Source organism: Rattus norvegicus, chromosome 4 (assembly GCF_021556685.1).
Source record: "Rattus norvegicus strain SHRSP/BbbUtx chromosome 4, alternate assembly SHRSP_T2T, whole genome shotgun sequence".
Classification (NCBI taxonomy): Eukaryota; Metazoa; Chordata; class Mammalia; order Rodentia; family Muridae; genus Rattus; species Rattus norvegicus.
The window spans coordinates 90674355-90818533 of NC_141537.1; the positions used below are offsets into that span (position 1 = coordinate 90674355).

General features: G+C 38.1%; 1 protein-coding gene across 6 annotated transcripts; it reads right to left on the minus strand.

The window, feature by feature from the left end:
• Positions 1-12306: 12306 nt before the first annotated feature.
• Snca (synuclein alpha) lies at positions 12307-113239 on the minus strand. Of its 6 annotated transcripts, none has more exon segments than NM_019169.3 (6): positions 12307-12902; positions 13836-13919; positions 94528-94670; positions 100071-100112; positions 110858-111004; positions 112118-112255. In NM_019169.3, coding segments are annotated over 5 exon segments (423 nt in total). In that variant the 5' UTR covers positions 110979-111004; positions 112118-112255; the 3' UTR covers positions 12307-12869.
• Between the last annotated feature and the right edge of the window lie 30940 nt (positions 113240-144179).

The window sequence follows — 144179 nt, forward strand, 5'->3', positions numbered from 1 at the left end:
AGGAGTGAAAAGGTTAGATAACAATGCCCTGCTATTTTTAGTACCAAAAGCTGTGAAAGAGTGTGATGGGTCAGAGTGTGAAACGCCATATTCATGTTTTCCTACTTACTGACATCCAACTCTAGGCCTTAGGGTGGTCCACAGGCTGCTACCACAGAAAGTACCTCATCTGTCACTCCCTTTTATCAGTATGCAACCATAGGAATAAAGGAAAACAAACAACACTTTCCCTATACCGTCTGGCAGAAATATACCTTCTGGCATTTCAGTTATTTCTGGGGTAATGTAGAAGTTGTCATGTAAACATTATCTTCTTTTGGGTCAAACCAATGGGTAGGACATAAAGAATGATGGGAAATGAATTAAATTTGGGAATGAGGGACATTGATGGATGGATTTTAAAGTTTTTTTTTCTTTGACTTTATAGATCAATGAGTTTTAGGTTAGTGCTTATGGTAATATATATTACCATAATTTTTACTATGAGAGTTTTCTCTTCACTATCATGATCAGAGAACACACACACACACACACACACACACACACACACACACACACACACACACACATATATATATATATATTTCTGTCTATCATGTCACCTGGTTGATGATGAATGTAGTTTGCTCTAAAGATAGATGTGCTTCATCAACACACTGTTTATGGATAATGCACATATTTGCCTCTCAGCAATTTAGCATTGTTTTGATAGCATAACAATACTAAGTTAAGTCTAGTTATGGTAGCACTGTTTATTACATCATTAAATGTCCCAACACAACATAGTTAATAGCTTCTAGCTCTAGTCCCCAAAGTTCCAGCATCATTTGAACCTTGTTCGGTATTTTCTATTGGGAGTAGATATAAATTATATAACTGAGCATATCTAGCATCATGTTTCTTTCAGAACTCTAAGAATATAACTTATTCTAAGCAAGTAATAGCAGCACAGGTGCACTGATCATTTTCTGTTAGCCAGCAATAATCTAAAACATTCTACTCAATATTTATCTTTTGTACAGTAATGCTTTGAAGTATTATGATTACCATACATATTTATTTGGCCAAAAAACAGAGGTACCCATCTAGATATCAAGTAATTTGTCTGAAGTAACATTAGCAATAGGTGAGCCAACCTTTAATGGTCTTGTTTTGGAATCTGGGTCTTTAACAGTCCTCTGGTCAGCCTCCCGAAGCATGCATCATTGTCTATTCTAAGTAAAGAATATTATATCTTTCCTTTGATAAACACATAGATTTGCTACTACATGTGCTTAGCTTTGACTTTACTATATTCCAGGTTTAACTTCCACATTTGTGAACATGGGTTACTGTCTAACTTCTTTCATGATATAAACTGGTATTTATTTACCTTCAAAAGGCAGTTAAGAGGAATGTAATTAAGATGCAACAAATTTCTAAGACATCATGTCTTACTGTGTTGCTATAGAAGCAATGGGAATTTCTGGTCACTGACCTTTCAGGGAATCTAAGGATACACTTCCATAAGACTCGTAAGAGTAATCAGCCCAAGATATTCATCTCTAGTTTCTGGTGCAACATCTGAAATCCCCTTGGAAATCCAGCATGATTTTTGAGTTAAATTGTATTGTTTAGTGTTATATAAAGTCAAAGTAGAGCCCTTTGAAAAAAATGTTTTTAAATGATTCTAATATGAGATCTATGGTAAATACAGTGACCATAGAAGCATCAAAGAAAAATAAATTTTAGATGAGTGTATTGGGATTATAGGAAGCAGAGTCACCTTTCAAAAAGTCCTGATGCTATATATGTTCTGCTACATTTTGAGTTCTTCTATCTTATTTTTAGCAAAAATTAAAAATATGGCCTCACTGTATAAAAATGTAACTGTAAATTAGGAGTTTATCACAAAATATTAGCATATCAATATCAATAATCAATAGAAATTCTTAGCTCATTCCCTTACTATGGTAATACATTCATCCACTAGGCTATTTCACTGATAAATAAATACAATTAAAATTGGAACGAATTTATCTGTCTCTTTGGCCATTTGAAAGACACCAAATAGCAATGATTCTATGGAGATGTGACAATGTTTGCCTTGTGATAGACTTTTGTTATGATTACATCAATATTTAAATTTGTATTTGGAAAGAAATGAGGAGGATCATCAGGAAATGCATCACTTAATTACAATAAAATATCTATCAATGGGTGACTATATTTCCTATATCAGAAATATCTCTCCAGATATAAAAATCTCATAGCACAAAGGCACCTGAAGAACAATAGAAACATCCCAGTATATGTACCTTGAGTAGTAGAATCCACACTACTGCTTAGACATCTAGACATTTCTTTCCTGTAGTGACACCTTCTTCCCTGAGACTTTGTGAAGGCTGGGACTCAATGTGCTTCCACTTACTAGAGAGGCAGTCTTGATCAGCGCTTTAGCCAGGAGGAGCTTAATCTTGCTCATGTAATAAACGAGAGAGAAAATTCAATTCTCTGGTGTTGTTTTAAGAATTAAATGACCTGACCCACGGATCCCGGCCCGCAGCAGCTCTCTGCTCCCAGACCCGGTGAGAGAGAGACCCAACCGCCTGGTCAGGTGGGCACTCCTGAGGCTGCAGAGTGGAAGAGACCACCAACACTGCTCACCCCTGCCCACATCCCTGGCCCAAGAGGAAACTGTATAAGGCCTCTGGGCTCCCGTGGGGGAGAGCCCAGGAGCGGCAGGACCCCTGCCAGAGACACCGCCGGACCCTGAAGGAAACAGACCGGATAAACAGTTCTCTGCACCCAAATCCCGTGGGAGGGAGAGCTAAACCTTCAGAGAGGCAGACAGGCCTGGGAAACCAGAAGAGACTGCTCCCTGCACACACATCTCGGACGCCAGAGGAAAAAGCCAAAGACCATCTGAAACCCTGGTGCACTGAAGCTCCCGGAAGGGACGGCACAGGTCTTCCTGGTTGCTGCCGCTGCAGAGAGCCCCTGGGCAGCACCCCACGAGCGAACTTGAGCCTCAGGACCACAGGTAAGACCAAATTTTCTGCTGCAAGAAAGCTGCCTGGTGAGCTTGGGACACACGGAAGCAGAATTTCTCTAGAACCTGGCACGTTCTGTGTTTACCGGAAGTCCCACACCCGCGGATCCCGGCCCGCAGCAGCTCTCTGCTCCCAGACCCGGTGAGAGAGAGACCCAACCGCCTGGTCAGGTGGGCACTCCTGAGGCTGCAGAGCGGAAGAGACCACCAACACTGCTCACCCTGCCCACATCCCTGGCCCAAGAGGAAACTGTATAAGGCCTCTGGGCTCCCGTGGGGGAGGGCCCAGGAGCGGCAAGACCCCTGCCAGAGACACCGCCGGACCCTGAAGGAAACAGACCAGATAAACAGTTCTCTGCACCCAAATCCCGTGGGAGGGAGAGCTAAACCTTCAGAGAGGCAGACAAGCCTGGGAAACCAGAAGAGACTGCTCCCTGCACACACATCTCGGATGCCAGAGGAAAAAGCCAAAGACCATCTGGAACCCTGGTGCACTGAAGCTCCCGGAAGGGGCGGCACAGGTCTTCCTGGTTGCTGCCGCTGCAGAGATCCCCTGGGCAGCACCCCACGAGCAAACCTGAGCCTCGGGACCACAGGTAAGACCAAATTTTCTGCTGCAAGAAAGCTGCCTGGTGAACTCAAGACACAGGCCCACAGGAACAGCTGAAGACCTGTAGAGAGGAAAAACTACACGCCCGAAAGCAGAACACTCTGTCCCCATAACTGACTGAAAGAGAGGAAAACAGGTCTACAGCACTCCTGACACACAGGCTTATAGGACAGTCTAGCCACTGTCAGAAATAGCAGAACAAAGTAACACTAGAGATAATCTGATGGCGAGAGGCAAGTGCAGGAACCCAAGCAACAGAAACCAAGACTACATGCCATCATCAGAGCCCAATTCTCCCACCAAAACAAATATGGAATATCCAAACACACCAGAAAAGCAAGGTCTAGTTTCAAAATCATATTTGATCATGATGCTGGAGGACTTCAAGAAAGACCTGAACACACTTAGGGAAGCACAGGAAAACATTAATAAACAAGTAAAAGCCTACAGAGAGGAATCGCAAAAATCCCTGAAAGAATTCCAGGAAAACACAATCAAACAGTTGAAGGAATTAAAAATGGAAATAGAAGCAATCAAGAAAGAACACATGGAAACAACCCTGGATATAGAAAACCAAAAGAAGAGACAAGGAGCTGTAGATACAAGCTTCACCAACAGAATACAAGAGATGGAAGAGAGAATCTCAGGAGCAGAAGATTCCATAGAAATCATTGACTCAACTGTCAAAGATAATGTAAAGCGGAAAAAGCTACTGGTCCAAAACATACAGGAAATCCAGGACTCAATGAGAAGATCAAACCTAAGGATAATAGGTATAGAAGAGAGTGAAGACTCCCAGCTCAAAGGACCAGTAAATATCTTCAACAAAATCATAGAAGAAAACTTCCCTAACCTAAAAAAAGAGATACCCATAGACATACAAGAAGCCTACAGAACTCCAAATAGATTGGACCAGAAAAGAAACACCTCCCGTCACATAATTGTCAAAACACCAAACGCACAAAATAAAGAAAGAATATTAAAAGCAGTAAGGGAAAAAGGTCAAGTAACATATAAAGGGAGACCTATCAGAATCACACCAGACTTCTCGCCAGAAACTATGAAGGCCAGAAGATCCTGGACTGATGTCATACAGACCCTAAGAGAACACAAATGCCAGCCCAGATTACTGTATCCAGCAAAACTCTCAATTAACATTGATGGAGAAACCAAGATATTCCATGACAAAACCAAATTTACACAATATCTTTCTACAAATCCAGCACTACAAAGGATAATAAATGGTAAAGCCCAACATAAGGAGGCAAGCTATACCCTAGAAGAAGCAAGAAACTAATCGTCTTGGCAACAAAACAAAGAGAATGAAAGCACACAAACATAACCTCACATCCAAATATGAATATAACGGGAAGCAATAATCACTATTCCTTAATATCTCTCAATATCAATGGCCTCAACTCCCCAATAAAAAGACATAGATTAACAAACTGGATATGCAACGAGGACCCTACATTCTGCTGCCTACAGGAAACACACCTCAGAGACAAAGACAGACACTACCTCAGAGTGAAAGGCTGGAAAACAACTTTCCAAGCAAATGGTCAGAAGAAGCAAGCTGGAGTAGCCATTCTAATATCAAATAAAATCAATTTCCAACTAAAAGTCATCAAAAAAGATAAGGAAGGACACTTCATATTCATCAAAGGAAAAATCAACCAAGATGAACACTCAATCCTAAATATCTATGCCCCAAATACAAGGGCACCTACATACGTAAAAGAAACCTTACTAAAGCTCAAAACACACATTGCACCTCACACAATAATAGTGGGAGATTTCAACACCCCACTCTCATCAATGGACAGATCATGGAAACAGAAATTAAACAGTGATGTAGACAGACTAAGAGAAGTCATGAGCCAAATGGACTTAACGGATATTTATAGAACATTCTATCCTAAAGCAAAAGGATATACTTTCTTCTCAGCTCCTCATGGTACTTTCTCCAAAATTGACCATATAATTGGTCAAAAACGGGCCTCAACAGGTACAGAAAGATAGAAATAATCCCATGTGTGCTATCGGACCACCACGGCCTAAAACTGGTCTTCAATAACAATAAGGGAAGAATGCCCACATATACGTGGAAATTGAACAATGCTCTACTCAATGATAACCTGGTCAAGGAAGAAATAAAGAAAGAAATTAAAAACTTTTTAGAATTTAATGAAAATGAAGATACAACATACTCAAACTTATGGGACACAATGAAAGCTGTGCTAAGAGGAAAACTCATAGCGCTGAGTGCCTGCAGAAAGAAACAGGAAAGAGCATATGTCAGTAGCTTGACAGCACACCTAAAAGCTCTAGAACAAAAAGAAGCAAATACACCCAGGAGGAGTAGAAGGCAGGAAATAATCAAACTCAGAGCTGAAATCAACCAAGTAGAAACAAAAAGGACCATAGAAAGAATCAACAGAACCAAAAGTTGGTTCTTTGAGAAAATCAACAAGATAGATAAACCCTTAGCCAGACTAACGAGAGGACACAGAGAGTGCGTCCAAATTAACAAAATCAGAAATGAAAAGGGAGACATAACTACAGATTCGGAGGAAATTCAAAAAATCATCAGATCTTACTATAAAAACCTATATTCAACAAAATTTGAAAATCTTCAGGAAATGGACAATTTCCTAGACAGATACCAGGTACCGAAGTTAAATCAGGAACAGATAAACCAGTTAAACAACCCCATAACTCCTAAGGAAATAGAAGCAGTCATTAAAGGTCTCCCAACCAAAATGAGCCCAGGTCCAGACGGGTTTAGTGCAGAATTCTATCAAACCTTCATAGAAGACCTCATACCAATATTATCCAAACTATTCCACAAAATTGAAACAGATGGAGCCCTACCGAATTCCTTCTACGAAGCCACAATTACTCTTATACCTAAACCAGACAAAGACACAACAAAGAAAGAGAACTTCAGACCAATTTCCCTTATGAATATCGACGCAAAAATACTCAATAAAATTCTGGCAAACCGAATTCAAGAGCACATCAAAACAATCATCCACCATGATCAAGTAGGCTTCATCCAGGCATGCAGGGATGGTTTAATATACGGAAAACCATCAACGTGATCCATTATATAAACAAACTGAAAGAACAGAACCACATGATCATTTCATTAGATGCTGAGAAAGCATTTGACAAAATTCAACACCCCTTCATGATAAAAGTCCTGGAAAGAATAGGAATTCAAGGCCCATACCTAAACATAGTAAAAGCCATATACAGCAAACCAGTTGCTAACATTAAACTAAATGGAGAGAAACTTGAAGCAATCCCATTAAAATCAGGGACTAGACAAGGCTGCCCACTATCTCCCTACTTATTCAATATAGTTCTTGAAGTTCTAGAGAGAGCAATCAGACAACAAAAGGAGATCAAAGGGATACAGATCGGAAAAGAAGAGGTCAAAATATCACTATTTGCAGATGACATGATAGTATATTTAAGTGATCCCAAAAGTTCCACCAGAGAACTACTAAAGCTGATAAACAACTTCAGCAAAGTGGCTGGGTATAAAATTAACTCAAATAAATCAGTTGCCTTCCTCTATACAAAAGAGAAACAAGCCGAGAAAGAAATTAGGGAAACGACACCCTTCATAATAGACCCAAATAATATAAAGTACCTCGGTGTGACTTTAACCAAGCAAGTAAAAGATCTGTACAATAAGAACTTCAAGACACTGAGGAAAGAAATTGAAGAAGACCTCAGAAGATGGAAAGATCTCCCATGCTCATGGATTGGCAGGATTAATATGGTAAAAATGGCCATTTTACCAAAAGCAATCTACAGATTCATGCAATCCCCATCAAAATACCAATCCAATTCTTCAAAGAGTTAGACAGAACAATTTGCAAATTCATCTGGAATAACAAAAAACCCAGGATAGCTAAAGCTATCCTCAACAATAAAAGGACTTCAGGGGGAATCACTATCCCTGAACTCAAGCAGTATTACAGAGCAATAGTGATAAAAACTGCATGGTATTGGTACAGAGACAGACAGATAGACCAATGGAATAGAATTGAAGACCCAGAAATGAACCCACACACCTATGGTCACTTGATTTTTGACAAAGGAGCCAAAACCATCCAATGGAAAAAAGATAGCATTTTCAGCAAATGGTGCTGGTTCAACTGGAGGGCAACATGTAGAAGAATGCAGATCGATCCATGCTTATCACCCTGTACAAAGCTTAAGTCCAAGTGGATCAAGGACCTCCACATCAAACCAGACACACTCAAACTAATAGAAGAAAAACTAGGGAAGCATCTGGAACACATGGGCACTGGAAAAAATTTCCTGAACAAAACACCAATGGCTTATGCTCTAAGATCAAGAATCGACACATGGGATCTCACAAAACTGCAAAGCTTCTGTAAGGCAAAGGACACTGTGGTTAGGACAAAACGGCAACAGACAGATTGGGAAAAGATCTTTACCAATCCTACAACAGATAGAGGCCTTATATCCAAAATATACAAAGAACTCAAGAAGTTAGACCGCAGGGAAACAAATAACCCTATTAAAAATGGGGTTCAGAGCTAAACAAAGAATTCACAGCTGAGGAATGCCGAATGGCTGAGAAACACCTAAAGAAATGTTCAACATCTTTAGTCATAAGGGAAATGCAAATCAAAACAACCCTGAGATTTCACCTCACACCAGTGAGAATGGCTAAGATCAAAAACTCAGGTGACAGCAGATGCTGGCGAGGATGTGGAGAAAGAGGAACACTCCTCCATTGTTGGTGGGATTGCAGACTGGTAAAACCATTCTGGAAATCAGTGTGGAGGTTCCTCAGAAAATTGGACATTGAACTGCCTGAGGATCCAGCTATACCTCTCTTGGGCATATACCCAAAAGATGCCTCAACATATAAAAGAGACACGTGCTCCACTATGTTCATCGCAGCCTTATTTATAATAGCCAGAAAATGGAAAGAACCCAGATGCCCTTCAACAGAGGAATGGATACAGAAAATGTGGTACATCTACACAATGGAATATTACTCAGCTATCAAAAACAACGAGTTTATGAAATTCGTAGGCAAATGGTTGGAACTGGAAAATATCATCCTGAGTGAGCTAAACCAATCACAGAAAGACATACATGGTATGCACTCATTGATAAGTGGCTATTAGCCCAAATGCTTGAATTACCCTAGATCCCTAGAACAAACGAAACTCAAGACGGATGATCAAAATGTGAATGCTTCACTCCTTCTTTAAATGAGGAAAAAGAATACCCTTGGCAGGGAAGGGAGAGGCAAAGATTAAAACAGAGACTGAAGGAACACCCATTCAGAGCCTGCCCCACATGTGGCCCATACATATACAGCCACCCAATTAGACAAGATGGATGAAGCAAAGAAGTGCAGACCGACAGGAGCAGGATGTAGATCGCTCCTGAGAGACACAGCCAGAATACAGCAAATATAGAGGCGAATGCCAGCAGCAAACCACTGAACTGAGAATAGGTCCCCTATTGAAGGAATCAGAGAAAGAACTGGAAGAGCTTGAAGGGGCTCGAGACCCCAAAAGTACAACAATGCCAAGCAACCAGAGCTTCCAGGGACTAAGCCTCTACCTAAAGACTATACATGGACTGACCCTGGACTCTGACCCCATAGGTAGCAATGAATATCCTAGTAAGAGCACCAGTGGAAGGGGAAGCCCTGGGTCCTGCTAAGACTGAACCCCCAGTGAACTAGTCTATGGGGGGAGGGCGGCAATGGGGGGAGGGTTGGGAGGGGAACACCCATAAGGAAGGGGAGGGTGGAGGGGGATGTTTGCCCGGAAACCGGGAAAGGGAATAACACTCGAAATGTATATAAGAAATACTCAAGTTAATAAAAAAAAATCAAAAAAAAAAGAATTAAATGACCTAAAATTATGCATTAAAATCATCCTTAAATCTACATTAGGCAAATAATGATTCCCGAAAGTATATTCAGAAATATTCTGAAAGTATAGGGACAGAGCTAGAATGATCAGGCCAGTCCTGATGTGCTGCAAAACCCAAACCAGAAAGAAGAAAGCAGGCATACTCATCCCACATAGAAATACAGCTTCCCCGGGGCAATGCCAGGAGCGATGTGCTGAGTTTTCAGTAAGAAGAATATATTTTCTTCCTTGGGATAGGTTTACATAACACTGTTGCTTGTAAAAATAAAATAAAAAATATTGCCCTCAGGCTAAAGTGTCCCCAAAAACTGTCTCCAATATCAGATGCCAGTAGCAAGTACTAGCTAGGTCTTCTCGTTACTCCTGCCTTCTGACTTGGTTCCTTAATTAGAGGTTCCCAAGAGTCTCTGCTTAGTTTTGATGATTTTCAGGAGGGGTTCACAACTTACTCAGTATATTATCAGGTTTTTTTTTTTTTTTAAAAAGATAAAGCCAAATAAGGAAGGCTCAAAGGGCAAGATGATGGGTGTGGGCTGTGAACCTCAGGACATCTCTGGATCCTCACTTGCTTAGAAGCTGTCTAAGCCCTGACATAGGGACTTTTACAACGAAGTAGTAAAGATGGATCTTTGGTTTTTTTTTTTTTTTTTTTTTTTTTTCCGGAGCTGGGGACCGAACCCAGGGCCTTGCGCTTCCTAGGCAAGCGCTCTACCACTGAGCTAAATCCCCAACCCCGTAAAGATGGATCTTAAGTTCTAGATCTTTTTCCTTCCTAAAGGACTGGAATAGGGTTTGAAAGCTTTAGGTTTCTAAACATGGTTTGACATTTCTGCTGGCCAAGGCCAAGACTCAGAACATGTGCCTTGAAATGTGTTCACACTTTGGCATGCTGTGTATTTGGAATTGAAGGAAAGAAAAAACTTTGGAATCTGAAATTGCCCCCACTTTTATCTTTCCATTCCTGAAAACCCTCAAGTAATACCCACCCACCTCCAAAGGAAAGAATGCTAACAAACAAGAAAAATACACACAGGATTTGTCAGCATTAGGTTGTATCTTGCCATTAGGTTGTATGGCATTTTAATTTAACCATAGTTCTATAAAACTTTATTTTTCCACAAAATTCAACCATAAAAATATAGTTTGTATTTTTAGCCCTCAACTCCTGAATACTCATCTATCATGACAAACTTTGGTTTGCTAAGTTTGCTCTTCATTTTGCCCATCTTTCTTACAGCGATGTCTTCTGCCATCCTTGTGCTGATTGAGGAAAATACAGTGCTTCTCTCTTATATATCAGCCAGCTTCAGAAGCCAAATTGTATGTATTTCACCAGAACAAGAGTCAGGAAATTTTTCAGCATTGGAAACTATGCCCAAACCATTGATGATAGACAGGCAGGCAGACAGACAGACAGACAGACAGACAGACAGATGGGCAGATTAGCTATTAGACTAAGAGATACACTTAGCAACCATATGGCTCACAAAAATCTCAATGCTTTTAAGGTATTCTGCCAGGAATTGTAGACAGAAACTACCAGTATATGTTTCCTGAGACAGTGTCTCAAACCCATGATCCTCCTGTCTCTGAATAGATTATTAGTAGTGTACTAGTTGTATGACACTGAATTTATATATTTCAATACATCACAAATAGTTACACAAGTTACTTGCATCTTACAATCTAGGAGAGAGACTTTTGAAAGAGACACGAGTTAAAAGTCCAACGTGTCCACTTGATTGTGTTGTGCGGCCAGCCGTGTGTCCAAGATTGCTGTGGAAGGCTTTCTTTAAAGTCGTTGGTGGACTCATTACAGATCAAACAGCTCTGACTTGGGATTTCAAGCTGAAAAGCTAGAGCTTTAGTTAAGAGGCATCCTCAGACTGCACTAGTCAGGGGCAGGACCCTTATCAGGGCACGTGTGCACTGAGAAACCACTTTTAGGTGTTGAGTGAAAAATCAATGCTTAGGATAAAACAAAGCAAAGCAACAATAACTAATTAACTGCTTCTATACCAACAGTCAGACACTGCTTAAGAGAAGAACTGGCTGGTTGATTACCTCCTCCCCAAAGCTCCCTGGGACTAAAGCACCAATGGGTACACATGGAGAGACCGTTGGCTCCAGTCGCATGTGTAGCAAAAGATGGCCTCCTCTGGCATTAACAGGAGGAGAAGCTTTTGGTATTGTGAAGGCTCTTTTTCCCAGTGTAGGAGAATGCCAGGGTGTTGAGGTGTGAGTGGGTGGGTGTGAATGGGAGCACATTCATAGAAACAGGTGGAGGAGGGATGGGGAATGGGAAAGGTACTTCCTGAGTTCTTCCTTACACACACACACACACACACACACACACACACACACACACACACACACACACGTGTGTACATGCAATAAATTAAGCAGGTTCTTCCACAGCCTGCCTTGGATATGCTAATATGTCTTATGAATATGTAAAAGGGCTGTAGTCGCTATCCCTCACACCTTTCAGTTCCAATGAAGTGTTTCTCAGTGCTCCCACAGCTCTGAGCAGGACTGTATATCAAGCTGGCTGTGGGCAATGGCACTGGAGAATTCCTCCTGCAGGAGAGAGTTCCATCTCTAACACTTCCCAATTCTTCAAGATAGTGTTAAGACTTTACATTCTAGTTCATTTTGTCAGCTGTTATTTCATGTTCATGCTCCTGATACGCATGATTTTGTTACTAAAGTAAAACAGGGAAAAGGTTTTGCAATGAGATAATATTTTATTTTATTTTAATTTCCACCATTTATATACAAACACAAGTTAATAAAACACGTCACAAAACTGTAAAATTCATAAATTAATATTTATAGGTGCATAGTCTCATGCTCACATATTTTAAAATATATATTAACAAATTTCACAGCACATCATTCTCCTTAGACAGAAAGAATCATTAAGGACATCTAAAAGTCTTATAGCAAATCACAACTTCTTGAGAACAGCAACAAAAAACGGTGAAGAGTTAGAAATAAGTGGTAGTCACTTAGGTGTTTTAAGTTTCTTCTAACATTTTAGGTTTGAAGCCACAACAATATCCACAGCACACAAGAGCCTGCTACCATGTATTCACTGTAGTGAGAGGGGAGCACCGGGATGCTGAGGGGCAGGTACAGGACTCCAATCACTGCTGATGGAAGACTTTGAAATACACTGTACAGCTTTGAGAAAAGGTCATGACTGGGCACGTTGGAACTGAGCACTTGTACGCCATGGAAGAACACCTGGGCAGATCTTAGGACAGTAGGTGCAACGACATTCTTAGGCTTCAGGCTCATAGTCTTGGTAGCCTTCCTAATATCAGGAAAAAAATAAGAGCATGCCTTGTCAGTGAGGTGACAGTTATCAATTGTCTGCTTCACAGGAGGGAGGGATCAGCCTTTCAATCAGATAAAATTGATCCTCAGCTCAGTGTTTGGGGCTTATCTGTCATGAACATGTATTGGTTTTTCCATACGTAGCATCTGTACGTTATAGGGGTCATCACAGATTATTAGGCCTAATTCTAGATATATCCTTTGATCTGTGATTTCGTGCTGCAGTATGAATTGGCTGGGGCTCTGATTTTCTCCTTTGCTCTGCGTTGTGAGCCGTGAACACCTAGGTGAGCTGCATAAAGCCTCCTCCAGAGCTCATCCTTCTCCTTTCTCCCCCATTAGGAAACCCCACCTTCATGAGAGGTTTCCACACAGGCTCATTTATTCTAAAGCCTGAGCCTCCTGGACAAAATCTAGGTAACATTCATAACAGGAATGGTACTTCCTCAATTAATTGATTATATCAGGATTCTACTGTTAAACTAAACCTATTATCAAACTCTTTTTCAAATGTCAATATAAACTTAAATGACAAAGTTAACTTGGGACTCTACAGTTTGTCTATAACCTTAATTATGTCTTCAGCCTTAATCTATCATATTTTATGTTTTCTAAACATGATTCATAACTGCCCATTGTTGCTCAGGCATTTTCATATGCCTTTGTTTCTGGTAACCTCTTGCGCTAGAATGTTCTAAAATGTTCTTCCTTTGACCTGCCATATCCCTTACCCTCTTCCACAAGGATTAAAATCATTTTCTCAAAACCCTTTTTATGATTGAACTACCCAAACCATAATATGAGGGAGATGTGATAGTGGCTGAGTGTTGCACATAGGCATTTACCTCTGAAGGTACCTAAGAAAATACCTAAGGGTATTTTTCTTGGTTTTCTGTTTGTAAGCATTTACCTCTGAAGGCATTTCATAAGCCTCACTGCTAGGGTCCACAGGCATGTCTTCCAGGATTCCCTCTTGTGGGTACCCTTCTTCACCCTACAGACAGGGAAGTGAAAGCACAGTAAGATAGTATTTTCACTACTGAAGCATAACTTGAAAAAAAAAACTTATGTCAGGTATATCTTCAAGGCGCTACAAGAAGTGTTCTCAGAAGTGCATTCTTCAGAATTACCGAGCCAAACTGTACCAAACCACCAGAGAAAAACATCATGCAAACATGGGTTACCAATCTGAAGCTTTCAAAGCTTTTGCCCAAGTAACTCATTACCCAGGAAGTTGCAAAGCAAAAGACCCTAAGTTCTCTCCATGAGCACAACGTTATAGTAGCAATGATTTGTAGTGAACTGGTAATGATGAATCAAATAATGGCAAAATATTCTATTTTTTTTCTGAAATCATGATAATTCTCTAATACGGACGACTTAATTTTGGTGTAATGTTTAACAGGACATTGTTTGTGGACAGAATCCACACAACACTTGAATCCGAAAGTAAAAATGTTCCAAGAAAGTGGAACTAATATACAGACACATCATTATGGTTTTCCCTAAATTTGTTAAGGCAAAGTCCATGTGTTTTGTAATTCATTGTTTTATTTTATTTTATGTGTAGGGATATTTGCCCTGTGTGTAGGTCTGTGCACTATGCATGTGTGGTGAAAACAGAGGGCAGAAGAAAGCATCACATTCCCAGAAGCTTGAGCTGTAGACAATTGTGATTCTCCATACAGATGCTAGAACATAAACTTGGGTCCCCTGGAAGAAAAACATATGCTCTTAATGACTAAGCTATATTTCTGGCTCCAATAAATTCATTTATAAATGCTCCCAAAGAAATAGTTTTCTTTGGAAATCTGGAAATTATACATACTTGAAGTTAAAAAAGAAGCCAAAGATTAGATTGGACAAAATTTCAGATTATCTCTCCACAGTGCTGACATCATAGCATTCAGTCTGACATGATGTGCCTTCTTTGTTTTCTCCATCAAAGGCCTTTTTGTTCTTTCCCGTTTGTTCCACCAAAGTAATTACTGAATGATAGAGTTCAGCAAATATTCAAAGAACAGAGATGTAACTGGAGCCTAAATGGGCTAATTTGAAGAGATCAAAGGATGCTTAGCTTCTGTGGACAATATGTTCTGTTTAAATGCTATCTCCTTCTGCTTTAATCATAGACATGAAGGACAGGTTGACAGAGGAAAGAAACAACAGTTAATACTAAGGCAAGATCAGACTCTAAAAATCATGTTTTGGCAGCTGGGCAGGGCAGCTTATAGACAATCTTATCCTGATGTACTGATATCACCAACATCTGTTTACAAACCCAGAGAATCCAATTTCCTCATACTTTCAACAAAATTCAAACTGTTCCTAATATATTACTCTAACAGTATTATACATGGAAGAAGTGTGTGTGTGTGTGTGTGTGTGTGTGTGTGTGTGTGTGTGTGTGTGTGTGTTTTTGTTGTGTGGTATTTCAACACCAGGACTTGATCACAAGATGCACATTACAAATGCAACATGTAAGTTATCAAACTTTTGTGACTATGGGCATGTTATCCACACCACTTCTTAGCATCAACTAGCTTTAGTGAGAAAAGACAGCAGAGAGATCATTTTATTTGTATATAATTGTGAGAAGCAAGTGACACAATGAACCCCTCCCCCTGATGTTTAAATACTTTTTAGACAACTCATGTAAAGGAAATATAGTAAAGCGCATGTTCAGTGCATTTTTTAATGTAAACTGTGAGATTTATGTTATAAACTGAATGAGACAATACGGAAGGCTAATTCTAAGGGTTGCTAACTCTGATATTCCTGAATGAGTAGAAGAGAATCTCACAGACTGTGAGTGTCCATGCATACAAGGGGCTAACTGTGTTTGCCCTTCAAAGTTCAGCCAGATAACTCTGGATGTTGCATAGAAATTTCTTTCTGTGTTTACCATGTACTACAAACAATAAAAATCCATCTATGTCAACTTTAAGCATAATACCAACCAAGATGTAAATGATTAATGGTTGGTTACTTTTTAAAAACACAGTACATGTGTTTGTGTTTCCTAGTACTACCTTTTCGTGTGCTAAAGATTGTACTCCCTTGGCATTCATTTAGGTACTCTATTTGACAAATTCTTGAGGAATTATCTTTATCTATCTTTTATTTTAAGACATTCAAATATTAGTTTGTAGGAAAGGGTTCCATCAAATCATAAATGACCCATAATTTTTATAATAAAATTTAAACCACAGACGTGTCCAAAAGTTTATCTGTGAGCATGTTCCAGGAGAGTTAATCTTTTATTTTTTAAAATATAAATTCACACTCAAAAAAGAGAGATGTCATCTAAATAAAAAAGCAAGAATTTCTTTACTTATAAAAAAACCACTGACAGGTAACCAGTCTGTGGAAAACACCTGTAAGAAGGGCAAAGATAGAAGATCTAGGGTAGGTTGAGGTGTCGGTACAGATATAGTGGCCATGCAAAATACAGGCTCATCAGTCATTTTTCCTACAGAGCAAGTAGTCCAAATCCTGTAGCAAGGATATCAAACATGTACCTTCTCTTTTTCAGAGAGATCTGTGCTGCAATAGCACCTGGCTTCCTTTGCATAGCTTGTACACTACCTGGACTTTAATGTATAACATGCATGCTACTTGGACCTTACTGTATACCTTGCATCATACCTGGCCTCTAATGCATAGCCTGCATCTCACATTGCATTTAATGCACAACTTTCATACAACCTGCCCTCACCCCATAAATAATTTGAATTCTACCAATTCCTTAATGCACAGCTTGAATCCTTCTAACCCTTAATGTATAGATCCCATCCTGGCTGCGCCCAAATGCATAGCTTGTATCCTACCTGCCACCTCCATGCATACATATCTTGCATCTTCCTAGTTCCTAAAATATAGCTTTCAAGTTACCTGGTTTCCAACCTATCTGGCCCTCATGATGATCTTGCAACTTCCTGGCCCTTAATGCATAGCCTGTATCATAACTGTCTCCCCATCCATAGCTTGCACTCTACTTGGTTCCAATGTATGGTTTGCATCTTCCCTGTTCCCCCATGCACATCTTATATCATAACTTCCACTGAAGTTTTCCACAAAGTATTTTGTAGAGGATAATCCTTGGTGGCAAAGTTACAATACAGAAAGCATGGACTGTTCGTGAAAACAAGAAGTTAAGGTCAGAACTGATCAGAATTTCCAACTGACCTTGGAAATTATTGTCCACTGTAAGCAATTGTTTGTAACCTTCACAGTGTCATTAGCATAAGAACATAATGTATTAACTGCCAGGATGAATACGGTAAAATAAAAGATGACCTTGCTTCAAAATTTCATGAAGGTAAAAGAAAATTGGTGTTTCTGAAAGACAGTTGCAACAGTATATAGTGATATTTTCAATGGTAAGGGCTAATCAAAGACCCAACAAAGAGAGAGAACTTCAGACCAATTTCCCTTATTAATATCGATGCAAAAATATTCAATAAAATTCTTGCAAACTGAATCTAAGAGCACATCAAAACAATCCTCCATCATGATCAAGTAGGTTTCATCCCATAGATACAGGGATGGTTCAATATATGAAAATCCATCAATGTAATTCGCTATGTAAACAAACACAAAGAAAAAGACCACATGACCATCTCATTAGACACTGAGAAAACATTTGACAAAATTCAACACCCCTTCATGATAAAAGTCTTGGAAAGATCAGGAATTCAAGGCCCATACCTAAACATAGTAAAAGCAACATACAACAAACCAGTAGCTATCATCAAACTAAATGGTGAGAAACTTGAAGCAATCCCACTAAAATCAGGGACTAGATAAGGCTGCCCACTCTCTCCCTCCTTATTCAATATAGTACTTGAAGTCCTAGCCAGAGCAATCAGACAACAAAAAGAGGGAAAAGGGATCTACATGGGAAAGGAAGAAGTCAAAATATCACTATTTGCAGATGACATGATAATATACTTGTGACCCCAAAAGTTCCACCAGAGAGCTAAGAAGCCTGATAAACAACTTCAGCAAAGTGGATGGGCATAAAATTAACTCAAACAAATCAGTAGCTTTCCTCTACTCAAAGGCTAAACAGGCAGAAAAATAAACTAGAAAAATGACATCCTTCATAATAGTCACAAATAGCATAAAGTACCTGATGTCTACACCTATAACACTGAAAGCAACAAGTCAAGATTTGACCCCCACACTCCCACTGCTCTTAAGCTAACATATGTTTTGGATGAGACCTGTATTTTGTTATCATGTCAGGAAGTGTTAATCAACCCATTAATAAAGGAAGCAACACAGTTGCTCTAGAGCAAATCATAAAGATGGAGAAAATAAAGACAAAGGAAGAGATTTAAAAGAACTTTGATATAATAGGGAAAGGTTCATTTAGGCAAACATCTGATTATGCTAAGTGCTTCTAATATAAAATATATCCCAGAATTCCATTTTAAATAAAAATAGCATAGATGTATTTAAAAAAATATGTGGCTGAACAAAATTTCTCCAAAAGCCATAGTTTATTATACCAAACACCAAATTCTAGGAGTGGGATATTTTCTTGAGTTGTTTATCATGAAGACCTAAGTAAAGCCCCCAAACACTACAGGTTCTGTGTACATTTTTCTTTGTTGTCAGTTACAAGTAGATGATAAGGCTATGCTGCTGAAGACACAAAACAACCTGAATGCAGGCCTTAGAGAAGTCAATGAGGATCAGAGCTGGAAGCTTCCCCTCTGCTGGCCAGCTCTCATAGTCATAGAAAGCACTGTACAAGATGCTGAAAGTAAAAGACATCAATCTACTTATCTTATTCTCCAACCTATGAGGCCAACCTTCCAAACACAATATGTATTAGTGCTACTACTGTAGGGGAGGTTACCAATTGCTCTCTGGTTGAAATAATGACCTGCTTCAAACAAGGGAATCCAAGTCTAGTATTAAAAACATTATAAAAAAAATAACACCCCGGCAAAGGATATTGTAGGTCCTTGGAAGAACTGAATAGTGCTGTTCAGCAAATTCACTTAGTATCAAACTGCCTTTAAGGATTCATGTTTATACTCTTAAATAAATGCTACTTTCAAGCCTTAATAAGATAAGACTTTCCTTCCAGTGAACAGTGGTGAATGTAGGCACTCATGGTTACAAAAGGCACTGAGTATTAGTGTTCAGCTTTAAACAATACATTTATACTGTCCCCTATAAGGGTCAGTATGCATTGAAGAAGTAATGGCAGAAAGATCGTAAGGGCCAGAAAAAAGAGATAGTGTTCCTTGACAAGACATAGGAATTTCAATCATGAAGGCATAGAAACTACAGCTGCCTACATGGTATATGTGGGAAAATGAGCCTGTCAAAGGTCAGGAATAGACAGAAGGGTTCAGATGACCCTATCTCTCACTGCTCTACTACTTACTACTGATGGTTTGGGGAAAAGGTAAATCATTGCCTTCAATTTTATACCCACTGATGATCACACCATGAACTGATATACAATCTCAACCAATACTTCACATAAAAGGATCTGATTAAACAAAATGGGTCACGAAACAAAACCAAAAGCCATGTATATGGGAAAAGGGCTACTGACAATTGTGGGAGTGAGGTCTTAATAGAGATAAAAGAGAAGTAGAATGTTAGGGAGAGAGTAATTATGAGGGGTGTGTGTGTGTGTGTGAGTGTGTGTGTGTGTGTGTGTGTGTATAAAATAGTCAAGTAAATTTAATTGAAAAAATGTACACACCATATATTCCATTTCCCATGTAGGGAAATCCACATATGTATTAATTGAAAAGCATATTTTACTAAGAGAAATAGCCATGTATTATATGGACACATTAAAAAGTAAACTCATCAGGAATGAAAATCTTGTTAGAAAGGAAGTGTAAAATATTTACCATGTATTCAGCCTTTTCTGTTGCCAGGTTTTGCTTTGGCCTAGATATTCACCCTATAGACAGTTTACAACTTGGAGGGGCTTTGTTATCTATGAAAATTGCTTAAGGCCAGGAGACAGTCCTTGAATAGTGCCCTTCTCTTTGCATAAGCCCCTGAGTAGGGTAGTTTGTGCTTGTACTCTCTGGGTAGGGTGTGTGTGGGGGGGCGATAATGGTGGGCACAAAGGACAAGTAGATCCCTGGAGCTTGCTGATTAGCCACACTAGAGTGGACTCTCAGTTCCATGTCTGCAAATGACTGCCTGTCTGGAACCTAAGGAAGAGTTCTCCCAGGTTGTCTTGAACTATACCTGCTTATTAACTGACAAACACTCATATACAGATCCAGGCACCCTATATTCGTAGATATATAAAATACAACTAAAGAGTTCAGTAATTGAGATTTTTCCCTGACCTTGAGGTCTACCTCTGGGTTAACAAAAACACAACTATAGCTTGATTTTAGCATCCACAGCAAAATAACGAGCCACACAGCTGACTGAAGATATGAGGTTCCCAGTTCATCCGAAAGGCTGCTTTATGATGACAGTGACTTAGCTGCCCTCACTCAGTACAGTATATCCAGCAAAATTACACCTAACAAGATTTTCTCAATGGGCAGAAAATTGCTACGCTATCAGTTGCATTGGAGTAGTAAAGATGGGAAACACTGATAAGAGATGCTGAAAACACTGTTCTCAGGTCACACCTGTAGACCGCTTTTTCAGGTTGTGAACACTAATTTATCCTGTTGGGTGACTTTCATGGAGATTCTAGCCCTACGTGGAAACAATATACACTCCTTCTCAATCAAACATGCACTTGTTCTACTTTGAAAGTCTGATCGCTCCCGTTCTTCATCCCTGAGGCACAGTGATTTAGTGTCAGCAGTCCTGTCAGAGGGACAGAACAGTATAGAGAATTAATAAATACTCCTTTACCTCAACGTTTTAAACGTTTTGAGAGATGATGAAAAACTATATAATATATTAAATAGATTTGAGGAATCTTTTTAGAGGGTTTTAATCAATTATCAAAAACCAATCGTATGAAACACTTGGCAAGCTAAGTAGGTATCCATGCAAAAGCATTTTTAAGTAGAGTTTTCAGGAGGTGACATGCTATCTTAATCTTCATTCTCTTTGGTAAGCAGCATAGTGCTTGCCCTTTTGAATGCACAACCCTGTCATTAGCTGACTCATCTAATGAGCCTACACAGCAAGGCAGCCACTGCTCGCTTTTATTCCTGTTATTTGAATATGATCTAGTGGGAATACTAACACACAATGGAAACCTCAGAATAACCGGCTTTATCATGTTTTAGGACTATTGAGGGAAAATATTATTCCATATGTTTACATATATACCTGAGGATTTTTACTATTATTTTAAACCCTTACAGATTGGGCTTTTAAAGATAAACTTCCTGGTTAGGGAAGGCACAGGGTATCATCAGAGTTCAAGTGGGATGATCTTGGGAAGATTTGCTGCACATTGGACTCAGAAAGAGCTAGCTACATCTTCTTTGCCAGTGTACTGGTTTTGAAAGAAAGTCCTAAAATTAGTAACTGAATGAAAAAGGTAGACATTGACCAACTATAAAACAGGATTAATGGTTTCATTTTAGAAGACCACAAAAATTGCTGAAAGTACTGAGGGGAAAATGAAGGAAACATTAAGACTTTAAAGGACCAAGGCACAAGTGTTTGTTTTAAACAAAGAAGGAAATAATGGATATTTTACCCTACTATTAGACTGATGGAAAATACTTCAGGCAAAACAAGATGCTTGCATGCAAAAAATGACTAGAGTTCTGAGGTTCTGAAGTAGACAATGAAGGCTTAGAAACCAATAGATATGAAATTAAGAAATCTTATAGGACAAAGGAAGGCTGTGTCTTCCTCATCTGAGTGATTAAAAGGCTTTAAGAAAACTGGAGCAAGAATGTGAGCAGAGACCAGGTAAAGTCTACCAGGCCTACCATCTGAAAAGAAAAGTTCCTTGCTTGGGCCTCAGCCTCTTAGATCAACTACGCTATCCAGTGTCTCCATGGAATCATCAGCACTGAGCAGGTAGGGCCTCACAGACCACAGCGATACACTTCAGGAGGATTTGCAAATACTGTCACAGTTAAACATTGTCACACAGTGCTGGTAGCCAGTTTTTTTTCCCTCCTCCTCCTCCTCCTCCTCCTCCTCCTCCTCCTCCTCCTCCTCCTCCTCCTCTTCCTCTTCCTCCTCCTCCTCTTCCTCCTCCTCCTCTCTTTAATTTAAGAATTTTTCTGGGAACTTCAAACCTGTTTGAACAGATTAGTGCTAAAGGGGAACTCTAAACCAGATTATAAAGAAAGCCGATAAGCCAGGGAAAACGTGAGATGGTGGTTCGTGCCTATAATAATGCCCTTGGGGACTGAAGCAGGAATGGCAACGATTCCAGCCCCCCCTTCCTTACATAGTTACATAGTACACTTCAAGCCAGCCTGGAATATAGAGTGAGACTTGACTTTAAAACTCAGTAAACAAATACACTAAATTAAATCTAAAAGAATAAGGTAATTAAAAGCAAATGCTTCTACATGTTTTCTTGCCCATCTTGCTTATAAATCAGCCACAGTTAAAACAAATAAACAAACAAACAATACTACCACACTCTCCTTGGTGATTATTACTAGGGTATGGACAAATTCCAAAGATCTTATAAACTTTACCTGAACTCAAACCAGTCCTTACAGAAGGCTGTCATCATCATCCCCATTTTATTCACTGCTAAACAGACTGCACCTGGTTCCAAAGTCTGCCCTCCTAATTATTATGTTGTATTTTTGTGAAACGTCTTGTAAATAAACCCTTCACAATAAAACATTAAGCCAGATTCTGTGAATGAGTTATAATTAATTTCTGAATACCTCAACTATCTCTGGTATTAATTAAAGCTTGTTACTATTTGCTCCAGGAAGAATGATCTCAGATGGCTAAGGGAATTGAGTGTGTGTGTGCGTAGTGTTTTGCCAAGAACAAAAACAGACCTTTTTATTTAGGGGGCAAAAACAAGTTGCTTCTAACGAAGAACCCCACTCAGACAATATTATCTTCTGAATTTGTAGTAAGTCATTTTATTGGTGGTCCTGACACTAGGAACTTTCAGAATAGTTCACATTATTATCATTTGAGTGTTTTCTTCTCCCCTGCTGACAAGGAGCAGAGCTTTGCTGAGCACTGAAGATGGTAATCCCTCCTAAGCCCCTGCATTAATGTCCACTTTGATTATTATAATAAGGCATCATGATCCATTAAGTCCATGGGGCAGATGCTATATCTAGTAATCACGTATTCTTTGCTTACTTATTCACATAGAATATAAAGGGAAAGAAAAGATTACTCCCTCATCATGGCTGAGCTCAATGTTGCCTTTCTCTTCTTCAGAATAAGGCACTGAATGTGTATTTATAGTCTTTTAATTACTTTTAAATCATCCATTATTTCTGGATTACATACATTATAAAACTCTCAATAAGTCACTGCACAGCTCTGTTCAACATTGTCAATGGATCTGCCATCAGTGTGGCTCCTTTAGATCTACTTATGAATGCTCAATAAGAACTCTCAGTTTCCCACAGACACAGAATGTCTACACCAAGACAATGTTAGCATCTTTATGATTGTGAGCAGTAGCTGCAGGCACTCTTATGTGGCGAGAGTGCATGTGTATGTGACAGAGAAGCACATCTGGAGAAAATTAACAGCGCTATCACTTTATGAAAGCTTCCTTACAAATCCACTTCAAGTTCTTTGGAAACTCTGGATAAACCATATCCCTCCCCACTCAGCACAAAGTATTTAGTAACTGACTAACCACGTGGCAAATGGTATCTGTGACATTAAACATGGGACATAAAGTTACCGGGTGGTAATGACCAGTTCATGGTTATATAACAGAATATTTACTGAGGGTCTATGTGCTTGAATGGGATATAATTTTGCTTTGTATTTCAATAAACATATTATTTCATTGATGAGTACTCATTATTTTTATACAATCAAGTTATAGCTAAGTTTTTTCTTTAGAATACACTTAATTTTTTAATCTTTTATGATAGAAAGTTTTTGTCTGTTTTCATCAATTAGTTACATTGGAGACACTACAAAAACCTCAAGCACCTCATGTGAGAGAAGGAACAGAGCAGAAACTGAAAATGCTGGTGCCAGCATCCTTCCCTCCCCCCTTACCCACAGCACCAGAGGCTGGAGTTCCAACTAAACACTTGGTGGGACATCTTTCCACCCTTGATTCAGAAGGATGAGTAGACTTTTATTGATTCTTATGGTATTGCCAAGAAAACAGCTCTTAATTTCAGTCACTGCTTCTCCTAAGTAAACCAGGATAAGAATTCTATGAAAAGCATGACCTTTTCTTGAGTCTCTGGGTTCAAACTTTCTGCAAAAGTCTATTGCTTATGTTGGCCAGACACAGAAAAGAATTTTACAATCTTAGAGCTGACAGATAAATCACACAGTGTTACTGCTTATGACAGCAACTCGATGCATGGAGGCCAGATTGGGAAAACACGACACATCTTGTGGTTAAGGGGTTATAAAACTTCTGTAAATGAACACTTAAAGTTAATTTATATGAAGAACCAACCAAATTATAAGGACATAGTATTTTATGTAGCAGTAAAGACTAAAACATTTTCGTGAATTTGAATAGAAAACGCTATTTCTTTACATTCTAATTTGTTGACAAGATCTATGCTTAATGCTGCCAAAAATACAATGCTCGTGCTAATATCAACCTATAGGTTCTTCAAAAGAAAGGTGAATTAGCAGTATAAACATTTATATATACTGCGAATGAGGCCAATAATTTCAGAGTATATAGTGATGTATAACAGATAGTTTCATCCCAAACACTATCAAATCTAGAAAAATTAACGATATTTCAGGACTGAAAAACAGAAGACTATAACCTTGATCTAGGGCACTGAGATGTAAAATTTTGATGTCCAAAATAAGGAGAGATTACTCTCAGAAACATTAATATTGCATATCTATATTTTGGGTCTGGCTGGGAAAACCAATGATGGGATATATCATGGACAAAATATGGCAGTAGGAGAGTGACACTGCCCCTGTGGGGATGGAAATTGGAGGCCGATGAGTACCTGGAACACTTGCCAGCAGGACTTGCACATTTAATAACCACAGTGACTTAACTGACCGACATAAGGCTAAAATTAGTTCCAGGTAAATGAGCCTGGCAGTGACCTGCAGAGTGGCTGCAGAACATGAGCGTCAGGTGCATGTGACAGTGAAACCTCATTTGGACAGGCTGGGTATTGAAAATGAAGATGCGGCGACTGTAATCTCCACCATTTATCATTTAAAGTCAGTAATGATTGCTTAAAAGTTGTCCATAGTTTGAAATTCTTTGCTACCTGTAAATTAATACATTTGTCAAGGTCAATATTATAGGTATTGAACAATACAAAATTTTTGAGACAAGTGACCTTACTGCTTACGAGAATAGCAGTAGCCAGAGCACAGTTCTCACACGGAATTCCCAAAGCCATAGGGAACATCCCAATCTCACAGGAATGTTTAAAGAAACCAAGACTCCCAATAACTGGATTCATCATACAAGGGAACTCTGGAGCTTAGGAAAATAGCATCTTTTAAGATTTATTTATTTTTATGTTCAGTGATGTTTTGCCTGCTTGTATTTCTGCGTGAGGGTGCTACGTCCACTGAGACTGGAGTTACAGACAGTTGAGAGCCGCCATGCGGATGCAGGGAATTAAACCAGATCCTCTGTAAAAACAGCCAGTCTTCTTAGCCTCTGAGCCATCTCAGATTTTTTAATAGTCAAGAATAACTATAAACAGATCGTCTGACTAAGGTTGCGCACTCACATCTGTCTTTTACTCAGAAGGCTGGGTCCACCTTCCAAGCCTAGTCATTACACAAGTATCCTCAGGAAGGTAGACCCAAGCAAAAGCAATCAGTGCCTTGTTTAAAATATGTAGAAATGTGAGATTGTATGTGTTCCAAGACTGTGTGAATATGGATAGGTAGCAAAAAGAAAAGGGACGAACCAATTGGTTTTTTCACATTTTTTTTTATTTTTTAGATTATAATTTAATTACATCTTCCTTCTCTCTCCAAACCATCCCATATACCACACCTTTCTTTCCTTAAAATTTGCAGTCATATTTTCATTATTATTTCATACCTATATGCATTTGTACATAAATATACATTTCTAACATAGCCTGTTGAGTCCATATAATGTTACCCATATGTATGTTTTCAATGCTCACTTATTGGATTTCTTGTCTGACAGGGACTGTTATTAGCTATAGAGAAAAAAGACACAATACATTTCAGGGCACATAAATCCTGTCTAAGATACATTGTCCGAAATGATTCTTCAAATCTGCTATGAATAAGACATTAAAGATGTCAGATCTATAAGTGTGTTTTAAAGACAAATAATAGAAGGCCCCTGTCCCTAAGGCACTGAGCAGAGTTGCTGTATACCATTAAAACATCAGTAATATTTATGATAATCCTTCATCATAAACACTACTTAATGCGAAATTTTCTTTTAAATAAATTATGGGGTCCGTTGGTTTCATAATGTGACTTGCTAACTGACAGCTGCTAGAATTTCTCTGGTACCCTGTCTATTTGAGTGAGAGACTCTCAGTCAATTAGCCATCAGTAGAGTAGCTGATATGGCAATGAAAGAAAGAAGGGGAGCTGCACGATAATGAAGAGAGAGTGGCCAAAAAGCTCCAGAGAACAGCTGAACAGAGATGATGGGAGAGACGTCATGAAAACCATGAAGACTGTGAGGAACTAGAGATAAGAAGCTGCAGATCTAACCTCCTCTGAAAGCTCTGGGAAGAATTCAGGCATGATGATGACTTAGACCTTAAGCTCATATCCTAGCTGCTGTTAACGGCTGTCAACCCAAACAATCCAGACCGTGGAAGTATGCCACATTGTTTTAGCATGAGAAGGCTAGCAAGAAAGCTCTTTTTCAGAAGGCTACCACACTAGCCATGGTAGCTATGGATCCTAGCCTTGGTGTCCTACCAACAGGCTGTTATCACTGGTAGGACCTGCCTGCATGCCGAGAGCATTCTCTGGCTAATACATAAGCAATAGAACTCTATCCTGATGGGAGAGTCCAAAGATGACACACCTTTTCTGTTTTCTCACCAAAAGTGATAGGACCCAGAACAGGAAAGCAAAAGAAAAGGGGAATTCACTTATTCACCAAGTAACCCTATAAAGTAGCCCATCACAGTGTTGGTCTTCAAGCTCAGTCTATATCCATGCAGATGTTAAACTAAAGCATGAGTTTTAAGTGCTGGGATGTGGTTGTAATTGGAAAAGTTCTGTAATAGATTCTGGAGAATAAATTAGAAGGAAATTAGCCAACTGCGGAGAGAGGCGATGTGTAACTAGTGGTAAGTGGGCATTGCGGAGGAAGAAATGGAACATAACAAGTAGAACCTGGGCATTGCCCCTTGAAGGATTAGTCAGTCAGCCCAATGTCTTCTGTTTTCTCTAAAGATTAAAGACAGTATAAATTAATAGGATGTTTTGCATCTATAATGAAAAAATACTGTCCAGTGTAAAAGATAGCAATGATTCTCCAAGGAGAATATTCAGATAGGTCCTACATAAATGACTCAGGTTGTGCTACAGTGTTACAGTTAAACTAAGCACATGTGTAACACACATGAAAAACGTATCTTATCAAATTCTTGAATTAAATTCCTGTGTTAAAATATTAGATGTAGAAGAAAACCAATAAAGACCTAAAAGAAAAAAATTATCATTCAGACATAAAATTGACATACACAAAAGTGTTTTTGCACAATGAGCTTTAAAAATTGAAAGTTGATTTTTGAAATGAAACACAATTGGATCTGTTTTTATTTATTTGTTCTGAGCAAATACTGTTTTGTATTATCCCTCTAGAGAAACTATTCTACCTACCTCCTTTGATACATTCTTGTAACTTTAATCTTTTAATTAAATTTTATTTTTACTCCTCAGGATTTTCACACATTGATAAAATGCATATTGATCCTATCACTTACTTTTGATAACTCTCAATTCTGAGCGATTCCCTAGTGACATCTGTTGAATGCTTGGATTTTCCCCTGAAACTGTGGCTCTTCTTGTTTATTATTCATTCCTTAAGTCGTAATTCCATGCCTAGTACTTGAACATTCACTCTGTGCAGATTGGTCATGGTGTAGGCAGCACAAATATGAAGGCTGTGAAAGCCCATCAGTGTGGAGGAGCAGGACATACATCTCTTGTGCTAGCTGCTGCCTCATCAACGTCTCCTCAGGAGGAGATATATATATATATATATATATATATATATATATATATATATGTATATGTATGTATATGTATATATATATATGTATATGTATATATATATATCATATATATATATATGTGTGTGTGTGTGTGTGTGTGTGTGTGTGTAGAGCGAAAGGGGGGATATATATCTTGTTTGTTGTTTGATTATTTGAGACACAGTTTCTCTGTGTAGCCCTGGGTGTCCTAAAACTCACTCTGTAGACCAGCATGGCCTTTACTCAGAGATCCATCTGCCTCTGCTTCCTGAGTGCTGGGATTAGATGACTTAGACACGTAAAATGAATCTGTAGGATTCACTGGAACAAGTGTGAAAACCACAGCAGAGAACTCAGTCATGTTTCTATCAAAAGACAGCATGATACAATCCACTGATTAGTGAATGAGGCCACTTCCATTGCACTGATAAATTATGATTTCATTAAGCACCTAATATGCTGCATATCAGCACCCCTATAATATGGGTTTTTTTTTAAACAATTCCTCAATGAGAAACTAATTGGGAAAATTTAGGATTTCCCTTTTATTTTCTTCAAACACTAGCAAAATATGTACTGGATGAGTCAGCAACCTGCTAAAAGTGGTTGACAAGGGTTATTCATCACATGCAGCCATTTGTGACTATATTTGAAATGAAGCTGCTCATGGATTGCTCCCGAATTTCTCTTTCACTTGTCATTCCTTCTGCTTTGAAAATCACAGGCCATTGTTGCCTCAGGTCCACTTTTAAAAGTCTCCTATTTCTAGGAGAAAGGATGACTCTCTTGCTTAATGAACACACACTACTGTGTGTCAAGTCACCTGTGAGAAAAGGCTACCGAACTAGGAAAGCAACAGACGAGACACAAGGAGAGTACTGAGAACAGCAACTATAAGCCTTCCTTCTGTCTTGTAGCCTACAACATAGCTGTGACAAAAGGAACATGCATGGCCTGTGGCTAAAATGACCACTGTGACCACTCGATGAAAAGCAATTTGTTCTTTCTTTCTTGAAGGACAGGACATCTATGAGCTAGCTTGGTCTCTAAGGTGATCTACACAATCATCTTGACTCTCACGGAGAAGATATTACTTATTGTCTTGAGAATCCATTGCCATGATTCAAGTTAGACGGGGTCACTGAGAGCAGGTTTTTTTTTTTAAGTTTTAAAAAACCACTGGGGTGAAGTGGTTTTAATAAAACCAAATCCATTTATGTGGGTTCAGATTGACTGAATCTACAAGCCCAGTGAGTCACCTGAAGGCCACAGAGATTCCACTTAAAAAACAAACTGTAAAGGAGGGAACTGGGATTTATTTGGATTCCCAATTATGAGTTTAAGCCAAAAGGAAATTTAGCTAATGAGTTGTTTAAATATTCATAAATACAGTACCTCAGCAAGATTTTTCCAGCATTGCCCATTACTGGATTACTGAAGAATACTCTTTATGAATGCAATATATTGTTGTCTGATATCAACCTTTGCCAGCCATTCTCCATTTGCTGTCTAATAAATCTTATAGTATATATAAATATATCTTATATCTGACCCACATTATTCATTACTGCATAAGAACTTCCCAATTTTATTTGTAAGGAATCCCTAATTTCCACCATTTTAAGAGGCACTTTATTTTCTACTGAAATTCCCACAGGGACTTTACTAGCATTTGAGTTTCTGACATGCGCTGACTTTGTCAATTACAAACACCAACAGGAATGAATAGAAGGCCTAAATCAACATGGAATTTCAAGGTTTCAGGATATCCTGTGTCTTGAAAACCTCCCTCCTGTAATTATCTGAAGCTTTGGTTGGATAATTACTTAGGGACTCTACAGTTGTCCCTTCTCTCTACACAGGTCACCACATTAATTAAGAGAGTTTCACTGGGGACAGGTTGCTGCTCTGAATCTTAAAGTAATTTATTTTTAGTATTTTATTTCTAACAGAGGTGGAGAAAACTTTAAGATGTAAAGTCTGCTTCTCAGCTACATTTTCTCACACAGAGATTTAAAGGGAGGGGGAAAGCAAAGGAAAGAATCTTCTAGAATGAGCCTTCACAATTGTACCATTACACATTTTAAAAAATAGGTCAGTTTGAAATTCACACATCTTTGATGACTTCTAATATGGTTTTCTGGCTGATTCATTTGAACTAGCATAGACATGGGAACCAGGTGCTGGCTGTGATCAAGAGACTAAAATTGTCTTCACACTGCACCACCATGGTCAGGTGAGAAAGCAAGACAAGAGTAAGCTGAGACCTGAACCGATCAACTGGAGACTGACCCAAATCCACCCGGAGGGCTTCTCTTGGGATGATAATATGTTGGGGAAATGATGATTAAAGCATGTTTTCCATAGACTTTCTGAGGCTGCCCATGTTACAGTAAAATGTAACTTGACTGAAACTTAGACTCCCATCACTAATTGCCCCAAGAAGAAAAGGGATATGAGAGGAGTAACCTAATGCTGTTCCCTATTCTTACATCCTATTGGTGAGAACCAGCCTTGGTTCTTCTGAAATTATTTCTTTCCTATGTGGTAATGTAAGTACCCTCCCACATAAAGTGCCATGTTAGACTGTTCTGGTGTAGGCAAAAAGCCTTTAATCCAATGGGGTGGTGAAGAACTTAAAAATAGGGATATCATATTTTTATCTGCACCTTTTATAAATCTTTCCTCAATTTCAACAGCAAATTGAAATTGAAAAGCATAAATATGTGAGACAATTTAACTGTTTTTAAACTGAAAATTTTCAGTGATTTGTGGCTGAAATTTGAGCTCCGATAAAAAAGGAAATACTGTCCTAAGCATATGATTTTTTTATATCATAGATCAAATACATGTATTGTTTGACGTTGAGTTTTTTGACATCGAGTTTTCAAAGTACCCTTTTCTTTCATGTTTTAAGATTATAATATAATTACATTATTTATCACTTCCCTTCCCTCCCTCCAAGCCCTCCCATATGCCCTCTTGCTCTTTTTCAAACTCATGGAACCTTTTCCATTCATTGCTTTTACATGTATATATACACATGTATGCACACACACACACACACACACACACACACACACACATATATATATATATATATATATATGTATACATATTTATAATGTTACTTATGTGTGCATTTTCAGAGACAGGTAGTGGTGTTCTATAGCCAGTTGTGCTCTTCCTTAGGGAAGGCTATTTTTCTCACAATGAGAATTAGCTGCCTATAGTTATTTGTATAGGGTTGAGATCTCATGGGCTCTTTTCCTTTCAGTTTACCATGTCATTGTTCTTGTTCAGTTCATGTTTAGGCAGTCACATTGGTGGGACTTTATGGGTACAGTTTCTGACATTACTAGGAGGCACCATTTCCCAGCATTACCAGACAATGAGTTATATGTACAATGTTGAAATATCCAGCATCTTAACAATTAAAGAGGCTGTAAGTAGAGGACTTATGTTGACACACATCTGAAGATTTATTCCTTGACAGACACACACTAGGAATTTCATGTCAGTCTTAGTAGGTGTGCTGAAGGATTAGACTTATTCTGCAGATGGTTAACCTAGAGCTCTCAATGGCAGAGGACAACAAGCTATGTCTAGGAAGTGTGTCTTTGTTCTGAGCTACCAGGTCTCATGGCTTCTCAAAGCACACTCATGTGTGGCTGCATGTTTAGGGGACAGCACGTCAGGATGGCTGAGAGCACTTACCAATCTATACCTCGTGGTCTGAAATCCCAAGAAGATGAGAGAATCCCTTCACTTTTAAAAATAATAGAAAGTGGCACTGAATTCATTTAGTCTGCATCATGCACATTCCAATACTACAGGAAAAGTATAATAGACATGTGGGAACTTTATAATTGATTTGTATACACACACACACACACACACACACACACACACGTACACACACACATGAAAAATACTTTTGTTTAATTTGACATCTTACTCTCAAATCTAATGTGTCTTCTCAGAAATGAATACATCTTCTTACAAACTTCTATCAAATATTTAGAAGAAAGAAAGCAGATAACACAATGAATCCTTACAATATTGTCACTCTCAGATTGCATCTCTAGAGACTGGCACTTCTCCCACAGTGCTAATCAACAGGCAGCTTTGTACATTAGATACAGTTAAGCTGTAGTTATACAAGGGATACATTTAGGTCACACTTGAGTTAGGCATGCTTTCCTAGAGGTGATTCTGGGGCCCTGGATGATTCTTCATTTTTGTCATTTGTCAGTGTGCAGTTTAGAACTCGAGAACCAAAGCATGACATCCATTTTGTTTTTTCTATTTATGAATATGTGTGCAGGTACATATGGGATGGGGTGGGGATGCAGGCCACAGTAAATCTTGAGTGTCATTTTTCAGGATCTGTCCAATTTGTTTCTTGAACCAGGGTCTCTGTTTAGTCTGGGTATGGGTAGACTGTCCAGGAGCAGCAGCAATCTACCTGTCTTTGCCTCCCCATTGCCATCATACTCGGGCTCAAATTAAGGAATTTGCATTGTGAATGGCAAGAACTTCACTGACTTAGATATTTCCCCAGCTTGATATTAGTCCTTAAAGTGTTAGATTTTTAATGCACAGTTTTGATTTTATTAGTAACTATTTGACTAGAGCCCTAGCACGTCAGTTATATAGATAACTGGTAGTATTCTGCAGTGGAAAGCACAGGTTCCACTCCAGGTAATGGTACCCAGCCTCTTCCCACTGGTTAACCCATTTCAGTTCTTATGATGCAGTGCTTCAGTCTTCCCACCCGTTCCATGAAGTGATTAGATAACATCTTTGACATGTGTTGGTTTTGCTTCTGCGCAAGAATCAACACATCCTTTAGCGTTTGAAAAATGTTCCATTTAATGTAACAAGAACAACTGGTAAACTAAGGTGAAGTGGGATGGGATCGTTTCCTCCTCCAGTTTTTATAATCTGTACAATCTAAACGCTTTGAAACATCAGGAAGTATCTTAGTCTCTCTTTACAGGCTCCGTAAGTACGGTAATGTCTTCTAAGTAGGTAAGAAAGGATCCATAACCACACATGCCAGGGAAAGCTGTTTTCTGGGTCTCCAGCTGTGCTCTCTGTAACGACTCTTGACTCGAAGAGCAATGAGTCTGGGCGGATGGTTTGTGCACTCTCCCATGGGATAGCCCTGTAGGTCGATTTCAGAAATTGCACTGTCTTATTTATTTTTGTATTTGAACACACTATGCCCTTTGAAAATTGCAGATTAAACATGTCACTTGCTCAAAGAATCTTTTTTTCTGAAAATACAGGTACACGAAAAGAAACAAGAATAAACAGATGACTATCTTGTCAAATGGCCTCAGGAGCACATAAGCCACATTCTACAGCCGTAATTGAGTCTAGCCACAGGCAAGCCCTGGGGAGGCAAAGCTTTCATAGGCAGCATCTTTTTGTTCTGTTCCAAAGACAAAGGACCTCCCCAGATAGTACCTTTCCTAGGTCCCCACTCCTCTCTACACATAGACCCAAAGAGATCAATTATACTTGTTCCAGGAAGAAACACAGAAAATAGCATCCGTATTGCAGTATTCCTTTGTGAATAAGTCTGAAACTTGTGGAGAGGAAGAGAACTGTTTTGAGGGAGGCAGAAATAAAACAAAAACTTTGACCTTGCTACTTAAAGACAAGTGTTACTTAGAGTCAAAGGAAAAGATAAGATATTGAGTGTGGATTGTAACTGCATCCTTGGTCTTCTGAGATTACATCAAATGGATAAAGTGTCTAAAGTCTAGTGTGCTTGAACGACTCAGTGAGGAGATCAGTAGAAGATTGAAAAAGCAGACCTACTGTAAGGCGGCCAGCAGAAGGCAGAATCATAGCCATTTGTGAATAAACTTATGTAATACTGGTGTAAATGGATCTTCTTTTTATACAGTAAAATCTACAGCCTTGTCCTCAACAGTATAAAAAGATTTCTTGCTACTCAAAGAAACTCATGAAAGCAAATGCTTTGAGAATGTGGGAATTCTGAGTCTATTTCAATTGACAAATTTCAAGTTCACTTTTAAATTAAATGGCTAGGTTAATTAGAAGTGATTGATTTCCTCACAGTATTTTCATGGGTTGATATCATTGTACTTGATCACATTCACTCCATTGCCCTCTCTTGATCCTCCTCTCCTTCACACTGATGTCTTCCTTCTTCCTAAATGCTCCACCTCTGTCTTCCTGTCACGGTTAGAGCAATGTATATTTAAATCTAGGAGGAGCAGATCCTAGTTATGAGAGAAAACATGAGATATTTGGTTTCTCTTACCAGTGCTGTATTTCTCTTCCTCCCCTTAGCCCCCTTTTCAAACTTAGACAATGGAACAAGCACAGATACTCAACAACCAGAGAATGAATGAAAATAAGAGAATCCCTACCATACATTTGCTTTTCAATGATGGTTTTGAAGCCATCAATCAACCTGTTACAACCCTTCTAGTCACAAAATTACTTGAAAGCCCTTGGATATACTTTGAAATAATTTCTTCTTCCAGAATTCCAAGAAGGAAAGAAAATGCATATGCTCTAACTTAACAGTGATGCTTCTCTTTAGCAAGTGGAAACCTGTTTTGGCAAACATTCTCAATAAAAGTTAGCATTCATAAACATATGCATGTGTAAATTTATAAGCAAAATAGTAAAAGATCTTTACATCTGTATAATACATACACATGCATTTTGTGACCCAGCTCACCACTATCATCCCAATACTACTGTCTGTGATGGTTTGTATATGCTCAGCCCAGGGGGTAACATGATTAGAAGATATGGCCTTGTTGGACTAGTTGTGTCACTGTGGGTGTGGGTTATAAGACTCTCATCCTAGCTGCCTGGAAGCCAGTATTCTGCTAGCAGCCTTCAGATGAAGATGTATAATTTTTCGCTCCTCCTGTACCATGCTTGGCTGGCTGCTGCTGTGTTCCTGCCTTAATGATAATGGACTGAAACTCTGAACCTGTAAGTCCGTCTCAATTAAATGTTGTCCTTGTGAGAGCTGACATGGTCATGGTATCTGTTCACAGCAGTAAAACGCTAAGTAAGACACCGTCCAGGTTTGCTTCTGGATCATGTTTAGCTATAAGTAAAATATGTCTTAAGTTGGACCATAATAATTGTCTTCATAAAATATTAACAAGTCTATGCACAAGATCAAATTTTTCTTCTTACTATAACTGAACTAATCCATCAACCCTCAGTCTGCATCTCTTCTCTCCCTTACTCTGTCCTCGTCCTATGCCCACTTTCATGCAGTTAAGACAGAAGATTCTCAAATCTTTTAAAACTTCATACAGGATTTTTTTCTGCTTTGGATATGTCAATCCTACAATCTAATGGGACTATTTCTACTATTGTGATATGACTTGACTCTTTTCTTGTTTGATTCACATTGAAATGTAAGTTTTATATGAAATGAGCTGTCTTACACTCATATTTCATATGCTGTAATTTTATGATAATTTTAAAAATATGTGTGTGCGTGCATTCACAAATTCACAAAGGATGTACGTAGCTATGGGAGAGATTAAGGAAACAGTGCTAATTTCCAGCCTCGCATGAAGTATTGCACTACTATTCACAGAGGACACTCCAACCGGAATATTCCAGACAGAAGAAACTAGGTCATTAGCAAGGGGAACAGACTTGCATGGTTCCTTCCTGAATAACTCACAGGTAGCTGATTTCAAAAAAGTCAGCCAGGCAGATCAAAGCAAACTTATTCATTCTCAAGTGTATGAGATAACCTTACAGATGCTAATAAATCACCAGTGGTCCAGGAGGGAGGCTTAGGGCTCACAGATAGCATTTACAATGGAAGGAAATCAGGTTCAGTCTCAAGCTACCTGGTCTGAAGAAGTTCAGGGTAAGTAATGGAGCTGTGGGATGGAAAGAGTCAATGATTAACAGTTACCGATCCATCTCTATACCAACACTGTCTAAGACTATGAAAAGCCACAAACCAGCTTTAGTGCCTCATCAGGCAGCCACTCACTGGTCACTCCTCTCCTCCTCCTCGATACTCAACAGCTGTCAAACAGACAAGAAGTGAAGATGTGCATTCTTCTATCAACTAGTTTCTAACTAGTGAAACTCTATCAACATGGATTTCATCTGTCTCTAACCAATTTTCTTCTAGCACACAAATGTTATCATCACTGTCTTTAACCTGATGATGGAGTCCACGTAAGCATTCATTTAACTTTCAACAATGAAAAGCCTGCAACCAATGTGACAGTAGGGATGGGCTCTCATCTCTCTGTGTATTTCATGACACTATCAATGCACGGATTCCAGGGTTGTAGTTTTTCTTGAAATGTCAGTTAGCTTGAACAAGTTTATATCTTCATTGACCTGCTCTAAGTAAAATAGGAAGTATCTGATAGGCAGTGGCTATGGCTGACTACATAGCCAGCCACTAGATGTCTCCTTTAACGTCAAATGAATTATGTTTGTAGAAAACAAACGCGGCATAACTATTCATTTTAAAAACACACTTGCTGTCACATCATCAGTCGGTAATAAGTTTATATAAAGCTGAGTAGCTGTTAGAAACAAAGTTTGTACTTAATTGAGATGTTGAATTGCTTTTATAATCTCAGGGATTGTTATTTTTTAATCTAAAAACAAATTTAGACAATCAATTAGATTTTAAATCCTGCTTAATAGGTTTCACAATAAACAGCAAATCTGTGTATGCTTTAAAAATGTGATTGATATCCTCTACAGGCATGAATGCTCACATGTACTCATTTTGTTAAAGATAATTATGACACAATTTAGACAAAAATAAAGACAGCTTCTAATCATGGATAATGGTTTAATGGGAACTTTTAATCACTGACATAATCTAAACACAAAGATCTTTAAGACTTCATCAAGTGTTAACAGTTTTTGTTCATCTACTCATAAGGAAGGTAATGAGATTCAATGAAAGAGGCATCATATGTGAACAGCTCCATTTTGAAACTCCAATTAAGCCATTTGAGTGGTTTATTTATGGCCCCAAGTCTGAGTCCGGCAGGTTTGTGTATCCTCCTATGTGGCCATATTGTGAAACAGTAGGGGGTTCGAAAAAGTAAGGCTCAGACATTCAGTCAGGCTTCCAGAGCAGTGAAGAAAGCTTCAGTTTGCAGTTATGGTGAATTTCAAAAATAGTAACACTGTTTTCAAGTCTATGTTGGTCCAAAGAGCAAAAATATACAACAGCACAAGAGAGTAATTAGAACTTGACTCCTACTTTCAGACATAATTATTATGATAAAGATAAAATATCAGGACACATTTTTTAAGGTTGAAAATAGATTCTTTTCTCACATAATCTATCCTAATTACATTTTCTCCTTCCTCTACTTCTGCTATCGAGATCAACTTTTTATCTCTCATTGGAAAACAGGCTTCTAAGAGAAAATAATAAAGTATAACAAAGTAAAATATAATAGGATAAAACAAAAACGATCACATCAAAGTTGAACAATACAAACCACCAGAAAGAAAAGAGCCCAGGAGAAGGCACAAGACCCACACCTTCCCGCACTCTGAAGAAATATAAAAGCACTAAACTGGAAGCTGTAATGTGTATGTAGAAGACAGAGGGCTGCCCGTGTTGGCCCTGTGCTTGCTTATTCTGGCTCATATGTGCCTTGTTTTTTTTTTTTTATTCAAATCGCCATGTTGTCCGAGTGTCCTCCAATTCCTCATATTCTTTCTGCTTTTCATTCCATGGGGTTACCTGAGCTCTGAGAGGAGGAGTTCAATAGAGACATTGGATTTGAGCTGAGTATTCATGATACACTTCTTAATATATTTTCATTTAATTTATCTCATTAAATTAAAAATATTTAACATACAGAACTGTGGGTTTCAAGTCAATGAGTGCCAAATTATCACAAACTCATATTTACAGACCAATACATACATAGTATACTTTATTTTATATATATATGTGTGTGTGTGTATACATATATATATATATATATATATATATATATATATATATATATATATATATATATGGCATAGGATGGTGATTAGAAAGGCATGTTAAAACATATCCTTAATTAGAAAAAACAAGGAAATAGAAATATTTAATAACTCTCAGCTTCTGAGTGGACTTGATCAACACACTTACAAAAGTTTACTACTTTTATGCACCATCTTTCTCTACCATTAGCCTGGATTTCCTGCTGATTCTAAAGTCAGCCCAGCTTCTACTTCAGCTGCCTTTTCAGTCACACTCCAGAAACGTGGGCTGAAGGTTCCTATCAAGAAATCTTAAAAGCTGTGCTGGTACAGATGTTGTAAAGGGAGTTTCCAGTGGCTGCTGCTCAGGCCATCATCAGAACCCCCATCAGGAAAGGAAAGGTCAGGTTAGTGCTTAGCACAAGCTCAAAACAGTCCTTTGAGTACCACAAAGCCTGGCTCCTTTGTTGATCCTAAAGAATTACAGAAACTCAGTTTAGAAGAGGGTGTCTCTGCTATCTACAGTTCACAGATGATAGTCAAGAAAACTCCAAATGTAAGGGGAGATGTGACATGGATGTAGCAAAGACCAGGACCAAGAAAGCCAAAGTCTTGGATTCACCAGGATGATGAAAAAGCAGCATTCAAGCCAGTGGCCTCACTTCCTTATAATGCCCTTATGTCTCATCTCATGACATATCTGCCAGAGAATTCATATTTCCACTTAGCTCTCCTCTCTGCACAGCTTTTTCCTATCTTTACAGTCTAGTAGGTCAAGTAGGCAACTGACACTGGTCCCTCTCTACTCTGGACCTGTTATTGATGTGCATTCTTTCTCTCCCTCTCTTATTTTTCTTCTCCTCCTGCTTGTCCTCCTCGTCCCTCTCATCTTCATTCCCTTTTTGACTTTCTTTTTCTTGTTTTCCTTTTTTCTATACCTTTCCCACTAATTATTAAGATCAGAGGCTGACCTGTTTTATGGTATTTGAGTACATATTTTTACCTACTCTTTTTAGTGAACTAGCTGGAACCTCCACACATACATGGCACTTCTCCCCTTTGCATCAATTATTCCCACACATATGTCCTCCCCCTCTAATTCTACCTAATAACCTAATACTTGTCACTGGTTTCCCATCATTTCTGAACTCCTTTTTCCTTTCCAACCATAACCATACTAATTGAGCAATGCCTCTGAAGTCACTTTACCCCTTAAACTAAATGGTAAACAAGTGTCTGGTTTTAGCCACCCCTTTCTTTAATATCAGAGTGGGTTCGCTGTTGCATAAAGACTTTCCATAGAGAGTACACAATGGCCAACTGGATATAGAACCTGGTACTTGAAATACCAGTCTGACAGACAAAGGAATCATCAAACTGTGCTACAACCTAGTGTCCTCTGAAAACAACAAGCACAGAAGGAAACAATGCAACCTCAATTAATTAAAACAAAGAATCTTAACCATTGTTTAAGCTATAGATTGATACGAAAAGTCCGTAAAAACCTACTTACATGGCATTTAGCTTGTATTACGTACTATAAATCTAGAGATGGATTTAAGTATGTAGGAAGGTGCACATTGAAAGCATGTTGAAAGATGGCCTTTGAGATTGATATACTTCTTGTTTCTCTAGAGATTAAATGATACTTTAATTAGCATGAAGATTGATGAAATTAAATGTTTTAATATAAATGTATAAATATTAGATGTTTAAATGTAATTGTTTGAAAGATAAATGTTAAGGAGGTTATATAACAAGCTACGACTTAATATTACTAGTTATCTAGATTTATGAAAATAATATATTAAAAGTTCTGAATGACACTAAACGTGTTTATAAATGAAATATAACTGTTTTCTCTTCAAATATGCTTTTATTTTGACATTCAACAATTGACAAAGCAAAAATCAGGTGGGATAAGTTGAAATTACAATTAAGTAAATTAGTCTGTGATAGCCAAATTCCCATAATTAGAGATAGATACATCAAGCATGATTGGATGTACACAGTCTCTAGTGTGCTGACAACACTTGCTGCTGTTGTCTCTAGAGTTAATCCCTCTCAAACTAGTGAATTTGCCCTAACAAACAATGCTAGGCATTCCTCAAGTATCTTTTCTGGATTCTTGTTCAAAAGTGGCTAGAGCTATGAATCTGTGTATACAATAAAGATAGGAAGTAGTCAGACTAGTAGTCAGACTTCTCTAGTGTCTTCCCTTATTACTCTCTTTATACATATTTATAGAGATATCTTTATATAAAGACAAATTTGATAGTTAATATATTCACTACTTTATGTGTATAATAATGAGAAGTTGGTCTAGTAATATGAGCATTGAGCAGAGTAATGGCAGTACATTTTCCCCTGGGGGCTATGTCTATTGAGGTATGGGAATTTTGACCCAGTAATGGTGGCCTGTATGACTTTCATCTTGTGGAGCAGGCCTAAGTTAAATCCAACCAGAAAGTGGTTGATTACTATTATGACATCCATGCCACTACTACACCAAGGGTCATGTCTTATCAAGCTGGGCATGGTTGTACTTCCTAGACCTCAAAATTGGTTAATACTGGTGACTGTCTTTCACCTCTGGTAATATTATCAAGCACTATGAATACAAAGTAGTAGAGAAGATGTTTCCAAGTGAATTCCATCTTGATTTCTTCATGTTCTATAACTCAAGAATGTGATTACTCCAGCAATAGGGTCACAATATCAGGTTCAAGACGATAAACAATAGTACTAGTAATAACCTGTAATGTTTGTTGATTTCCCCAACAATTCTAAAAGATAATAAGTCATTCCTCACACTGGGCTTCTATTTGTTACCATGTAGAGTCTAATAGAGTCATTATTTCCCTGCTATAGGTAACTATATTTACACCCTTTCTATATAGTGTATGCATATTTTAGAAACATTCCACAATAGTTGGCATCCATATGACATTTTTATTTTTGAAATTTTAACTAAATTTTTCCATTCACTTTCTATATGGTTATTATTCAAAAGGTCTTCAATAGTAGTTATTCCTTTCTATATTCCTTCTTCTGCCCCACTCTCCCATTTTCCCCTTCCATTTAATTCTTCCTGTCTCATAATTTCCACGTAACTATTACTACCACTGTGCTGTTCCTCCCTTCCCTTGAAATCTTCCTCATGTCCTCTCATAATTTCCTGACCCTTATGGATAGTCCATGTGAAATACATATTTCTATAGCTCTAAACCAGCATGTATAAATGAGAAAAAAACAGGATTTTCTTTTCTGGGTCTAGGTTATCAGAGAAAAGTGTTTTGGTTGTTTTGTTTTCTTTTGTGTTTTTTTTTTTTAGTTTTTTTTGCATCTTTTTCAATAGATGACAATTAACATGGAGATCTACAACTAGTCAAAGTAGAAAGAACAAAAGATTGAATAATGTCCAACTGTAAATTGGTCATCCTTATCAAATCAACCCACCCCAAGGGTCAGTGATAGTAAAGAAAGAGAGGACAGAAAGATTCTAAGAGCCAGACACTGTTTTCAAGGGAAACAGTGTTTTCTCTACATAACCGAGCAGCTGCATAAATGAACTAACAATAGTCCTCAAATTATGGACCAAACCTGTATAAGGTCAAGCCAAAAATAAAAAATCCCTGCATGAGGGGAATGTGTGCAGGAGGTCCCAATACTGGCCAAGGAGCTATTGTCAAGTGTTAGCTGTAGGGAGAGTGGGAATGGATTTTCTTTAAGAGTGCTTCTCCTGGTAACTAGACCATACACCAAGAATAACTAAACATCACAGATTGTATTTGATAGATGTGTGTGTGTGTGTGTGTGTGTGTGTGTGTGATAAAGGAGACACAGAGATGGGTAGAGAAGTTGAAGTTGGCGAACATGATCAAAATGAATTGCACGAAATTCTCAATGAAGTAATAGAAAAGTTGGAAAGTATTTTTGATAGAATTTAAAATTTTAAACTACAGATCCTTATTTAAGAGATGGTATGACAGTTTATAAGAATTCTATGACTATAAGAAGTGTATTCACAATATAAAATATCTGGAATGAATAATGTCAACATTACATAACACAAAAGTGTTCTGAGATATAGAAACTGTTCCGAGTCACTTTTTAATTGTATTTTACCCACACTTGACACATTTAGGTTGATATAGCCTTTAAACAAATGTCTTCAGGGAGACCGTGAATCCTGACATATGATGTGTTGGAGATAGCTGTATAAGAAAACTAATGAATAAGCATGTTTATAGGTAGAGTGGGAGATGTCCACTTAAGTCTCCCAGGCGATGTCATGATTGTAATGCTAAACAGTTGCATTAAAAAAAAAACAGTGTGTTGGCTCCATCATCACTGTTCTAAAACAAGAAGTAAAGAAAAATATTGGAAATTTATAAACTACAATAAAATATTATAAAACTGTGAGTTTTCTAATACATTAGTAGGAACAAATATTATTTACAATGTGCAGAGAAATGTAAATTCCACACTATGTCTAGGGGACAATGTTTGGGGGATTTCTTGTGATATTAATCATCAATCAAAGTCTATCATTTTATTGGCTGTTTTCAAAGGAGATATGTGTGTGTGGGTAATGGGGAGACAGGAAAAATTAGGTTGTGTGCCATTTCCTGATGCAAAAGCAAACATTTATGAAGTCATCCATGAGGCGATGGTTTCCTAATAACTAAGCATTCACAGAAATCTTCAGGGACTCGTGTTCTCTGGAGTGTGACAGAAAAGTCATCTGAAAGGCAGCAAGCCCATTTGCAAAGATCACATGCAGCAAATGGCCCTGGCATTGTTGCTACCGCTCAGTGACAGGTTTATTTTCAATCTGATTAGCATCTGAGGATGAAAAATGATTCTATCCTAAACCTGTCCTGCAATTTTTCTATGTAAGCCCTGTTATCAGGAGTCTTTGCCTATAGTTAAGAATGACCCTTCAAACATTGCAAAGGAGATACTGAGACCTATGTCTGCAAAACCATAGTCATCACCTTTGTTCATGTTGTCCTTTGACCATGATTGGGGAACTATATGCGAGAACAAAAGTTTATGTCACTGCCTAAATCCAGAGTGGGTTAGGCATCATTGGTCAAGATGGGTTACAGCTTTGGTGGAAAAATAGGTTATACTGACATTTAAAATCCACAGTTCTTACTCATTGCCTTCCTTTCATCCATCTGTATGACATCCAGGCATTTTCTGACAGAGACAATGAAAAACTCCCTGTTAAACACCACCAGGGGATACAGGCATTTGCTGAGCTGCAACAGCATAATCGCAACAAAGTAGGCAACATTGTCTGCCTTACTTGCTTGCTTGTCCTTCCAATTTGACTTGTCATTCCTTTATGGGAGTAAAAAGATCAAGTTCATATTATCACAGAAAGGACCATGGGAATTGTACATTCACATGCTGCCAGACTTGTGACTGCCGTGATTCTTCACAGCAACACTTTCATTTAAAATTGCTTCCATTTGTGACACTGCCTTCTTTTCTTACAAGATACTTTGGCACGTGCATATTATCAACATCTACATTATTCAGTGTTCTACACACTTCCTATAGTTATAGCATTAGTTGTTCAGTTTTAGTCTGATTATATTGGTTGTCATTAAAGGAACATCCATAAAGCTTCTACCACCATTAAGCAGGAAACAATTAAGAGATGTCATTTTTCTCTGACCATAAAAGACACTGATTTGCCATGGTGCATGAGTTTTTACTATTAACAGTGATCTATGCTGGCTGCAGTCCTGCAGTGACTGTTAGAAGTAAAGAGAGAATGGACAGGCCTGCTGGCTGGTTGGCAGGCTATTCTTCCCCCATCCCTTCCTCAAAGCTATGGTGGTGCTAGTTAGGTGAAGCTAGTTCCTCTCCTGTGGTGCAGTCAAATGAGTCATACGAATAGGGCACTGGATTGTGGACTGGACAGTAGTACCATGGGCAGTGGACAATAAGCAGAATGCAGTCGTACAGAGGACTTAGGGAAACTTCTAAGACAGTGTCTATTAGTTAGTAACAGGGCCAGTGAAACCTGTAATTACAGGTCTGTTTTATTTGACAGCACTCATTCAAAAGAGCTCATCCCAGAGCGATAATAGTGTACAAAACATCTACCAGGCTTTAGTTGTCACCTAACATCAGCTTTAATTTCTATTTCAACATTTCCACAAGAACGCAATGCAAATGCCATTCATATTTTGGGCATTTGTTGCAGTATCCTTTTCTTTTTATTTTTCCATTTAGATAAATGTACTCTATGAATGAGGAATTGTGGGCGATTCCAGAGCTAAGGACATCACTAACGAAAATGGAGGTTATTAGGCTGCTTAGCAGCGCTGGACACAGAGGGTCAGGAGATGCAAAGAAATGAGAGTTTCTCATCCCAATGCCAAGATTGTAATTTTCTACAGAGGACTGCTGGATGTCTTGCCAAACAATAATCATTCCTGTTGAGCTTTTAACTCTATATTTCCTCAGATATTTTCTCATAATTGTATTTACAGGATGAGCCTACATAATAAAATACCTGCCTAGGATGAGTACTTTGTCTCCTCAACATTTGCTCAATGAGTGAGGAGGCCACTGCTTATGAGAAATTATACTATTGAACTTACAGAATGGATTTTAGAAGTGGTAAACAGTGACTGAGTGACTAGGGTTAGCACACTGCCAAATTCCCTACAATTTATTGAAGGAAGGTGGTATTGGACAGATATACTTTACATAAAAATTATCTATAATCTCTCTACAGCGTGGACTTTCTTGTTAACTTTAAAAATATAAAGTCTGTGCCATTACAAGCTATAAAACTTTCTGAACTTTGTAGCTATACTTTCTATAAGCACGGGTGCACCCATATAAAGTCTTAACAAAATTTACTGTAATGTAAATTGTATGATTTTTCCTCTAAGAAATCTATGTGAGAACAGTTATGCTTATAAATACCAGTAGCCCTGGACAGATTAATATGTCTTTCAATAAAGCTGGTACATACCAAAGACATTCAACTTTGAAAGCCTCACTATGTAAAGTCAAATTACATTCAATTTTATCACTTTCAGTGAGAGAGAGAGAGAGAGAGAGAGAGAGAGAGAGAGAGAAGGAGGGAGAGGGAGAGGAAGAGAGAGAGAGAGTGAGAGAGAGAGAGAGAGAGTGAGAGAGAGAGAGAGAGAGAAGGAGGGAGAGGGAGAGGAAGAGAGTGAGAGAGAGAGAGAGAGAGAGAGAGAGAGAGAGAGGGAGGGAGAGAGAGAGAACCAATGCTATGATGGCGGGATTGAATCGCTTGCACAGCAATTACTGTAAGGGCTGTAGTGAATCCATGCTAGACGTCTTAATCCTAGTTAAGGAATGCTTCTACAAGCATTCCTATGCAGATTTATCTTCAATGTGAGCCTCTTCGAGAGGAGAAAGGAAAACAGAAAGAAATAAATGTTTCATTTCTCTCTGATCCGGAGAGAAGTAGTTCACTGATACTTAAGGCCTGTAAATTCACATAAAATGTGAACGTTCTAGCTGGTTAGTTACAGTGACAATAAATCTGCACACCATTTTCGGGTCTGTGGAACGCCGTAATAATAGTTGTTATCCTAAGGTCTTTCCTGAAGTTGTGGTGAGCTTGTGTGCACTAACTGAAAGCTTTATCACACACTAACAGTTCAGGACCTCTCCCTCCAGAGAGCTGCAGCTCATCTTCAGCAGGCCTTGTCTCTGGTCAGCTGTCACAACCATAAAACATTACGTTTAAATGGCAATTGTACATTCATGCTGCAAATTTAAACTGTGAGTTTGGTAATTAAAAGATAATTTGAAAGTAAGGTGACTTTGTTTTAGGACGAAAAAAGGGGCTATAAGTCTTAATCCAAATCTTCTCACTTGCAGTTTGACAAAAACAGGCCCAAAAATATGAACAGTCTTCAAGTAGCTGGGAATGTGGGGATGGCAGTGCACATCTTTAATCTCAGTATTCTGGAGGCAGAGGCAGGAAGATCTTTGTGAGATTGAGGTCAGCCTGGTCTACATAGGAGTTATAAGATAGATAGAAGTACATTGAGAAACACTGCTTCAACAACAACAACAACAAGAAGCAAACAAAGAAACAAAAAGCAAAAAACGGAAATTGCTTTAAAAATGAAAATACTATAGAATTTATATTTGCAAATAAAGGGAAGAAAGAAGCCACTAGGCTTGTGGAAACTGATAGAGGGAAAAACAATTCAAAAGGTTTTTAGCTATGGCTTTCTGTGATGAATGCTAAGAGCTACACTTATATATGGGTCTAAGAATAACGATCTAGCCTGCCACTGGAAGTTACACTGAGAATTTAATTCTTTGAGAGTTTCATACAGCGTCTTTGGTCTTGTGCTCATATGTACTCATGCTCCCCTCTCCCTATCCCTTGCACATTTTTTAGGAGGGCCCCATATGTTGACAAACTGCCAGGTCATCTGGTCTCACTGTCTTTCTACCCCTTCTTCAAGAATATTTTCTGAGCCTTAGGTATATGTGTTCTTTGTAAATGTATTGAAAGCGATAAGCAAACAAGGGTCTGTTGCATCCTGGCCAGTTATGGATTTCTATACTGGTCTTCTAGTTGGCCTAAGTCCTATTAAATATGGGGAAATTCATGCTTGGTTACTGTAGCTCAGCCAACTACTTGAAGCAGGTGAGTCAATAGACTCTAGAAGAGAAGTTCTACTGCCACATTTCTAAGCAATATTATTCCTAGCTGTGTTCTAAATAGTTATCCCAACACCCACAGGGAAGTGTCATTCTCACCACTCATAAGGAAAAATAAGCTTTATTTTGCAGCAGCAGACGGAGAGCATCACAGAAAGGTACACTGAATGCCGTTTGAACTATTCTACCCTCTTTAAGTTTCCAAAAGACCAGTGGTTTCATTCTTCCCTTTATTTGCAAATAAAAATTCTGCAGTCATTCCAAATATGCCAAAAATTATGTCATTCTGTAGTCAGTTCTTTCCAGGTTATCCTCTCTGATCCATATTTTACACACACACACACACGCGCGCGCACACACACACACACACACACACACACACACACACACAAACGATATATATATCAGAACTCTAAAATCCAATTTAAGTCATGTGTTTTCTCTTCATGATATCATTGAATTGAATTGTTATAGGGTAGGCACTATGTTAAACACTTTACTTAAATCTGAGGAAGTAGGGGTCATTTTGATTCCTATCACACATGTACAAAAGCTAAGGAACACAAAAATCAAGATAACGCTGATCAAGACCTCACAGCAGGCAAACAGTCTATCTGGTGGGAAGGTTCTTGTCAACATCTACAATCAGGCATTTGGTGTAATGGCCATGAACCAACTTATTGCAGAAATTACACACAAACTCTTCAAGTTTCATGTTTGCCTCCCATGTGCTAGTGATAATAAATTTTACTTGCATTGGAAGCCAAGTGCTGAAAAAGTAGCAGCAGAAGAAAATGAAATTAGACCACAGAAAACCTGAATGTGTTAATAATATGCTTTACATTGCTTTGTAGGTTTTGAAGAAGTATGTAAGGATTGTAGTTGGAAATGTGTGGTAGTATAATATGGAGAGATCTAAGGAATGTTGAACTACGTTAATGTAAGCAAGCTTAGGCTACATATATGTGAAATTGGTAAAGTATGGTTGGCAATAAATGTGGAGGGCAAGATGGCACCCATTTTGACTAACATTGTAGAGTTGGAAGAGAGACTTGCATGTGGCCCTGCTCTTGTGGCGACGGTTGGCCTGGACAGTTCCTTTCAGAGGCAACTCCCTTCAGCGATAAACTCTCAGTCTCATAGGTATCAACTAGAGAACATGGAAAGGGGAAAATGAGAAGCCGGAGTCTGCTAGGCTGTGACTAAGAGGTAGAGAAGATTTTGGTCCCTATGTCGGTACATATCTTAGTCATTGATAGGTTTACTTTAAATAATATTATAGTCTGTCTTTAGTTAATATATTAAATCCTTTACAATTTTGTATTTAAACGATACAGAAAATGGTCAAAATAGCATTTAATTAGTTATGTTTCCAAGTAAAACTCCTCACCATGAAGTAGAATTTGAATAGGCAAATGTTTATCAAACACAGATGACAAAGAGCATGATTAGAGATGATCAGGATCTTAGAAGACAGAAACATCTTACATGTAGGGACATATAGCTAAAAGCTATGGAATTAAATGTATTCTAAATGGGGTACATTTGCAAAGTGGTTCTTAACTAGCAACAATAAAATAGTTGTCATAAATTTTTACCTTTACCACCTCAGGATAAAGGCTCATTTAAAACTGCATCTTCCTTAGCACATCTTACAAAAACCCAAAAGCCTTGCTTCATGGAAGTAAAGTTATTCAGGGAATACTCTGGAGTCCCATAAGCTCTGTTCAACTAGGTCAAGGCAAAAGAGCAAGTCAAAAACAAAATGAAATCAAAATGTTCCAAACAAATATGGGTTCAACAAAGTATTTTTAGTATAAAAATTGGGGAAGCATGTGCTTGTACAAGACATAAAGGGTCTAAGAATACAGATGGGAACCTTCCTGGAAAACACATCTAAAACAGGTTTTGAAGGCAAACAAAGCCTGTTTATTAAAAGACAGTGGTTTTATTACAGCTCAAAAGGAAATAACCAAAGGAAGGCAATCTGTACCTCTTGACAGCTGTCCAGAACAGGAAAATAGGGAAGAAAGGGAGAAACATTACATAAACTGTAGGAAGCACACTTAGAAAAGGCAGAAGAATGAGAAAGTTATGCTCCTCTGACTAATTTAGAAAATGTGGTCTCATTATGACATAGCATAACTACACTCATAAGACGTCTGTCTCATCAAAAGGATAACTGTCCTGCCTATCTTCTATTCAAGGCTTAAGCTGAGTCTGCCTTACTCTAGAGTGGCCCTTTTGCTAGGTGACTGCAGAGCTCAATTCAATTAATTTATTTGTGCTTCAGATAGCTTTCAGTGTTAGTTATTGCTAGAAAAGGTAATGATTCTGAAGAAATCAAATCTTTTATCCTTCACATGTTTCTAATGTGGGCAAGGAGGGGAACAGAAGAAGACACTGTTGAAAATTTCACGGAATATGAAGAAGGCCATGGAGTATAGAGAATGGCAGAGCAAACACATACCAGGCTCTTGCTGGGTAGATGATGAAGGATAAATGGTCACAGAAATGAGGGCTGTTCAAGTGAAACGCAGTCAACTGCTCAAGGTGAGGATACAATGAACCAATGCAGGTAAAGGGCACCACCAGTGCCCAGCACATACCAAGTGATCACCACTCAGCACTGAGGTTCTGTCAAACCTAGGAATTTATAAGACTATGCTTCTTATAATACATGTTTTAAGACAGTGGATATATTCTTTTCCTAGCTGGTATATCTAGTCTCTTCCAAATGCTATTAAATTAGTTGTATAATATTGCTGACTTTATAGTCAGGAACAAGGTTATGTTTGATTTGATGGCTGAGATAGAGAGAAAATGAACCCAGCAAGCGGGAGACGTGATTGACAGCTCCTAATGGTTCTTCATCTTATCGCATCTTCTCCACAATGCTAATTCTGTTCCTTGGCCATATTCTTATTTAATTCTCAACAAAAAGAAAATATCTTGTGTGGTGATCATAAGTGGTTTGGGAGTTTCAGAAAATGTACTGTGGTAGTCTTCATCTACAGGACATCAAAGCTAGCACGAAGCAAACATAACGATGGTTTTGCAGCTGTGACTGCAGAAATAGTCAGGTCTCCAAGGATAGAAGTGATGCCAGGTTGTGATTTCAGTGTTCCTCATTTTATATTTCTCTAAAAAGCATCAGCCAAAGAAATTCTGTGATTTTTGTAACCAGTGTAATTCCCTGCATTGACACTGAAGTGTGTTCACATTTCCTATGTGAAAATGGTACAGCTCTCACTCCCGAATGTGTTGCTCCCTGGATTCTGTATGAACTACAAAGGCAAGGAAGGATGGACATGCTAATTTACACCTATCTCGTGTCAGGGAAGTAGATGGCCTGGCCAAGGCTGTACTGACAAGCCAAGTGTTTCTTCTGCTGACAGCAGGGTCAAAATGGGCACTTCCTACTTTAATTACTTCCACCATGGAGATGAGAAGCTTGATGCTTGCTGGCTGTACATAACTAAGGTTCTGTTTAACTACTTTTCTAGCAAGATGTAGGATGCTTTTTTATAATTCATTGAACTCAGTGTTGAAGTCTGAGTTTCAGTTATCAATGGATGTGTCATCTTTAAGTGAACCCATTATGTTATTAGACTGTTGATGTTTCTTATTAATATAAAAAAAGTTGAAAATGCAAAAGAAAATGAGTTTTTTCTAGGTAAGAAATGAATTTTCTCCCTCCTTGACTGCTGAGCATTCCCTATATCTGAGCACGCAAGTTGTTTTTGTTATCATGGGTGTTTCCACAGAGTAAAACTCATGTCATTGGCATATGGTAGCTGCTGATAGCTTTACACAATAAATACTGGGTCGTGAGAGTAAGAAACTAAGAAGGCAAACAAATGGTTACTAGCTCTTGTATCTTGTTCCATTGAGAATACATATAATATGGAAATGAGGGAGCAATTGGTTTATGGCTGTGTATCTAATTACAGCAAACATACAGAGGTATGGTTGCGGAAATATGCCTCCACAAAACTGATAAAGATCAAAATGCAAGGTAGATTCAACCCTGTGTAGCTCTATTCTTCCAAAATGTAAAAAATTTGCTCACACAAACTCACTGTTATCTGGCTGCAGTTACTGTTGACTTGGTACAAGCTGCTACCACTAAACCAGAAGCTGAATACTTTCTAACATGCAAACAGTAATATAAGGAGAATAAGAAAAGTTTGTATTAAGTTCCTCTTCCTCCCATGCATTTTACATGGATAGGCTTGAGCTTCATTCATAAACTTCCTAGTTTTTAGAAAATACACAGAAGAAAGAGACACATAGAGACCGTGTCTTTCTAAAGTGACCTACTCTCCATATATTGTACTGGAGGCCAGAATGGCTTCCTAAGCACCGAGGAAGCCAAAGCTTTTATTCTGAAAAGAAGATGGGATGTGTACTATTTTGAAGCTGTCTCTGTTTCCTATTTCTGAATAGAATTCTGGAATCAGGGCACAGCATTTCTGACCTTTGGAATGGAATCATTTTGCAGGGCCAGCCTGATACATGACGCTAAGCCCGATTTGGTGTTTGGCTTTAGAAATGTTTGGCAGTTTCTTCCCTCAGCAACAGGCACCCAGCCAAATCATTTCTAGCCAAATCCCAGAACCCAGTTATGCCTGTACTACTGAAACTATTCCAATCGCTGTCAAGAGAGGCAGAAGAGTGAAATACTGGCACTTCTAGGATAAATAAATCATTCATCAGTATATTCCACCATAAATTAGAGTTGCCAGTGGTTTTTCATGTCCACTATTATTGCTTTGTTTTGAAGCAGCACTTTGAGGAAATGGGGCGTGAGCGTTTTGATTGGAAATATTCAACTTCTGGACTGGTGGCTTATAAAACCCAGTTTTCAGGTTTTCCTTAGGCTGAATCTTTTGTGCTTTACACAAAGTGTGAAGGACTTGAATTTTTTTTCTAAAAAGCAGGAGAAAATTAATCAAATATCTAATGCTATTTTCCCACAACATTCTGTCTGGTATTATTTTTAACATTTTTATAAAGTTTTTGTGTGTGTGTGTGTGTGTGTGTGTGTGTGTGTCCACTTTGTAGACACAATCATAGACGTCCACTTTGTAATATAACGAAGCATTTTCCCATATTTCATGTAATTTATTGAGCAGGAGTCCAATATTTCCCTCTCGTGGCTTAATTATGTAGATTCTAATGAAGTGGCTAAGGAGGATAGTATGTTTTATTGAGGCTTAACGAAAAGACTAGAATAAAAATAGAGAATTTGCAAACAGCACCATAAAAATAATATAGTATGGATATAATGTAGAAGTCATAGTACTTATTTAAATCAATGAGGTATTCTTGCTTAAAAGACAGTTACTTAAAAAGATATTTTATATACAATGTAATATACATCAAATATAATGATATATATCCATAGATTTGAGAATTTATCTACATTTGAATAATTTTAAATTATTATAATAATCATTTCAAAATGTTTTTTCATTAGACTGCAAAGTTTTACCTAGATAAATATAGTTTTCCATAAAAATATTAAATATGTATACTATGTAATATAGTATGATATAATTATAAATATATAATCTATATAATATGCAATAAATATAATACACAATTAGAAAATATAACTGAATAATTACTTATAATATGAAATATATTATCATATTATATGTGACTTACATCATATACATATACAATATATAATATATAATGTATAATGTCATATTATATATTGTTAAATATTTTCATGGAAAACCATATTTGCTTAGTTAAAACTTTGCATTCTAAGGAAACAAGTGTTTTCAAAATGGTTGTTATAATTAATGACTGTATTAAAATTATTAAACTGTAGGTAAATTATTGATTTCATTGAAATAGAGAGTAGAACAGCTGTCACAAGAGGATAGAAAGGGTAAAGAGGGATAGAGGAGGCAGGAAGAAGCTGGATAAACACAGCAGTATACAGATAGAAAGGAAGACTCTGGCATTTCTACTACAGCATAATGTGACCACAGTTTATAACACTTTATTAGCTGTTTTATAGGGATCAAGGGGAATGACATTGGCAGTTTCCTAACAAAAAGAATGAGCAATAGCCAAAGCAATGAAAATTGTAGCCTGTCTTTAAAATAAATGGTGTGTGTGTGAGTATGCATGTGCATGTAAGTGTGTGTGTGTGTGTGTGTGTATGTGTATTCATGTGTGGGGCAGAGGTACATGTGTACATATGAATATGTGGGTATGGGAGGGGAGGAGGAGGTGTGTATAGGCCAGTGCACAGCTTTTAGTGTTGTTCCTTAGATTCTGTTGACAATTTTCTTTCCAACAATATCTCTAGCAGGCTTGAATCATGCCAAGTAGGCTGTGCTGGTTAGCCAAGAAACTCAGAGGCCTTCCTATCATCTTTTCAGAGAGAGAATCATTCACATGTGTCACAACCAGTTGTTTTCAAATATGAGTTCAGGAAAACCGAGTCAAGTCTTTGTGTTTGTGAGGCACCTACAGTGCTGTCTTTCCAGGCTGGAGTCCCTGATCGAATATCACACACCACATATGTGTGTTAAATTATGGAGCAGCACTTTGTAGGGACACACAGTGAGGTTCCCATGAAATGAATTCAGAAAAGCTCTTGTTCAACCTATAGTTAGAAAAATGCAGCATGTCATGGGGATTCGTGGAACTCCCTTCTTTTTGCTGGTCTAGGATTTTTAGTGGGATTTGGTGGCAATAATGTTAGATTCCTTTGGCAAAAGTGAGATACTAAAAAAACACACTTAACCCCACTAGACTTGAGGCTCCAGGGAGTGAGAAGGTCTGATGGGGTGGGGATAGTGGGTAGGGACATGCTCTTGGAGACAGGAGTGTAGGAATGGTATGAGGAACAGTCAGAGGGTGGGCCATGAGGGGCAAAACAACTGGATTGTAAAGAAAGATTAAATAATAATAATAATAATAATAATAATAATAATAATAATAGTAGTAGTAGTAGTAGTAGTAGTAGTAATAGTTTACATTTTTAGTTTTAGTCCATTGCACAGGCAAACTGTTAAGTCACAAGCATTTTCCTTCATTCAAAAGTAAATATTGGGCCTGCTTAGCACAGATACGTTTGTGCATCTCTTAAAAACAGACCCACACTTAGCCGTTCTTCACACTGGAGCCCTCACTCCTAGCATATATTTTGGGAGCTTTCCTTCATTCTCACCTTACAGTCTGCTTCAGTCCTTCACTGATTTCTCATTTGATCCATAACTTTAAACTGAAAATCCTCTGTCTGTGTATAATTTATTAATTATACACAGGTCATGTCATATTCTTAAAACCCTGAAGTGAGTATGCTGCCCAAAAACAAAAACAAAACAAAACAAACAAATAGAAAACACTGTCAATGTATACACATTGTCCACTAGCTATAGGGTTTCAACCAGCACAGAGCACTCATGCACCATGGGACACAGTCCATTGTCCAACTTCATCTATTGGTGTAGTGCAGAGGATGGCAGCTATTGTCCATGAGCTCACAGTGGAACTCTGGAGCCAGACCCCCAGACCACTATAATACAGTTTAGCTACTGCAAAATGAACATCATATGATATGGAACAAAAAGGAAGGACAGATAAGCATCCAGAACCAGAGGGGGAAGAGTGTTAAAGGAGAGATAGTGGTAGATAAATGATGGGAGCATTTAAGAGAGCTGGCTAAGGTAAGGACAAGGGTAGCAAAGCAGGTAGTAAGACCATGAGCAGAGAAAGTCTAGAGAAAGCAGTTTAGGGACTGCTGGCATTCACATCTGTATGCACTCCTGCAGAGCTCTTTGTATACTCTACATTCTCATGCAATTTTAAATTGGATTCTCCACTCATTGGTACATCTCTCATTTCTGGAGCATGGGCGCGAGTAACCATACAGATGCTCTGTGGACATGGGGCTTGCAGGAGATTAAGTGGTTAAAGAGACTTATGACTTGCATAGAAACCAGGAGACCCAAATATCAGTTGTTAAAAAGCACTTGCTAGTAATTCCCCATCATAACTATGCTGAAGCATCAAAAGTGTATTTTAACCAAAGGGTAGAAAAAAACAAATAAACAGTAACATAGTTCCTGGTACTTTAAGACTTGGGATCTTAAACTATTATGAGAACAGCTCTGAGCAATGGCAAACCACCTCTGAGTGCTTCACATCCATTCCAGAATCTCTGGGCTCTCTCATTTCCCTCAAGGTTTCACCTCCTTTTGCATCTCAGACCTGCCAGAAATAAGGCTCAAAATACACCAAGTACCTGTTTAGGTAGCACTGGCAAGTGTCTGCTTCTGTCTCTCTTTTAACTGTTCCTTCATTCACTCTACTCCAAAATGATAGCCAAGGCCCAAGAGGCTCCAGTTGAGTTTAAGGTCAGCCTGGGTGTTCTCCATAAAAAGGACTGTTGTCTGTTTTGCTTTGTGATATATTTTGTGGAAACTGGCATTCACTCCCTGATGGCCATCCAAGTTGCATTTTCTAATACAATGGCTCTCTTCCCTGCACACAAGTGTGTATATGAGGGAGGAAGGGGGGAGTGAGTCTGTCTGCCTGTCCTCCTGTCTGTCTGTCTGTCTGTCTGTCTGTCTGTCTGTCAGTTACTTGATTTTGTTTGAGTCCTGCAGGAAAATCTTCCACATAACTGCATTCATATCATATGTTTTGCATCTTTTGGTCAGTCCTCAATAGAATCCACTAGAACTAATGAATTTTCCGACATTGGCTACATGGCCTGACCATTTTGGATGCTTGTTCATTCTGCTTTCCTGTTAAAGAGGAACAGTCATAGAACAATTCCAAAAGAAGACAATGAAAAGATTTCAGAGTTTTCCAGAAACATCTGAATGCCACACTGTAGTGTGAAGTCAGTGTATGAAAACCAATAACAAAAACTTTGCATGTCATTTAAATTGGGGACTTTAAGAGTTACTACATCTGCTTGTAAAAGGATTGGTTTGATAAATTTCAAAAATCTTATTTATTACAAAAATTTTAAAAATATTCCTTTAAGAATACAGAATGTAGGCGCTTGTCTTTACATTGTATGGTATGTATGAGTGTGTATAGAATGTATGGTTAGATACAAGTGCAATGTGTAACATGCGGAGGTCAGGGGACATCTTTTTGCACTCTGTTCTCTCCTTCACCTTTGGTGGGAATTGAATTTGGTACATCATGTATGCATGATCTTTTACCTGTTGAGCCTTCTTTCCTGATTATATGCAAACCACTGCTAACAAAATAATTTTTGTTACTTGTTAAAAAACATTTGTATAGTTTTCAGTGTACAAAACAATGTTGTGTAAAGCAATTTTGGATGAATTCATTATGGACTTCAAATTTTAATTCCCACTTCTAAATTCTGCCCTAAAGTATTTTGCACATAGCCATCAGAGTTCCTTTAAGTTTCAAGTTCATATCCCTTTTCTTACTCAGAATTTTGAAGGACCAGATGAAGCTTAACTATTGTATGGCTATTCCTCAATCTACCCTTCCCCACTACACACACACACACACACACACACACACACACACACACACACACACACACATCCATATGTATTTTGCTATTAATCCATAATGTTAGTTTCTTTGTGGACTATGTACTTGAGTATTCTAGTAAATCATCAATCATCTGTTATTAATTTTATTGACTAAGCCTAGTGTCTCTCTTAAACTTTGTATTTAGTATGTGAGTACATATGTGCTAGAGTGAGAATCGGGAGCTCAAAGGGTCAAAGGACAACATGTGGCATGGTGTTGTTCCTTCTACTAGGTGGATCCTACGGGATCAAACCTGGGTCATCAGACATGGCAGAATGTTTCTTTACCCTCTGACTCATCTCACTGATGCTAATACCTCTTTATTAATTACATAGAGTGAGTACAAGTCCTATGAGTGACTGCTGATTGAATTATCCTATCCTTCTCAGCACATAGAGACTCACATAAAATACCAGATTTGATTACAAATAAGATAATTGATCGATTAAATGGCTGAACCTCACAAAGGCTTCAATAAACAATATCTAACAGGGGCGTTCACACGTCTTTGAAAACAAAGTTGGAAGTCCTGTGGCTCCCTGATTTGAGGTTAATTCACAAAGTCAGAACCTTTATAGATCCCCAAGGATACAATCACTTTTTCACAAAGAGTGAGAGGGGATCTAGGCTGAGTGGCAGCAGTTGTAGTACAAGCCATAGAAGGATGTGCCTAAGGGAACTATGGGTGTGTAGAATTTTTATTTCTATTCAGATTCAGTCTGCAGCAGTCTGTCCACTTTTCCCAGTTGGATAAGTTACTAGAGTAAGATGACCATGTAGAAGTTACCCAAGAGCACTTGTATTTGTGTTGCTTCAAATTGTGACTGAACTTAAAACAGTGATTCTCAACATACCTAATTGCTACAACCCTTTAATAGAGTTTCTCATGCTGTGGTGACCCCAACCCATATTTTTTTTTGCTTCTTCATTACTCTAATGCTGTTGCTGTTATGAATCATAATGTAAATATCTGATATGCAAGCCCAAAGGGGTTGCAACCCACAGATTGAAAACCACTGCATCATCATTTTAAATCCTTTCTATTTTGGATAAAAGAAAACAAGGATTCCTTAAGCACAGCCCTCAAAGTACATAATCCAAATACACAAATTTTACTACTTTTCCTTTCCATGTGCCTTTTATGAACATAACCTGAAACTAGTTACAAGTCTAAAAACTGGTCAAGCAGCATGCATGGCATGTCCTCCCTTTCACTGCCACAGAGTGTGGTATTTTATTAGTAGAAATAGGTAGAGTCTAATAAAGCATAAAGTTAATACATCTTCCTATTTGATCATTTGCATTTTGATGGTGTTGGGGGTGGTTGAACCCAGAACCTACGCTGGACAAGTGCTAGCACATTGAACAAGTATGCTACCATAAAGATAACTCACAGCTCCTAGACCTCACAGCTTTAAATGTGATTTAATGATTTTAGTGATGGGCAATGATAGTAGATAATAATGACAGTAGATGGTAAGACCTAGGAAAAAATATTCTTCAGATCTGAGAACAGATGGCTAATCATCATGACAGCAAAGAATATATTCCGGATGAGTGGCTGTCAGGCAGAACTTGTTTTAATTTTTTAACTCATCCGCCAGTTGAAATTCCATGCACTAGTGGAGCCAACAGACGCAGGGCTTTAATATGTCCCCCGTGCTTTGGAGAGTGTCTTGCTGCTTCTGCTCACCAGAACAGCAGTGTAGTCTCAGTGGTGTTTCTCTCTGTCCTCAAGCATCCTTAAGGAATTACTTGTTTCTGCATGACAGATGGGAAATAAGATGTCATATTAATACTGACCTTAGATACAAGTCTTTTCTGTAATTATTTTATTATGTAGAATTCTGTGCCTAATTCTTCACTAATTAGCTTGTCTAATGATCAAAGGCTAACTGAAAATTTACCATTTTAATGTTTGAAGTTGTAAGAGTCAAGTAAGAACAAAAGTTATATGTTTGTTCCAGTCATCAGCATAGTGCTAAGAAAATGTTATTAGGAATGAGAATGGTTTGGAACAGGGGCTGTGTCTGACTCTGTTACCTGCCTGTGGATCCTGTTCCCCTAACTGGGCTCTCTTGCCTGGTCTCAGTGGGATAGAATGTGCTTGGACCTCCATGAATTGATGTGCTAGTGGCTGGGGGATGGGGTGATATCAACAGGCAGGGCTCCCCGTTCTCAGAGGAAAAAGGAAAGAAGGAACAGAGGAAGGTTTGTGAGGGGGGTACTGGGAGGAGAATGGGGGTGGATATTGGGATGAGATTGGTGGTTTTCAATCTCTGTATTCTACCCATTCATAAGGGAATAGGAAAAACATATAAAATGTACAGGGGCTTTTCAATGTGAAGTTTTAACTCTCACATTTACTTTTCATGTTTAGAGGCATAAAACAAAACACATTCCTTCCTGGTATCCCTACATGTGTCATGATGTTCAGAGACTGATGGAGTTGCAACCTACAGTGACTCTTCCTTAGTTCTTGAAATCCACAACCTGTTTACCTTTTATGATCAGTTCTAGCCCCCGTCTGCAGATGTACGCTGTGAATGACAGAAAGTATTTCTATCTCTTTGAGTCCAGATGGATATAGTGAAGGCAGAGTTATGGACAAAACATTTTCATCATATTTTGTTCACAAAAGGTGATAAACAGTATTTAAGGATTTTGTTAACTTTGGTTTCATTAACTGCCTTTAATAAAATCTAAAAATATTTATTTTAGTGAAACATAATATTATATTGCCTATTAATTTCAGAAGTCTAATTAGGCAACCATATTCTTAAATTGAGGGTTTTGGAGAAACACATTTATAATTCGGAGCCTTTGCTATGGTGGACACATTAAAAAAAGAAATTAAATACCTTGTCTAGAGCACAAAAATTATGCAGAATGGGAAAAGTGTTTACTGAAAAGGAGGAAATGAACTCAGACACTTATCATATAATCAAAAGGTGGCATAAAGTGTTTATAAACCCACTGCAGGGGCTCTGAAGATGTTCAAGAGTCAGCCAGTATAGCTAAGAGTGATTCCATATTCAGTGAGAGACAGTGTTTCAAAAATATTATGAGAACAATGGAAAAAAGACATGTGATGCCTCCACACAGAAATGCACATCAGAATATGTATATGTATGTGTGCATGTGAGACATATGTATATCACATGTATATATACAACACACATATATAAAACATATACACATATACATACACACATATTTCTGGTATGGAAACTGGAGAAGGCAATAACAAAAAGTCCATTGTTCATATGAGGCGCATTTACTTTTTAATATTGCTATTAAAGCACTATATATTACTGCTATCCAGCACAAATAGGTCTACTGACCATAGTATTGTAACTCATAATCTGGGTCCTGTTATAATGACTTTGGAAACAATTTTTGGATTAACAATCAAAGTATCCAAAAAATTATTTATGCCGCAGATACAATGTTAAAGTGTAAGAAGTCTAAAGTCAAACCCAGGTCACAGTCAAGATTAGGCCAAACAAAAGTAAATATATAATTTTACAGGAATAACCAGTGACGGAAGAGAATGTACAAATGGTCCCTATATTCCTCAAGGTAGGTATTGAAGTTGATTCAATACTGGTCCATAAACAGCGGCCGAAGCAATGGATAACTGGGAATGATCTGGTGAGAGGAGAGGCACCCGGGGACCTTTGAGTCTTTGTGCATACTTAATCCAGTCAATTAGAAAGATCATGTGAAATGCTTTCTTCGCCTGTGTCCAAACACGGGGCTGGACTAATACATGGCCATGGAGCTCAGAATGTTACAACAAGGGATGGGGTGGGGGAAATGTGAGAATTCCTCTGCTCAGATAAAGAATGTCCTCTAATGAATCAGGAAACTGCCTGGATGTGAAAGAAAACATTTCTATTGGCTTTCAGTCCTACCAATTAGATTGCAGACAACAAAGAACAGGCGAGTGTGGTTTTTAAAGAGCTGTTGCTATTCTATGTTGAGATGGGAAATAATAAGGTGTCTCATTGTTGATTAACCTATGCAACAGCCAAAGAACCATCACAGGGGATAAAATGTGTGATGATACCAGAGCACAGGGAGCTATGTAGGAAGATGGCTCCCCCAGTCAAAGCTAGACATGTGCAGGTGTTCTTTTTCCCATCTAGTTGACGACTGTAAATCAGTTAATCTGGATCCGGAGATAAAACTGAAGATAAAGAACAATGTGCATCCTGCCTGAACCTAGACAGTTAAGCTCAGCCCTTGTCCTGGAGACTTCATTGGCATCTTCTGAAACTTGCACAGACCATTAGGAAATTGTCATCATAGAAAATTACAATGTATTTTCCAATCAAAAAAAACTGCCATAAATATTAAGGAAAATGTCTTGTTGACTGATCCTTCCCATTAAATCGGAATTGAAAAACTTTAGTAACTCATTCAGAGTCAATATTATTTACTCAACTGTAAAACTTAAAATAATCCTCTTTTTTACAAATATTTTGTTTGGAATATATGTCTAGCTACTTATTAATTTTAATTTGCATACAGAGATTGAATATTAAAATAAATCAATTTCAGATGTATAAAATAGAACTATTAATTTACATAGTTTAGGTTTTACTTGCCTAAGATAATATAGAAAGTATAAAGTTCTATAATACAAACAGTATTGGACTCATATGTCATGTAATTGTGGAGAGGAGGTGAATATATTTTAAATGTGCTTAAGGTTTATTTTTATGTATATAAATATTTTGCCTGTGTGTGTGTTTGTGTGTGTGTATGTGTGTGTGTGTGTCTGTGCACGTTGCACCTGCCTGAAGACCATGGAGATCAGAAGAGGATGCAATACTTCCTGGAATGATAGTTACAGACAGTTGTAAATCATGTTGGTGCTGGGAACTATGGCCAGGTTCTATGGAGAAACAGCAAGTGCTCGTAATGATATGTCATCTCTCCATCAACAAGGTGATAACTCTTTCATTGTTTTGTAGGAATCGAGATGCTCTTCTGGAGGAATATCATCTAGCTTTCTCTTTCTAGATCCATCAAGCCCTGGTCATCATATCACTGCATCAATCGCCTACCTGCACCCAAAGGTGGGATAAGATGTCAAGGTAACCTTTCTACAAGCCTCCAAAGATGATCAGATGGTTTTCTCTTACTGCTTTCCTTTTAACATATACCATATGAGCCCCATCTTGGAATTGAGCTATTAGTTATGTTCTGTGTCTAGGAACTGCTTCAAGTAAGTCTACATGTTCAACTAAAACACAAAGGCCAATGGATTACTTTAAATGGAGCTTAGTTAAAAGCAATATTATATGCTTGTGTCTAAGGAAAGTCTGTATAGTGAGTTTCAGGATAGCCTGGGCTACAGATTTAGATGCTACATTTTGAAACATAACCCACTCCAACCAAAAGAAAGAACAAGACTGGATAGATGGCTCAGCAGCTACGAAATCACTTGATAATACTGGAGAAAATCTGAGATTTGTTCCCAAAACCTACATTGTGGTCTACAACCTCCTGTTCCTTGGGATCTGACACTCTCTTCTGGCCCCTGCAAGGACCATGTACACACATGTATTGCACATACTGGTACTCACATATACACATAAAACAAATAAATAGTAGCTATTGACAAATATTATGACACATTAAAGGAAAGCTAATATACCTGAAATTTAAACTAAAGACCTTTTAGTGCACTTGTCTACTTTATTAATACAAAATTAATAACAGTCAAACTATAAAGAGTGTTACTGCTTTTAAACTGGTTATTTTTCCATGTTTCCAACAAGTAAACACTGCCTTACTTTATGCATCAGATACTAACAGCAACTCTCCTGCTATAATTAGATTCTAAGAAGAGGTGTAACACAATAAGACCCTAGAATTCTAAAACTATTTGCTACTGATAACCCCTATGTTCCTTTGGTAGAAGCAACTGGTTCCACTGACATCAAAAGATTGCTTATGAATAAATGCTTTCATGAAATTTTTACTGACACTTTCATGACCTGACAGGCAATTTTTTGGAAAAATGTTGTGAAAATGAAAGGTGAATAAATATTGAAATGAGAAATATTTACTAAATAGGATGTGTTAATTGTATCCATCAGGAATTCATAAAATTTTGAGTGGAAGTTTTGTACTTCTAGTATTTACCACAAATTTTCCAAAAGACTAGTTAAGATATAAAGAGGAATGCCCAACAAAACTATACTTATAATATTTAAAATCTAGTAAAATGGATTTGAATTTTTAAAAATTGAGTGGATGGAGTTTAATTCAAAAATAAATCAGAGAGGCTACCTGATTTCTTGACTGAATTGTAGGAGGGCAAAAGCAGATTTGGGTTTAATCCACTGTTAGCTGCCCAGGCACAGATTCCCCCTGCCTTCGGAACACTGCCATATTCTACCCAAAAGGCTTGTGGTTTGTACAGCCGCATATGTGAATTGACCTTGTGGATACTTTTGGCTATGATCTGTAACCTTTCTAATGAAGATACGAGCAATGATGACTGTGGTACAGCCACACTATTATCCTGCTATCATGCTAAATATTATATAATATGACATGTTAAATCTCCTTCCAGGTTGGGGATTTAGCTCAGTGGTAGAGCGCTTGCCTAGCAAGCACAAGGCCCTGGGTTCGGTCCCCAGCTCCGGAAAAAAAAAGAAAGAAAAAAGAAAAAAGGAAATCTCCTTCCTAGTGTTTTTGCTTTTTGGTCTCTGGAGACAGAACCTCACCATATAGCTGATGTTGGCATTAAACTCACTGTAGGATCCAGTCTACCTAAAACAGAAGCCCTCCTGCCTCTACCTCCTGTGCTGGATTACAGGTGTGTGCTACTGTGTCCCATGCCCAAGGTTGTTACTTCCATATAATATGAGTATATTTGATACTCTATTGAAAACTAGTCTACAAACATTTCACTCACCTAGCAATGAAGGCCTGAGTGGAATGGAATCCAAAAAGTTTATCAAAAAGTAAGGGATAAGTCACTATAAGCACTTATCTGAGTCTACTTACAGCTTACTTACCCACATAATAGTTTTGATTTCCTTCATAAATCCAAAACCTATTTCAAATAAAAGATAACCTAGGGATTCTAATTGGAAGAAAGTTCTGAGCTCCATTCATGAAGGCTGCCAGTGTCCTCCTGGCGGTAGATGCTTCTAGGGGTGAACCATACACAAGGAGCCAAGTTCAAGCTGCCCCACAGGCTGGCTTTAATTACTTGAATCTACGCCCAGTAGGACAATGCCTAAAGATGTTTTCATTGGAATAGCATATAGATTTGTTTACAGGGTTATGTTCTAGCCAAAAGGATGTCTGGTCTCTGAAATTGCCACTAGCAATACTCTCTGGAGAGGATTTGTATGTGAGTGGGTGGAAATCTGCAGCATAAAGGGGTATCCTCACATTCTGGTCATGGCCACATACATGACCAAGTCAATTATATACAGAGACACCAAGGTGATTAGATTGCTGCCTGTGAAAAACGCAACATTTTCATTGATAACATGTTTTCTTACTATGGTTATAAAACTACAGTCTTTACCCTAAATGATGATAGGCATAATATCTTTAAACAACAAAAGAAATAAAATAAAGGAAAAAACTGCTTTAAAAATTGCTCTCTTTGTAACTCATCTTTCTCTCTCATTGACATGATGGCAGTTAATGATGAGATTTAGCCTGCCTACAGCAATTTATTGCTACATTGTACTTGAGAATGCTCCATTTTACTTAAATGGCACAAGCTCTCTACAGTCATTATTTTTCGCACATTCATCTTTTGTGAGCTCACTGACAGAATTGTGTCCTCTTGTTAAATTCCTAGCTTAGTTTCAAGCCAAAGAAAAATGCTCTCAGTTCTCATCTTGAGGGACGTTTCTAGTGTCAGCCGCATGGTGTGCTTCAAAGGGGGCCAAAAATCTGTTCTACCTTCTCTGTCAGGCATGAACTCTATGGGACATTTTTCCAGCCTCCTCAGATTATGAATCAAAGCCCATGGTATGGATAAACAAATTATATGTGCTTCTCCAAACGAAAGATGGAATGATGGACACACTCTTGCATAGGGCTGTGGCCAGTAGCAGGAGAGAGATTAGATGCCTCAACTTCTTTGCTTAAGAAGCTCCCACTTTCAAAAACTCCCGTTATACATTTATTATATTTGAGCATTTTTATAGGAGATTCTATGAACCATGCTTCTTTTGTAGTTTAAGGATTACTTAATTCAAAATTCAAACCTGCAAAAAAGTTTCAACTAACAGTTTAAGGAATGTTATACCCTCATTACCAGAATCTCTAATCATAAACATTTTACCTCATTTGTCTTTTTTTTTCATTGACATTTTCTTCCCCCTTTATCCCTCTCCCTCTTGCCACTCCATCTCTCTCCTTCTCTTTTTCTTTCCTCCTATTCTGCATGTGTGTGTGAGTGTGTGCGTGTGTGCATGTGTGCATGTGCATGTGTGTATGTGTGTATAGCAAAATGGATGATGGGATATAACCCTTAATGTTCAGCATGTATCCCCTGGTAAGAACAAGACTAGTCTATACAGACAACATATAGTTTCTCATCAATCAGGAAGACAAGACCAACCACAACACTACTGTGAAAAACAAACAGTGTTAAAATTATTCTACTTAGTATTCGTTCCATTGTTTTGGTGTGACAGACAATCTGAAGCCATGTTTTCTTTTTCAGAATTCTCTAGACACCTCTTTCTTTGCTCTCCCACTTCAGTGGCTTCTGAATATTAACCTTGACCTCACTTCACGTCATTTTTCCTCACCAATAGGCCTGTTCAGATACCAGGCACTGCGGTTTTCACACCCCCATAGCCATATAGGGGTGGGTAGAAATGTCAAAGGGCACGTGAAAGAACAAGGGAGAAGTGGTGAACAGGCATACTTTCAGTAATGCCAGAATGAATCTGAAAATCAGGTATTTTTTTAAAAAATCCCTATCAGAAACCTAATATGGACATTCACATTTCACTCAAGATCTTATTATAATTGGGATGGTCTATGAACAATTTGAGAACAACAAATGTTCCTTTAAACCATCCAGTTGCGATAACAGTCAGAGGGCTGGCAGAGCCTTATTCCTATATGCTTGGCATTTAGCATCTTATAGCTTTTACTACATGATGCAGCACTGCCTGGTTATAAAATATCTGTGTAAGTCAACATGACTTTGGATCATCGCAAATCTTTTCTCTTAACTCAACATTGCAGAAGAAAACGGGTTTGTTTAAAGGAGATAGGAGAGTATGGTACACATTGAGAAACATTTGTTTCACAGTAAACACTTTCTCTCTATGTAGGAGATAGAAGGGTGCTGCCAAAATATGTTCCCTTCAGTGAACATTCACAGCAGCTTGTCAAAAATTCTCACAAACGTATTAAGGCAGGACTGATTATCTGTGCCATGTTTTGCACAAATAATAATTTGGATTTTAAATAATTTCATCATCTATTCATTGTTTTAAATAATCATAAAAGTCTCTTGGTTTAATGCATTTTCAGCAAAATTAAAAAATGTCTTTGTTCCCTTCAATAATGCTGTTAGTTTCAACTGAAAGCACAGATAAAGAATATACAAAACAATCGTGTTTCCTAATGTGACATGAAAAGAACATGTCTTTTAGGTTATCAATGTACTTCTCCCCAATATGGACTTTCCAAATATTTACTCTGAAAAGAAAAAAAAATTTACCTGAGAAGTTTTATTAAGGGTATATTTAGTTTTCAGGAAAAGTCCAGAATAATTCTTTTAAATTTACTATGTTATAATATTTAATGCTATGTTTTACCCTTCATGATTCCAAAAATCCATTCTCAAGACCTTCCTTTCTCTACCACCTCTAGCTGAACTTGAAATCCTTGCCACATCCATTTGAGTGATACATGTCCATTATTTAAATCTCAAGAAAAGTATTTTTTAAATTATTTATTTTTATGTGAGTACATTATAGCCATCCACAGACACACCAGAAGAGGGCATTGGATCCCATCACAGATGGTTGTAAGCCACCATGTGGTTGCTGGGAATTGAACTCAGGAACTCTGGAAGAGCAGCCAGTGCTCTTAACCTCTGAGCCAGCACTCCAGCCTATATGTTGGCAAGGATGTGGAGAAAGAGGAACACTCCTCCACTGTTGGTGGGATTGCAGACTGGTACAACCATTCTGGAAATCAGTCTGGAGGTTCCTCAGAAAATTGGACATTGAACTACCTGAGGACCCAGCTATACCTCTCTTGGGCATAAACTGAAAAGATGCCCCAACAAATAACAAAGAAACGTGCTCCAGTATGTTTATAGCAGCCTTATTTATAATAGCCAGAAGCTGGAAAGAACCAAGATGCCCTTCAACAGAGGAATGGATACAGAAAATGTGGTACATCTACACAATGGAATATTACTCAGCTATCAAAAACAATGACTTTACGAAATTCATAGGCAAATGGATGGAACTGGAAAATATCATCCTGAGTGAGGTAACCCATTCACAGAAAAACACACATGGTATGCACTCATTGATAAGTGGCTATTAGCCCAAATGCTTGAATTACCCTAGATGCACAGAACACACGAAACTCAAGAAGGATGACCAAAATGCGAATGCTTCACTCCTTCTTTAAAAGGGGAACAAGAATACCCTTGGCAGGGAATAGGAAGGCAAAGTTTAGAACAGAGGCAGAAGGAACACCCATTCAGAGCCTGCCTCAGATGTGGGTCACACATATACAGCCACCCAATTAGACAAGATGGATGAAGCAAAGAAGTGAAGGCAGACAGGAGCCGGATGTAGATCTCTCCTGAGAGACACAGCCAGAATACAGCAATTACATCGGTGAATGCCAGCAGCAAACCACTGAAGTGAGAACAGGACCCCCGTTGAAGGAATCAGAGAAAGGACTGAAAGAGCTTGAAGGGGCTTGAGACCCCATATGAAGAACAATGCCAACCAACCAGAGCTTCCAGGGACTAAGCCACTACCTAAAGACTATACATGGACTGACCCTGGGCTCCAACGACATAGGTAGCAATGAATAGCCTAGTAAGAGCACCAGTGGAAGGGTAAGCCCTTGGTTCTGCCAAGACTGAACCCCCAGTGAAGGTGATTGTTGGGGGGAGGGTGGTAATGGGGGGAGGATGGGGAGGGGTTAGGGGGATGTTGGCCTGGAAACTGGGAAGGGGAATAACAATCGAAATGTAAATAAGAAATACTCAAGATCATAAAGATAGGGAGGAAAAGTATTTTTAATGGGTTAGAGGATAGCTCAGTGTGTAAGAGTACTGTCATATCTATGAGGCTCTGAGGTCAAATCTCCAGAATCCATGTAATCACAGCTGCTACAGCTCCTGAGTTATGGGGCAGACACAGGAGGGTTGCTAGTGTTGCAGGCTGCCCTCCTAGCTCTGGTTCAGTGAGAGACCTTGTTTAGAGGGAATAAGGCAGGCAGTGATTAACAGGATGACCCTAGTATCCACCTCCACCTCTGGCCCTGTGAACATTTTCAGACAGGTAAACACACACACACACACACACACACACACACACACACACACACACACACACACACAAATACATTATACACATAAACTATCACACACATGCAAAAAAAACCCCAAAAAGAAACCATTCTAAAGTTTGAAACTATTTTCTCTATCATATTTTCCATTGCTATTATTTCCTTGTCTACTTACATTAGTTTTTTTTCAGTCAGCTTAATAAGACAAAAGATTCTATGTCCATCATAGGTAGCCTGGGATTACAGACACACAGTACTATACCTGGATCTGCACTGGTTCTAGTGATTCAGAGTCAAGTACTCACATTCGGACAGCAAGAATCATCTCCAAGCCCTCAATTGCTGTTGTTCTTTTTAGGCTTCTTGTTTTGAAAACTTTATCCCTCTTGCTTAATTCAATTTCCAGTAATCAAGCAAAAGGTTGATAGTAACCATATGCCAAAGTGTTAATGAATAAGATTATTAATGAAAGGTTTTAGAGAGGGTAGCTTTCAGTACTGACAATAGGCATAAGAAGATATTTACCCTATCTTGTTCAGCCTCATATGAAGTTGATACTTTGATAGTTTCCAAATGAGTCAAGTTAAATTGTGAGATATGGGTATAAAGAGTGTACTGGATTTCCAAGACATAGTATCTTTTAAATAACATAAAATTTTTGATAATATTACCTAGCTTCCACATACAACCATTGGTACGTAGATTAAATAGGTTACTTTGTAGTTTGTAATATGGCACTCAGAAGTTTATTTAATCTATGTCTCAGTTGAGTGTGTGTGTAGAATCCTATTTGACCTATGTATCAGTTGAATGCTTGCTACAACTGTATCTCATTTCTAAAGGTTCAGTGGCAACATCAGGCCAGTGACAAACACCTTAGACACACAGGAGTAGAGATCAATAAGAAGTACTTATCAACCACTGTCTTAGAAAATATAATTTCTTGGATCTTCAGTTCAAATGTATGAATAGACAAATGACAGAAAATCTATGTACACAATGAGGATGGAGAAAAACGGAAGCTTAGAACAAACTCTGGCTTATCGTGAGGACCTGGTAAAATGTGTGTTCACAAGAAATGATGTGGCTAGGGGAAAAGGCAGATAAGAGTTAACTGGAAGGAAAGGCCAACCAGATAGACAAGTTGATGGTCTCCTACACTCTCCAGGCGAAGTGTCTCTGAACCTTCTGAATGAAATGATGGAAGAGAGAAAGGAATACAGAGTTGGAATGACAAGGAACCTAGGTTCATTTTATCGGAGAAAGCATAATTACAAACCTTAAATACATCTGTGATTTGTTTTGTGGATCACAGTGAACTACTGTTTCCAATGGTAGGAATGCTTATTTGAGAAAGAGATTAAGTTGAACGTTTTGTCCTTTTGAGGCAGAAATGGGGGATCAAAGGAAACATGTGGTATATGAAAAGAAATATTAAGTAAACAATCTAGCTAGAATTATAAATAAAATCATAAATGGTTTTGAGAACATATGGCATTTCTGGTGGGAAAGGCAAAATTGGATAATATGTCTGTAATCCACACAGTGGTTTAAAAGCTTAAATTGTGAAAAGTGTAAGAAACAATTTTGTGGATAATGCATTGGGTAATAAATAAGAGATGAATAAAGAATCAAATAATAACTAGACAGGAAGCTTATGTGCCTCATGTGCAAATATGTACAGGTGCAAAAATGTCAAGGTTACTGTCTCATGTGGCTGCATCACTATGCAAATCACAGCCTCTAAAAGTGCACAGTGAAGGCAGAAGTATCATGTGTTATATCACAAAATCCCTTGTGCAAACACTGTTATCCTATTACTTTCTTGTCCTGTTTTACATAACATGTCTGATTGTATTATGAGTGCTGTATGTGTCCTTTATTAACAGATCCTTGTATAAATCCCACAAGGATTTTTCTAAAGACAAACCTCACTTGCTAAATATTGTACACTCCTTGTTGAATTTTAATAAATCTCATAAACACCACCAGATGTATTTGCGAGCTGTCTTCTATTTTTCCTGCTGTCTCTCCCCAGGTCTCTTTTCACCTGTCTTTTTTGTTTGTTTGTTTGTTTGTTTGTTTGTTTGTTTGTTTCTTTGTTTCTTTGTTTCAGACACTGGCACCATCCTACTCCTGCCACACGTAGTGAAGAGGAACTATATGTAATGTACTGGGGCTTGTTGTGTCTCACACTACTGACATCTAAACAGTTGACTGAATCATAGAATATGTCCTGAGCATTAGAGGTTGGACAGAGAATCCTCAGCCCATATGCAACCTATGCTAGGAAGCACATCTCTCTCACAGATTGAGGTACACTCAGAGTCCCTTTGGAGAAACCTGTCCTACATAAAAAACTACTCTATGTCTGACATGTCTATACAACTATGGGACATTGATAAATCGGAGCACCATAAAGACAGACATCGGGGAGGTCATATGAGGTGAGGCAATCTGTTCCCAGACAGTCCCTAGGCACTTCCTGCCTGGCCAGGGTAAGCAGGCAATTGTCAGTTCACAGATGGCAAGCCCAGTCAGGAGGCCATTTTCACACAGTGCTTGCTGCTTGCTCCCCCTGCTCTCACGTCCTCTCTCTTGTCCTCCCTTTCCCAACTCCATCTCTCTCCTTAGCTCTCGTTCTTCCCTTTATGGTGACCTCTCCTGATTGTTTTACTGGTTGCTATAAGGTGCTTTTATTACCAACCTCCACAATTAGTCACTTAATGAAGTTGTCTAATCTGTGCGTACCATCTGTTCTTGCAGGATTTTTAATAAATACAGAGGAAGTATATACCACAATATTTAGAGAAAAGTAAAATTGTTAATAGTTACTGAGTTTTCTCTGTCTTGGCCCTCGTCACTGGGATGTTTGTGCACACAGCCTTGTAGTAATCATGAGCTAATGCTTTAGTTCCTTTTATACCTACATTTGCTTAATTGGAAAGATTATTAAAAACCTACTTTATCCTTCTTATGTGAGATGATACATGTTTACAATAAGGAGTAGCTCATCTTGGACATTGCAAAGACACCCAAAGGTACCCTAAGTTGGTGGACCCTGAGACCATGTCCTGAGCCTATGCCCTGAGCCTATGCCCTGAGGCCATATCTTGAAGCAGCACCCAGAGGTCATGACTTGAGGCCACGCCTTGAAGCCATGGACAGCATGTACCTTTGGTAGCATTCACCTGTCTAATGTTATAAATGAACAAGGAAGGAGAAATATATGACTGACTACTCCTTCAGTCAAGGGATCATTTCTAGGTACCTGTGAAATGTGATCAATACTGTAGAAGGACAAATGCAGCTAAGATGCAGCCTTAGCCTGAAGAAGGTATATAATCTTCCAAAGCAATTAGGATTATACATGGACTGGACATAAACTTCAATGTCAAACCATCAGTGTCACTACAAAATCTTTACAGTGCCTATAAAAGGTCTACTCAGCAATGCCACAACAAATAGTTGCTGAGCACACAGATTACATGGAAACTGAAGAGAGAAGACAAAATCTCTACCCAGTGCTCCAGTTTTGTGTGGAGCTATCAGAGCAAACACTTCCCCAGGTTCTAGGTATACGGCAGACATAGGTAATGCCTACCAATTTCCCATGGTTAAGGAACCCATTAGACATGTTCTGCTCCTCTTTATATGAGGAACACTATAGTACCAAGATTACTGTTTTATTTATTTACTTACTTACTCACTTTGCATCCAGCCCACTGCACCCCTCTCTGCCATCACCTCCTGCAACCCTTCTCTCACCCCCTTCCCCTTTTCCTCTGAGCAGTTGGGTGCTCCCTGGGTATCCCCCTCACCCTAGCATATCAATATGCTTCTCCTCCCACTGAGACCAGTCAAGACAGCTTAGCTAGAGGAACATATTCCACTTAGAGGCAACAACCTTCGGAGTAGCCCCCACTCCGGTTATTATGGACCCACATGAAGACAAAGCTGCAATTCTGCTGCATAAGTGCAGGGAGACCTAAGTCCAGCCTGTGCAGTAATGAGATTATTTTTAAGATACAAATTTTTTCTATACATTTTCAACCTACATATTTCCATTTCTAATTTTATCAAGGTGAAACAAAAGGGATGACACAGAATGGTAAAGGATTTAAATGAGGCTCCTAGCATCTAGAAATACAGATAATCAAGAAGGTACACCCTTCTGATATACTATTTTTAGATATGCTTTGGGAAGAATAATAATGCAGAAATAAAAAGGATTTCCAGATTTCCCAATACCACCTTATTATCTTGCCTTACTAGGTTTACGAACTTTAAAGTTTTTAAAGTTAATGAGAGCTGAGATAACGTCACTGAAGATCACAGTTGGCATCCCCTTCTTTTATATGAGTCAACAAATGCCCAGCATGGAAAACCATGGCATCATAACTTCCTTGCCTAGTGGTGCCCCACCCCGACCATGTTGCTTCACTATGCAACCTTCCCCCTATCCAGAGGCCCCTACAACCCCTGCTTTATTTTCTTACTGGCCTCAGAATTTTGTCATTCCAAAACCATCACACTTTTTACATATTATCACATTCTTGATTCATAGTCTAAAGACTGTCTTATTTCATTTGGTATATATATTTACTTTCCTCCACATGTCTTTGCGCTATGATGGCCATTTTTTAATCATCACTGAATAAAATTCCATTGAGTGGATGCATCAAGTTTTACTTGTTAAGAAGTTCTTGGCTGCCTCCACATTTGGAGAACTGCAGATAAATCTGGTAGCACACTACTTAGCAGGTTCACCACGTAGAAACATAAGTATTCAACACAACCAAGTAAATACCAAAGATTTTGACTCTTGGATCATATAATAAGTTCAGAGTTAGCTTTGTTAAAAACAAACAAACAAAAAACAAAAACAGAAACAAGCATCCACACTATATTCCAAAATGTCAAAGCATGCTTTGTGTGTACAGATGCAGTGCACGGGTTTCTCTTGCTAACTACCCCTCCTCTATGGACTAAAGATTTGGTCATCCAACAGTTGTATAATAAGCTTATCAGGCGGCTAGCTGTCATGTAGACTTTTAAGGAATGAAGGAAAGCAAAGCCAGAGACTCTGCTGTTCCAATGAATCACTGAAGAAACGAATAGATAACTATTGAAAGGCAACATGTTAAATGCAGAGAATATCAGAGTAGTTAAACTAAGATTTGTAATGGGTGACTTTTAAAATCTGACTTCTACATACACTGGACATAAATCCTTCACTACCCATTTGCTACTGGTTTAAATATTTCATAGGATAAAGATTTGCTAACTGTTAGGAATTTTGATTAAAAGGCCATATGTTGTGATATATCTGATTATATTCGTGAAAATACTATAAGTTAGAATGAAATTCCTTTGAGGCACAGTACTCTTCATGAGCCAGGTTGACATGGAATTTCAAGTCATTAAACCATTTATGAGATTTGGGGTATAACTGGAATTTTTTACAAACTTTAAAATGTATTTGTAAAAAGGAATTGCATCACTCTTTATGTAGCATTAGTGTTGACAAATAGAAATTAATAAATACCCCATGCACTTTAAACAGTAAAAATCTGAAATGCATGAAACCCTATAAAAAGTGTATTGACTCATTAGTGACAGTCCTTTCTTTGTAACGTTTATAACTTGTCAGGGTAATGTGACACTCACCAACCACAGTGCAACTTGGTTCATCCTAAATGTCAGGATGAAACATTAAAATTTCTAGACCTCAAAAGAATACCAAGGCTATAAACTCTAAGCTCTTTTATGGCAGGCACTAGGGCATTTATCACCATACCTCTAAAACGTGATTTTTCTTAAAGTTCCCATTATTAAATAACTAATGAAGTTGTGCGTTCCTGACACTGGAGAAAGCTACATTACATAGCCTCACTGCACAGACTCGTTCAGAATTCTAATTTCTTGAAACCAAACCATACACATACATTATCACATAGCATATGGATGGTGCCAAAATCTTGGGTCTCTTTGCCAGATGCTCTTACAGGCAGGATTTATACTTTGAGTGTTGTTTTTGATCATGGCTCTGTAGCAATAATACTGTTTTACTTTTTCCTTTTATTAAATAAATAACAACAGCAGCAGACTCTTAACAACCTCAATTCTGTTTGCCACACTCAGTAAAAGTGAGTCTAGAGAGAATATCAAGATAAATTTGTGGACGATTTAGTATCTTAGCATTTCATCTTCAGAACTGCCCAGGGGTTAAGAGATTTGGGGAGGGATTCCATTGTGAACAGGAGAAAGGTACACTGAATAGAATGTCTAGTGCTAAGACGGACTGAGGAAACTATTCCTTTAGATTAATTCTTGAATTCAATATGGGTATGGAACAGAAAAGAGGAGTCAGAGGTGTCCCATGAAAATGCTATGCTCATTATTCTGGATCCAAGAAGGCATCTTAATCACTCTTGTATCTCAGGACTTATGACAACATGTGATGCTCCCTGGGAATCGATCACACAATTAGATTTTCATGTGATAGAACATAATAACAGACTAGGACAATGTACAATTTGTGTTTTTGTACATGCTGAATATTTACTTATATGGTTGCTTTGGAGAGAGTTTTGTTATTGATATTTTTATCATTTTCTGTGTAGGAATTACCTTCTCCTGTCACCCAAAACCCTCTGTGTGAATGGAACATTGAATATTAATATATTTCCAGCTTAGGTTGCATAAAAGATCTGAAGTGTGCAGACAAAGTATGATGCTGTTGGTACCTAGGCATTGATAGGTCCTGACCAAAGTATTATCATATTATCACTACCAGCTTATGGGAGATATAACTGGGTGAGATGATACAATAGCATTTCACTTGATCCTAGAACACTGAACATCAGCCAGGCACAGTGAAATGCACAAAAACCAGACACAACTTTTGGAGAAAACTGTGTTGTAGTAACAGTGATGATTTTTAAAACACATTTCAATTGTATCAAATATAAGTATTAAAAATTGTACATCTTTCAATTTTCCAAAAGGAAACACATAGAAAAGAAATTGAGAAAAGCAAGCACAAAATTGAGAGAAAACTTAGAGGAACTAACATCAAGAGCCCACAGAACAAAACCACATGATCATTTCATTAGATGCTGAGAAAGCATTTGACAAAATTCAACACCCCTTCATGATAAAAGTCCTGGAAAGAATAAGAATTCAAGGTCCATACCTGAACATAGTAAAAGCCATATACAGCAAACCAGTTGCTAACATTAAAATAAATGGAGAGAAACTTGAAGCAATCCCACTAAAATCAGGGACTAGACAAGGCTGCCCACTCTCTCCCTACTTATTCAATATAGTTCTTGAACTTCTACCAGAGCAATCAGACAACAAAAGGAGGTCAAGGGGATACAGATCGGAAAAGAAGAAGTCAAAATATCACTATTTGCAGATGATATGATAGTATATTTAAGTGATACCAAAAGTTCCACCAGAGAACTACTAAAGCTGATAGACAACTTCAGCAAAGTGGCTGGGTATAAAATTAACTCAAATAAATCAGTTGCCTTCCTCTATACAAAAGAGAAACAAGCCGAGAAAGAAATTAGGGAAACGACACCCTTCATAATAGACCCAAATAATATAAAGTACCTCGGTGTGACTTTAACCAAGCAAGTAAAAGATCTGTACAATAAGAACTTCAAGAAACTGAAGAAGGAAATTGAAGAAGACCTCAGAAGATGGAAAGATCTCCCATGCTCATGGATTGGCAGGATTAATATAGTAAAAATGGCCATTTTACCAAAAGCAATCTACAGATTCAATGCAATCCCCATCAAAATACCAATCCAATTCTTCAAAGAGTTAGACAGAACAATTTGCAAATTCATCTGGAATAACAAAAAACCCAGGATAGCTAAAGCTATCCTCAACAATAAAAGGACTTCAGGGGGAATCACTATCCCTGAACTCAAGCAGTATTACAGAGCAATAGTGATAAAAACTGCATGGTGTTGGTACAGAGACAGACAGATAGACCAATGGAATAGAATTGAAGACCCAGAAATGAACCCACACACCTATGGTCACTTGATTTTTGACAAAGGAGCCAAAACCATCTAATGGAAAAAAGATAGCATTTTCAGCAAATGGTGCTGGTTCAACTGGAGGTCAACATGTAGAAGAATGCAGATCGATCCATGCTTATCACCCTGTACAAAGCTTAAGTCCAAGTGGATCAAGGACCTCCACATCAAACCAGACACACTCAAACTAATAGAAGAAAAACTAGGGAAGCATCTGGAACACATGGGCACTGGAAAAAATTTCCTAAACAAAACACCAATGGCTTACGCTCTAAGATCAAGAATCGACAAATGGGATCTCATAAAACTGCAAAGCTTCTGTAAGGCAAAGGACACTGTGGTTAGGACAAAACGGCAACCAACAGATTGGGAAAAGATCTTTACCAATCCTACAACAGATAGAGGCCTTATATCCAAAATATACAAAGAACTCAAGAAGTTAGACCGCAGGGAAACAAATAACCCTATTAAAAAATGGGGTTCAGAGCTAAACAAAGAATTCACAGCTGAGGAATGCCGAATGGCTGAGAAACACCTAAAGAAATGTTCAACATCTTTAGTCATAAGGGAAATGCAAATCAAAACAACCCTGAGATTTCACCTCATACCAGTGAGAATGGCTAAGATCAAAAACTCAGGGGACAACAGATGCTGGCGAGGATGTGGAGAAAGAGGAACACTCCTCCATTGTTGGTGGGATTGCAAACTGGTACAACCATTCTGGAAATCAGTCTGGCGGTTCCTCAGAAAATTGGACATTGAACTGCCTGAGGATCCAGCCATACCTCTCTTGGGCATATACCCAAAAGATGCCCCAACATATAAAAAAGACACGTGCTCAAGACGGATGATCAAAATGTGAATGCTTCACTCCTTCTTTAAAGGGGGAACAAGAATACCCTTGGCAGGGAAGAGAAGGGCAAAGATTAAAATAGAGACTGAAGGAACACCCATTCAGAGCCTGCCCCACATGTGGCCCATACATATACAGCCACCCAATTAGACAAGATGGTTGAAGCAAAGAAGTGCAGACCGACAGGAGCCGGATGTAGATCGCTCCTGAGAGACACAGCCAGAATACAGCAAATACAGAGGTGAATGCCAGCAGCAAACCACTGAACTGAGAATAGGACCCCCGTTGAAGGAATCAGAGAAAGAACTGGAAGATCTTGAAGGGGCTCGAGACCCCATAGGTACAACAATGCTAAGCAACCAGAGCTTCCAGGGACTGAGCCACTACCTAAAGACTCTACATGGACTGACCCTGGACTCTGACCCCATAGGTAGCAATGAATATCCTAGTAAGAGCACTAGTGGAAGGGGAAGCCCTGGGTCCTGCTAAGACTGAACCCCCAGTGAACTAGACTGGTGGGGGGAGGGCGGCAATGGGGGGAGGGTCGGGAGGGGAACACCCATAAGGAAGGGGAGGGGGGAGGGGGATGTTTGCCCGGATACCGGGAAAGGGAATAACACTCGAAATGTATATAAGAAATACTCAAGTTAATTAAAAAAAAGAAAAGAAAAGAAAAGAAATGTAAAAAAAAGAGCCCACAGAAAATGGAATTTTATGAGAAAACTATAGATATATAACCAGTGGGACATGAAAGCAGAAATTATAAACGTGTTTTTTCTGAGAAACGTATTTTGAAATTAATTTTAAAAGAAAAATTGATTCTGATTGCAGCAAAAGACCTGTTCATGTGCATGTACACAGCCTGCCTTGGGTTTGCTTAAAATGCTGGGTAAAGAACACTTAAAAATGAAGGAAGATGTAATTCCACATTAAATACGGTGAATAAATCCAGCGAAATCTAAGCTGATGATTTATATAACCAATTCCCCAACATTTTTGTTGTGTTACAAACAACTTATTATGTCCAAGTATATGCCCATATCACAAGATGAGGTGTGGATGGGTGACCTGTGATTTCAGAATATTTCAGGGCCAGCTTTGGACTTCTCTAACACTATCATCTAGATGAGGGTCAAGCAAGTACAAAAGTGAAAGACTGTGTCTGTCAAGTATCTGGCTTACATAATTCTCACCGGCATCCAGGTCCCATGGATGTGTTTTGTATCTAGGAATAAGCACTAATAGGTAGCAACATGATTTAACATGGTTGTGCTATAGAGTATCAATTAATTCTTTCACACCAAAGAGAAATTGTTAACTATGTTTTGAATAAGAATGGCCCTATAGATAAAATGGCATATATTTGAATGTTTAGTCATCAGGAAGTGACACTACTTAGGAGAATTAGGAAGTGTAGCCTTGTTAGAGGAAGCATGATACTAGGGAAGAACTTTGAGGTTTCAGAAACCCAAGATAGGACTAGCAGCTTTCTTTCTTTCTGCATGCTTCAGATCTGGATGTAGAGCTCTCAGCTATTTTTCCAGCACCATGGCTACCTGTCTGTTGCCATGCTCCCTGCCACAATGACAATGGCCTAAGCCTTTGAAACTGTAAGCTAGCCCCAGTTTTAAGAATTTCCTTTATAAGAGTTGCCTTGTTCATAATATCTCTTTCTAGCAATAGAACAGTGACCAAGACACTTACCTACAGTGGTTTAAACCAGAACAAACAGCACAGTGGGCTAAATTTCTTGGGAATTTTGGATACAGTTTTTTAATTAAAAAAAATGATGCTGTTGAAGATTTACCCCCCCAAATGAGAAATTTCTAGATAGACTATTGTAAGCTATAAATAAAGGAGGTCATAGTTTTCCTTCTGGAATGTTGAGAAACCTCGGAAGTGAATACTCAGACTCACAAACGCTAATGTGCTTTGACATGTATAATGACATGTATAATGACATGAAGTGTCATTGGTGTATGAGCAAGTATCGCCTGCTGAAGCCCATGGTTTCAGCAGGGCCTCAAGTCTTCCACTCGAATGAAGAGTCCGGGACAAAGGCACACGGTCCTGTCAATCAATAGAGCTTCATTCACGGTCCTCAACATACCTCCTCAGTGTGTGTGTGTGTGGGTGTGTGTGTGTGTGTGTGTGTGTGTCTGTCTGTCTGTCTGTCTGTCTGTCTCTGTGTGAGAGAGAGCTATGTGTGCATGTGTATATTCCCTCTCTCTCTCTCTCTCTCTCTCTCTCTCTCTCTCTCTCTCTCTCTCTCTCTCTCTCTCTCTCTCGTCACTGAGTAAACCATAGTGTTCCTTTCCACGGAATTTACTTTGCTCTTTTTAAAAAGGCAGCCTGCCTAGCCAGTTAAAGGCAGTAAAGGCAGAAGGAACATGAAATCTTTTTTGAGTCTACCTCAGAGTTTCATTTTATTATTTATGATCTAATTGCTACAGGAAATCATTGGTATATCTGGATTTGAGATGTGGAAAATTGTTTTGGAAGGCATTATTTCCAAAGGAAAACCCACAGTTAAATGACGCTTTCAAATATAAACATGTATAGTTCAAAAACTCCCACAATATACATGAGATTCCTGTTCACCTGTGAAATAAACCAATACACTATAGATGTGTCTAACTACTGGGAGTGTAATAATAGAGAAGTTCCAGAATGTGCTTTTGTGGCTTTTTGTGCCTTATCAAACAGGATAACAAGCAAATGGGGAATGATATGTAAGACAGGGATGTGTCCCCACTGTGAATGTTATTAATGAAGAGAAGAAGCTAACATTCAAATGGTACATGAAAATAAAGATAATAGCTATTATGTCCCAAATATCCCAAAACCCATTACTTAAAATACAATCACTAATATAACAGCATTACGAGGTAGGGCTCTTTATGGATAAGGTGCCATGAAGGATTTGTGGTCCAATAGCAGGATATAAGGGGACAAATTTACCACTTCAGTTCTATCCACCTTGTAAAACCTCCCCTCAAAGATACAGTAACAAGATGCCGTCCTCGAACAAAGATGAGATCCTGCAGGACTTTAAACTCATCGATCTCCGATTTTACCAGTTTTACAGTGTGATGAGTAAATTCTGTGTTTCATAAATTACCCAACCGAATGTGTTTAGTTACCCTAGCACATACTGACTATGAGGACAGCTCTCTCCGAGTCCAAAGATAAGAATCAGCAAAGCCAGTTAATTATCAAGGCTCAAAAGATCAGAAATTCTTGTCAAATATACATAAGCCAATAAATTAACCACTCAGGCAATATAATCCATTGCTCTTAGAAAGTTTTTGTTTAAGATATTTTGATATTTAGATATTTTTGTTCAGGATATTTTGTTCTGATATTTGGATATGGCATGGAATTATCATTAGCCAACAGGAAAGAGAATTGACAAAATGGTATTTCATATTAATTTGATATTTATAACCAAGAGTAATATATAACAAAAAACTTTCCAGCTAGGAAGGTTTAATTATCCAAAGCTTCAGAACTTCACAAGAGAAATCTCATTACATACTAGAAGGAGACAAGATGATTGATGTCAATGCACTGGGTCCCCAAAATCAATCTTCTACATCACTACGCTTATAATACTTGGTACAGTGTTGAACACATAATATGAATTAGATAGGTCAACACATGCATGTGTGGATAGTAAATGAATAAACATCAATGGTCACAGCCATATTAATAATTTCAAGTCCTTCACTGCTAAAATGATTTTATGTGTCAATTTAATTGAAATTTAGAAACATACAATAACATTTTGTATCTTTAATTTCTAATTGTAATTAAATGAAGATAGCGCTTAGAAACACACACATGCATACATATGTGTATGTGTTTTAAGAACAAAAGTTTTACAAACTTTATTACTTTTTCATTATCTTGTCTTTTCACTTAATGAAGCAAGAGCAACATATTATGCCATCCATTACTCTTCTGCACCTTTCTGTTCAAGTAATTATTACATAGGATAAGCCATCATGTATTTGGCCCAGTGGCTATTGCCAAGCTTCTAGCATTTAAGAAATGTATCATTACCAATGTTTTGATAAATAACCTTATATCTAAATCTAGAACTGTTAAACTCTTGAACTCAAAATACACTGAGTGGAGAAGCACTTGCCGTGCTTTTCCACCAGTGTCCTGTGTGTTCCCAGGGATTCTTCTATCAATACATTCTTAACCTGTGTAACAGAGATTCTCAACATGTGAGCATCAGTAGAAAGCAGTGTGTCCTTCCCACACCAACCTCAGTTCCTGAGATTCAACACTTCAGTGACAAATTCTTAGGTTATCTGGGTTCAAATTAGGTCTTGGAAAGAAGTGTAGGCTGGCTTACCATAAGGGAGAAAAGAGCAGGGAGAGGGCTCTCCTTCCAAAGGCCATAGGTTGGGACTGTACCAGTGAGGCACCATTCAAGCACATAGAAGAGTGGTCACAGAGCTATTGAGGAGTCTGGAATGACTACCAAACACCAGGCAGAGCAAAAGCACTCTGTGTGTCTATTGTTTTTCCTCTCAGCAGAACCATAGTCCTATGTTCAATAGACCTTAGATAAGATCTCTTGAAGGTCTGTGTGGAGTTTCTCTATGGGACAGCTCCCACTTTTAGGATTTCTAGCACATTGAATTAGCACAAGGAAACCATTTCTGTGTGTTCCTCTATAATGTCTGGGAGGAAATGGGTTGAGATGAAGAGGATGCCAATTTCATAGTTGGTCTAGATGGACCACTCACCATCTAGGCTATCAGAATATTTTCCAGGATTTGATGCAAAACCTCACAGGAAGACAGGGAATATTTCTTTGTCCTTCTTTCACAATGTTTTAAAATGTGTCTCCAAAAAATAGATTATGATATAACATGCTGAGTTATCATTCATTTACTTGCTCTGAATGTCCTTTTATCTGGGATCCAAAGCAGCTATTACTGAGAAGAGGAAAGCAGAGTGAGGAGGGTCATTATCTAAGCCATCTCCTATTTGTGGTTCATGAACATTTAGAATTATTCTCTATGCACGGTGCGAAGAGCCACTAAGAAAGATAAGTGTCTTATATTGCCCCTATAATATAATGCTAAGTACTTGGCTTTTTTTCAATTTAAAAGATAACTTTTAAAACTTTGTTTATACCAGTGTTTCTCAAAGTCATTTGAACTGAACCCTTTCCAATTATAACATGAAGATAAAATTTAATAAAACCTAGTGGTTTTGAGAAATTTAAGAAAAAGTAACAAATGTATTATTGCTAGCCTCAATTGTAAATTTTATAAGATGTAGAATCATGTAGATTAGCCTCTGGAAATGCCTGTAAGAGGTTATATTGATTAGATAACTGAACTGGTAAAAACCAGTCCACTGTGAGTGGCACCATACCCTAGGCTAGGATCTTGAATTGTATAAAAAGAGCACATGACTGAATTGTTAGCATTCAACACCTTCTGCACTTGACTAGGTTTTTCTTTTTTTAAGTGACTTGATGTTTCAAGTTTTTGCTACCCCAGTTTCCCTGCCATGGTAGACTGTACCCATGATTATGAGTCAAAGAAAACCATTCTACTTTATATTGCTTAAGTCAGAGGAATTTAATCACATCAACATGAGAAAAAAACTAAATCAAGGGATGTGACTAATTTTATTAAGCCAAATAAAGTGACCTCCTCTCTGAAGAATATTACTTTCAGTGTTAAACCACTTAACAAAGCCAAACCACACAATTAAGAAAAACGATCTCGATAATCACATGTGTAAACCAAAGATATAAATGTGAACATCAGGCTCTGTACTGACAAATACCACAATTATGCTACAATCTATTTGATTGATTGTCTTTGCTGTTATATTTCCTTCTCACTCCAACTCTGTAGTTGACTGGCCAATTACAGAGGACAAGCTCTTATTTAGAAAGGTTAAATGAGTTGCCAGGGGGCTGGAGATGAATAATTGAAAAACAAGTGGCCTAGAATTCAAGCCACTGAATCGAGATACAAAACATTTTGAGCTCATTTCATTCAGCAATTATATTTCATGGATAAAAATGTCAGTGCTCAAAGCAGTGTGGTGACCTCATCCAGCATGGTGAAAGAGATGAGAATAATGCCACACTCCATGACGAACAGAGTTGTCATCTATACCCAGCCACAATTTCTATACGCCTGAGCAAACAGGGCATAGAAACCAGACACTGGGGATAAAGGCCAGGACCAGATGGTGGTCAAAATGGATTGAGTAGCAGGTATGAAGTAGCTCTAACCAGAACATGTTTGAACTATCTTCGTCTCAATGTTACAGTGGCTGTCCTCCATGGAAAGATGATTGCTACTATAAGCGATTCTAGAAGTTCTAGCAGAGATATTTTGAAAGGTATCTGAATTACATATGTTGTAAAATTAAAGATGAAATATTGTAGTAATTTTTAGACTTTGTTTAACAGATTGATTAATTCCAAGCTTGGTGGCAAAAGTAGGAAGCACATGCCTACCCCCAGACACTTAACAAATAACATACAATCCACTGAACAAAATCTGAAATATCAAAGCTAAACTGAGTATGCATTCCCCAAAGTAGTATGACAAGAAATCATATAACATACTTAAATTTTATTCTCATTTTTTGTGTGAACTCTCAATAATCAAATAGAAAGAAGTGTGTGTGTGTGTGTGTGTGAGAGAGAGAGAGAGAGAGAGAGAGAGAGAGAGAGAGAGAGAGAGTGAGATAGAGGGAGAGAGAGAGAGAATGTGTGTTGCTGATGGTTTGTTATTGTGAATTTTCAAACTCATCCCCTCACAAGTATAGTTAAAATCTAAATTTCATTTTACTCCTCAAATACACAGACCTGCAACTGTATTCATTTGTGTGAACTGAGTTCTGAATAAATTAGCCAGATTATTTTAATAAGAAATACTAATGAAAGATAAGGTATAAAGGAAATTGAAATAAACTTAATTCTTCCCATTTTTCATTTATTTCATCATTTTCTATTCAACTGATTCCAGACTACATTTTTTTGTTTTAATGGAAATTAAATACTACCATGAAAATGTTATAAATATATTTAATGATTCTACTACACCAGAAAGTAGGGCGGATCCTTAAAGTATACCTAAATATTAAAGTGTTAATAAAAGTCATTAATAAAAATATGGAGTAATTACCTTATATCAGAATTGACAATTTATATTCACCTAATAGATTGATGATATATGTCATCTACTTCCAATTTTCATGATAATATATTCTAATGCCAACACAACAAGTCTTATTTACTTTATTTCTACTCCTGAAATTGTCAAGGGAAATATCAATAATTGTGTTATATCCTGAATCGTTGTATATTGTTGAATATTTGGAAAAGTATAGAATACGTTCTGACATTTATTTTGATAAGTAACAATACAAGCTATGTTTCTATGGGATTAGAATCAAAGCCTCCATGCAAAAAAGGAACAAATCAAATGATTTCTTACTCTTTGAATTTGGATAAGACTAGTGACTATCATGCAAACATATTTTAATCAGGTTCTGTCCCCATGTGAAGATTTTGCCACTTTGTTACAAATACAAGTGAGATGTGGAAAGACATTAAAAAGAATACAAGCAACTATATGAGTAAGTCTGGAGAGTTCAGGTATGTAAAGACAATATGTAATATTCAGTATATACAAGTAATTTTCCAAGAAAGTAACTTTTAGCTTCTGTTACTAAAAAATAAAGAGTAGTAATTCTGTGAGATTGCAAACATGTTAACTTGTTTGATTGTAGGAGTGTGGGGGGTGGGTGAAGATGAGTTTATCATTTTTAATCCCTTTAGTAAATAAATTTAATAAAATCCTTAACTTTGAAATCACCTTAAATATAATGATAGCAGTTCAAATGAAACCCTATCAAAGATATTACAAAAAGTTTTATGTGAAGACAGTAGCAATAAATGTTTACATGTGAACAATAAAACCAAAGAGAATAACAATATCAACCAGCCAGACACCGACCCCCCAGAGCTCCCAAGTATTAAACTCCCATCAAAGAGTACACACGGAGGGATACATGGCACCAGCTGCATACGTAGAAGAGGATGGTCTTATCTGGCATCAGTGTTAGGGGAGACCCCTGGTCATGAGAAGGATTGATGCCCTAGCATAGGGGAATGCTAGGACAGTGAGGTGGGAGTGAGTGCATGGGAGTGTGGTTGGGAGGGTAGGAAGGGGGCTGGGTTGGGGAGCACTCTCATAGAAGCAGGGGGACAGGGATGGGATAGGAGGTTAGTGGAGAAAAAACAGGAAGGGGGATAAAATTTGAAATACATAAAATAACCAATAAAAATTTAAAAAATAACAATTCATGAAACCGTAGTCATTGTTCTTATGTAGCACTTGTTAGAGGGTCAATCTATACCAGCATTTGTGAAGAAGTAAAGTGGTTGCATAGTATAGCCTGTATTTGTCCACTGGTATGCTTAAAGTCATACTGCCATGCAGGCCTTACAGTGCATTTCTCTTGTAAACCACAAAATCCATTGTCTAGACTGAACATTTTTATTCAAGGTCTGTGTTGTGAATATTTCATGCTGTCAGATTATAAACCACTGAACCTAGAACTGGAGTGAAAGCAGTTTTATGTTCTCATGTCTAAACAGCTAAAATATTATGGTTACTAGTTGTCTGAGGCTACTCCATTTGCCTATGGCCTGTGTATTCTTTGTGAGATTGTGATAAAATGAATCAGCTAGAGGCAGTGTATGTCATCTGATCAAGCTTGATTTCAGGGTTTAAGAGTTAATTTGTGCAACAGTGCACACATCAATCATGCCAACAGGAAGCAGGGAGAAGAATGTCATTATCATTAAAGACCATGCCAAATATGACACTGCTCCTTCTGCCCTTAGTTAGCTATCTTCTTTTGAATCAAGAGATAATTATAGATGGCATGTGTTTTATTCTGTCTTGAAATTGAGTACTTCAAACATTATTTATATTCTAATGATGAAAGTTTCAAAATTATCAAGTTTCAGAACTACCTTCTGATTCTGGAGAAAAATAACGAACACTCCTGATTCTTGGTACTTCAAGCTCACCTGTGTGAAAACTATGAGTTAGCATGTAGATAGGATGTACCTAAAAGGACAGGATGGAAGGCAGGGTGATATCATGTATACAAGGCAGCACACTCCAAAACTGATTCAGTCCATTCACACCTTTTTTAAACATGTTTAAACGTCTGGCTACAACTTTTCTAAATTGAACTAGAGATATCCATTTATTTAGCAATGGTTGATTTGAACAGTAGGCTCAAACAGAACACCATTAAGCAGCTATAAAAGACAGACAGGCCAGATGTCCCAGACAGATGCTCAGTGACTAACTCTGCATTGTAAACACTGTGCCATTACTCAACAACGTGGCGTCCAGCGTTCTTGGTACAACCAGAACTTTCTTTGTCAAAAGGGTTAATAGTTTCATCTGTTGTACATAATATCACTACTAGCTTTTATTTGTGCCAATGCATATTAGTCAGTTTCCACTAAATGAGCTTAGCAAGTTTACTAAGTTTGTAGCAACTGATAAGCTTTTACACACAGCACATTGTAGATCAGGTCTACCTATTACTGAGTCATTCATAAAATCTTCCATATTTCATATCATTAAGTGTTTATGGCTGACTGTTTATAGTACAATCATAACATATACATGTATTTTATATGTGCAAATTGATATATACATTACATCAAATAGAACTAATAAACATGTAAAGTGGTTTCAAGATATGAAGTTAATGTGCAAAACTAAGAATCAGTTTTATACATCTATCTAACTACCTAAGAAAGAAACCAGTGATTCATTCTAGTTAAATGGTGTCAAAAGTGTCAAGACTATCAACAAAAAAGAACATAGAAATAAATTTAATGCGTGTGTTAAAGCCTAAGTAGCTGAAAATTATAAAACATTCATTTTAAAGAATGAGAAGGCAGAGGTAAATGGGAAGAAAACCTGTATTTATGGATCTGAAGAATCACCAATATAGCCAAAATGGCTTAGATTTGGGATGTGACTCCTCCCCAAATTAAAAGTGTTACAATTTACAGAAATAGACAAAAACCATAAACCCGCAAGAGTCAAATCAGAGGATTTTAAATATCCAAAGCCACCTTGAGCAACAAGCAATAACACCAGAATTTCAGCTCAGACCTGGAGGCATCAGAATGGGAGATTAAAACAATCTGTTACAAAACCAGAGGAACCAGAACAGCATTATACTGGCACAATGTGTGCACTGGAACAGAGAATGGTAAACCCACAGACTTGACAGCAGGCAAGCTTTGCCAAAAGTGTCAAAGGCACACAATGGGAAAGGCGGCTCTGAGAAGTCTTCAATAGACATCACTGGGGAAACTGAACAGCCAATTACAAAACAGAAAGTAGGCCTAAGCCCAAACACAACATTTAATACCTGAAAACTGCTATAACAAAGCATAAAGGAAAATTTCTCCCCATTGGTCTGAGCCTCAGACTGACAGCTTCTCCATGGCTAATTAGAATACTATCAAGATATAGGAGTAACTTGTAAAAAGAAGAAACAATTTGCAAATTGTGTATCTGTTCAGTGCTCAATAGAAAGCAAGTAACTTGGTTTAAAAATGAGCAAAACAGTGTCTGAGCCAGAGGGAATGGGAGACAGCAGGGAATAAAGGCCTTCTAAACATGGCAGGACCAACACACATAGGAACTCACACAGCCTGAGGAAACATATGCAGAGTCTGCACAGCTGCACCAGATGGAGTTCTAAAGATGAACTAATGGACACATGCCACCACCCCTAACCCAGAAGCTTGCTCCAATAAGTAAACACTTGCAAATAAAAACTTGGTTTCTTGGGAAATCACCATCTCTGACCTAAGCTGTATTAAAAAACAGTAGTGATAAAATCAATATGGTATTAGTACAGAGACAGGTAGGTAGATCAATGGAATAGAATAGAAGACCCAGAAAAGAACCCATACACCTATGGTTACTTGATCTTTGACAAAGGAACTAAAACTATCCAGGGGAGAAAGGATAGCATTTTCAACAAACGGTGCAGGTTCAACTGATGGTCAGCATGTAGAAGAATGCAAATCGAGCTATTCTTACCTGCTTGTACAAAGCTCATCTCCAAGTGGATCAAAGACTTCCACATAAAACCAGATACACTCAAACAAATAGAAGACAAAGTCGGAAAAATCCTCTAGAACACATGGGCACTGGGGAAATTTTCCTGAACAGAACACCAATGTCTTATGCTCTAAGATCAAGAGTAGACAAATGGGATCTCATAAAATTGCAAAGCTTCTGTAAAGAAAAGGACACTGTCAATAGGTCAAAACTATTGACAACAGATTGAGAAAAGATCTTTACCAATTCTACATATTGGTAAAATATATTTAGCCCAATAGGTAGAGGGCTATTTTCTAATATATACAAAGAACTCTAGAAGTTAGACTCCAGAGAATCAAATAACCCTATTAAAAATGGAGTATAGAGCTAAATAAAGAACTCTCAACTGAGGAATATCAAATGGCTGAGAAGCACCTAAAGAAATGCTCAACATCCTTAGTCATCAGGGAAATGCAAATCAAAGCAACTCTGAGATTCCACCTCACAACAATCAGAATGGCTAAATAAAAACCTCAGGTGATAGCAGATGCTGGTGAGGATGTGGAGAAAGAGGAGCACTCCTCCACTGTTAGTGGGATTGCAGACTGGTACAACCATTCTGGAAATCTGTCTGGAGTTTCCTCCAAAAATTGGACTTAGTTGTACCTGAGGACCCAGCTATACCTCTCTTGGGCATATACCCAAAAGATGCACCAACATATAACAAAGACACATGCTGTACTATGTTCATAGCAGCCTTATTTATAATAGCCAGAAGCTGGAAAGTGCCCAGATGTCCCTCAACAGAGAAATGGATACAGAAAATGTGGTACATCTACACAATAGAGTACTACCCACCTATGAAAAACAATGACTTCATGAAATTCATAGGCAAATGGATGGAACTAGAAAATATTATCCTGAGTGAGGTGACCCAATTACACACACACACACACACACACACACACACGGAATGATCTCACTAATAAGTGGCTATTGGCCCAAAAGCTCGAAATTACCCAACATACAATCCATAGACCACATGAAGCACAAGAAGAAGGACGAACAAAGATGTGTCATTCTTTCTTAGAAGGGGAAACAAAAAAAATTTCACAAGAGGATATAAGGAGACAAAGTTTTGAAGTAGGGACTGAAGGAATGGCCATTCAGAGACTGCCCTACCTGCGGATCCAGCCCATATACATACAGTCACCAAATCCAGTCACTATTGGGGATGCCAAGAGGTGCATACTGACAGGAGCCTGATATAGCTGTCTACTGATAGGCTCTGCTAGAACATGACAAATACAGAGTCGGATGCTAGCAGCAAACCATTGAACTGAGAATGGGGTCCCCACTAGAGGAGTTAGAGAAAGAATTGAAGAAGCTGAACGGGTTTGCAACCCCATAAGAACAATAACAACCAACCACAGCTCCCAGGGATTAAATCACAATCCAAAGAGTACACATGGATATATCCATGGCTCCGGCTGCATATGTAGCAGAAGATGGCCTTGTTGGGCATCAATGAGAGGAAAAGCCCTTGGTCCTGCCAAGGTTGGACCCCCCCAGTGTAAGGGAATATCATGGCAGGGAGGCAGGAAGGGTTAGGGGAACACCCTCATAGATGCACAGAGACGGGGAAGGGTAAAGAGGGGGGAACTTGGAAAAGGGGATAACATTTGAAATGTAAATAAATAAAATACCCAATAAAAATTTACATAAACACAAACTCACATGCACATATTACACACATATAAACATGTAAACCGCACACACCATGCATACACATATATACTATATACACCAGAGACATACACAGCACACACACACATACGCACACACACACACACACACACACACACAAACACTGAATTAATTGGCTGGATAGACACTTATCAAAGAAAATATACAAATGACCAAAGGCTATACAGAAACCATTCATCATTAATCCTTAAGTAAATACAATTCAAAACCACAATGATTATATCCATTAGACTGGTCATCAAAAAGACTACTCACAGCAAGAATAACAAGGATGTAGAGAACAGGGAAGTTTGAGCACCAGATGCTAGGAATATAACTGAGTCATTACCAAGATTGTATGCAACTTCCTTAAACACTAAAATCCCAGCTACCATATTGTCTGATAATCGTATTGTTATGTATAAAGAAAGAAATCACTCACAATAGTTAAGATGTGGAAACAAACAAAAGATTAATGTGCCCCACCAGGTGATCCATCCCATCTGCAGCCACCAAGCCCATTCACTATTGCTGATGCCAAGTAGTGCTTGCTGACAGGAGCCTGATACGGGTGTCTCATCAGAGGCTCTGCCAGAGCCTTACTGATACAAATGATGATGCTTGCAGCTAACCATCAGACTGAGTACGACCCCAGTGGAGGAGTAAGAGAAAGGAGCTGAAGGGATTTGCAACTTCCTATGACTAACAATAATATCAGACCCCACCAAAGCTCCCAGGTACTAAACCACCAACCAAAGAATACACATGAAGGGACCCCTGACTCCAGCTGCATGTGTAGCAGAGGAAGGTACTGTCTGGTACCAATAGGAGAAGCCCTTCATCCTGTGAAGGCTTGATGCCCCAGTTTAGGGGAATACCAGAGTGTTGAGGTGGGAGTGGATGGGTGGGAGGGGAAGCATCCTCATAGAAAAAAAGGGAGGGGTATGGGAGAGGGGGGAATGGGGAAAAGGGGTAACATTTGAAATGTAAATATATAAAATATCCAATAAAAACTTTACAAAAAAGAGTAATTATAGTAAAAGATGTGTACAAATGCAATATTATTCAGTCCTCAAAATGTGTTTACAGATAGAGAAATAATTACATTTGCCACAGCATAGATAAACCTTGAGGACATTATATAATGCAAAATAAACCAGATACACAAATGTACATACTTTGTGATCTCTCTTCTCTGTAGAACATATTCTAAAATAACATCCAATCCATAGAAACAGGTTAGCATGGTGGCTACCAAAAGCTGGGGACTGGGAAGAAATGGCAAGATGCAGGTCATAAGTTATCAAGGATAAGGAGAGGGGAGGAAGGGAATACCCATGAAACTTAACATGTGACACAGTTCTTGCAGTTAATAATACCTGACTGTTAGCACAATAAGAGAAAAAGTCATTTAAGGCATTGATTATGTTAATTATCTTGATTACTACAAGAACTTTGGGTTGTATGAGTACTTGACATAACACTGTGCTGTTAACATGTGTTAGAAGATAAATACAATTTTCTACAATTTAATAATTGTACCTTATTAAAGTTGGGGACAAATATTACCTTAGGCACCGCAAATCAGAGATGAAATTACAAAATAATAGGACCGAGAATGAACTGTTACTGATTAGTTCCGAACAAGAAGGCACAAATATGAAGAAAGGAAGGAAAGAAGAAAGTGTGCCTGTTCCCTTATCATCGAGGAAGCAATAGGACAAATACCCTCAGAAAGCATGTTGGGTATATCCAAGGTCACTCTAGATTTCCCCAATGTTCCTGATCCTTGAGACTCCAACAACCAAAAAATAAAGTGTGGCTAATTCCTTCTATTAGACAGCTGTGTATGAGCACTACTGATCCAAACCCTCTTCTCCAAGTTTCTTACAAATGGGCCAAACGGGGTCACTGACAATCAGTTAAAAAAGTAAAGGAATACATGGACTGACCCTGGGCTCCAACCTCATAGGTAGCAATGAATAGCCTAGTAAGATCACCAGTGGAAGGGGAAGCCCTGGGTCCTGCCAAGGCTGGACCCCAATGAATATGATTGTTGGGGGAGGGCGGTAGTGGGGGGAGGATGGGGAGGGGAACACCCATAGAGAAGGGAAGGGGGAGGAGTTAGGCGGATGTTGACCTGGAAATCTGGAAAGGGAATAACATTTGAAATGTAAATAAGAAATACCCAATTTAATAAAGATAAAGAAAAAAGTAAAGGAATATGTGCTTGTTTCTTTTCATCGAGATAATTTTAACTAGAATCTGAAAGATGAAATAAAATATCTCAAATTTCATTAGAAACAAATTCAATTCTATTTAAACTCTAGATATGTATAAGCATCAAGAAATACAGCCATACTCACTGGCTTTTATGTGAGTATTCCGTGAGTGATGAGACCTATTCAGAGCTTCAGTGCTGGACTGGGCTTTATCAGCTTTCTGATAAAGTAGCAGCACTGGGAGCTCCCTCACTGCATAAGAAAGGGGCTTGGGCACATAACACAAGCTTTCATCGCTACCAAATGGCCCCTGTGCTACAAAGATCAACCATTTAAGCACATACCCGCTGGGTTTCATCCCAATTTTTTTTACTGCAATTTCTGTTTATGGCTTCATTTTTATATTAGAAAATTTTAGGAACCTACAGCTAATTCCCCTAGGAGAGATATGTGCAAATGTTTCATTTTGTAACATTGTTAGATTTCTACTTTAGAATACTAAACTAAGGAGTGGTATTTTAAAAGGTAGAAAACGAGTCCGAGTTGACAAAATGTGAACTGTTTTTAATAAACCATCTGTGACTTTTAATGTGTATTCTGAATGCAGGCAACGTGGGAAATGGAGTGAGGCATACGTCCTGGCCTGTATACATTCGGAAGCAGTAAGTTTTTCCACTAACTCTACTATTGCTCAACCCAGTCTATAGACAAAGGAAGGTGTGTCTTGCTGTCATAGCTAGGCAAGTGATACCGCAGATAGATGTGTGCAAGGGTCATCAGGTAACTCACCTGACACTCACCTCCCTTCTACAAATCCCATATTCTTCATTGTACAATCAGGAGTTGGTTTTAAATTGAGGGTCTGTTGATGGCCTTCCTTTGGTGCTTTGGTGCATGTGTGTGTTCATATATTTTTCAGACAAGTCGTTCCCTTTTTTTCATTAGATTGTCAATGAATCTACAATTCCATTCTAGACTCCTCAATATTAAATTGATGTCTCTTAAATTTTGAAATATGGTAAAGATAAACATATTATTACAATTTCAGATGGAAAATAGGCATTAATATAATTATTACCACAAGCAAGATTACTACAATAGCATATTACACTCAAACAAAGCTGACTTCATTAGTCCTGTGTTCACATTAGCAACGCACTTCTCTGAGCACTCCCTAGATTATCTGGGATTGCACTTAATTGCTCTAACAATGGAACTGTCTGTGGAAAGCACATTATGGATTTCCCAGTCCTTTATCCATGAAGTTTATCTTGCCACCTAGGATGACTGAGATAAAGAAAGAGAGACTGAGATAGTCTGCCCACAGATGAAAGTGTCTTTCTTTTGGGTTTTATGATGTCCTCTTCAGAAGCCATTTGATTACAACTTTTGAATCAGTCAATACCCAAAGGTTTTAATAGCATCTATATGATTATTAATACTCAGAAAATTGTCATTTCTCCTTCTTTCTATCCTTAATAAGCACTTAGTAAGCGCTCAATTTGTAGTTAGTAACTTGCCTAGGCACATGAAGTATCAACAAACAAAATAAATATTTACATTATGATAGTGCCTACCTTGACAAGGAAATCTAAACAACATATTCAAAATAAGTAAATTATTAATTTATTTGAAATACAATGACACTTTATCGAACAAGAAGAAATAAGAGTAGAAAGATTAGGGTTTTCATGGGTAAGAATGGTTCCAACTTTAAATAAGTCAGGCATTTCAAGGAAGGTATCATTTAACAAAGACCCAGGAGAAGAGGAACTGAGAGCAAAGTGCATGCTTTGGGGGAAGAGCACGGGGAGAAGCCCGGCCAGGGGAAGCTGGAGTCCCTCAAAAAATGTAAAAGGACATGTGACATAAAAATGCAAAACTTATCCTACTGTAAGATCATGAGGGTTGTGAAACATCTTTTCGAATACCTAGAATATGTCACTACCATCCTATATTCATCCAGAAGCAGATTTAAAATTCTGATAATGTAAGAATCACCATATGAAGCCATGGTCTGTGTTTGGTATGCACTTTAAGTAGCCCAGTTTGCAAAATCATGTTTGGTACTGAGTAGTTATGTGATATGCAAATATGTCATTTCATAAGAGATTAAGTCATTACAAAGAAATCAGATAAAAGATCTTCGTCCTGGAAATTTAGAAATTACTCATGAAAACATTTTCTATTGCCATAAAGAGGAATTCCAGACCCACCATTCCCATGAAAGCAGCCATTCTTTCTGAAATGTCACTGATTTCTTAGGGATTACTACAGTGTTCAGTTCTGTAGCTTTCCTCCAGAAACTATAACAATCGGGGTTATTGTACAGTGTGCATGACCTTTCCCAAGGAAAACAGTGCATCGAAATAAGAGCCTTTTAAAGTCAGCCCTTCCTCATATCGTATGCATGCTTTCTTAGGCATGCAAGGACCATGGTGTCCAGGGTTATCACTGTAGCATAAAACAGGCAGCCATACCTTGCCCATCTGGTCCTTCTTGACAAAACCAGTGGCAGCAGCAATGTTCCCAGCTCCCTCCACTGTCTTCTGAGCGACTGCTGTCACACCAGTCACCACTGCCCCTCCAACATTTGTCACTTGCTCTTTGGTCTTCTCAGCCACTTAAGAAAATCAAGAGTGACAACAGATTAAAAGATGGTGGTGTCACAGAGACCTGACCAATTCCACTTCCAGCAGCTGTCGACTTCTATAGGCACATGTACCATAGGTAACAGGAGTCTGAAGAAACAGGACAGCAAGGTAGAAGTGACATGTTTCAGCCAAACACTAAACATGAGTTTAGTGCACAAATTAGAAAATATTCAGAAGTTAATTATAATCCATAACAACAAGTGAACTGGATCTGGTTTGCGTTGAAGTGAGAGGACAGAAAACATTGCATCCAACAGTGTCAAGTGGTGAGTCTGAGCACCTCTGCATGGTTTCAGCTCTGGGACCTCACTTCCCAGGGTCACTTCCATTATCCCTTCTAAGTATACACTTCAAACATATCTAGTGTCAATACTTTGAAAGTCCAAAATCCAAAATGTTCCTAAATTCTTCACTTTTGAGCAGCACCAATGTGATACTAGCAGAAACTTCATAGCATGAATTTTATTACATTTTGAGAATTATTCTAAAATGGTTAAGGTTTCTATTGCTATGAAAAGACACCATGACCATAGAAATGCTCCTAAAGGAAAACACGTCATTAGGGCTGACTTACAGTTTCAGAGGCTTAGGCCATTATTGTCATGGCAGCATGCATGTAGGCAAGGTGCCGGAGAACAGAGCTGAGAGTTCTACATCTTTATCTGCAGGCTGCAGAAGTGACCGTGTGCCACACTGGGCACAGAGTGGGCACATATGCCCTCAAAGTCCACCTCCACAGTGACACACTTTCTTCACAACACATCCGCAACAAAGCGACACCTCCTAAATGATGCCACTCTCTATGGCCGAGCATTCAAACACATGAATCCTTCGGGGTCATTTAGAGCATGAAATTGCCCTCAGACAATATGTACAAGGAATTTGAAATATAAATGCATTTCACATTTAGACTTGCATTTCATTGCCAACATGGCTCACAGCGGTGCATATATTCCCAAACCTAACAGCTGAAATCTCAAACAAGTCTTTCCTTAAACCGCCTTTCATACAAAGGACCTATGGGTACATATGTGCTCTTCATAGATTTTGGAGATAACAAAGGAACATGGTAGAGAAAAAGGGTGCATCTTTTAAAAATATTTAATTTTAATTATATATATTTTCTGGCAGGGTGAAGTATGTGCACAGTTATGCAAGTACACAGGGATGCTAGGTGGTGGTGTCACATCCCCTGGGGTTGAAGTTGCAGGAGGGTGAAAATCTCCCAGCATGGGTGCTGAGGACAAAATTCTGATCCTCTGGAAGTAGCCAGTGCTCTTCAGCACTGAGCCATCTCTCCAGACAAACAAAAATATTAAGACAGAATTTCAGTCACATTAGTGATAACACAGTATCTAGAGCTTTATTAAGGTGAAAATGAAGAGATTTGCTGAGTATACTTTTATTTTCGTAAAAGGAATATGGTTGTTTAACATGTCTTTAAGCAAGTTAAATTCAGAGATGATGCTATGAGTATTTCAGGTGGGACTTATAAGCAGAGAATTACTTAGATCAAAAATTTTCCATCCCATCCTAGAAGTACGTTCTATTGCTAAGTCACTCCTTCTTTTCTAGTCCCATGTACACATTATAGAAACACGAAATAAAAGTAATGCTGTTTCCATTGACTCCATAGTACCACGCAAGAAGTGAAAGACAAAAGATTATACTTTTAAAATAATTCTACATTAACCAAATAAATAAAAGAAGCTATCTGCGCCTGAACCTCTGCACCCTATTTCCACAAACGCTGGCGTCTCCCACCTGGATGTCATGTTCGCCTTTCATTACGCTACAATTTTTTTTGCTTTTGTATAAAATTTCAGACTGTTAGGTTTTTGAGTTCATATTGTCCTCTATTCTCCTACCTAAGCAAATAACACGTGTTTTTCTTCAAGCTTTCCTGAAAAGCCTGCCAAGGTCCCTGAGGAGAGGAATCACACCACATCAGAGCTATTCACATGTTATTGTCCTATATACACTTCATGGCATCAGCCAGAAAGGCCAAGAATTCAATGTCGTGGGCAAAGAAAATCATGTTGGAAAAGACAAGTTTTATAACTGAAGTTAAGTTGGTTTGTAAAGGCATAGAGATTACCCCTTAAAACCAGACAGTGTGGGGAAGCCTAACAGTCAGGCTTATTGCAACCAGCATTTACATAAGAGACTCTGTAGCTGTCTTTCAGGTTAGACCCCTGTGAGTCTGCATATAAACTCCTTACCATACTGTAGGTTTCCAGAAGTGCACTGGGCATCCACAGTCTAATTTTAAAGGCCAGGGTCTCCCTAGAAATTTTGTTATAAACATTGCTGTAATCATGCTGAATTCTGTGTTTCAGGTTATTATGTTTTTCTTCCAAGAATATGATAAAAAAAGTTTTGCTTCAGATGAACACATTTTTCTTGTTGAAAAATCTCAAAGCAAGGCAAAGATAGGTTTTGCCTTTTTGCATAGTAATATTTTTTGCTAGCCATAATTTCACTTTATATGCATACTTCTTTATTTTAAAACATTAATATGTTGTTTTAAAGCACAGAATTTGTTTAGTAAGTATAATTCATGCATGATTCCCATCAGTGCTTTATCTTAATAACAAATAAGGAACATTTTAAATATGGCAATGATAAGAGATAAACTTTAAAAATATATAAACATCTATAGGATTATCTCTTTTTTGTTTTGTTTCATTTATTGTTCTTGTCCGTTTGTTTGGCCTTTAAGGTTTTTACCCTGTTTTGCTACTCATTGACATTGCCTTAAAAGACAAAAGGACACAAACTTATTTGTACTTTTTTGTTCAATAAATGGCATTTATTTTGTGGCTAAAGACCTTGTAATCAGAATCAGAGTATTTACATCCCAATCAATAGATATGGTAGAACTCTAATTGACTTGTTTATCCCAATGTGTCAGTTTTGCCTGCTTGATAAACAGACTTCTATCTAATCCAAAGTCTTTATCTACTGTTCGTGCAGTGGCTCGGTCCCGTATCATAATTTGCTCAAGTGTCACAGCCTGTTTCTCCCTCCATGGCCCTATGCGTTTTTGGCCACATCATGCTGGCTATATCTCAGTGGCAAACACTGAGAATGTTACCGTGATATACTGAGTGTCTCCCTATCTCTAGCTCCATGTTTGGAGTTCTTTAAAATTATGGGCAGAGTTGTCTTGTTCCTCACATAATGCAATGGCATATAAGATATTTTCTACATCTATATTGAAGGGTTATCTGGCTAAGAAAAATTGGATTTAGTAAGTAGAAAAGTTACCACCAGAGTTTCTAGGTTTGTATTCCTGCTAAAGAAGCTACTGGCATAAATCTTGGGAGAACTTCAAGAGTGGTGAATAATTGTATAGGCTGTAGGATGCTCTCCTGCTTCTTTGTGTAAACATTACTAAGAATAATAGAAACATTTACTGGACAGGTGTGATGCAGCTCTGGTATGCCTTTTATACCCAGTATAATAAACCATCTATCTTCATATTGAGGGGATTACCAGAAACATTTATCCCTGTAATTGAACTTTAGGGTTTATATTAAATAATACTACTCAATAAATTAAGCAATTTATTTATATGCAATGGGGAGAAATAGTACTTACTACGCCCTCCTTTCACGATGCATTTATTCATAGCCAGACTAACTGTGACAGTATATTTCATAGTGTATATTACTGTCAGGGTTCTTAACTGGTGGAATTGTAATGCACATTGCCTACAACTACACATGGTATCCTGGTTGCTTAACAGTGTCTTTCATAGTGTTTTATAACACTAGATTCATTTGACACAGTTAGATATTGAAAGGAAGTTTCAGTAGCAAATGTTTCAAGACCCCTGAGTTATATTATATTATGTGTCTTTATTTACTGTGGATTATTTCAAATTCTTTAACAAACTAAATGGATACAGCATGTAAAAATTGTCAGCATTATAAAATTATGGAAATGCAGGCTTGCTGAAGATTATTTTCTAGCAAATATTTGTAAAATGTTGCCTATTGCATAAACTTGCTACACCCCTCTTCCCTTTCTTGCTCCTTCAGTTTCACCCCCTGTTTCGCACACAGCATAAAACTTATGCTTTATATTCTGTTATTCAGGGAATATTAAACATTTCCAAGCTTGTCAATAGAGAATGCTGCATGATCAACATACTCTGAACCCCACCAATTGCTTCTCCTCAACACCATTGCTCTAGACATGTCTCTACCTGTCTAATCTCTCTATCCTACTACAGTCACGCTTAAGTTTCAGCCTCCAGAAACCAATGAGCCTGCTTACTCTCTCGCTATCTGAACTTTTTTGTGGGACAACAACTGAAAGAAGGGCTTCAGTGTTGCTTTTGCATCTGTATTCTTTATCAGTGTGCTAAAAGAGATGAGCTGTTTTCTTCCATGGCTGGCAAATATTTCTCAGGAAAGGGCCACTGGAAGACACAGGTTGCCTCTGTGTGATGCTGTATAATCCAATGTTATATTACATGGTATAATGGCCAAGGTTTCCTGATCGATCATATTGCATTCCTAACAGGTCTCTTCCCATTGAAGTAAGTCTGATGCATGCCAAATGCACATTAGGGGGTTGGCTAATACCAAATTATGGCAAATTGTTTATATTTTTTCTCTTTTGCTTTTCTCATCTTATTACTCTACTGTTTCTCTTCCTCCCCATAGTCACTTCATTCTCTTTGTCATTTTTGATCTTATTTTATCCTGTTAGTTTAGTCTTTATTATTTCAGTCTTACTGAAATTGTTTTTTAAATTATGCTAAGTGAACATAAGTACAATAAAAATACATAGTTATTTTAAATAACACACTACTAAATATATTTTCTAAAATGGAGCCTTAGTTGCGGAGGAAATGTTCTAATCAGTATAGTTTATGGTGCAAATACTACATACTACAGAAATGTTTGCACTAAATATTTAAAGAAAGAATAGCATCAGCACATTTTATTTATTTAGCCCACTATCCAAATACCAAACCATTACAATTAAATACCATTAACAAATTTAAAGCTATCATTCTCAGCCATTAGAAAATTTGGCTATAAGTTATTAATTCATATTTGTCTATTAAAATACTTCATAAACAGTAAACTTTAAAGGAAGCCAGTGTGGAAGATATGTTGGTGATGCCTGTAATATGGCTAGGTAGAAGGCTGAAGCAAAAGCCATTCTGCTTATGGAGCAAAACTCAGTCTCCCCATACTAAAAGAAAACAATAGATTCATAAAAATAAATTGACCAAGGTTCCTCTGAAGACAATGGCTTTTACAACTGTATCTTCAACTGTATATGTCAAGTGCAGTTAGCCTAGAAGGCATTAGGGATATCACCCCTGGATAAAAGACAACAGAGCTTACCTGTTGTCACTCCATGAACGACTCCCTCCTTAGTTTTGGAACCTAAAAAAAGAATTGAATGCATAAATATTAAACTGTCCTTGGATTTCTAACAGTCAGTTAAAAATTCTCAATATTCAGAAGTTTATGTACAAAGATAACCTCAGAAGACAAACAGCCACCATTTGCACTCAGAAATCACTTAAGTGGGAGACCTGTTCACTACCCCAGAGGAAAGTCAGCACAGGCATGTCCATGTTGAGTTCAGGAGGGAAAAATGCAGAGATTTTAGTGGGTAGCCAGCTGAGTTAATCAGCAGTATGATGGACTTGTGCTGTTCCAGGAGGGGTGATCATAGACACCAACTGGGCACTGTGTAGCTCAAAAAGCTATAAGCTACAATGGTTCATGTCATAAAGATCTGACAAATGCTTGAGACAATAGAGATGTGTAATTTGACCACACAATGCAAGCACGGATGGGAACATCATGAGAAGCATCACTGATAAGTAAAAGTTTTGTGCCTTTATGTATCAGATAAATGTAAACTTAATTTCTCTTCTAAATGAAGATTTTGCACAATATATAATAACCTTTTTTGATGCTTTATATATATTGATTTACAGATAGAAGGAAAGGGGAGATAACATGGGCATAGTAAGGTTCTCTGTGCAGACTTGAGAATGCTGTGAAAGTACAGCAGAGCAGAGACTGCACAACCCACAAACAAACAAACGAAAGGAAAGAAGGTGTCATGTCTGCCCAACCTCTGGTACAGATTCACCTCATCTCATCTCTGAGGCAGCCATTCAATACCCATTTCATGCATAAGGAAATTTAAATCATAATTCAGTGATTGGCCTCATGTTGTTGTGGGCACTTTCAAACTAGTTCTGTATGTAAGATAAGATAATTCTATCTATGCCATGGACCATTAATAAACAAATAAATAACTATTGCACATATTATCAAAGGTAAGTTAGTTAACCGTTTTAATAATAATCCTCTAATGCTGAAAATTTCAGTATAATAAATACACTTAGATTTAATTTTTGCATGTTTAAGGTTCATTTGAAAAGCACCTGTTTTGATTTATACCAGAGTCTCTTCTTCTGTCATCCATATGTTGAGTATCTGGCTGATTCCATAACACTCTATGGTTTAATGGTCAAATATGCACAGGTATGCAGTAAATCATTTTGTATGCTGACTCTGGTGATTGCTCAGAAGTGGCATGGCTGGAAATTCTATTTTTAACTTTGTGAGAATTCCCCACATACAGAGTTTCATAACTGAGTTTTACTTGGTAATAAAGAAGAATGAAAGATATGTGTGGGGAAGCAGACAGATCATCATGTTAAGTGAAATGACCCAACTCACAAAGATAAACATGGCATTATTTTTTTCTCCCAGACATGCAATATAAAAAAATACAAAAGCAATAGTGCTCTACTAAAGATGCAGAGAGGAAGAGCAATGGAAAGAGAGAATAATGGAGGGGAACCTTGAGGAAAATACATACACAAATTGGGGAAAATCGTGTTGTACATACTTACATAAAAATGTCCTTATGGAATGGTACCATGAACAATGAGTATTCACAACAAAAATAAAACATCAAGAACAACAAAGAAATATAAAAAGGATCATCTCTACAAATAATAGCAAGATGGCTATAAGTCTGTATACTCAATGCATATGTGGGAAGATCATTGTGAGCATGTGCAGCCAGCAGAACGGGCTTGGAGCAAGAGTGAGGCTGAGACATGATTGGAAGCCTGAAAATCTCATCCTAAGACAGGATGAGTTAGGATCACTCTCTCCCTCATTTCTAAGGACAATCGCATTGTTACAGCCAGATTACAGATTCATCTTCCTCTTTCCCAGTAAATAATTCTTGGAATGCCTCTTTATGTAAATGAAGCATCCCCAGCATCTCAGTTCTAGCCAATAATGTACGCCCACCCTAGAAACCCCTACTACAGTGCAAGCTGTTCTGTCTCACTGAAGCTCACACCAGAAGTCAATCTGTTGTACTTAAGGTAGTCTGAAGCCTGACCCTCCTCTGCTCCACTCAGCCTCTTAGGCCAGTTGCCAATGACCTCCAAGAGAGAGGAAACCCACAGATCATAATGAGACCTCTCATTTTGTGCAATTAATATTGACAATTTTATATACACATAAAAAACCTTTTAAATATCTACATGTATACATAATATACATATATATGCAATATATATATACACATACATATAAGTAATACACATTTAAGTGAAAGTTATCCTATAGGGATGAAGATATACTTCTTATTAGAGCAATGTTTTCTGATGTTTAAGGACCTAAATTTGAGCCTCAATATTACCAAGAAAACAAAGAAAAAAGGACTAAAGAGAAGGAGAGAAGAACATTAACTAAAATAATCATATGTAGATACAGAAGAATGTAGAAGATAAAAAGACACGATGGCATATAAATTGAAAAAGATTTAGATCAAGATATGGGGGAAAATTATTAATCTTGATTTTTAAAATGCACTATTTAAGAAAAAAGGCTTGCTAAGTGTACAGGAAATAGGTTGAAAAAATTGAAAAAAAAAACCATATCATATACATAACTTCCTAGAAGCCAAGTACTCAGTAATAAAGTACAGATACCAACATTTGTAATAAACATTCCCTCTACATAATTAATTTACAAAACCAAAGTCTTCTGTTTTGTGATAAACAATGTGACCCAACTCACATTCTTACACTTTCCAGTTTAGAAGTTCATTATCTAGGGAACCAAATGTGGAAACTCAAGCATGGCAAGAACTCGGAGGCAGACACTGATGAAGAGGCCTTGGGGGAGAATGCTGCTTACTGGCTTGCTCTCCATGGCTTGCTCAGCCTGCTTTCTTACAACACTCAAAAACACCTGATTAGGGGTGGTGCAATCACAATGGGCTGGATGCTCCTCCATCAGTTGTCAATCAAAAAATATATTCACTAATATTAATGCAGGTAAATCTAATATAGACAATTCCTCAAGTGACATATCCTCTTCCCATGTATCTCTACTTCTTATCAATTTGACAAACACTGAGAGGTAATTTCTTTTTCTTTTTTCTTTTTTTTTCTCTTTTTCTCTTTTTTTTTCTTTTTTTCAGAGCTGGGGACCGAACCCAGGGCCTTGCACTTGCTAGGCAAGCGCTCTACCACTGAGCTAAATCCCCAACCCTGAGAGGTAACTTCTAATTGCAAAATTGTTTAAAATTCAGAGGTACATTTCTACACGCTGAATAATATGATCAATAAGATGATGTAAGTACGTATGCAAAATTGTGTTAAAGTATTTAGTAAATGTTTTTGAACATATATAAACACAGCCTTAAGTGAAATTTTTGTCTATCATATTTAAAATGATATTTTAGAAAGGAGTCAATTAAAAAAAACAAGCATATAGAGGAATGTTCAGTTTGTAAATGAAGAATGTCCCCACCTCAGTACAGCATCCAGATTTAACTCTCTACTTCACTAAAGGACAACCAAATCTGCATCACGATCTTGGCAAAAGAATAAAAGTAAGTAGTTGACACAAAGCCCTGAGTGCTGTTTAATGCATGATATAGACATGGTGCAAGCTCTAGTTCTTACCCACACAAATGCTTCTGAAGGAGAAGCTGAAGCCAAAAGCAAAAGAAAGGTCAGTGAACTAGAAGCAGCGCAATGAGAAAGGCAAACGTGTTAACAGGAATGGACATGTTCTAGTGTTTTGCATGTGTGCTGTCTGGGTGCATTTCACAGACACCACTCATTTTGCAAGGGACTCTAGAGCTGTGAGAAGGACAAGCTGTGCTGTGTGGTGTGCATAATCTAACAATGACTGGGGAAACTGTATAAGCAGGGAAAAGTTTCATGGCTATTAGTCAAATTATTAAACATTCTGTGCCTTTTTTGAGTATTTTTGGAAATGATAATACAGCTAACATTTATCTTATATTTTATAGATTAAATTTTTTATTATTTTGCAAAAAAATATAGTAAGTAGTTTCAGCAATGCTTGCCTTCTTTTCATTGTGTATGCCTTACAGGGTGGGTATCTTTCTCATGTCCTAAAAACTTGCGTCTTTTAAGAGTCCCAGTGGTGTAGGGAGGGGAAAGCAGCAGGAATAATGGAGAGCTTGAATATTGATCTAAAAGCAGGAGACCAAGAGTACAATGGGAATGATGGATAGCTCTTGAACCTGCAGAGTCTCCCCCTGTGACATACCTCCTCTAAGGAGGCCACACTGAATACTCCTTCCCAAACTACCACTAGCTGGACCCAGACTCACGGGACTCTGGGTGGCATTCTTATTCATACAACTCTTCATGCTGTGATCTGACTCTGATGGCTCTTTTAGCACGGAGTTGAGAAGGCATTACTTTACCAATGCTACATCTGATAGAGGGCTAATATCTAAAATACACAAAGAACTCAAAAAGGTAGACTCCAGAGAGCCAAACAGTCCCATTAAAAATAGGGTACAGAGCTAAACAAAGATTTCTCAGCTGAGGAATATCAAATGGCAGAGAAGTACCTAAAGAAATGTTCGACATCCTCAGTCATCAGGGAAATGCACATCAAAACAACCCTGATATCCCACCTCACACCAGTGAGAATGGCCAAGATCAAAAACTCAGGTGACAACAGATGCTGTCAAGGAAGTGGAGAAAGAGGAACACTACTCCACTGTTGGTGGGATTGCAAGCTGGTACAAGCACTCTGGAAATCAGTCTGGAGATTCCTCAGAAAATTGGACATTGAACTACCTGAAAACTCAGCATATACCCAAAAGATGCTCCAGCATACAACAAAGACACATGCTCCACTATGTTCATAGCAGCTTTATTTATAATAGCTAGAAGCTGGAAAGAACCCAAAAGCCCTTCAACAGAGGAATGGATACAGAAAATTGTGGTACATCTACACAATGGAGTACTACTCAGTTATAGGTATCAAAAACAATGGTTTCATGAAATTCATAGGCAAATAGATTGAACTAGAAAATAATCATCCTGAGTGAGGTAACCCAATTACAGAAAAACATACATGGTACGCACGCACTGGTAAGTGAATATTAGCCCAAAAGCTCAAATACAATCCACAGACCACATGAAGCTCAAGAAGAAGTGAGGATCAAAATGCTGATGTTTCAGTCCTTATTAAAAGGAAGAACAAAAATATTCATAGGAGGGGATATGGAGGCAAAGTTTGGAGTAGAGACTGAAGGAACAGCCATTCAGAGCCTGCCCCACACGTGGCCCATATATATACAGCCACCAAAACTAAATAAGATTGATGAAGCTAAAAAAAAATGCATACTGACAGGAACCAGATATAGCTGTTTCCTGAGAGGCACAGTCAGAGCATGTCAAATACATAGGCATTCCCAATAACTCATTTGCTCTCAGCAAACCATTGAATTGAGAACAGGACCCCAGTTGGAGTTATTAGAGAAAGGATTGAAAGAGTTGAAGGGGCTTCCAACTCTATAAGAACAACAATGCCAACCAACCAGAGCTCCCAGGGACTAAACCACTACCCAGAAACTATACATGAACTGACGCATGGCTCCAACTTCATATGTTACAGAGGATGGCTTTGTTGGGCACCAATGGAAGGAGAAATCCTTGATTGTGCCAAGGCTAGACCCCACCCCCAATGTAGGGGAATGTCGGGGGGCGGGAAGCAGCGGGTGGGGAGGGGACCACCCTTATAGAAGAAGGAGGCATGGAATAGGGAGCCTATGTCAGGGAAACCGGGAAAGGGAATAACATTTGAAATGTAAATTTAAAAATCCAGTTAAAAAAAAGAGAAAAACAATCAAACAAAACAGATTGATGCTTCAACAATGGGGAGAGACAGACAGAGAGAGAGACAGAGAGAGAGAGAGAGAGAGAGAGAGAGAGAGAGAGAGAGAGAGAGAGCGCATTACTTTCTCTGAAACAATGGCTTCGAGTATGTCAAGATCCTCAGTGTACGCGTATACATTTACCTCCGGTCCTTTAACTGCATACATACTATCTAGGACTGCACTACCACATCTGCTACCTCTACTTTGCTTCAAGTTGACAAATACTAACCAGCATATGAGGTAACTGCTAATTCCAAAATTATTAAATACATAATTTACATTTTTGCAATCTGAATAGTCAGCTGTTTCTTCTGTAAAGCAATTGCTCCCAGAAAATTTCACTTGATCGCCTTGATGTGATTTCACCTCAGTTTTCTCTTTCTTAGCGGCATGTCTGTAAACTGTTACATGGATTTATCATCAGGGTACAAGAGACAACACACCCACAGGTGTTGCTCTATGTACGAATCATGTAACAGATGGAAAGTGGCAACTCATGGACAAATTCTGAAAGCAGTTTAATTTAGTCACCAATTATAATTTCATTATTTTATTTTGAGGGGAAGAGCTATCAGTAATGTCTGTACCTTGAATAATTACTATTAATTTATGCATTGCAATATCAGATGATTAAGTTGTGTTGTTTGAGACAGATGCCATTAAAGTCATAACTGGAAATGGTGAGGGCCAGGGCACCCTGAACAAGTTATAGTAGAACAACTTGCTTGAGAGAATTATTCTCATCTGTATTTTATCTTCACTCTCAACAGTCTTTAAGACCATGACAAATGGAAAGAAATGCTCACTGAATGGTCTCTTGTCTGTCTTCTTTGTCTCAGCAGTACCATATAATTTGTCATTTGGTAAAAACCACGAAATGTCTCTTTAATTAAAGACAAATGAAAGTCTTGAAAGCCCTATATCTCAAACCATACCTCACCATACCTTGTCTTAATTATGAGTTATGTTCTAAATAATTTATCTTCAGTTTATAGGAGAGCACTAAGTGATAAGATGTAGCAAAAAGAAGTAGGTGTCAAGAAGCAAATAAGAAGTAAGATATGAAAGCTGGTGGACAATATAATAATGACTTCTCTGAGCCCAGAGGGTGCCTTGCCCTCCACCCTGCCTTGTTTTTGTGGGGTATCACAAGGGTGCAGACTGGAGAGGGTTGTAAGAACTGAATTATATCATTGGTTTTTATGTTGACTGCCTAACCACATATAGTAAGTTTCACATATCAGACTTAAGAAATGTGACTAGAAAATATGATCCTGAATGAGGTAACCCAGTCACAAAAGAACACACATAGTATGCACTCTCTAATAAGTGGATATTAGACCAAAAGTTTAGAATACCCAAGATATAATTCACAGACCACATGAAGCTCAAGAAGAAGAAAGACCAAAGTGTGGATGCTTCAGTCCTTCTTAGAAGGGGAAACAAAATACTCACAGGAAGAAATATGGTGACAAAGTATGGAACAGAGACTCAAGAAAAGGCCATCCAGAGACTGCCCTACCTGGTGATCCTTCCCACATACAGCCACCAAACCCAGACACTGTTGTGGATGCCAAAAAGTGCATGCTGACAGGAGCCTGATATAGCTGTCTCCTGAGAGACTCTGCCAGAGCCTGACAGATACAAAGGTGAATGCTCGCAGCCAACCACTGAACTGAGAATGGAGTCCCCAGTGGAAGAGTTAGAGAATAGACTGGAGGAGTTGAAGGGATTTGCAACTCTATAGGAAGAACAGCAATACCAACCAACCAGAACCCCACAGGGCTCACAGGATCTAAACCACCATCCCGAGAGAACACAGGGATGGACCTATGGCTCCATGCTCATATGGAGCAGAGGATGGCCTTGTTGGGCATCAATGGGAGGAGAAGTACTTGGTCCTCTGAAGGGTTGATGCCCCAGTGTAAGGAAATTCCAGGGCTGGGAGGTGGGTGGGTAGAAGGAACACCTTCATAGAAGCCGGGGTAGGGAAGAGGGGATAGGGGTTTTCTGGAGGGGAAACTGAGAAAAGATATAACATTTGAAATGCAAATTAAGAAAATATCCAATTAAAAAAAAGAGTTAGATATGTGACCATGGTGCTCACCAAGCAGTGAAACAGAATTTGAAGGTGATTTTCTTCAACTTAATACTGTAAAACTAACATGAGGTGAAAAAAACTTTTTGACTTTAAATTCAATTTATAATGATACACCACACCATTGAGACTTTTGATTATAAAGCTAGAATATGTTAATTGAGATTTCTGTGCAAATATCACAAAGACAATCAGCACACTGATTACTATGGCAGTTCTTCAACTCCTTGGAAGGCAGTTGTCCAACACATGCTGTGTTATTAGAGACGTGACTTTTGCCAAGCTTTCATAAGTGCTGAAATTTAAAAATTTTTTCAATTACTTCTAACCTTTTATTTTTAATCTTTTGTTTTTCCGGTACAGGGATAGAACCCGGTGCTGCACGCTGGCAGACAAGCACTGTGCCACAGGAGCTATGGTCAAAGCCCAGATTATTTCTAATCCTTCCAGTTAGTTATTAATAATAGTTTCATATCTTGGGTGAAAAATTAGAAATCATGTGGGCTGAATACCTGTTAAATCGAACAGCTTCTCTGACAAGAGTCAAGGTTCCTATGAAAGTGCACTCAGTTACTACCTTAACGACCTAACATTAGTAACTGCAAAGCGATTGCGTTTTTATGAACTGCATGTGTGAAAAGGGGGAGGAGACTCAAAGACACTAAGTTGCTTCCTGGAGATGCTAATGGTAGAAGTCACGTGGCTTGAATTAAATTTCTGTCTGTGGCACGTTAAGTCCAGAGTCTACATGTCTTTCACTTTTCTACACCCTCTGGGTCAATCCTGACTGAAGCGGGGTCACACTGGCTTTTGCCTATGGTTGCTCTCAAACTTTGACAGTATAGCTGATTATTTAGACAATAATCAATGTAGTCAACAGTACAGCTGATTATCTAAGATTTTTCTAACATGTGCTTGAACATTAACAGAAGTTGACAAATATCTGAACTCTGATTCTTATCTTCACATACTACTCTTCATGCATGTGTTCAGGTTTTAATTAGACCCCAGAACATAATCAGTAGTGGATTAACTATACATGTGCTAAATATTATAACAGACATTGGTAATTTTAATATCCTCAGACATATTAAAAATCACACTTTCAATATAATGGCCTCACACATAACAACGAAATTAATCTTTGAAAAACTAATCATTTTATTTGCCCAAACTCACAATTAACAATAAAAACAAATCAGTGTTCTACTTGGCAAAATCCATTTATGATCCAGAAAGAGTAATATATTAAATTAATATTCAATATCTTCTAAATTTGCTTAAAATTAGTGATCTACAGAGAAGATGTGCTTTTTAAGTGACTGAACTAAAAAAATTAGTCACGAGCTTGTAATTGCAAAATGTAAGAGAATTGAGGGTCCCCAAAATCTACAAATTACTGCTTTTATATTTTAAATTCTATCTAAAACATTATTCTTCAGATTCATTTTTAAAAGAATACTCTAAAATTAGCTCAATGACATCTTTCTCTTACAATATTCATTTCCAGACTTTCTGAAAGGTTGTTTTAAGTAGAAAAAGAGAGAATTTACTCAATGTGAAATTATTCTATGAAGAATGGGACAAGGTGATCTGCTAGAAACACCAATGAGAAAGATACATTCATGAAAATGTCTGCAAATGTCAATTCCACACTGATCTTCTGGAGGGTCAGGATGACTTCCCTCAGTTGGTACTCTGGGTAGCATCTCTGTCACTTTTGTCACCTGTCCTGCACCTTTTCAGTCTGAATGTTTATCCTAGGTCTTCTACCAAGGTAGATGTACTCCTAAGAAGGTGGAAACACGTGCTCAAAAAAGGAAAGAGAGGTCAATGAACCCTGCAACTGTGCTCCCACGTGCACGGGGCCTCTGCTGCACATGAGGGTGTATGCATGTGTGTCTGTTCCTCCCATCCTAGTATTGGAAGGGATTTGTAAAGTTAGAGCCAATCTAACACAGAGAAAAGATAAAGGAAGTGTTGGCCTCTCTTTCAAGGTATACTGTCAGGCAAAATGGCACTATCAACCTCTTACTGTTCCCCGTATGCATGATCTCGGACAGGTGAACTGCACAAATCTTTTTGGGGTTCCTTGAGCTCCTGCATCCACACCAACGAAGTGATCCCTAAAGGGAGACATGCTGAGGCAGACTTGCTTTCCTTTTCTTTTGGGGGCCAAAGTATTTGTATTTTCACTACATGCAAAATCATGCAAAAGTCTTGTTTTAAACATTGTAATTCGCTAAACTTAATATTAACTATAGTGATGATGAAAGAAATCAAAGTCTCAGAGTACTTGCAGCTTGTTTTTTTTAAGTTGTTTGTTTGCTTTTGTTGTTTGGTTTTGTTGTTGTTGTTGTTGTTGCTGTTTGTTTGTTCTTGTTGCTGTTGTTGTTGTTGTGGAGTCTCACATAGCCCAGACTGACATCAAACACACTGGTAGCTGACAGATGATCACCAACTCCTGATCTTTGGGCCTGCACTTCCCAAACCCTGGCATCACAGATATGTGCCACCAAGCTTGCTGCCATAAATGTCTTTGATTCATAAGCACATTCTTGGTTGTTTTTCATGGGTTGACAATTTTAAAAATTCAGTGTAATCATGCACAAGATTGTAGAAAAACAAATAAAAACCCTACATAAATGACAAAATTAATTATTCTAAGGAAAGAAAGCACTGTTCCTGTTTGTTTCTGAGAGTTAATGTGCAGGTTGGCGTTCTCTCACCTCCCCATAGCTGTCACTCTGTCAGCTGAGAAGCTGTGATGCGCACGAATCAGACAGCACACAGCAGTCACCCTGATTCATTAGTCACAGTGTCACTACCTACCTACATAGAGGACGCCCTCTTTTGTCTTCCCAGCTGCCTCTGCCACACCCTGCTTGGTTTTCTCAGCAGCAGCCACAACTCCCTCCTTGGCCTTTGAAAGTCCTTTCATGAACACATCCATGGCTACAGATGTATCTTTGCTCCACACTAGAGAATACAGAATACATTTTGAATTAGAAATTTTGGGGTAAAAGAAAGCAAGGTTTAAAACAGCTAGAGAAAGAAATGAAATTGAGGCGAAAGAAATCACCAAAAAATCAGTATATGCCTCCCACCCCTCCTGCCTCATCCTGGTGTGCGATTTTTTTTTTTTTTTTTGAGGACTGGGCACAGTGTTGATTGATTGTGAGCAGTTCACTCAACACTAGTAAAAAGTCATGCCACTTAAGAATGTGATGGATCCAGATGGATCACTTGGCTGTTCTCACACATTTCAGGAGTTACTGAAGAGGAGACGGACTTCCTCTACCCCATCAAGTTCCCAGGGCCCAAAGGAGACATTCGAAGTAAAAAGACTATCTGGAAAAAGAACTGAAGGGTGAGGGAGCAGAGGTGGAATAGGGGCAAGAGGGAAAAAAGACGTAGAGAGGAGTCGTCAATCTTTGGAAAAGGAAGGGAGGGGAACTGTTTAATCCAGAAGTAGGGAACTGGAGACCAACTGCCTTCAGCCCAGTCTTTCTAACCTAGCAAGACCTTCCACCCACCACTAGCTAGTTGCTGGCTATCTGCCCAGAGCAGGCGCTGGCTGTCCATGCACTTGAGCATTATCACTTGAGCACCACCCAACCATGAAGCTCTATCCTCAGCTGGAATCCTCTAGAAGACCCTGCACCCTGTGCTCATTAACCCCTTATCACCTGTTGCCTACTGTCCTCTGCACTTCTATTAATCACTGGCCAAATGCACCCTTCTTCCGCTATAGAAGGAAGATGAAATGCCCTGGGGCTGGAGTATAAAAGTTGGATGCTCAAATTCCACCCAATGCCCAGCACTCAGCTTCCAGCATCCAGCATCCAACATGAAACACCCTAGCGTTTCCGCTTGAAAAAAGCAGATGCCACAGGCAACCTGGCCTTTCCCTCGGGCTTTGAGAGGATGGCAGGGCACGTCTCCAACGGAAGGAAAACCGAGTGATGTACTTTCCAGTCACTGGCTCTGTCCCCACGGCCAAGGTAGCCATAGTCTGTCTCCTCTAGGCGTCCAGGTTGTTAGCTAGGGCTCTCCAAGATCCCCAGAGCTACTGCATCTACAGGTACTTACCGGCTCTCTAGGCTTCCGCAGAACTCTGATTCCTCCTGTTTTCCCCAATCTAATTTCAATGCAAGAGGGGTGAAAGGCTCTGGGCTGAGGGGCAAGGGCAGGGGGAGCACCTGCTGGTCTCCTGCCGTCTGCTGCCGGGCGCTCTGGCTCCCTGGCTCCTTCACGTCGCCCCCGCAGCTGATTTGTCAGCTCCTCTCCCCGCCCCTAGCCTGCCTCGTGCCTTCGCTCGTTTTCCTAGGGAGGGGACGGGATGGCGGTGCGTGAGGGCTGTGGGTACCGGGAGCACGCTCCCCAGGAGGAGGGAAGAGAGGGTAGCCTGAGTTTCACCTCGAGTTCAGGGGGCCTTCGGTTTTATCGTGGCTGAACTTGAGCTGGCCTCTTTCCTATCTCATCCCCTTCTTCCCTGCCTCAGCCTGTTCTCGGTTCCTCTAGGCGACCCCCCTCCTCCGGACGAGCCGGGACGCGGACACCAGAGGACTGAACCGCCTGAAATGATCTGTGTGCGGAGCCAGGCGAGGGGAGGGAGCACACACCCTTCGGGTTGCTTTTGTTCATACAGCCTGAGAATTCCATTTGTTTTAACCCCGAAGGAGTCTAAAAAGGTTCTTCTGGGTGTGAAGGGGAGCCGACTAAGGAAGAGTTACAGGTCGAGGAGGCAGGGGGAGGCTCAGCAAATCCTCTTTCCCACTCCACTATCACCATTTTCGTTTCCACCAATCAGCGGCTGCCAGACGCTGATTTTTTTTTTCCCCCATCTGTGGAGCAAGGAATAAATAAACCCCAACCGTCGAAAACCAGCTGCCTAAAGGCTTTTTTGCACTTGAAAAAGTGGCTTACTATTGAGAACCCTGTTACAGGATTGGAAGGTAGCTCCTGTGGGATTCACCCTCTGGGACCATCGCAGGCAGTTTCTTCCTACTTAATGGCAGACTTTGCACACCTCTTACCTTTCCGACTTCTGGCTGCATGGAGCTCCAGCTAACAGACCTTTCTTCCAAGCCCAGCAGACAGGCAGATGGATGCACAGGCTTCGAGACAATTTCTGTGCTACTTAACACATTTTCATTTCTTTCTGAGATGAGCAGAATATCGCTGTTTGATAGCTGAGTAGATTTGAGTGCCAAGCTCCTCCCCCAGCCTTGCTTTTCTTGTATTCTGGACTTGTACTGGGCACTGTAAGCTAAACCAAGCTTTTACTGTATTTAAAAAAAAAGTAGAAGGGAAAATGTTTTCTCTGACCTTTGCAGTCAGTTGATTTCTGAATCCTGAAAAGTAAATAAATAAACAAATAAAAAGTTGAAATCTTAAAAAGCATTTTGAAATAAGGGGCAAGCAATTGTTTTTGACATGCTGTATGGGAAGGAGGTAGATAAAACCACAAATGCAAAGTAGAAATAATGTGGCAGAAATTCATTGCTTAAGCACTGCCTTCCATTCTTGCTGTTCCTTTTAAAAATCAACCTTTCTACACAGTAGTGGCACATACCATGTTTACTTGAAATTAGAGGAAGAAAGTGGCACACCTGCAAGTAGACAGGGTCGGTTCCTGGGCTCCAGTGTCCCCAACCTGGTAAGTTCGGACACCTGTCCTGAACAAGCCAGGTAAATAATGAAATACTGGAAACGGGAGTAATTCAGTGTGGCCACATTGAGAAGAGGAACAGAGAGGTTCAGGACCCCGAAGTTCATCTTGTTTAAGTAGAGGTCAGGAGCTGTGTGGGACTGAGTAGTACTGGTCAAAGTGTGCTCCCAGCCACCATCACTGTCTGCGCTTGAGTCTCTTCTGCAAGGTGGTCTAGGTATCTGATCTCTGATATTTCTTCCTGGGAGACATGCTCACCCTACAGCTGGCACAGGGCTTCAGCCTTTTGCTTCCCCCAGCAAATACCTGGAGGATTTCCAATTTTTGAGGGTCTATTTGTCAATAGTCTGAAGCCATGAAAGGATACAAGTGTCTCATTAGAATAATTTTTTCCCCAGGCCTGTTTTGGTTGCACCCGGGAGTTGATTCTCTGGCTCTAATAACTTGACCAAGTTATGTTCTATTTATCCAGGTTTATTGTTTTTCTTTTATAGGGAGAAAGTGAATTGTGATGCTGCCTCTCCTCTGAAATTTTAGTATATAAAACATCTAAACATATGTACAGTTGTGAGAGTAAGATTCTTACATAAATATCACCCGCTTCTGCAGCTTTTCAAAGAGACCATTCTGTGTTGTCAGCAGGGCTACTCTGTCACTACCAGCTCCTCTCCTTCCAGGCCTTTAAGCTTCTCATAGTTTTCCATCTGGGAACATTCTAGCGCACATTCAAAAATATAAGAATGACTGAAATACTCACGATGACATCAAATGATATTCTAGATTGAAACGTAGCTTATAGAGTGAACTGCTCCAGTTTTAAGTGTCTCCAGCTCTTGAAGAAGTCCATGTGATAGTATAGCATTTTGAAGAGAGACCATTTCAATAGCTAGAAGGTCCATTGCATGTGAAACTAAGCAGTACTGGTTAAGGTGTGGTTCCTGACACAAGAACTGTCTGGATCCCATTATTTTCAGTCACACTGTCCGGCCAGTTGTCTGACCTGGGTGAAATCTCAAAAGACAAAAGATAAATGGAAATTTTTCATCCTTTTGAACTATCCTTATAGTTCTATTTGAATCTGTTCATATTCATGGAACATATTGCCTTTGCTTACAACAGTCAGTGTAATGCGTTGGTTCACCTATGTGATTTCACACATCAGTAGTTTATTACTTTCTTTTCTTTTTATATTACTGCCAATAATACATTTTCACGGTGACCTAGAGAATTCAGTTAGCTGGGGAGTCTACAGGGACAACTACTTAATGTAATTCCTGACATGACATATTTATAAGTCACAGGGATCTCCTCTTAAGCCTTGTGCTTCCAGTTAAAAGAGAAATAAAATGAAAGATACTTCAGGGCCCAACAGCCAATCAACAAGGGACTTACTGGGATAGTTGTGCTTCCTACATTGGAGCATAGCTTCATATCTGTGTTCTGTGCTTTATGTCTAGCAAAGAACAGAGCTGCTGTACTGTTTAATCATCACAAGGGGATAAATTTAGTTTTGTGTCACTTTTATAGACGGGGAAGCTGGAGCTCTTAGGGTGCATTAATCCAGTAGGCTTTTCCAGAGGCACAATCCTCTATCACTGTAAACCACTCTGGGAAGTCTCCCAGATCAGGGATGGAAAGCAAAAAGGTAGGACCCAGCTGTGTCACAAATAGCCCTCAAATGTGAATATGATCATAGAAAATCAGGGGCTAAAGTCCTCATGAAGACGCATATCAGTTATATTTGGAGTATCTGTATCAGCATTCTTTGGTGTTGCTAGACTCTATACACACGCACGCACACACGCACGGGCACGTGTACACAGACAGAAAAGACTACAATAAAGTTGTAAAATAATCTTCTCCATTTTATTATTGTAGTTCTGTTTTATTCTATCCACACTTCAAAGCACTGAGCACAAAATGCAGCTGTTTTAACTGTGCTGATGGTTTTTTAAATCCACCTGTAGATCCTTGTATCTGCATTTGTAATGGAGCTACAGCCCTGTATAAGGAAGAGAGGAACTGGGCATGCCTGCTGTTTTCTCCTTTCTGTTCCACACCCCCATGGGTAGCAAAGCCTTGCTCTGAAAATAACTTTAAAACTTAAAGTCAGTAACTGGCCTGTAGTGTAGGGAAGCGTAACTTAATGAGGCATGTGGGTGATGTGTTCATTTCTTACCAGGTGCTCTTCCATGAATGAAACCTAATATTTTACCATGCAAATAGCATTGACTTAACCGGGCTTAATCACATAATTATTCTGTAGATTAATGTTCTAGGCAAATATATACTTAACCTGGACTCCCTTTGATTTCCCATGAAACAAGTGAGTTTTGAGGTTTGTCCTGCAGTTAGCAGTGCGCTATTACAAAGAAAGCAGAGTAAAATGTCATGGGGAGAAGGGAGCTGATGGCAGAGAAGTGATTAAAAGGATGAAAAGCATTGATTTAATGTGTGTGAGTGACTACAGAAACAACATGTTTATCCTTGGGCTGCGCCTCTTAATACCTGTCTGTCCCTTGTTCATCTTCTATAATTACATAAGGCATGTGCTTCGGAGATCTGCATATATGTGTCTTAAAATCTTATATGGGAGGTGCGGGAGAAAAGCTCAGTATGTGGCTTTAAGATGATATATCATGTTTCATTTCCAAAGATTCATAAAATTGAGACACAACAATAATGTTACTCTGAATTTAAAAAGAAAAAGAAATGAATGTAGAGGGAATGTAGTATCTGAAGAAAATATGTAATTTGACCCCATATGCAATTTATAATGTTTCTATTATTTCACAGGCAGCAGAAGGTAATAAACAACAGTGAAGAACACGTGTAAATTTTGACCATAGGAAAATAGCATGGCATACATGAATAATTCAGTTGGATATCATTCTAAACATCACAACTATTGCTAAGGCCTTATGAACATGAAGATGTACATGATTTCAAGATTAAAGATTACAAAACCAAATAGAAAATGCATTTGATATTTTGGAATCTAAGAAATTTATTTACTTCAGAATTTAGAAAAGATCATATTGATGAAGCCAAAAAATGCACTCAACTCAGGAAAGCAGGATGTAATTCTGAGAGAGGATGCCCACATGTAATTCAGATGCCAGATGGACCTGTGTGCTGCTAAGAGCTAGCAGTGGGTTAGTGCTAGCATCTCACCTCTCTAATCTCCTCTGTAAAATAGACCAGGTATTTTTATTTGTCTTTTGTAAAGCCAGTATAAATAAGAGGATTCTTAGAAATAATTCAATTGAGTGAAATCTTTAAAATAACTGCATTTTTTGTTTAATTTAGTATATATGTTTATGTGGCGGTATGTAAACATGATTCCAGTGCCCAAGGAGCCTAGAGATAAAAGATCTCCCAGAGCACAAGATATAGGCTGTTTGAACCTCTTGATGTTGGTGCTGGGAACCGAACTCAGATCTTCTCAAGAGCAATTTGAGCTCTTGATTACTAAACCATCTCTTTAGTACCATGAGCAGAGATCTATATTTAAACCACTGTTTGGAGTGAGCTAGGAAGCACTTCTTGCAATTGGTCATTTTGAGCTGTTTGCAGCCCTGTGGCATTTCTTAGTCCATTAACAAGACTGAGATGTTTGTTACTGACATCAATAGTTTTATCTTACTATAGTATAGAAAATATTTCCAACCAGATATGAAGTTGATGAAATCCAAATTCTAATATCTCAGGTGAGCAAAATTGGGTAGATTGATATATTTTTCAGTAATATTTATGTTCAGAGGGAAACATAAATAGATAAAAAGCATATCAAGAGGATTTATGTTTTGCTGACAGCATTGCATTGGCTACTATGCCTTCCAAGGAGAGAAATAACAAAAGTTAATGAAATGAGCATGTTCGTTATAACACAACAGGCTCAGACAGTCTAATACTTTTTGCCTGTTTAGATAAATTGAGAGTATAGAGTGGCATTTAAAAGACTTCCTGTAAGATTACATAAAATGCATCATCAGTCTTGTCAAATCTTGTTATTCCATATCAAATATGGAACAGGTGGCTAAAGAAATTAGAAAACGAAATTATGGGCAAAGTAATACTTTGGCTTCTAAATGTAGCATCTTCAAGTCCATTTATATTTAAGTCCTACTTCAGTTTTCTCATTAAAGTACAAGTTATCATGTGCTTGTATTTATATCAGAGTAAAAAAGTCTGAGTGTTTTACAAAGCGACTGTGTACGTCATGACTAAGATGGAGAGAACAGAGCTATTATTTTATTTGTCAAAACCTAGACTACAGAGCTAGGACTTTCTACATATTTATCTCTCTAATTCATACCATAAATATAGATGTTTCACAGATAATCTTTAAATAGTACACACAAAAATATACTTATTTAAACATCTTCACACAATGTTAATATCCAAAGAAAAATCTCATTTATTTTACTCAAATGTGCACAATTTCTCTTCAAGCAAAGAAACAGCATATAATTTTAATGTACTGAAATGGAGAGGAAAGGATCGAAGATACATGCAAAAACACATTTGCACACACACATATACTATATATGTTATATATAGTGAAACAATTTGACAATTCTTTCAAATGTAAAATGGAGCTGTGTTTAATGAACTGATTATTGTCAAAGTGTGTGGGGGAATAATTAAGTGAATGAGCATTCTAACTTCTTAAATATCTTGTGCTGTGGTCTTACCGTAGAGATGATTTAAATAGTTAATATAACACTCAAGACAGATTGGAAATCAATATGAGTTTCTGTGACAAGACATACAGACTTCATACTATACACATAGAATGTCTCAGTTTTTACTATTAATTAAAGAAAATTAGGTCAGTGATGATAGTAAACTTAAACTCAGCACTGTATCAATCTTCCTTGCAAACAAAGTTTTAATTTGACTAAAATTTTAATGTTGATTATTTTTCCTCAATGATTATAAAATATACATCCTAAGAAATTGTCATATGTCAAAGAAACACATTTTACCATTTTATAAACTGTTGATAATGATCCTGCACTTTTCATGAATGTTTTTGCCAAATCAATTCTCCATGTAAAATTTTTGCTTAGGTATCTATCTATGTCACCCACTCTCTATGTGAAAAAGTGTTTCATCCATTAGGACATGCATGGCCAAGCATCCTGTCCCCAGAGTCTTCTTAAGTATAGAGTGAACTAAAGCATACAAACAAATGGTGTAATGATGGGTGACCTACTTAGCTTATATATATATCAAATGATGTTTCCCTAATCAAAACGTCGATCTGCATATGTGACCAGGGTGCTACTAACTGGTGAAAAAAAAGAAAAATTATGCAAAGTCTTCATTAGTCTTACTCAGGTAAGTAAGCTGCATTTCTACTTACATTTTTGCTTACATCTATACTGATTCCTAGATTGTGTACTTAGAGCAAAAGAAAATATAATTCTATAAAAAAGTGATGGATGTGGTGTTCAAAGAGATTGAATTAAACCTCTTCAACATATACTATTTCTCATCATATTTACATCACAAAATTAAAAAATATAGATATTTGAAATAAACAAACAAAATCACCAAAACTCTGTTCATAGATGAAACTATTTAAAAGCATTACATGCATATCAGTCTAAAACAGTTTCTTCTGCTTTCCCCATCAGTAAGCAAATCTGTTCGAATAGTGTACTGGTTATTCTTAGCAAGGTATTATGAACTTAGGCATATCTGAGAAGAAGAGAAACTTAACTGACACATTGTCTCCATGAGATTGACCTGTGGGTGTATATGCAGTTATTTTCTTGCTTTATGAGTGATGTAAGAAAGCCAGGTCTACTGTGAACAGTGAAGCTTGGACATGTAAGAAAGGCAGCTGAATGTGACTCTGGAAGCAAGCCTGCAAGCAGCACTCCTCCATGGCCTCTGTTTCAGTTTCCGCCAAGACTTCCTTTAATGATAAACTGAACCTTCACCTTCAAGTGGAAATAAAGCTTTGCCTCCAAAGTTGATGTCTATCATAGTAACACTAAGGAAACAGACAGAAGTTGGTTCCAGGAAGTGGGTTATTGCTGTGAAGAACCCAATCATTTTGGGGTTTGGAGGAATGTAGAAGAGTTTGGAAATTTGAATGAGAAAAGCAGATGAATCCTAAGGGCAGAGATTAAATGGCCTGTCTATTAAAAGCTTCAAAGACAGTGGTGCTAAGAGAGATAAATACTGTAGAAGCCTGGACCAAGGAGTTTCAGAGGGAATCAAGGACTTTACCAGCAGGTGGGCTAGAGGATACTCATGTGTGGCTTGTGGCCACCTTCTGCTCATTTCCTGAGCAAAATACTTGCCAGAGATTCAACTAGAAAGTGATGGACTAATTTTATTGGTAGAGATTTTAAGACAACATAATAGCGAATTTGAGGAATGGTTTTATTGATAACACTTATGCAGATCTACAATAAAAAAGAGCAATTGGAGCAGAAATACAAAATGTACAGTTTAGAGAGAAAAAGACCACTTGAATTTTTATGTTACAGTCAAAGCAAGTGCTGGAAAAAAGTTTATAATTATTAAAAAGATTTGTGCCATTAAGGACAGACCAACTTTGTATTGAAATAAAGAGAAGGGTGTCTTCAGGCAATACTCCACACACTGAGGTTTCAAGCTCCCTAAAGAGCCTAGATTATTTTTTGTTCCTTAGAAGCAATAAAATAAAAATGGTAATGTCAATGTGATTCCATTGCACCAGGGTCCACAATAATCCTAAGGATACAGAAATGACACACATACACTGGTTAGTGTTAGCCAACAGCCCTTTATGTAAGTATGACTCACTCAACAAGAGAGAAACCATGCCTGGTAAGAATTTATGACCTGCACAACAAAAGAGAAATCATGTTGGAAAATCAAAACCTAGCTAACTACCCAGGACTTGCAAAGTCATTAATATTGGAGAACCTATAAATAATCATAATCCCCAACTACATTCTACTATAGGTCATTATATTTATAGATAAGCATAATTCTCATTTTGCCTTGTCAAGGAAACTTCTCTTTGCAACAGACAGAGACTATTGCAATTAGACTATTTCTAATTTTAAAATTTAGAAATGTGGAGCCACACACCAACTGATAGAACTGCACCACAAATTCTTTGGAGGTCCTTATGGAAAGGGAGCAGAGAGATTATAAGAGCCAGAGGAGCAGGGAGTTTGCTGTAACCTGTGTCTCTCAGAAATGTCAGAAACTATACCCAAAAGTCTCATCATCATGGCTGGCTAAACATGACCTGAGCAAGGAAGAAACCAATAAACATGCTAATGTGAATGGGGACTGAAAGGCGTCATACCCTACACAAAGAATTGTAGGGAGCTAAGGAGTGGTGAGACCGGTAGAAATATTGTTTCCCAAGGAAGTGCTATCCAATACCAAATGGCCAACCCTAAAAACATATAAACACAGTAACATTATACAGTCCAAGGAGGTGGTATTTTTGTGTTTAGGAGAATATACATATTATATATTGATATTATACTTATATTAATTATTGTTATTATGGATACCATAATATTAAAATAATTATACACAAAATTCTAACATTTTTTTAAATGAGGCAGTGAATTTGAGAGCAAGTTGATATATGGGAGGGTTTGAAGTAAGAAAAGTGGAAATGATGAAATTATAATTTTAAAAATCAATCTGGAAAAGAAATGGAATACTACCTTAAGAAGGATTTTATTACTGTGAAGAGACACCATGACCATCACAACTCTTATAAAGGAAAGTATTTAGTTGGGGATGGCTTAGAGTTTCAGCGGTTTAGAACATTATTTCCATGGTGGAAGCATAGCAGTCTGAAGGCAGACATGATACTGGAGGAGCCAAGAGTTCAACATATTGATCCTCTGGCAGCAGAAGGGGACTGGGCATAGCTTGAGCACAGATGACCTCAAAGCCTGCCCCCACAGTGACACACTTCTTCCTGCATTGCCACACCTCCTAATAGTAGCACTTCTTATTGGCCTATGGGGGCCAATGACATTAAAACTACTACATATACTTATCACAACACAGATATTTGTACATATTTTGTACACTATGTGCTATTAAATAATTTTGATGATTGTCAGGTAGGGTGGTGGTCTCTTAGAAATAGAACAGAAAAGATAGTCCAAAGTGTATGTATTAAGGTATCAGAAGACACTCTAACACTGAAGAAGAATTTTTTTAAAAAATGTGACTAGTGAGGAAAATGAAGTTTGAATTTTATTTAGTAATCTTTAAATTGAGTTCTACGTTAGCTCCATGCTTTCTTTAAATCATTTAGAGAAAAATGACTCAGAAGAAAACAAACTATATTTGCCCATATTTAGTTGGAAATGAACTTGAAACTCGATTTCTTTAGGATTTGTCTCTTGACCACATCTGTCTCTTTGGACCCATATTGGCACTGAGACAAATTGGTTTTGTTATGTAGGAGAGTACAGTTAACCTTAAGTATCCGAGATTCTACACATCCTTATTATCTGGTTACTTCGTTCATTTTCAGGCCAGAAATGCTTGACCCAGAGCTGTTTATAAACCTTTGCCCACTTACCTTTATCTGTTTCTTTTTCACTCTTATTTTTCTCCTTTTTGCATTTTTGTAGACTCTAATGGAAGATCCAGCTTCAGAGGTAGAATAGTGTTCACAAATATCATAATTAATAAAGCATGGAAGTTTGTCTTTTAAGAGTTAAGGGCTGGAGTCATCTCTATTGCTTCAGAGAGTTTCTGAGGGCAGGCTATACGGGGTAGGAATAAGGACACTGAATGAAGACATTGACAGGAAAGGAGGCCTGAGAGACCATTTTTTGAAGCTTTGAAAATGAAGCCTGGATTGCAATAGGTACCCCAAGACTTCAGAGATTCCAAAAGAAGGAGTTATCTGACAGGGAGATATGCAGACAATGAGTGAAGCCAACACAAGAGAGAAACATATGTTGCAAACAACAAAGTGGGAAGTCTATAATTATCTAAGTCCTTACCACTAGCCATGGACATAGAGAATTTTCTGTTTACCCTGCTGGCTTCCAGTCTTGCTTTGTTTGGTTCAGCATTTCCCCACTATGCCTCCAATCCTCTCTTTAGAGATGTTAATATATATTTTGTGCCATTACGTTAGAAGTTTCTCATTTTGTTTCTTACTCTATTATTAAGAGTTTGCCTTCAGTCTGAGAAGACACTTTTGACTTTTAAACAGATATTGTGACTATAAAAGTCTTTAGGGACTTTTGAATTTGCACTAACTATGATTTGTATTAAGACACAACTATGGTCTATAGGAGCCAGAGAATGGAATGTGGTGTTCTGAAGAAGAATGTCACCAAAGGGTTGGTTACTTGAGCACCTGTTTGTGAGTTGGTACTGCTGCTTGGGGAGGATCAGATGGTGCAGCTTTTCTGGAAGAAGTATATCATGGGGTTGGACTTTGAGATTCTGTAGCCTTGTCTAATTTCTAGTTTGCTTTTTGTCTTCATGTTACTACTAAGAATATGTGCCTCCCTCTACCTCTTTCTATGCCTCTTTGCTATGATGGATTCTTATCCGTATGGAACCATAAGCCAAATAAACTCTTCCTTCTATAAGATGCATTAGTTGTGGTATCTTATCACAGCAACAGAAAAGTGACTAATACAAATAGCATTGGACAAATATCCAACAGATATCAGCAGTATAGCTGTGTAAAGCAGTATAGTGTAGAAAGGCGTTAACAGAGAAAAATCAAAGAGCTCTCAGCCTTTTTCACAAATATCGTCTTTAATAAATAATCCTATATGTGCATTTAATTAGGATTGGTGAGAACAGGAGTGTCTTATGTTCTACTTTTGCTTCAGGGAGACAAGAAATGTGTTTGAGAATATGGCAAGTCATCAGCTTTTCTGTTTCCACACCGCACCTGCAGAATGCATCTGGTATCCACAAACAGTAAGGCTTAGCCAAAGAGGAGCAAAACTAAAAACTTCATGGCAGAATAGCAGGGCATGTGATCCTCTTCACTAGGGAAGGCTCAGAAGCTCAGAAACCTATCTCCAGGAAAATGTTTCTGTGTGAAGACATTTCTTCCCATCAAAGAAAGAAGCATCCTCCTTCATTCCTGTCTAGACAGCATACAAACACTTCTGCTCCTTCTTGCTGATAATGAATAGTGTCATTGGTGGAATACATGTTAATTTCCTCTATTACTTTTCCTCTATTACTATAGTAAATATGGCCCATTTCACTGCAGCCACATGATCAAAATATTCCTTCTTCTAGAGATATTTTCTACCTGTTCTTTTTTCCAAGTAGACAGAATGAACTTAACACTTTTTAGAATAGAGCTTAATAGCATAGAAAAAATGTTACACCTTTTAAGTGTTAATTAAAACCAGTGACAATTTTCCTATGAAATTTTTTCAAACTCTCTTGTCATTGTTAGATTATGTTGACCACATTAAAATTTGCCAAATGTTTAGACTTATCTAGACTTATTCTTTAGTTGTGTTAATGAACATAATGTGTCATATTTAGCTCACTCTGAATTCAGAACATAGGGAGTCAATTAGAAAGTATGTATTGAACTAGCAGAGATATTCAGTCCTCCACCTCTTTTACCTTAATTTTAAATTTACAATTCATGATGACCTTTTCTATAGCTCAGAGGAAGAAAAAATAATTTTTACTAAGATATTATTTTATGTTAGTCTACCCAGACACCAATAACAGACATCACTAACACCACTGTGTTAAGGGATGAGTTGAATCTTGTCAAATTATGTGCTGAAAATAACCACAGAAAAATAAAATATTTTGGAATAAATCTTATAGAGATTTTAATCCAGCAACCTGATGCTTTAGCAAGGGATCACATTCAAAGATATGATCCTGCTGGAATGCAGACTAGACACACAACTTTGATTCCTCTGTCTGGAATATTGACACACCTTTAGTACACATCATTAATCCCAAACAATGATGTCTAATTGAGGGACAGAGAAAGATTTCACAGAATTAGTCAGACGTAAGATATGCCTAACTCTCACAAGAACAGACAGGAAGGAGAGCCTACTTAAATAGCAGAGAGGGAGAGAGATTTCAATTCAGCTCAGTTCAGTTCACTTCAGTTCAGTTCAATTCAGTTCAGTTCAGAGCATCTCAGTTGGAAACAGAACAATTCAATTCAGTTCACTTGGCTGTAGCTGTGCTCAGTTCAGTTTAAAGCAGTCCATTTCGTGGAGTTCAGAGGCAGTCTTTCCAAGCAGAACAATTCACTCAGAAGCTGAGAGAACCCAATTTGAATCAGTCAGCTTGGAGAGGACTTTGAGCCAAAACAACTGAGTTGAGCCAGTCAGCCAGAATTCAGAAAGAACTAGAAAGAGTGAGTTTATTCAGCAGGAAGTCTTGGAGGTTAAAACATTCTAGGCCTAGGTTAGCAGATAAAGGTTGGAAGCTGAAGCCTTCAAGGTCTGGGCTTGAAGTATATTAGAATATATGAAGGCTAGAAGCTTCAAGGCCTGGGCTTAGGAATAGTACAGAGAAAGAAAACGTTCTGAGCTCAGCCCAAGCTGTGTATTACACATCTTGGATACAACTCTCATATCATCTCTCCATCTGAAGAAATAAAAGCAACATCTTTACAAAATCTAATTAGCGAAGTTAAATATTTAAAAATGAAAATATTAAGACACTGAACAAAAAGACTGAAGAAGATACTATGACAAAGACCAGCAGTACTCATGGATTTGGTTAGGTTTCAAATTGTGAAAAGTATCATCCTATCAAATGCAATCTATGGCTTTAATGAAATTCCTATCAAATCTCAAAGTCAATTTCTCAAAAATTTTGTAAAACTAATTTGAACTTTCTTATAAACACAATATGTGTAATATAAGCAAAATAATCCTGAATTTGAAACAGTAAAAACAAAAACTATTTTGATAGAGTTCAGCATACCTGATTTCAAGTTATATTACATAGACAACTAATAAAACATTCCTAATGCTGAGCAAAAATAGACATATAAATCAAAAGAATAGAATTGAAGGCAGTATTATAATTCCACAGTCCTAAAGTCACCTATGTTTGACAAATTGTCCAAAAATATACATTGAAGAACAGATAGTATCTTCAACAAATTGTGCTCACCAAACTGGATAGCAGTGGGTAGAAAAGTAAAACTAGATTCTTCTCCGTCACCTTGTAAAAATCCAACTCCAAGTTCCTCAACACAGATCTGATAACATGATTCCTTCAAAGAGAAAAGAATGCACCTCAACAAATAGGTTAAAGAAAGGACATTCTGAACAGGACACAGTTGAACAGATATATTAAGAATAACTGACAAATGGGGCTGTGAAACTCAAAAGAACACCAACATTTATGTGAAGAGACAACCAGAAAATTGAGGAAATTTTTCAAAACTTTTTAGCAGCTATACATCTGAGAAAAAATTAATTTTAAACATTATGAAAACAATTTAATCAAAAATAAGCCATTAAGGATATACAGAGAGCTCTTAAATGAAGAAAGATAAGTGACTGATAAACATTTTAAAAATATGCCACATCCTGGGTTATTTGGGGAAATGCAAATCAAAACTCTACAAGATTTCATCTTACATCATTCAGGATTTCTAAAACCAATGGACAAATGACAAATTCTAGCATGAACATAGGAAAGGCAGACACTAGTTTATGATGGTGGGAGAAAAAGAAAACTGGAGCATTCACTATGAAAATTAAAGTAGAGTTTCTACAAAAGAGAAGAAGCAGGTCTCCCAAAGCATCATCTATACAATTTTGGGACATATTCCCAATAGATTCTATAATCTACTTAAGAGATGTTTGTTCATCCATGTTCATTTCTTCTTTATTCATAATAACCATGAAATGGAAATAGTCTAAATGTCTGGCAGCTGACGAATAATGAAAATATGGTACCTAAATATAATTGTAACTTTTATACAAAAGTTGTCATTATACAAAATGTTGTTATTGTCATATCAGAGGCTTACTGCCTTTGTCTGCTAACATAGGCCTAGTCCTGGAAGTTTCTAGCCTCCACACAATATTATCTAGGCCTAGAATGTTTTCAGTCTCTAAGACTGAATGATGAATAAGCTTGCTTTTTCTTGTTCATTTTGAACTCTAGCTATTTGGATCAACTCAGCTATGCTGATTGACTCATTCTGGCTTCTCTCCCAGCCTCTCCTCAATTGCTCTGCTTGGCCTCATACTGACTGCCTTTGGCAACATGCTCTACTCTGTCTCCTCATTCCCTGGATTATTCTGTCTTCCTCTCCATTCAGCTTTTTCTCTTTGTTCAACCTGTCTCTGTTCAACTGTTCCAGTTAAACTGCCTCTTCTGTTCTCTTAAGTACCCTCTCTCTTCTTTGTCTTCTTATAAGAATTGGGCATATCCTATTCTGACAAATCTTTCTCTGAATCATCACTTTGTCTGTCCCTCAGTTAGACGTCACATTAAACATGGGAGCTTCCTTCGAGAAACTAACTTCACCTTTATTGTTTAGGATTAAAGGTTTGTACTAAGGGGCGTCTGTATTCCAGTCAGAGGGAATAAAGGTGTGTGCTAGGGGCTGAGCCACACAATTAGAAACTTTTGTCCAACAAACAACCCAGTATAAAGGTTCACAGTGTGGTCAAAATCCTGCAATACCTCAACACTATAAAGTCTATTCAGCTATAAAGAAAAATAAAGTTCTCAAGGACACAAATGAAGCTGGAAATAATCATCATAAAGTAACCCAGAAACAGAAAGCTAAATACTCCATGTTTTCTCTCATGTGTGGATTCTAGCTTTGACTTTATAGATATTTGCATTTGAGTGCTCATAAAATTCAAAAAATTTGTAAAGAACCATGGAGTAGGTAAGTAGAGGATTCAAGCAAAGGGTAAAATAATAAGGGAACAGGAATGTTTGAATAGAGGTAGTTATGGAAAGTTGGCAGGGAATGGGGAAGGGAGAGGTATGGGGAGGGATAAATGAAAACCGTTAAAAAGCCATAGGAAAATGTACTATTGTAGATGCTTCCTAACATTTGTACAATACACATATAAAAAGTATTTAAATGATGCTATTCTATAAGAGATAGATGGTGTTTCCAACAACATCATCTAACAAAACCTCAGTCTGCATACGGGTTACCTCTTTTTCAATTGTTAGCAGGGTTCCATAGAAACACAGCCCATGCTCAAAATACTAGAGGCTATTAGCACTACACTTGATTACTTTGCAGAATTTGATAGCAATACTTTGTTGCTGAGCATACCACCCACTTGAAACATAGGATGTGAAAGATTAAGCTAGTTCTGACCTGAAGCTTCATATCTACAAGGTAGCCTTCATAGTGCTAGAAAGTCTATGCATGCTACCACAGAAGAAAAGTAATAAACAGTCTTACCTATGTGTCCACCCTGAAATCCACAATAACTAGTTGCCTGAAAAGATATACCCACTGGTATAATGGTGGTATGAATATTTTGATGGTAATGACCATTTTTGGCTGGATTTAAAGGCCACTAAGAACTAATTTCTAGTACTATGATCTAGGCTAAAGCCTTATGGCTGACTAGATGATAGGTCCCAGGGGAGAACTTAGTACAATAATTCTTTTAATTAGATACAGAAATAAAGTGACCCACTGATTTTGTTTTCATACCCAAATAGTATATCACTGAGAGGTTTCTTTTTGTAGTAAATGGTGATTAATAGAGATTCCCACAGCTTTCAGTATGCAGTAAATAAGCTACTATGAAGGGTTCATCTTTAAAGGTAACAATTTTATCATACCCCATTGCTCCCAAGGCTTGAAAATCATGGTTGAAGAGTGGGACAGAAAGACTGAAAGAGTCAGAGGCATTAGACACCTACATTCAATAAAACAGTGTTGATGGCCATGACAGAGCCATTGCAAATATAAACCCAAAGCAACTGTGACTGCATATACAAAACTCGCACTAATACAATACTATTTAAGCACATATAGAAGAGGGACTAATGAAATTCCACTCCTGCCTGAGGAGCTATTAGTAACTAATAGGTTCTGGGGAATCAGCAATATGCTTTCCTTGCTCCAGCAGATTTTTCTACACCCTTGCACATTCAGACAAACAGTAATCTCAACAATGATCAGAGGGGCTTCTTTTTGCGATGAAGAGCCGTGAATGTAAAGATTCCTGGTTGCTTAAGACTCTACAAATAAGTTATTGTTAGATCCTCATCCCTAAATAGAACTTTTGTACCAATTTAAGGTTTTGTGGAATGAGAACTGAAGCGGGGAAGAGTACGATACGATGGATGTCCGAGAGAAGGAGTATGGAGCATCATCTTCAGACCATAACACAGACATTTTAATCAAGAGCTTACAGCAACTGAAGTTCCTGGCCCTAAACCTATACAAGACTGTGCCTGTTAACAGTCCACCTCCAGTAGGAGAAGGTTACTGTGGCTGTAGTGTCCATGATTAACTCCTGGCTATTGAGAGATACTGAAGGACATAAAGTCATTGTAAGGTCACCAAACTGCAATGATCACATACCCATTGTCACACAAATGGACATAGTGAAACTCAGTGAGTCACAAAACAAAAGAACATTGTGGGAAAGCGACTTTTAGGGATGATTTGATAAGAGTAAAGGGTAAATTAAAGAGTGGAAGGTGAGAGTTATCTGAATGCATTATAATCATGGAAGAATTTTTGTTTTTAAAGATTTACATAGCTGAATCACAAATTTTTACAGTGCTGAAGTCCTAGCCCTTAGTATATGAGGATACTACTATATTTAAAGAGGACATAAAGGTGAAAATGTGTCATTGAACATTGCCCAACTCTACCATGATTGATGTGTTTACAAGAAGAGTAGTCTAGAATACCTTAGAGGTAGACAGAGAGGGTGCACTGTGAAGGAGGTGGCTTGTGAGCCAAGGACAGCAGAACTAGAATAAATCATCCCTGTGACATCTGATATTAGACTTCTAACCTTCAGAACTGTAAGAAAACAATTTTTTTCTTGTTTCAGACACAGCATGTCTTCTCATGGCTACTTTAGTTGGACTAGGGGTAATATTTAAAAAAGTAACATCACATAACTAGCTGATAATATCACAAAGGGCTTTATCCAAGGAACCTAAACCTTGGAAAAGCTAAATGTCTGGCTCATGATGAACCAATAGGAATTATATTTATAATTTTGATCCTATTTACCAATACTCATAATGCAATGAGCTAGGGGAAGAAATACATGGAATTGATCATCAGCTTTATAAATTCTTGTTTCAGTTTGACTAGAGAGGTGGCTCAGCAATTAAGAGCACAGGCTGATCTTGCAAAGGACTGGAATTTCACGTCCTACATGGCAGCTCAAAACTGTCTGTAACTCCAGTCCTGGGAAAGTTAATACCTTTTTCTGACCTCCATTGGCATCAGGTACACAAACAAGCAAATAACCAAACATTTAAAACCATCTTGAATAATGTGTACAAGCTGAAGTTTATGGCTATTTTTCTAAATATTGTGCATCCAAGCACAGGATTCTGAAGTATAAAGCAGAGGCTCAGAAACCAGTCCTCTCAGCTGCTCATGGCTGATAATATTGTTTCAGCCCTCCATAATCATAAGTCACCAAATCACAGTGTTTTTACTGGAGAAGGTAATGAACCAGAGTACGGTCACATTTTAAAGAATGTGCTTGATTTCACCACTGATTTTAGAAGCAAACAGAAGAAAAAAAGCATTCGGTAACATGGACTCCCTGCACCATGCAGTAGATAATGCTCATGACAACTGCTAACTAGAGCAGAAACAAACACTTTTGACATACTCTAGGGGATCCGCTTTTAAATGAATTATTTTTTTGTGTGAAATTTAAACTGTGGCCTAGTAGGTCCCTGTGTAGTTTGAATCAATGGCTGTTTAGTGAATGATTGAGGGCTACTTGCTTTTTACCCCTCCCTGGTCTGCCTTGTAATCTCAGCTCATTGCTGGAGGTTCCCAAATCTGCCTTGACTATTGATCTTCTATTCACAGTCTTAAGGCTCTCACGTTCTTCCAGGACTTTTGTTTGCTTGTTTGTTTAGTTAGTTGGTTGGGTTTTGTTTGATTGTTGGTTGGTTTTGGTTTGGTTTTGTTTAAATTAGAGACAACTTGTCCAGTGGCCCCTGTGCTGACTGGCATCCCAGCACAGTAGTTCTGAAGAGTATTTGTCTTCAGAGCTTGGAGATTAATCCTGCAAACTTCATAAATGAGGATTTCTTTGTATGTAAAAAAGCCAGTTTTGATTCTCAAATGTTATTATATACTTTTATCTTTGGCAACTGATAATTTCCTGTGAACAAATTATGTTTAAGCAGTTTTCTTTCTCTTTTGTACCCACACACTCTCTTTAGCAATGTTGTTATCTTACTCTCAATAATGAACCAAATTTATATATGTATCAGAATTACTTGTGCATTTGTGTGGATGTTTGTGTACAGACGCTTCTCTGTGTGTGTGTGTGTGTGTGTATGTGTGTGTGCGTGTGTGTGTGTGTTTGTGTGTAAGAAAAACTTTGAAGGTCTCTGCCATGTTTCTCCACATTTCTTCCCCAGGTGATGTACTGTTTGTTTCCTATACTTGATCCTGAAACTATAATCCTGGTAGGAGCCCACTACAATGATAGAACTACTGGAGACCACAGAGAATGTGAACCCTTGAGATCTGATTCGTAGGAGGTTGTGGGTAATTTGAGCTAGGACATAATTGGTTTCAATGTTCTTCAAATTTCTTGTGTTAACACTATAGCAGTGATTTGTGTCCCACTCTGTATGTCTTCCAACTAGATTCTGAGGAAAATAGAAGTTTAAAATGTCCAGTGTTTATAGGATCTTAAAGAAAGCAGTGTTAGAGCCAGGCCAAGTAGTTCATGCCTGCCATTCCAGCATTTGAGAGCTTTGGTCAGAGAAAGCAACAGTCAGCCAGCCTTGTCGACACAGAGTCTGTGTCAAAAGCGATGGGGAAGAAAGAAGAATCAGGAAGCCTGGTCACAGGAGGTAAAGGCGCTCAACAGCATGAACAGTAACTTCATTTCAATAAATATTTATGATAGAAGATATCTCAGCTATGTTTTCACCACCCAACGTGATGATTGTGAAAGCAGGCAAGATACGTAGCATTGAATTGAACATTACAGTAGGTATTAAATAAGTTTGCATAAGCACCAAGTATTTCATTCTTTCTTCATGGATTCTCAAAAGCCCACCATGTATGGATATCTGAATTTACCAAACAAAACTGGAGAAAACGTCCTGTAACTTTTGCACTGTCACACCAGACACAGAGCCATTGCTCATTAAGTTTAGTTTTACTTTTCTTTTTTTTTTTCAGCCACATTTCCAAAATTGTGTATCTTCAACAACATGTTTCTAAAATGTCATCTAGTCAGGGTCCTTGCCTGGTAGAAAAAAAAGAACTTAATCCTTCTTAACTATTGGCTATTAGTGTCCACAACCTCCTGTCCCAGCCATCTTCCTCCATGCTCACAGCAGCAAGTGTGTCTGGTCTGTAATTTCTTCCTGCATTTTCAGAAGCACATTCACTTCTCATGCTCAGGATTAAAGGACTTTCTCTGTCAGCTATTTGAGGCTCAAACTTCTAGGCCTCTTCCCTCAGTCTCTTTAGTTAGTAGAGGCAGTGGTCCTGCTGTGCACAGGCCACCCCAGAGGCTACACAAACCTGACTGCAAGCTTCAGGACTCTGACTTCATGTTAGAAAAGTACTAGCCTGGTGGCAATGCAAATGTACAGCATTTTTTAAAGCACTTTATTTTGATGACCCCAGCTTCTTGTCTTGCTACAGACTTACATCCTATCCTACACTTATGAGTCTTTATGACTGGCTGTTCTGACCCATGACAATCCTTTACAATGACTGAATCAATTTCTGTAGGGAAAAACTTCATGGTTTTCTATTTTGGTAACATGTAACTGTTAGGAGTTATGAATTAGACAAAATATAGGTGTGGTTGGTTTAATAATAATAGTGTATATAAACAGCATTTTAGAGATATAGAAATGAATTAACATTTCTATATTTTAAGTTATACTTCAAAAATTCTTTACTCAGATTAATCAAATATGTAATAATATTTCTGTGATACATTTTTATTCTTCTTAGTTTTAGATCTACCTCAAAACCTGATTTAAAAATTTGAAGTAGTATTTCTTAATATGATAAAATTTTAGAAATCAGAATGTTAAGTACTGCTTAAATAATTGTCATAGCTTCAGGTGCCAAGGACATGCAATCCTAGAGTCAACTAGAAAGAAGAATGTCAACTGAAGAATTGCCATGTTCATGTTTGCATGGATCTGAGGTATTGAGGTATTTCCTTTTCATTTAAATTTTTGAACAATATATTTTGATCATATTCTTTCCCCTCCTCCTTCTAGGTTCTTCCCATATAACTTCATGTTATCTGTTTCTCTCTCTCTCTCTCTCTCTCTCTCTCTCTCTCTCTCTCTCTCTCAATAAATAAATAAAAGAAAAAAATGAAACAAAGAAACAACAAACACACACACACACACACACACACACATACACACACACGAAATATAGAACTTTGTATTGGTCAACTGCTCCTAAGCATGAAGTCTGACCTGGAGTGTAGTTAATATACTTAGCATCACTACATTGAAGAAAATGACTACTTATCTCTCACGGTGGGTATCAGTAGCAAATGGCTTCTTAGTTAGGGGTGGGAATTTGTTTCCACTTTCCCTTCACCTGCCACAATAATGTCTAGCTGGAACATGTAAGTAGGGTCATAGTCTCTGAGTTCAGATACAGGAGAGCAACCAAGTATGGGAGGTACTATACCTAGAAAGGAGGACCTGACCTATATATAAAAGGTTTCAGGGTGAGCCAATAGGAGCAAGGCAGTAGGCAGTGTTCCTTCATAGTCTCGGCTTCAGTGACTGCCCCCAGGTTTTTGCAGTGAACTCCTAGCATGGCTTCTGTGGATGATACTGTATCCTGTAAACCAAAGAAATCCTTTCCTCCCCAAAGTTGGTATTGGTCAATGATTTATTACTACAACGGTGAAGAAAAATAATGACAAAATTGATACCAGAAACATGAAAGATTGCTGTAATTATTAAATATATTATTACTATTTGGAAGCAGTTGTGGAAGAATTTTGGAACTTTTGACAGGAAAAGTTGTTGAGTGTCCAGAGTTTAATGGGCTGTTCTGTAGAAACTTGGTGATGACAATGCTAAGGGAAATACAGGCACCAAAGACCTGGGTGTTTTATGGAGTTTCAGAGGGAAGTAAATCTAGAAGAAATGAATGATTTTTTTAAATAGGCACCACTTACCAAAGTTAAATCAATTTAAATAAACCTATAATCCCTCATGACATAGAAGCAGACATTCAAAAGTCTCCCACCCCACTTACCCCCAAAAATCCCAGGGCCAGATCATTTGAGCACAGAATTCTACTAGTCTTTCAAAAAGGTGCTAATGCCAATATTCCACAAATGATTCCACAATATAGAAACAGAAGGAGCATTGCCAAATTCATTTTATGAGGCCATTGACACCCTGATACCCAAACCATACAACGTTTAAACAAAGAAAGAGAATTACAAAACAATTTCCCTTATGATATGCTCATAATGAGAGGCAAGAATATGCAATAAAATACTTGTAAAACAATTCCAAGAACACATATAAAACATTACCTACAAGATCAACTAGGCTTCATCAGTGATTCAAGGATGGCTTAATAAACAAAAACCAGTAAGAGTAATCCACCAAATAAACAAATTGTAAAGAAAAATATACATGTTCATCTCAATATATGTAGAAGAGGCCTTTGACAAAATTCAGCACCACTTTATGATAAGTCTTGGAGAGATCAGGGATACACAGGACATACCTAACTGTAATGAAGACAGTTTACAGCAAGCCAATAGCCAACATCAAATTAAATGGAAAGAAACTCAAAACAGTAATACTAAAATCAGAAACAAGACAGGGTTATATACTGTCATTATATCTATTCAATATAGTACTTGAAGTCTTAGCCAGAGCAACAAGACAACTGAAGGAGCTCAAAAGGATTCAAACTAGAAAGGAATAAATTACAATGGAAAAGAGAAAGCCTTTTCAACAAATGTTTCTGGGCAGACTGGATGTCGGCATGTACAAAAAAATGCACAATGAGCAAGAAAAAAAGAATATTTAATAAATACTTATCATTCTGTACATAACTCAAATACACTGTACCTGATAGTAGAAAAGGTAAGTAATAGTTTTGCTGAGCAAAACAATAGTTCAAGCACTAAGTTAGATAGTTAATAAATGAGACCGCATGAAACTGAAAAGCTTATAGCAAAGGACACATCAATAAGACAAAGTGGCAGCCTATAGAATGGAAAAAGAATTTACCAGCTTCACATCTAGGAGAGATCTAATATCCAAAATATATAAAGAACTTAACCAACTAGATATTAAGAAAACAAATAATCCAATTTTAAAATATAACATATAAACAGATATAAACAGAATTGTCAATAGAAGAATGGAAAATGGATGAGAAACACTTAAAGAAATGCTCAACATCCTTAGCATCAGGAAATGCAAATCAAAACTACTTTGAAATCTTATACCTGTCAGTGTGACTAAGATGAAAAATAAAAGTTACAGCACATGCTAAGGAGAATGTGGAGCAAGGGAACACTCCCTTATTACTACTGGTAGTGAAAACTTGTATAGCCACTATGGAAATCAATATGATAGTCTCCCCAGAAAGATGGGAATCAATATCTGTGAAGATCCAGCTATGCCACTCATGGGTATATACCCAAAGAATGTCTGTGTTATCATAAGAACATGCTCAACCATGTTCATTATAGTTTTATTCATGATAGCAGAAACTGGAAACAATCTCAACCAAGGACTGAATAAAGAAAATGTGGTGCATTTACACAATGGATTAATACTCAAATGTATTTTTAAAATTGCATCATGAAAGTTGTAGACAAATGGATGGAACTACAAAAACAACATCCCAAGGTAACCCAGACCCAGAAACATAAATACAGGATTTATTTGCTTATAAGAGGATATTACCAATTCAATAAATGATAACTAAGCTAAAATCCATAGACCTAGAGAGATTAGGTAAAGAGAAAGGGTCTGGATGGGGTGCATGGATCTCCCTGGGAAAGAGAAATAGAATAGATTTCATGGGTTGACTGAAGGGAGCTGAGAACTGGAGCAGAGATGTTGTATAGGGGCAGGAGTTGGAATAGAGTGGGAGATGATTAGAATTTGGGGACATTTGAAGGGTGGTGTGGAAACCTAGCACAGTGGAAACTTTTTGAAATGTATGAAGATGATCCTAATGAGGACTCCTAAAAATGGGGCATACAGAGTCTCAACTAGTCATTTTATGTCACCAGGCAGTGACAGAACTAGGTTGAATTCAATTGCCTTGTTGGCCAAGAGGATCCCATGGAAATCCCCAAACTTGGGCTGATGCTGAGACTAAAGCTTGCTCTCCACATAAAGATGGTGAGGCCACATTGCTGAAGACAACTCTCATACAACTCAATGAACATGGAGAAGTTGGGCTGGTGCCTGTGTGAAGCCACTGCCCTAATTCTAGCGTCAGATTTAGGTGCAGAAAGGTACTCTGTAGCCTACCAAAAGAGAAATGTGAACACCAAAGGAGACACAAAAACTGAAAAATATACTATGGCAATAGTGGGAACTTGTGGGAGTAATCAACTATTGGCTGATCTGACTTGAGGCCCACTCCACACAAAGGAACTCATATTCAACATTACTTGCATAACCAAGAACCAGAGACTAGACGGCCCAAATACCTAGGGTAGAACCAAACACTACTAATCTAAAAATTAAATACTGAGATGACTCTTAATGCTATCCTCTATAATATATATCAGTGTCTTATCCAGTCATCACTAGAGAGACTTCTCTAGCAGCAAATTGTAACAGATGCAGAGACCCACAGCCAGACATTATATGGCGATAGAGTCCAAGTGGGAGATCTTCACCAAATGCCTTCCCTCCCCCTCGGTGCTCAGGGAATCAATCCAGCAGAAGAGGAATAAAAAACACTGTAAGAACTAGAGAAGATGGAGGACATCAAGAGATCAAAGTCCCCTGAATCAACTGAAAGTGCACTTAAGAGCTCACAGACACTGAAGCAGCAAATACAGGGCCTACATGGTTCTATACCAGTTCCTCTGTGTATACATTATAGCTTTTAACTTGCATTTTTATAGGAATCCTGACTGCGAGAATAAATGGATCTCTGGCATTTGTGCATGCTTCTTGGACTCTTTTTTTCTACTGTTGGGTTTCCATGTCCAACTTCGATATGATAGCTTTTGCTTCATCATATTATATTTCAGTTCGCCATGTTTGATTACTCTCTGTGTGAAGCCTATTCATTTATAATGAGAAACAGAATAGAAATAGGTCCAGTGGAGGAGAAGTGTTGAGGAACTGAGAGGAAAACTATAATTAGGATATATTCTATGAGAAAAAAATCTACTTTCAATAAAAGGGAAAAAATGAAAGAACGAAATAACATCGAAGGAAAAAATAAATTAAGCAAGACCAATAAAAAAATCAAATGAGATATGCCAAATTGAATGGGGAAAATCTTACAAGATTCTACCCTAGATGAAGACTTAAAGGCCCTGAATGGTCCTATCTAAACATATATACATACAAGAAACACTAAATAAATGTAGCAGGAATATATCATATATATTTGATAATTTTATATATCACATATGATTATACATATGCAGAAGATGATATGTATACGTATATATGTATTTAAATATTTTAAAAAGAGGGCATGAATTTAAGAGGAACTAGTTGGACAAGAGAGGAGTTGGAGGGGGCTTGGGAAAGGCAGAAATGATATAAATACAGTAACACAGTATGCTCATAGGAAATTCTCAAAGGAGTGAAAACTAATTGGAATAAAAACCTAAAGAAAAGAGAAGTTAGACAACTGAAGAAGCCTGTAAGCAGTGTTGTTCCATGGTCTGATTTATCTTTTGCCTCCAGATTTCTACCTTGATCCTTTGCCTTAACTGTAACCTGATACTGCAACCTGTAAGCCAAATAACAATGATTTTATTCTCCTAAATTGGTTTAGATTGGATTTTTTCATAGCAACAGAGGAAAAAAAGCCAAATGCAGTAATAAAGACTTTAACAGTTTGAATATGTTTGACCCAGGAAGTAACACTATTAGGAGGTATAGCCTGTGGCACTATTAGGAGGAATGGCCTTGTTGGAGAAAATGTGTCACTGTGTAGGACTTCGAGAGACCTTTCTCCTAGATGCCTGGAAGCCAGTCTTCTCCTATTTGCCTTTGGAACAAGATGTAGAATTCTCAGTTCCTCTAGCACCGTGCCTGCCTGGATGCTGTCAAGCTTCCTGCCATGATGATAATGGACTGGACTTCTTGTCCTTCATAAGAGTTGCCTCAGTTGTGGTGTCTCTTCACAGCAGTGGGAACCCCAACTAAGAGAGAGACATAGAAGATTACCTTGTTATTGTTACCATGAGAACTAGCATTCATATCTGCTAGCATAGTAAGTGCAGCAGGCAAAGATACTCTGGCATAAAGCATCTTTTCTCTGAACCATAAATTTGATGTCTTCTGGCAGTATATGAAAGAAAGAACAAAATTGGCAAATATTTTGCATCTACCCCCTCTTGAAAGAAAATAAATAAATGTTCACATTACCCCTTTCTTGATGTTCTATTGCTATAAAGAGACACCATGACCAAGGCAACTCTTATAAAGGAAAGCATTTAATTGGGGACATGCTTACAGTTTCACAGACTTGGTCCATTATCACCATGACAGAATTCAGACAGGCCTGGAGCTGGAGAAGTATTGGGGAGTTCTATGTCCTGATGCTCAGACAGCAGGCAAAGACGACAAGACAATGGACTTAGCATGCATGGGCTTTTGAAATCTCAGAACACACTCCCACTGACAGAACCCCTACAACAAGACTCCAACTCCTAATCCTTCCAAATAGTTCATCAACGGGGGGGGGAGGGGGACTAAACATACAGACATAAATTTATGAGACCAGTTTTTTTTTTCAAAAAAAAACCACTCTTTGCTCCATATAGTATTTAACTCCCTTAGTTTATATGTCTGAGGCTGTGAATCATTTTCTCCATTCTACATGAAACGTGAGGAAACTGGGTTCTTAGAGAGCTTTAGGTATAAGTTCAAGACCTGAGCAAGGATCTTCTGTCTGCAATTCCTGTACTTTTCCACTAACACAGGCTTAGCCTACTTTGTGCTCAGTGTAGTAATAATTGTATCAAAGAATAAATCATTCTGTTGTTGACAATGTGACTTCTCTGTCAAAAGGAACTGTGAGAAAACACTCTGATTGATCAAACCTATTTACATAATGTTGATTTCCTATCCTCCTCCTTGACTTTCTCTTTCTCCTCTGCCATCTCACCCTGTCTCTTCTTTTCACTCATTACCAAAAAGTTTAAAATTATGGAAAGTTCTAGAATTCTTTTAATATAATGCGATTACTTTAAAATTCATTGAAAACAGCATTTATTCGTTATATAGATCCATGTATTTATACATGCACACATATATATGTATATATACTTATGATCAATTCATTTATCAGTAGAAATTCGTAATACTTGTAGTTTTCATGGCCTATATTAGCTCCTTAATGGTCAATCTCACACTAACCTCACATCCTTTTCACTGGCATATAATATAACTTATAATTTAATGATGAATATCAATTAGATTCTTATTTGCATCTCAAAAAACATTTAGTGTCAGTTATTGAGAAATGCTTTATCTCATATTATTTTCAGAATGTGGTAAAAATTTCTTTGTGTTTCTTTAACCTTGTTTTAGGAGCAATGTTTTATCTCACATTCTCTACTAAATGTTGGCAAATTATTATGTTTCTTCAAGCTTGTTTTAGTAATTTAATGGCAACTTTGGCTTTGTCACACATTTTAGGGCTCGCCAGATGTCTCCGGGAATTAAGGTGCTTGCCACTAACCCTGATGACCTGAGTTCATTCCCAGAGACTTAAGTAGAAGACGGCAACTGCTCACACACATGCACACACACACACACACACACACACACACACACAGAGAGAGAGAGAAAGAGAGGGAGTGTGTAAATAAAATGTAAAAAAAAAGTATAATGGAAAGCTCTTTCATGTGTGCATATGTGTGTTGTAGGTGGACTTTTGTGTGTGTGTGTGTATGTATGTATGTGATATGTACATGCTAGCACATGTGCGCATGCTGTACATGCAAATAGATATAGCACATGTGGAGATGAGCATTGGACATCTTCCACTTTAGTTCTGAGACAGATTCTGTCACTGAACCTAAATTCATTTGTTCAGCTGGACTAATGAGCTGCAGAAATTTTCTGTCTACACTGCTAACTCCTACACTGGAGTTACAGTTACCCAGAGTTGTGTACAGAGATTTTACATAGATAGCAAGGACCAGACTAAGGTTCTCATTCTGGTGGAGCAGGTACCTTATCAACTGAAACAACTTCACCGACCCTGAAATAAGTTCTTTATTATTTGTTGACTTAGCACTTCAACTTTTAAAATCTTGAACCAACCATATACAGCCACTAAACCCAGACAATATAGCTGATGCCAAGACGTGCATGCTGACAGAAGCCTGATATAGCTGTCTCCTGAGAGACTTTGCCAGAGCATGACAAATACACAGGCGAATGCTAACAGCCAACCATTGAACTGAAAAGGGGGTCCCTGTTAGATGAGTTAGAGAAAGGATTGAAGGAGCCGAAGGGGTTTGCAACCCCATATGAAAAACAATACCAACCAACCAGAACTCCCAGGGACTAAACCACCATCCAAAGAGTACACATAGACAGAACCATGGCTCCAGCTGCCTATGTAGCAGAGGATGGCCTTGTTGGGCATCAATAGGAGGAGAAGCCCTTAGTCCTGCCAAGTCTCAATTCCCCAGGGTAGGGGAATGTCCGGGTGGGAAAGAGGAAAGGGGAGGTGGGTGGGTGGGGGAGCACCCTCATAGAAGCAGGGGGAGGGAAATGTAATAGGGGGGTTATGGACAGGAAACCGGGAAAGAAAATAACATTTAAAATGTAAATTTAAAATATTCTATTAAAAAAGGAAAAGAAGTAACAATATATGGACTCAAAAGTTTATATTTAGCAATATTTAAGTACATACAAATAATATATACATAAATAATAAAAAAGGAAAGAAAATCTTTACAATTTAAAAATTTGAAATATTGCAATGGTTTTTATCAAATTTAGCTTTCAGTGTTTGAAAGGGGCTTAAAAAATCTCAAAATGGCAAGAGGAGAGTTGATATGTATTATCATCCTGTGTTTCCTTGAAATATGAGAAATCCCAAGATAGTATCAGGTATTTTCTAGGCAGAGAACAGATTAAATTTAGAGGACTTGATATGAGGTTTATAATCTAGATTGAAAGGTAGATTCTGAGTAACCATTAGGCCATTTTAGTACTTTTCTTAGTAAATACAGAATGTATACAAACATAAGAAAAAAAGATGTCAAGTAGCCAAATCAGGTTTTCCTCTGAACAAGCAATCTATATTCCATCTATGACCATTTTCTCACCCTCTCTCCATCCTGGTCATCACCCAGGGCCAGCATCTGTGTTTTATTCCAGGTACCACATTCCTCCCCAAAGCTATATCCATTTCTTATTTGACTCCAAATTATTGTCCCTTTAAATTTGAACCAATATAAACTAGTTTATCAATTAACTTAAATAAAGCTGCCATACTTTTCTTAAGCTCCAAACATATTTACACTACTGACTTGTCATTATAAAGTTCCATATTACCAATCAAATCATCAGAACTGTAGATCATGTGTCACAAATTAAGTCTTATAATTACATTTATAAACCCTTATTCTAGCAACAGCTGCTGCTAGTTTCCAAAACAACTTACATTAATTCTAGAGCAACTGGAATTAGTCATTTATGTTAGGGTCTATAAAAAGTTATAGCAAGTATAGTAGTTATAATTATTTAACAGGCTATTGAGTGAAAGGATTCCTAATTCCTAGAATCTTTTCAAAGCTCCAAAACTGAAGAACAAAAGATGAAATCACTCACTGTAAAGAGATTCACCAATAATTGATACTGTGGAAATTGCCCCAGATTTTATTTTAAAATGTGGTCATTAAACTCATTTGCATTAAGTTCTTACTCCATTCCATCCACAGAGGAACAAGCTGAAATTATTAAGCTGGGATTTGCTCCAAGAAAATCAGAAATAGGATGCAATGAATCGGCCATGACTTCTTGTCCTGGGCAGATGTCACTGAACCTCAAACTCTGCAGGGTGCCTAGCCTGTCATTAAAATTGTATGAGAGGGGATATTAACATAGTCACTGAGGTTTTCTTCTGATCCAAAAATGGAAGAATCATTGTAAAGAATGTGTACAAGGCTGTGATGTCCCATACTCAAAGACACCTCAGGATTATCTATCTACTCCAATCTCCTTGAGCACTGATCATGTGGCACTCATACTGAGAGCACAGAGCTTTATAGGGGAGCTGTGAGCCTCCCAAAGGAGTCACTGGCATGAGAGATGAAGCATAAGATTTGTTCACTTGTTATATTTTTAGTTATTACATAATGTAATGCGTTTCATTATACCATTTTTATACATTTATATCATCCTGTGCTTTTATTCACCCTCCTCTCTTCTTTTCAATACAGAATGGAGGAGAAGACGATGCTTATCAACTGAACTGTACACAGAGAAGCACAACATGTCAAAGTTTCTAAAAGGTCACAGAAGCCTAAGGAAGCAACTCTGCTGAGAACATGGAGGGTCTCACAAACATGGACCACCACAGTGTAAACTGAGCTCTGCTGTGACCAATGAACGACAGACTCTGCCTCCAGTGACATGCAGGTCTATCTACCGCAAGAGTGGGAAACATTTTCATTTGGTTTACCAACTGTAAATTCCCTGTATTAAATTTGAAGACTAAAATTGTCCAGCTCAGATTCCATTAAAGAATGTGAGAAAATGAATCTACCACAGAAAAGGTGATTGGACATACTTATACTTGTAGTCAGCCCCAGTGAGGATAGTCAATCAAATGGCCACCAAAGTTCATGGCTGACTGCACTTCTGAACAGTAGGAGCTTTATGTCAGACACTGCCCTGCCCATGCAAGGTTCATGAGTCCTGGTCAAGGACTTGAAACTTGAAGGAAATAAAAGTTGTGGAGCATCACCACAAAATGAACATTGACACATAAGCAATACTTCAAGATTGCACAGTCCACGAGCAGCATCTTCATGTGTATCTCTCTCACTTTTTACTCTGCCCATCATGACTAACCCCACAGAATTTTGTCAAGATAAACCTCTGAAACTAGGAAGGTCTACTGAAACACAAAGGTCTACAGTCCCCTTCTCATATAAGTATTTTCTTACATCTCTATTGCTTCATCATCTTCAACAGAGTTCTCCTTTTCTGTCTAGTCATTGCTCCCCTAAAACTCATTTCTTGTCTTCATTTGAATAATTTGCCACAACAATCCTTAACTATCTGCCAAATATGAGGATGTGGAGAAAGAGGAATACCCCTCCATTGCTGGTGGGGTTGCAGACTGGTATAACCATTCTGGAAATCTGTCTGGAGGTTCCTCAGAAAATTGGACATTGAACTGCCTGAGGACCCAGCTATACCTCTCTTGGGCATATATCCAAAAGATGCCCCAAACTAAAACAAAGACACATGCTCCACTATGTTCATGGCAGCCTTATAGTAGTCAGAAGCTGGAAAGGACCCTGATGCTCTTCAACAGAGGAATGGATACAGAAAATGTGGTACATCTACACAATGGAATGCTACTCAGCTATCAAAAACAATGACTTTATGAAATTCATAGGCAAATGAATGGAACTGGAAAGTATCATCCCGAGTGAGGTAACCCAATCACAGAAAAACACACATGGCATGCACTCATTGATAAGTGGATATTAGCCCAAATGCTTGAATTGCCCTACATGCACAGAACACATGAAACTCAAGAAGGATGACCAAAATGCGAATGCTTCACTCCTTCTTTAAAAGGGGAACAAGAATACCCTTGGAAGAGGATAGGGAGGCAAAGTTTAGAACAGAGACTGAAGGAACGTCCATTCAGAGCCTGCCCCACATGTGGTCCATACATATACAGTCACCAAACTAGATAAGATGGATGAAACAAAGAAGTGCAGGCTGACAGGAACCGGATGTAGATCTATCCTGAGAGACACAGCCAGAATACAGCAAATACATAGGTGAATGCCAGAAGCAATCCACTGAACTGAGAACGGGACCCCCGTTGAAGGAATCAGAGAAAGGACTGAAAGA

Bases quoted from the DNA above. Each gene is read 5' to 3' on its own strand.
- Snca (XM_087656297.1), bottom strand. From the start codon at position 110,978: ATGGATGTGTTCATGAAAGGACTTTCAAAGGCCAAGGAGGGAGTTGTG. The intron at 100,113-110,857 runs GTAGGTAGTGAC...TTCTTTTTTTAG, and splicing joins AGAGGGCGTCCTCTATGTAG to GTTCCAAAACTAAGGAGGGA. The intron at 94,671-100,070 runs GTAAGCTCTGTT...GATTTTCTTAAG, and splicing joins CGTTCATGGAGTGACAACAG to TGGCTGAGAAGACCAAAGAG.